This window comes from Ruditapes philippinarum, unplaced genomic scaffold (genome assembly GCF_026571515.1).
Source record: "Ruditapes philippinarum isolate M1 unplaced genomic scaffold, ASM2657151v2 ctg5023_1_1_1_1, whole genome shotgun sequence".
In the NCBI taxonomy this organism is placed as follows: domain Eukaryota; kingdom Metazoa; phylum Mollusca; class Bivalvia; order Venerida; family Veneridae; genus Ruditapes; species Ruditapes philippinarum.
This window is the reverse complement of record NW_026861157.1, coordinates 1720-145898: the sequence shown is the minus strand read 5'-3', so window position 1 is coordinate 145898 and position 144179 is coordinate 1720. Positions and strand designations below refer to the sequence as shown.

At 32.7% G+C, this 144179-nt stretch overlaps 2 protein-coding genes across 6 annotated transcripts in view; one reads left to right on the top strand and one right to left on the bottom strand.

Moving 5' to 3' along the window:
* The window catches only part of LOC132714719 (phosphatidylinositol 3,4,5-trisphosphate 5-phosphatase 2-like), a 79215-nt gene extending 34636 nt beyond the window's left edge, over nucleotides 1-44579 (top strand). For 3 of the 4 annotated variants that reach the window (XM_060697636.1, XM_060697637.1, XM_060697635.1), the window contains 28 exons: nucleotides 4278-4451; nucleotides 9865-9928; nucleotides 10691-10838; nucleotides 11814-11970; nucleotides 13354-13494; nucleotides 14135-14228; nucleotides 18602-18679; nucleotides 19436-19582; nucleotides 20424-20553; nucleotides 22408-22605; nucleotides 23028-23198; nucleotides 23657-23800; nucleotides 26400-26496; nucleotides 27309-27453; nucleotides 28115-28214; nucleotides 28799-28890; nucleotides 29242-29323; nucleotides 29598-29743; nucleotides 30097-30154; nucleotides 30559-30650; nucleotides 30836-30926; nucleotides 31529-31625; nucleotides 32244-32299; nucleotides 35025-35245; nucleotides 35448-35657; nucleotides 36486-36704; nucleotides 42826-42897; nucleotides 44083-44579. In XM_060697636.1, the coding sequence (XP_060553619.1) occupies nucleotides 4318-4451; nucleotides 9865-9928; nucleotides 10691-10838; nucleotides 11814-11970; nucleotides 13354-13494; nucleotides 14135-14228; nucleotides 18602-18679; nucleotides 19436-19582; nucleotides 20424-20553; nucleotides 22408-22605; nucleotides 23028-23198; nucleotides 23657-23800; nucleotides 26400-26496; nucleotides 27309-27453; nucleotides 28115-28214; nucleotides 28799-28890; nucleotides 29242-29323; nucleotides 29598-29743; nucleotides 30097-30154; nucleotides 30559-30650; nucleotides 30836-30926; nucleotides 31529-31625; nucleotides 32244-32299; nucleotides 35025-35245; nucleotides 35448-35657; nucleotides 36486-36704; nucleotides 42826-42897; nucleotides 44083-44328 (3630 nt within the window). In that variant the 5' untranslated portion in view covers nucleotides 4278-4317 and the 3' untranslated portion in view covers nucleotides 44329-44579. The remainder of the gene's footprint in view (nucleotides 1-4277; nucleotides 4452-9864; nucleotides 9929-10690; nucleotides 10839-11813; nucleotides 11971-13353; nucleotides 13495-14134; nucleotides 14229-18601; nucleotides 18680-19435; nucleotides 19583-20423; nucleotides 20554-22407; nucleotides 22606-23027; nucleotides 23199-23656; nucleotides 23801-26399; nucleotides 26497-27308; nucleotides 27454-28114; nucleotides 28215-28798; nucleotides 28891-29241; nucleotides 29324-29597; nucleotides 29744-30096; nucleotides 30155-30558; nucleotides 30651-30835; nucleotides 30927-31528; nucleotides 31626-32243; nucleotides 32300-35024; nucleotides 35246-35447; nucleotides 35658-36485; nucleotides 36705-42825; nucleotides 42898-44082) is intronic. The other variant, XM_060697638.1, reaches the window with a different exon arrangement.
* Nucleotides 44580-63442: 18863 nt separating this feature from the next.
* Nucleotides 63443-142940, bottom strand: LOC132714721 (hemicentin-1-like). 2 transcript variants are annotated; one of them, XM_060697641.1, is made up of 10 exons: nucleotides 142855-142940; nucleotides 142266-142313; nucleotides 141530-141609; nucleotides 135594-135662; nucleotides 134823-134955; nucleotides 131979-132101; nucleotides 110944-111114; nucleotides 108342-108512; nucleotides 65396-65560; nucleotides 63443-63876 (listed from the first exon to the last, which is right to left on the bottom strand). In XM_060697641.1, exons 1-10 carry the CDS (start codon nucleotides 142868-142870, stop codon nucleotides 63470-63472), a joined length of 1383 nt encoding a protein of 460 aa, XP_060553624.1. In that variant the 5' UTR covers nucleotides 142871-142940; the 3' UTR covers nucleotides 63443-63469. The 2 variants fall into 2 exon arrangements, with proteins under 2 accessions (XP_060553624.1, XP_060553623.1); XM_060697640.1 differs by lacking the exon at nucleotides 108342-108512 and adding an exon at nucleotides 66601-66771 and having other exon boundaries at nucleotides 142855-142939.
* Between the last annotated feature and the right edge of the window lie 1239 nt (nucleotides 142941-144179).

Sequence of the window (144179 nt, the reverse complement as noted above, 5' to 3'; positions counted from 1 at the left end):
TCTGACTTATGTAATCACCCATTGACCAGTATGTACTGAATATTTTCTGTCTTTCATATTCGGTTATATTCTCGCTGCATTTAATTCTAAAAGATAAATTTCGTGGGAAAAGAGATAACAGATAGTGCCTTGTGAACTGTATGAATGCAGCATTCTGTCAGGGGAAAAAGGTGATAAAATCAGTTATAACCTTTTTCCACTTCAGATTCTTCACAACATGTGGAACAACAAGTAAACAACAGGTAATAAGTACACTTAGAACCTTTTACCCCTAAATAATTTGTAGAAAAGAAGTTATTACAAAATACTTTTTAATTTTTTGCCCTTATAAGGATTGAATATTTATATAATATTTTCGTCAGACATAAAGGACAATAAGTACATTATAAAAAACATAAAAAGTCAATTTCGGCAAAAGTGGCAGTTATAACCTTTTACCTTTGAACCCTCGATATGTAGTTTTATTTTCATTTTTATAGCTTGTGGCATTGATCTGCCTAACCTATTTTTCGCATTGTTATTGGTCTTTGTTATGTAAACAAAGGCTCAAGTTATCATCTTAGGACAGTAATTCATAGGTAGCATATTAATAACAATAACAAAAATTATCTGGAATAGATAATCTATCAGTGTTCACTTTTCACAAAAAAACTACAGGAATGATTAGACAATCTGTTTTGAACATCCTTTGAACACTAAGTATATCTTTTGCAAGAAAGTAAGACTATTCCCCCCCTCTAAGAAATTTCACAGATTGTTTGTTCATTGAACACCTGACTATCACCTGGGGGCCCTTCATGGCCATGCTGACTCTCAATCACTAGCCCTGTATAGCTGTTTATTTTTTGGTGGTGGTTGGGGTTGGGGTTACACCAATTCATCTTAACATTTTGTCCACCTTACCAGTTTTTACTGGATAACTCAATAGAAAACTACAGAATGCTTTGCAAGTGGCAATGACTACTTATCCAAAAAATGATTTCTAAATCAGCGTTGTGAGACAAATATGATATTAGACTCAATGTTGAGGATCAATTGCTGTATCCTCACGCCCAAGGATCCAACTTGTGACCCCTGTTGGTCTCTCTAGTTGATGTAAGATCGAGGGCTGCATTCCAAATTTGAATGATATTAGTATTGTACCCTGCAGGAATCATGCCGAAGTTTGCCAGAAATTATAATGCCCTAAAGGTCTTATCATCTCTGTTTTCTTTATAATTGTATTTTAATTAAACACTCTTGATTTAACTGTAATCATTCAGACTTTTACTATGTTATGAATACTTACATTGTATGAAAATTACCTGATTAAAATCATATCAAAAGGAAATTGTTTCCTGTAATGTAATGTATCTTCACAAAGCATGTAAGTGTGTAATCTTCAGGTACTTTACAGTGATAAACATTATCTGAAGATAAAATTCTTGTATCCGTTTTTTTATATCCCTGTTTACCTAGATTTTTTATGCAACCTATGTTCTGCTGAGTCCTGAGTGACAGGTTTTATCCTGCCCTATTTCTAAATGACAGGTTTTATCTATGCTTTTTTTTTAATGTCAGGTGTTCTGATTTATATTTTATCAATGTTTTCTGTAAATTTCTTTAAGAAAGTTAAAATTTACCTAGGTAGATCAGTATAATTTCTATATTCCCCACACTTAGACCTTTACTCTGCTGGTCCATACATGTAGCTGCCATGTGATGGCTTAGTGGTCCTATTTCTTCCATAACGGTCCCTTTATTAACAGAAAAACTCTTGAGAGGCAGATATCTTAAACACTTAATCTAAACCAGGTAAGGTGTGCCATGTTTCAAAATAGTTTTTTTTTTTAAGGCAGCAGATGAGATGAAGATATAATTATATAATGGCACAATGTAAGAGTAATGTTGTATTGTTTTAATGGTGTGATTGTTTGAAGGGGAGGTAACTTTATGGTTTTTCAAACTATTTTGAAAGGGAATTAACCTTTTTTATCATAATCAAATACATGTAAATAGAAAATACTGGAAAATGTCACCCAAGCTCTGACTGAATTGGTTTAAAAGTTATTTATATTTTAAATTTGTGCCAGTTTAACCTATAAAGTAATTAAGTTGATTTTGTTATCTTTATGAAGCATAGATTTATTATTTGATTTTAGTCCAAAAACACTGCTTGTGCAGGTGCTAGGTAATAATTGATAGCATATATTCTTCAGGTGTATCAACCAAGAATAATAAAATCCTTTTTCTTAGATCTTCAAGCAGGATCTGATTATCTTTGAATCATAGAGGAGAAAACAATAAAACACTGTTTAATCTTTATCACCAAAATCTATTTCCTTGAAAAAGCATGCCACGTTATCATAAGTTGATCTGAATTATCTCCCTTTTTTAGAAGCATGGTTTTGATGCATTTTGCTTCCACTAATATATACTTTGTGTTTAATAAAATACTTGAGCAGAGTAGGTTTAATATTTCCATGTCCACCCCCAACCATCGCTGCATGCAGCAGTCAAAAGGTTGATATTTAGTTTTGCCGATTCTAGAAGAATTAAGATTAGAAGATTAGTTATACAAATATGATTTGATCCACCAGGAATCAGTAACAATTTGTTTTTTCTTTGATTTGAGGCTTTAAAGATTGCTATAATGATATCAAGAAAATCTGTAAGATATTTGAAAAGATAAAGTAATACAAGAACATCAGAAGACTCCTAAATAAGCTTTAAGACAGGTAATGTTGAATCTTGTTATCCATCTGTTGGTCTTGGTGTAAATCTGCTTCAAATATTCTTGTTTTATGTCAGAAAAAGATAAGTTCTATATAATATGTATTATCAAAAAATCAGTTTATTTTGAAGTCCTTTTTAAAATATGTTCTTGATATTAAAGTGACCTTTTAAAATATAGCGGAGCAAACCAAATGATTGTTTATTTAGCTTTTTAATTTTGAAGTCCTTATAGCTGAGCAAACCCATTATACAAATCCAGTAGAATTGAATGTATATTCAATATGGAGATTTAGATAAATGATGAGAAAAGCAGAGTGGCTTTGTTTGCTTTCAGGGAAAGGTAAATTAGTTTGCATGGTGTTTTCAGGATGAAAATGAAAAACAAATTAGTTATTAGACCTCAGCATGTGGCTCAATAATTTTTCTTAGCATTTATAATTGTTTTTGCAGTAAATACATTAAATTTTGTTCAGATTATCTCTATTTGTTCATATATGATTCAATTTAGTCTTCTCTCCACCCACAAGAAAAAGGCAACACCAAAACAACCTCTTGCAATCAATTTTGTCAAAGACAATAATAATACAGGTTATCAGGAGATTGCAGGGATGCCAGAAAGCAAGCACTTGGTTAAAGGCACATTATGCCTCAGAAATCCTCATAGTTAAAGGCACATCATGACTCAGAAATCTATATTTATAAAATTCTTTAAACATATCAAACATATGTTGAATAATGTTTAAAAAATGAATTTAGAACATGTTACATGTTTTTAATACCAACAAAAGCAGCACTGAATTCACAGTAATGTGTTGTAAAGGTAGCAAAATGTAAACAAAGTAGTATTTTGACTTCTACACAAAATACTAATTCAGTATAATTATAGGATTATTGCCAAAAAAGCAAAAAACAGCAAAGGTAGTTCATCTATAAAAATTTATGGCAAATGAGTAATTTTTGGAAACTGTAACATGATACCAAAAATAAAAAGTTGTTGTTGGGCCTTTATATTGATTTATTTTCTGTATTTTGGCAATTAAGGAAATTTTTAGCAATTAATGGTTTTGTACCATTGGCAAAATATTTTCACTGGTGCTTGCTTTGTTTGCTACATGTAAATTACTTCAGAGAATCATGGAAATTCTATGTAATTTATTTTAAGCATCACACTGTTGATGAAATTATTTGATTAACTAGATTGATTAAAGGACTGAGGAAATAAGCAATGATTAGTTAATTAGTACAATAATGTAAGATGAGCTGTGCATATATGTAACCAAATAAAGCTCATGAAAATTGTATTAATTAGCAAAGCTTGATAGATAAGAGCTTCTGATAATAAAATGATTTATCTTCTATATGCATTATCATTAAACTGGAAGATTTAGGTCACCAGCTTATTGCCACTAGATCAATTCACATTGTTTGAAATATAAGCTCAATGTCTCCCTTAGTGAAAAGTCCGGAGTTACAGCCCTTGAATTATTTAAAGTCAGTTAGCATCAGTATTTTTTTTAGCTTGCCAATTCATTAGATTAAACATGTATATTTTATATTTTCAGGTACGCCAAGCGGCCGCGGCTACGTCAGGTTCACACAAGAATGTCAGGGGCATTCTTTCATAAAGGGATTTCCCGTTTCCAGGCTGAGCTTCTGCTCACAAATGCAAAGGATGATGGGAGTTTTCTTGTTCGTGACAGCGAATCTCTTCCTGGAGCCTACGTATTGTGTTTGATGTATGTATTATTAGGAAATGATATTTTGTAACCACAGTTAATCATGTTCAATTTTTATGATGTTCAAAATTCATGTGTGTAGTTCCACAAATGTGATCACAAGAAGAGTGCTGTAAACCAAGAACTGTGAATGAAATAACTTTATGCATACCATGATATACCATCCTTACACGACCATGATTCTAACAATAACTATTCATAGCTGGTTTTCACTTAGTTAATACATGTATAAGGTGTTTTGAAGCTGTTATGCATTACATATATAATGGTAAGCAATGCCCCTCAAAGAGTTTATAGCTTTCATACTGGCTATCCCACCTTTTACCCAGCAATATTGAATTATTATTATTATACTAGCAGAAAAAAAGGAACTGTGCATGGGTATGATATTCTATAGCTTGGAGGTATCACCAAAAAAATCACCAAAAGATTTTCAACAGGGTTTTATCTCAAACTATTTGATAAATATTGTTATAATAATTAACCATGATTTTATTTCATCTAAAAAAATGAATAATAACTAAAAGTAATATAGTCTGTTTTAGAAGAAAACTCTTGATTACAAAGGATTTTTGTCAATTAACTTTATTTGCATTTTAAATGTTTAAGAATTTTCTTTATACCAAAATAAATAACAAAACATTTAAATATAAGTTATTGATGAATTTCATATACAGATTATTTAGACTGGTTCTTTTTGTGATAATTATTTCAATAGACATGGATCATTATTTTTTTGTCGTATTTAAAAAAAGAACATTGATGTTTCCCAAGGACATGACTGCACAATCATGTTGGTGAGTTTAAATAATTGGCTTGTAGCATTGCCTAGTAGACTTCTACAATAATTAAATGAAGAAAGTGCTGTAGGCCAAACCATAATCACAGTGACCCAATGATCTATGTCTCACTGGCAGCATATAGTTAACCCTTTATGAACCTTTCCAGCAATTTGGATCAAAGAGGAGCGATCTTAAGCCATTATTACTCTCGTGTTCTTTTTCTGCAAATCATTTTTTGATAAAGATAATTTTATTTCAAGTTTTCTGGTAAATATTGGACATAATGCAGGTGTTTTTCTAATAAATTTTATAGTTCAGTGAATACAGGAGAGGGAACACTTATTACTGTCACAAAATACCAGAAAACCAAACTTGAAAACATTCATTTTCTTCCATGAACTGCCAATTTCCAGGTATCTGGTAATATTTAAAAAGTGCTTTTATCCCCTCTGGAATTTGATCAATTTGTAAAAGACTTATATGTTTGTGAGATACTTTACATAAAATGTTCAATAGTTTATTTTTCAATTTGATTGACCTTTAATTTTTTTGCCCTTTTCTTAAAGAAAAGTAAGTAAATAATACTCTCTGTAGTTTCTAATTGCCCACGGTTAAGATTTTCCCCAATGGCCATGTTATTTTCCTAAAATCTTCACACTTTAAATAGATAAACAGTTATATTCTTAATGAAAAAGGTTATGTTTTTGTGAAAAGAAACAGATATTTTTAATATACCATCTGTAAATAAGGCAAAGGGCAGTAAAGTGTTTAAATGTTTTATATGTCAGTAAATGTATTAATAATAGTTTCAATTGCAGTTTGTGTTGAGGCTAGTTATATAGGCCAGCAATGTTTGTTGCAAATGTATTTTGGCTCTTTACTGGTTGTGTACAAGAGCAATTTGGCTCTATGCTGGTTGTGTAGGACATGTGTGTTGCAAGAGCAGTTTGGCTCTATGCTGGTTGTGTAGGACATGTTTGTTACAAGAGCAATTTGGCTCTATGCTGGTTGTGTAGGACATGTTTGTTACAAGAGCAATTTGGCTCTATGCTGGTTGTGTAGGACATGTTTGTTACAAGAGCAATTTGGCTCTATGCTGGTTGTGTAGGACATGTTTGTTGCAAGAGCAGTTTGGCTCTATGCTGGTTGTGTAGGACATGTGTGTTGCAAGAGCAATTTGGCTCTATGCTGGTTTTGTAGGACATGTTTGTTGCAAATGTATTTTGGCTCTATGCTGGTTGTGTACAAGAGCAATTTGGCTCTATGCTGGTTTTGTAGGACATGATTGTTGCAAGTGCAGTTTGGCTCTATGCTGGTTTGTAGGACATATGTGTTGCAAGTGTAGTTTGACTCTATGCTGGTTGTGTAGGACATGTTTGTTACAAGAGCAATTTGGCTCTATGCTGGTTTTGTAGGACATGTTTGTTGCAAGTGCAGTTTGGCTCTATGCTGGTTTGTAGGACATGTTTGTTGCAAGAGTAATTTGGCTCTATGCTTGTTGTGTAGGACATGTTTGTTGCAAGAGCAGTTTGGCTCTTTACTGGTTGTGTAGGACATGTTGGTTGTAAGAGCAGTTTGGCACTATGCTTGTTGTGTAGGACATGTGTGTTGCAAGAGCAATTTGGCTCTATGCTGGTTGTGTAGGACATGTTTGTTGCAAATGCATTTTGGCTCTATGCTGGTTGTGTACAAGAGCAATTTGGCTCTATGCTGGTTTTGTAGGACATGATTGTTGCAAGTGCAGTTTGGCTCTATGCTGGTTTGTAGGACATATGTGTTGCAAGTGTAGTTTGACTCTATGCTGGTTGCGTAGGACATGTTTGTTACAAGAGCAATTTGGCTCTATGCTTGTTGTGTAGGACATGTTTGTTGCAAGAGCAGTTTGGCTCTATGCTGGTTTTGTAGGACATGTTTGTTGCAAGAGTAATTTGGCTCTATGCTGGTTTTGTAGGACATGTTTGTTGCAAGAGCAATTTGGCTCTATGCTGGTTTGTAGGACATGTTTGTTGAAATGACAATTCGGCACTATGCTTGTTTTGTAGTACATGTTTGTTGCAAGAGCAATTTGGCTCTATGCTGGTTTTGTAGGACATGTTTGTTGCAAGAGCAATTTGGCCCTATGCTGGTTGTGTAGGACATGTGTGTTGCAAGAGCAGTTTGGCTCTATGCTGGTTGTGTAGGACATGTTTGTTGCAAGTGTAGTTTGGCTCTATGCTGGTTTGTAGGACATGTTTGTTGCAAATGCAGTTTGGCTTTATGCTGGTTTTGTAGTACATGTTTGTTGCAAGAGCAATTTGGCACTATGCTGGTTTTGTAGGACATGTTTGTTGCAAGAGTAGTTTGACTGTATGCTGGAAGCTAGGGCAAGCCAATGCAATATGGCTTTATACAGGTAGTACATGTATAAAGGTCAGCCAAAAATGGTTTATACAAGGTAAAATCTGGCCTAACAGAATATACTAGGTAAAGTAAGGCCAAACAACATGTAGGTTAAATCAGGTCAAACAGTTAATTATACTTTGTAAAGTTTTTCAAAACAGTGAAATTAAGCCAAACAATACAACTGCATGTACATAAAATCAGGCCAAACATTTTATACTTGGTAAATTTTGCAAAACAGTTAATACTAGGTAAAATTAAGCTAAAAAAAAGTTTAAACTAGGTAAAACCAAACCAAACAGTTCATATTTGTTAAAATCTTGCAAAACCATTTATACTAGGAAAAAATAAGCCAAATAGTTTATACTAGGTAAAGTTAGGCCACGCAGATTATACTAGGTAACATTTTGCCACACCGTTTATACTTTGTTAAATCTTGTCACACAGTTCATTCTTTGCTGGTGAAATCAGGCCAAACAGCAAATGAGAACAGCATAACTTTATATGAAGAAACTTTTTTTACAATGATTGTGTACAAAAATAACTTTTTTATTAGTAACTGACTACATGATATATCAGATAAGCATTTAAAGATTTTTTTGTTGTTAGATTTTTTGCTGATTTATTTTTTTAAGAACTGTTAACAGCATGTAACCTGTCTTGTTTAAATGATAAACATGTCATAGATTTCTCAAGATTTGTGGTGAATGCAGGTAAACTTTTGTATCATTGGTATAACTTTTGTATCATTGGTATTTTCTTTTTAGTTAAAAGCCTAAAAGTTTAAAATTTGAATTTCTTACATAGATCGGCTGGGGCACTTAAAACAGAGAGATATACAAAAGATTATTAAGAAATATACATCCAGATAATTTATTTTTTGCTATTATAACTTAGCCTGATTTAAATCAGAAGTGTTTCAATGCTTTTCATTTTTGGGTCATTTTTCACAATCAGAATTATTCTAAAAAAAGGAGTGAACCAATGATCAGAAATTTTGCTCACAAGGTATTGATCTACACCTACATCAAATGGAACAAAACGATTATTTCCAGCCTCTTCATGTCAAAAAAACTTCAGTGGATTCACTTGGAGAAAATAGGAATGTTTCAAAGTTGTACAAGTTATTCATTGATGGTATACATTAATGTAAATTTCTCTTGTTACAGGTATGCCAGATGTTGGCAAACTTTTTCACTAATTGGTGTTTGATAGATCTGTTTGTTTTCTATAATTGTCTGCCCTTTGACAGATGCTCTTCATCAGGGAGGCAGATACTCCTCATGGAGAATATTTTCCACTTGAATTGAACCAATTATATTTCAATTTACAAATATGAAACAGATGAATTTAAATTTTCAAGGTTAAGCAAACAAGTTTTTTGTAGGTTCCTTGGTTATAGGAGTGTGAGAAGGTTTTTCATTCTCTTGGTTTTCTTTTTGTAAAAATTATTTGAAATTTTGGTTAGAAGCTAAAGTCTTAAGGAAGGATAATAGATTCTGCTTTGTTATTTTAATTCCTTTTATACCATGAAATATATCTTTTTATGTCTTTGTTACTTATTATTGTCTTTAGATTTGGAACTTTATTAATTGAATTGTAATAAGGAAGTTATGTTGAAGTAATAGACTATGTTATCCAAAACTAATAAGTAATACTAGTATAGGTTTTTCCTATCAAATCAAAAAGAAATGACTGTAGCACTCACAATAGAGTAATCAACAATTTACAGTTATTACACATATATACAATGTATTTACTAAGTTGTAACTGTAACCCATAAAACCCAAGGGTGGAGAGACAGACAAATTAACCATTAAGCCACTGCTCCCATTATATAGCTTTTAGATGATATAATAAACAAGGGAGGTAAATATTCCATATGCAAGTTTATCTTCTCAAGTCAGTTGTTTCCCCTTATATCAGTATGTGAAATAAACTAAACTAATGTTATGTAAGTAACTTAAATCTTTTCACTGGTCACTAATGTATCGCCTATCTCACCAGCATAGAGGCAGAACAGTTTGCAAATTAATAGTCTATCCAGTTTTAGAATATGATCTCAAAAGCCTGAAAGTAACAATGGTTACCTGGAAATTCAATGCCAGTCAAGTTTATTAAACAAATTTAGTATTGTAATGTTAAGGATGCCATTTTTAACTTGACTTTTTTTTTCGAAGATTTTAAGTTGTTGGTATAATTATATTACGGTATTATCAGTGATATAGTTGATATTTTTCTATTTATTTCAGACATCAGGCCAAGGTTCACCAGTACAGAATATTACCTGGACCAGATGGCAAGCTTCATGTACAGGTAAATCAGATGTTGTTGTTTTCCTTATAATGTCAAGCTTTTACTTAATGTATGGACTGCCATTTTATGATTGTTGAAGATAATTGTCAGAGCATTGTGATATCTGATTGAATTAAGATATAATATATCCAAAACAGTGATTTTATAGCTTAATAAAATCACTGTTTGGAGTATGGATGAGAGGAATTATATCATGAGGGCATAACCCCCGAGTGATATGACACACATCCGAAAGATAAACATATCTAATGGTTATGTCACATGTCTAAATATAGACGTCAACAGTGATTTAATTGCATAATAACACACACTTTCGTTCCTTCTATGTTCATAAGGGACAAATGGGGGTCGTCTACCATATACATGTATTTTGTTATGAACATGTGATTTGTTTAGATATTTTAAGTATGTGTACATGTACTTTAATGACATTGATATTGTCTTGTTTATGATAGGTCATAAGCTTAACTCAAGTGCGCATCTTTACCTAAAATAATGTGGGCTATGGTTTGACAGTACGAAAAAAAAAAAGTTTGTAAAATGGGTCAAACCGTTCATGCCAAATTAATTAGGCTAATTAAAGTTGAAAAGTGGGCGTCCACTTGTCAACAAAGACCACTGTGTCTTTTTACCTGTACTGGCCATTACTAACTAAAGAATAATATAATTATACATGTAGCCCCTATGACATGTAGTCAGAGACAGGAATTAATTTATGTACCGATGTTACCATGTTAACTAAAGAATATAATATAATTATAGTCAGAGACAGGAACCATACAGAGAGGGTACCAGGATCTGACAGAGCTGATAGCGGAGTACATAAAGAAGCAGGACCAGAATGGTTTAGCGTCTGCTTTGGTTCATCCGGTGCCACCAGAAAGGTCATCTGAGGACATGGATATATCCGGTATGTATCCCCTTCCCAACCCAACCAGGAAAATGGGGGACTTTCAAACATTTTAACAAGGCTATAGCTGTTTGGTGAACAGTTATATTGTAAACTTCTCTAAAATGCCCTGCCAGTGTGAGTAGGACATATTGGCAGGTATTTTGGTATCAGAACAGAACTGACACATTGACCTGTCAATATGTGGACAGACAGAAGGTAAAAACTAGGGCCGGGAATTTTATTCGAATATTCGAAACACTACCGAATATTCGAACATTGAAAAACGAATACGAATATTCGAAAAAAAAGAATGTCTAGAGATGGTAAGGTGCTACATATGACTACTGCACTATATTGAAGCCCCATGTAACTTTCTTAACTCTTATTAAGTCTTGTATTATCTTCTAGATTTGAAAACAGCTCTTTTTTCTGATTTTTTTGATAATTTAGAAAATGTTCTAAAAAGAAGATTATTATTGATAAACTAATAGTTAGTGTAAATTGTGTGGCATAAGCTGGCAGTTACATTTAGTTACTGTATAGTGGCTATAGCTTGTATTGTATAATGTGTTTAATTATGCAAAAAAGGCCATTGAGAAAAGATATGTTGAAATTAGCAGTAATGTAATCTGAATTATTTCAGATAGGTCTTTGCATATCAGATAGGTCTTTAAACTGTTAACACTGACCCTAGAAAACCCTTTGTGGCATTTTTTCACCATTATGAATGAAGTTGTAAAAAAGTGCAAAATTAAAATTTTGGTTTTTGTCATTTCTTTCTAAAAAATTAGTTGTATGAATTTTGAAACAAAAACAATTGACATACTGGCTGTCATCACAAACAGGAATATCTAGCTTGCAGGTAACTATTTAGCAGAAACTCAACAGGGCTTTATCATGGGTGTAAACAGTAACACCCCTCAAGTTAGATATTCTGGCCTGTATAATGGTAGAAGTTTCTTATGATTATGATATTTTTTTCTGTTTGTTCAGATGATGAAGATGATGATGATGATGACGATGATGAAGATTTTGAATGTCCACCACCGATGGTCAGTCCACCAGCAACACCAACAGAGAAGAAGAATGGTCATTCTGAGACAGCAGAAGTTGACCTTGCAAAAAACTTTGCCAAACTTGACCTACGCAAGTATGGAATTTTAGTCACATAATATTCCATTTAAAGAAATTTTATGAGAATATGACTTTTGTGTAACAATGTTAAACATTATTTAATTGCATCAATAAAGTATTTCTATATGGCAATGATTTAATCAATATTCTATCAACCAGCATCAATTTAAAAGGTTATTTATTTGTATCAAATAAGTGGTTGGCAGTTATTAAGTTTATTTTCTGCCAGCCCGCATCATTAATATCTTGCTAATGCTACCAGTATAGAGTTATACCAGCTGTCAAATCCCTTGCTGTTATTAACTGTTGTTTACTCTCTATAGTAATTTACAACAAACCCTCTAAAACTAATTATAAACATTTCTAAACTGAAAAATCAAACTTGTATATTATACAAATGTAGGGATAATGGTTGAAGATTGTACACAAACACAATTTGATTACAAATACCTAAACAAACATCCTTTAGCCATATCTCATGTGTTACAAGTACTGATTAGTTCCAGGAAGCTGAAATCATTGTAGATTATATCAGCTTAAAGTTTTCATCACAATAAAACAAAAATGAAATTGCTTGAACTAAAAATAAGTTAATCTTTCACTGGGTGTTACAATACTGCTGGTGTTATTAAGAAGTAGAAATTCTGTCTAAAAAGAGAGGTCACAAGTTTGAGTAGGTTATATCAAACACTTTTGTCATTAAGGGCCATAGTTGTGAAAGACTTTTCTTGGACTATAGTGCTCCTTTTTATAAGGCAAAGAAGGAAAGTTTAACTAGTGAAAAAAAAAGTCTTAAACTTTACATGTTTAAACTTAAAGAGAATCATGATTGAAGTAATTTGATGGAATTTGGGGTGTGGGGGAGGGGTGGGTTAATTTCCTCCTTTAGTAATTTATCATTCTTAAACTTCACATGATTAAACTTGAAGAGAATCTTGATTGAAATAAATTGATGAAATTTTGGAGGGGGGTGTTTGGGAGGTGGTCAACTTCCTCCTTTAGTAATTCATCTGCCCCATGACAATGTGTTTGATGCTCATTTTGGTAATTTGTAATGGCCTATAACTCAAAACTGTGGCAAGCAGCACTTCATTTGATTTCAACTTTGTATTTACATGTACATGATTAGTTCTTCCCTGTACTGGAGCAAAATTTGGTGATATTTTAAGCAACAGATTTATTCTAGAATATAGGACAAATGCTTAAGCTACATTATAGAAATGATAGATATTTTCTTTGACTTATCCCCTTTTTTGGATAAAAATTATAATACACAAATATCATGTAGTATAATTACTCATTGAAGTATAGCAAATACATTTTAGATAACATTGTTTTTAACTTTGAATAATGACTGAAAATGAAATATAACAAAAACTATTTATATTTATATTCACAGTCTTGATGTTGAGTTTACAACAGCTTTAAAGGAGTATGTGGATCAAGGTTACAAGAAAGATTCAGTATCAATGAATGTTGGAGATTCTGAACTTCATGAGTTCACTAATGTACTAGAAGTTGCTTCTAGTGGTCTGAAAAGGTATGTGTTTCTTTTTCTTTATTTTTATAAAGATTTGGTCAGGTTTAAAGTTACACAGCCACTTTAAAGGTCGTCTGACAATTTTGCTGCTTTTTCTGATGAAGGAAGACCTGAGAGCATTATTTCATGATAGGGATGGCTGGTTTGATAAAATCACCAATCTGGAGAGTCCTTTACCGACCTTACCAAGCCAGCTAAAATACTTGCTTACATTAGATAATTCATTGTCCATGTTGCAAATTAAAGCCCCAGTAATGAGGAACTCAGTATCTATTCTACCAACAAAACACTTGTAATGACTTAAACCTTTGAAGACTTGCCAGTCTGGCAAATTTATGCCAACAGGAAACTCTATGTCAAGTCTGTTCTCTGTAGAACCACTAGACTCTATGCAAATGGCATGGAAAAACAAACAAAAAACAGCAAAAAAAGGAAAACATACCAAAGTAAATATAAATGATAATGAAAATTAAAGGAATCGGACATTTAATGTATAACAAAGGTGATATAAATCAAAAACTTTCATTATTAGTTGTATTCTGTCATAAAATTTCTGTCTCTAATGCTCTCTTTCAGTCTTTCATAAGTTTTTCTTGTATATCGCTGTTGTAAATGTTTTTATGCTGTTTAATTTTACAAGGGAGCTTGACAGTTTTATGAAGAAAATGAGCGTACTAAATGAATTTTTGAAGTTTGATCGACAGAAGCATTCAACACTGGACTCAAAATACAAGGTAATGTTACCTTTGATACTTAACTAGGCATGTGCGTATTTTACATGAAAAAACAGCCTGGCATTGATACTCAGATATCTGGTATATTTTTATTTTGAACTAGTGAAACCAATTTTCTGTGTTGGTACAAAAAGCAGCATCATTTTTTCTTCACTGCCATATTTCATTACTAATTCCTGTTGGTGGTTGGTAACCTGGTTTTCATTGCAATGCCCTAAATTCATCCCTGCCCCATCTGTTTATGCCACAAAGTCTGTGGAGATTTTCTTTAAAAAGAAAACAACTGGTTATTTGTTAACATACGAGAAAGTTTAGTGTATCTGCCAAATTTCTTCAACTTTAAACACTTTGTTTATTAGATGATAAAGTATAATAAATGGATATGGTAATGGTAACAAATCATGGCCACTTATGGATATATATGTGCTTTGAGCTGATTGAAATAGGTAAAATGTTATGTATATACTGGTTTTAGAGATAACTAAATCACATATTTAAAATATAGAACCACCTAAACAAAATTCTGTTCAAAGACTTTAGGATTCACAAATTATTTATTAAAATGGAGACTGGAACTTTTTTAAGATCCTGAAAGAGGTATACAAAACATGGTCTTTTTACCCCTTAACAGTAGATGAAGTCAGCACTTAAATTTTTTAAGTAGAAAATTACTGGAAAATTGACCATGTTAAAACAATAATATTTATCAAGTGTCAGGGTTATCTATGTGTTGGAGTTATCTCGCCAACCAGTTTGACACCTTTAAAGGTCATAAAACGACCGTAACCTTAACATTATATGAAGTTATGCTGAATTGTTAGTGTAGAAGGAAGATCAGAATGTCTACAGACTTTGGGTGTTCAAGTTTTGAATAACATTTCCATCCTATGTAATGTGTAATTTATGCATGGAAGTCAGTAGGAACTTAAAAAATAAGAGGGATAAGCCCATTGGGTTAAAAAGGTTCATAAACTTGCTACACCTTCTTCCTGAAAAATTAAAGTTATGAAAACAATGTTTGTTTTTTTGATGCAGCTACATGTGGGTACTTTACAGTTTACTGTATTTTTAACCCAGTTGTCCTAGAAAATACTCCCTAACTTTGTAAAAGCACTAACCACTGTCTGACAAATAATTCATTAAAGTTTGTTTCAGGATTTTTATATTTTAATCCCCTGTCATATGTCAAAATATTGATTTTATTATCGTACCCATGTCAAATTCTCATCAATGGGTATCTACATGTATCTTTTATCACATATAATCTTCTTTTGATGTACATTGTGTAAATATGTGATAATAAGGAAACACATGCAGGTAGATTGTGTAGAAAGTGTTAAACTGTTTAACGTGTTATCAATAAATGATACATATCTTTATCCATCAATGGTTAGTGAGAAATGTCCTATTATCATGATATTGGGAAGTGACCCTTATAGCTACAAGACAGGCAAAAATAACACCATCATTGCTGTACATAATGACATGTTGTTAATAGTTGTTACTATCAGATAAAATTAATCAATAAAATTATTTAAACAATATACCTTTATGAAACTAATAGGGTTTTTATGTAATAATAGATGTGTAACTATTGTGTTAGATTATTATCAGTGTTTAATTGTTGATTTTAGTAGATAAAAGGAAAAGATAACATTATTATGTTTTATGGTATCTAATTTTTTTAGACACAATAAGGACATGAAAATGTAGTTTCTGTTGTTAACTCATGGAAAATATTTTGTGTAGATTAAGTTTGAATATTTTATTTAAAACAATCAATCATATTAGCTTGGTCAATAATTTTCTTCTCTTAGTGAAAACTAAAGGCAGGATGTAAAATTCACTGGTTTGACATGCTATAATTTTATAATAATGAAAGTTCAATATAAAACTTAACAAAAATATGTTCAGTGTATTTCTATATTAAATTATTTAAATAAACAGTTGAATAACAAAAGATCAATATTCTTTCATGTAAGGGAAAATATTATATGTTAGAAAAATATACTAATTTAGAAATAATTTCAATTTTAATTGCAGTTACTGTCATTTGTTTGTTGTCTTAGAAATGTAGTATTAATAATTCACTGTTGTTCCTAATAGGTGTTGAATAAGAAAAAACATATTGGAAATTTTATATTTTTATGAAGTTTTGAACCCAAGGAGAGACAAACTGTAAAGGAATTACAATATTAGGTTGATATTTTCTCATTTCTGATAAACGTATTTGTTATACACTTCATTTATAATCAATAAATCAATTTACATCATCATAGTGAAGTTACCCGGCAAGTTTAATGTATGAATGTTAAAACATTTAAAACCTCTTAGAAAATAAATTTTCCTGTACACACAGTGTGATAGCTGTGAAATATAATCAACAAAATGATATTCTCCGTTGCTAAAGTGATGTGCTTATATCTGCAATGTTTATAGATTTTACTTGCATAAACTATCAATACGAATAGATGTTTTGAAGAAACAATCATTGATAAAGTCTTGTGTCGCAGACATTAGTGAAACATATCTGATTTTCTGGATTATTGTGAAAATGCTATTTCTCGTGAATAAGGAAAGAAAGAAAAACGAAGTGGTGGAAGTGGTAAATTTAAAATATGAAAATTGATAATTTTTGAAAGTGATGAAGGAGTTGTATATAAATTGAAGGACATATGAGTTAGAGAGGAGACAAGGTGGTAGAGACGGAATAAATATAAAAATGAAGAAATTTTTACCTAAACAGGGGTCATATGATGTAAGGAAATTATGTTCACATAAATTTATTATTATATTTATTATTATTATTATATTTTATTATAATTAGTTATTATCATTATTATTCTTACTATTATTATTATTATTATTATAAAATAACATGCAATAGATAATACATATAATATAAAATGATAAAATACAGGAAAATATAGAGGTTATTTTCCTGGAATTAAGGGTAATGATTTCAACTGTGTGTGAATTGATCATATACTTGTAAATCTACGTACCAGGTACATGTTGATTTAATTTCATCCTTTATGCACAAATATATATATTTAGATTGTATCTATCATACAAATGTAAATTTCAAATTGTATCATATAGATTATTGTACAATGCTGATATAAAATTATCCACCATAAACTTGTCTATTTTAATTGATTCTGCCATGTACATGTTCATTTATTTGTGATTGCCATGTAAATGTTGATTTATTTGTGATCGCCATGTACATGTTGATTTATTTGTGATTGCCATTAACATGTTGATTTATTTGTGATTGCCATGTACATGTTCATTTATTTGTGATTGCCATTTACATGTTGATTTATTTGTGATTGCCATGTACATGTTGATTTATTTGTGATTGCCATGTACATGTTGATTTATTTGTGATTGCCATGTACATGTTGATTTATTTGTGATTGCCATGTACATGTTGCTTTATTTGTGATTGCCATGTACATGTTGCTTTATTTGTGATTGCCATGTACATGTTGATTTATTTGTGATTGCCATTTACATGTTGATTTATTTGTGATTGCCATGTACATGTTCATTTATTTGTGATTGCCATGTACATGTTGATTTATTTGTGATTGCCATGTACATGTTGATTTATTTGTGATTGCCATGTACATGTTGATTTATTTGTGATTGCCATGTACATGTTGATTTATTTGTGATTGCCATGTACATGATGATTTATTTCTGATTGATTGCCATGTACATGTTCATTTATTTGTGATTGCCATGTACATGTTGATTTAAATGTGTCTGCCATGTATATGTATATATGATTGACTCTACCATGAAGATGTGATAAAGTTGCAAACAAAATGCAGACTTCAATACCAAAATACTAAAATCACATTACTGTACTAATAACTATAAAGCAACAGAAAGAAAAGGAATGATTCATGTTATTTGACAGTGAATAACTTTTTGAAATTATAACAGGACACTTAAGTTAAAAAGTTTCTGAAAAATGAAAATAAAAGCATTTCTGGGGAATAATGGCCCTTCAAGGGAAATACCTGGCCTTTAAAGATATAATCTACCATGTTCATGAGTCAATATATGGTTGTACATAGATTAAGATTGGAGCATATCTTTCTACAACTTTGTATTGCAATCTGTGTCAAGTTACACATTTAGTATTATTCAATACTAAATGTATTGAACTTGTTAAATAGATTTAGTATTAAACCTACAATCATTCAATTTCCTCTATTTATAAAACTGTGTAATAAACAATGTATAACATTGTACCTCTATACATGAACTGTACAATGGTAAAAGATTTACTCGGAATCTAACACTGTATGATTATAAGAATAGATGGTTTTATATAGATATTTGATATGTTATTGTAGGTGACTGGTGCAGGATTACCTAACCTTCTAGAACAATTATCAAGGGTCAGAACTGAAGTTCTCAATATACAAACAAAGGTTTGTACAGAGTTTATATACAGAATTTATATTAGTTTCGAATATGTATGAAGTTATAAGCTTATAGACACACTTTAAAATCCAAATCCATTCCTGGAACCAACTAGTATTGAGCAATAAGTGTAAAGTTTCTTGCTCAGTGAAACAATGACTTGCCCTGGCAATCATTATAATACTAGTCTGAATACGTGTTAACCACTTGGCCATGCCAAGTACAGATTTTGATTAACTTAAAAAGGTAACTTAAAAAGGTAAAAAGTAAATGTAATGAAATATTTTATAAAAAAAACTACGAATGGTAAAATAAATTGTATTGTTTTTTGAACTTTGTGGTTAATTTTTGATAGAATTGTAACATGAAATGTGTATTATTTAACACTCATGAATTTTTGCATGAACAGGGTTTTAACAGATTAGAAAAGATTTTGTGCTTTTAGGGTTTTAGGCATTATTCTTTTTCAAAATTCAATCTTTGATTTTGTAAACTACAGGTATCAGAAATATAGATTTATACACTTTTTGTATAGGTACAAAATTCAGGCATATACTGACAGAGTAGGTAGGCCTATGTCATACAGATAATGAGATTTTTCCTACTTTGTAAAATGATGAGACAACTAGATATTTGTGTGGCTCTTGGTCATTATTTTGGACATTTCCCTGATTTTCATAAATCATGGAGAGGGGAAATTTTAATTTTCACAAGCTCAAGTTTAAAGTTAACTGTTTAATTTATAACAAAATTGTCATTTTCAGGCACAGGAAACAATTCAGCTTGCGTCACTACCATCAGACTATGAATATCTAGATCCACCTGATGGTGTGTACTGTGAAAGTGGGATAACAAGTGGCCCCTTCCTTGCTTCTACTTACAGACCTTACATTCCACAGAGTAAATTTGAGGTAACTTTTATAATTGTAGAACATTTATTATTCTCAATTTCTGTTTTTAGTGTTGATTTTTTTAATGATTTTATGTTAAACTTTTATGTTCAGTACTTCAACATATGTTGTGAAATTTTCTTAACATATTAAGTAGCAAAAATCTGGAAAAGGGGAGATTACTTGTGAACAATAAATACAAAGTTTAAAAGTTAAAATTGCAGACTTTGTTTAATGAGTCTATTAATGGGAGATAATGTAAAGTGCAACATCTCTCATGCCACTTGGCACAAGCTTAAGCTGTATTTTTCAAACAGTTAACTTGTTGGTGCCCTATGATGTTCACTGTGTTGGTGAAAAAAAAAACATTATTCAAACTGTTGCTTTACCAAGTCATATGCTTATTGATTCCTTTATTATAGCTTTCTAGCTACTGTGCTAGTTGGCAGTTTCATCTAGTAAAGGTCAAGTTAAAACCAGGCCATAAAAAAATCATGTATAAAATAAAAACAGTACATGAAAAATCAGATTTGTCTCAGATTAACAATATAAATGTAGTTATCATGGCTATAGCATTTATCCGTGCATACATTTACGCAAGCTGATTTTTGAGCTTCACTTAATGCTTATGCAATCTATCAGGGCCTTTAATTATGCTTATAAATTAATTAAGGCTTTTTATTATGATGTTTTAATTTTATCATGGCCTAAGGCTTTGCTTGCTTGCTTTGCTAAAGTTTTTTTTTATCTTTTTTCATTTCTTCTTCTTTATCAATTTTTTGCCCTAATTTTCTACTACAAATGTTTTCACTTTACTGCATGTGATATGTCTAAAGTAGATAAAATATTTTATCTTTACTAGGTTAAAAAGGTGAAACATGGAAAACAGACAAAACTTACACTAACAGTGGACTTACAGAATGGTAAATACTCAATACTGAAACAGACAGGGAAAGAAAGTCTAGGAACAGACACTATATCTCATGAAAGAAGTAAGTTATAACTTCACATACCAATGTTTGTTTAATGTTATACATACATGATAACATTGCAGAATACATATTTCAATCTAGTAATAACTAGTTATCAATTTTTACTGAATATTTCATTGTAAGTTCTGACTAAAGAATAGTAGACATTGTACATGGCCTGGCTGCTCTAGTTGCATGGTTAGATTCAGCTGCTGGTTCTACTTGTGTCTGGAATATTACATGGAAAGACTCATGAGGTCTTCCTACACCATTATAACAATCTCTCTAAATGTCAGTTACACTTTAATTAAAACTCAATGGAAAAGAATACAGACAAATATGGTAGATGTTATATGACCAGGAGTCTTAACAAAAAGTCTTTTGAACTGAGATATTTTATTTTAAAGGATTTAAATATTTCAGGAATTAAAAATTACATTGAAAATTTCTGGTATTTTGAATTTTGTAATTTATGTAAGGATTTGATTCATACATGACAAACAACACTTGTGACCAAACGGATATGTGGAATAATTTAGATATGACCTTGACCCTAAAATGACCTTGACCGTCAAGGGCAAATTATTGAATTTTGATTTTAATTTTTTTAACTTTGTCATTATTTACGGAAAGGATTCAAAATTGGACAAAATTACAAGTGTGACTAAACAGACCCAACAACTAAAAAAGACCTTTATTCTTTTTCTTTATATTTCTTTTTGAAGATTTATATTAACCGTTTGCTCTTAGAAAGAGAAAAAAAGTTGAGTGTTGTGCCCGCCAGGCGGTGGCTCTTGTTTTAATTGTGTAGGGAAGTAAGATTAAACTGTAATTGTAAAGAATATATAATGACCTGAAAATTGAAACTGGTATGAAAACAATGCTTATATTCTGTGTATATGTTATTTTCCTTTCATAAGTAGCTGTCTCTTTGAATTTTGATTTCTCAAAAATTATTACCACATATGACAGACATTTGACTATTGTCATTAATTGTTTCATTGTATGAGTTTAAACCAATAGGAAATTGATACTGTGTAATTTTAACCACTATTACTCTTTCTCCTTGTGTTTTCCCTGTCCATTGATTGCTTTCACTTCTGACATTTTGAAATTATAAAAATGATTACAAACTATTTTTGTTTCCTATAGAATTTCACAGACTAAGCTTTAACATTTCTTAAGTTATATTGTATGTTTTACAATATAGTCAAGGATGAAAATATCTGTTTATATTAGATTTGGTCTTGAAAAAAAAATCGGAAGAAATAACATTTTGTCCAATTTTCAGCACAAAGTGAAATTTTGCCTTACTTAAAAAAATCAGAAAGATTCAATTTTAATATGATAATATATATTAATATTTATAAGTTACATAAATTAATCTAGCTATTTTGATAAATTATAGCAGTGGCCTTCATGATTTGAGAGGTCATTGTTACTGGCTTTGTATCAGTTGCCTCTCACCCCCCCCCCCCCCCCCCTTATGGATGTACTGAATCATCATAATTGTACAGAATCACCACTTGTAACCATATTAACTATTGTACTGAATCAACATTTGCCCTCAAAAATGAGAAATAAAGTAAAATAAGTCCTAAGGCAAATGGGCCGCACATTACATTTTATCATTTTGGGGCTGAAATCCTTCACTTTAACAAGAGATTATTCAGAATTTAAAGCTGGACAAATCCATTACACACATAAAGTTGGCCAAATGGTCAAACATTTATTAAATGTACTCTTAAAGTATGATATATTCAGCCATGTAACAAAAAGTTAACAAATCCATAAATTTATTGTCATTTCAAAAATTGGAAAACAAAGATGTATTGATTTATCTAGCACTGTAATATAGATAATGTATCATTTCAGTACTCCACTTGATTAAATGCACGAAAGACAAATGTATTTTGGATGTCATTTTGGATGGAAAGAAGAAACAGAATTATATCTTTGCCGACCCCCATGCACGAGAAAATTTCTGCCTTCAAATACGTCAGATGAAAAACATGCATTCAACTGAGACAGAAATAGATCAAATCTCTGTATTTATTGGTACATGGAACATGGGTAAGTAGGTCATCGTCAAGGCAACAATTTTGAGAACAGTTTAATGCTATAGTTTGTCAGTAGACAGATTTTCATGGTAACAAAATGAAGGTTTATCTTAAATTTTGGATTATCTTATTATATTTGAGTTTACCGATTGTCAACTAATCATGAAGTCAATGATTTGATGCGTTCTTACATAGAAATAAAACTTTCAGAGATATTTAAAAGAAAATATATTTATAGACTAACTAACTCATTATGTACTAGTAAATAAATTAGCTTAATATCATATGTATTGAAATGAAATTAGGGCGCAACTGTCATATAAGGCCAATAACCACAAATATAATAATATGGCAGATAAATATTGAAAGATGTTAAGATAATGCCACCTATAAATTTTTCAGTAATGAGTAGATAATTGTTTTGATATATCACAGGAGATGCATCTTTAAACCAGAGTTTGAGCACATGGTTGAAATGTACAGGGGCAGGTAAATGTAGAGACAGGGTTCTAGGAGTTATCCCCCATGATATGTATGTGGTAGGCACACAGGAGAGTTCCATGACAGAAAAAGATTGGGTTAACACACTGAAAGCTGGCCTTAAAGGTAACCTTATTTTGGTTTCAATTGATTAAAAAATTGTTCAACAGTAGTTCAGTCTTATACTGGCAGGCAGATATCTAATAAGTGTACTTCTATTATGTACCAGTAACTGCCAACGTCTCTATATTGTTTATTTGAAATAGAGATTTAATATGATAAACATTAGAGAACAAACCATCAAGATAAAACATGAGCCATGTATAGGATATTGTTAATATGATGTTAGTTTACTTTGATGGGAAAAGACTACATGTACCACTTTGTACATTATTTCAAGCAGGGATAGAAAATTTTCTTCTGTAATACTGTAAGATGGCAAGTAAGAATTACCTTACTAACAGAGCAGAGAGAAGGTGTAAGACATTTAAAATCAACTACCTTTAACACTATGTATTTGTCATGTAGAGGACATTTGTTGTAATATTAAACATGTTGAAACATTCATTACTGTCTTATTTCAGCATGTGTATTGGTAGACATGGAACTAGTAGAAGTGTGTACATTATGGGGCATCAGGATAGCAATTCTTGTTAAACCAGAATATAAACATTGTATTAGCAGGATACAAAGATCATCTGTCAGGACAGGCATCGCCAATGCTTTAGGTATGTTAGGACAGGCATAGTAAATTTTAATATCATAATTATGTCCTAAAGTTATGTTAGGACATGATTGTAGGTCCTATGTTAGGACAAAGACTTAGTGTGTCAGGACAAGTATAATAAATATTGCATATCCTATGTTTATTTTAGGACATGTAATGTAAAGGCTGTCAGCTTGTTAGGACATACTTTGAGTAAATAAGGCTTAATGAAAATAGTTATAATGATAATATAATTAGATATAGTAGTAAAATAATTATATAATTGTATTTAAAAAAACATATTTATATATGATTTTCCTATTCACCTAGTCACAAAACTAATTGAAAAACATACTTACACTAATTACATTATAACCTCTGCCAAACAACATCCTTTGCTAGACAAATATTTTGGTTAATGCTTAGAGTTGTTGCTGTACAGAGTTAAAATATAGTGGAAGAAATAATACTGTTGTTGTAAAGAGTTAGTTGCTATACATAGGTTCTGTCTGTGGAGACGATACTGTAGGAAATTGATAATCACTGACAAATGTCAATTTACAACAAATATTCCTGATGTTATAGCTTGTATATTATATAACGGTTATATTGGTTTTAAATTTTATCCTTACAGTGTTGCTATAGTAATATTACTGATATAGATGTCTGATTTAATATCAAATATAATGGCACAGGTGAATCAAATATATGTTACATTCCAGTCTTATTTGCTTTCTATTTGTGTTGGATTCTACAGTATATGATATACATCTACATGAATACTGCACTAGTGAAAGCACTTTATAGTGAACTTTGTATACATCTCTGTAAATGTACGATGCTCCATAAACATGTTAAGTACTCAATATACTTGTACTGTGCTCTTTATAGATATACTTTGCTTTATATACTCTTACAGTGCTCCATATACATGTTCATTTCCCAGTATACCTGTACAATGTACTATGTAATTTTACAATGCTCTATGTATAATGTTCTATATGCATGTACACTGGTGTTTGTACATGCTCAGTGCTCTGTATACATAAACAATGCTCTATAATGAACAATTATCTATATATTTTTTCAGTACTTAGTATATATGTGCAGTGATCTATGTATTTTTACAGTGCTCTATGTTCAGTGCTCTACATGTATATACACTGGTCTATGTACATGTTCAGTGCTCTACATGTATGCACAGTAGTCTATGTACATGTTCAGTACTCTACATGTATGTACACTGGTCTATGTACATGTTCAGTGCTCTACATGTATGCACAGTACGGTAATCTGTGTACATGTTTAGTGCTTTATTACATGTAAAGTGCTCTATACACATCTACACTGCTCTATACACATGTACACTGCTCTATACACATGTACAGTACTCTATACATTTGTAAAATGCTCTTTATTTATGCGTCACAGGGTGAGAAAAATGTGCAGCCTGGCATGGAATCGAACCTGGGACCCTCGGAAAACTGTTCCTCAGCCTTTCCGGCTAAAATCTCCGACTGTTGCACACTATCTCCTTAGTGAAAGTTCAATGTGTAATACTTGTGTGATGCAGGATCATACTGATATAACCATATAATGTCTTTCTTTCCTATATAAGCATAAGCAATGTTTCTATTGTGGTGCAGAGTAAATAGCAATATTCCATTTATTTCATCTTTATCCACCAAAACAATACAGTCAAACGTGTATTAAGCGACCGGGCAAGGGAAATACCCAAAACGGTCGCTTAATGAAACGGTCTCTTAAGACAGTCAGCATGATATAAAAGTCAAAATTTTAAAAAATGACATCTTTTTTATTCGGTTGGATTGTTTTTCAACTTCATTTTTATATCTCTGTTGAAAAAAAGTACGCTCCGATAATCTAAATGGATGCAAATGTAAAAAATAACTTTCTGATATTTATTGACAAAACAGCTTCAAGATCCATTACGTACATGTTTGACATTTTTTCCAGAATGTTTTAACTTCTCCGTTGTTTTTCCTTGTCTCCAACACGAAAACCCTATTAGTGAAGATGTTTTCTGTTGTGCATTTTTTTTCATTTGAAATAAACAAACTACAGTACATCTATTTGTTACGATTAATTTAATGGCTGATCAAGTTCAAGGTCAATTCAATGCAGTCTAAATGTCAACAAGCGAAGCGTATACACCATCTCAGTATGGGCGGAGCCTTACATTGTTTATCCGATATTATTGGATAATACACGTCACGCGTATACTTAACTTCATTTGCATACGCTAAAACGGTATGGGAAATAGAGTTTTTCACACGTTTATTGTTGTGTTTTGATTGTTGACACTTGTGACATAACGAGGTGGCGTTCTCTATAAACACAATTACTTGACAGGTAAAAGTGGTCATTTAATGAAAAGATTGATGTCAATTAGGTGACTAATTAGCGGTCGCTGGTCGCGTTGAGCAAAAGTCGCTTAATACATTAAAGATATAGAGAGAAAATGATCGGGGGGAATTTAAAGTGGTCGTTTAAGACATAAGTCGCTTAATACACGTGGTCGCATGGGCAAGTTAGACTGTATTAAAATAAGATGGAAATTTGAATTACTTAAAGTGACAACAATTTATTTCTGTCGCTAGGTAACAAGGGAGCAGTTGCAATATCGTTCTATTTCAATGGCTCATCTTTCTGTTTCATCAACGCCCATTTGACATCTGGTGATGAAAGATGCAACAGGTTTGACCTAGTTTTATATCATCTAGCTTTAGATAACCTTCTTTTATAAGACCTGATTTTATAAGACCTAATTATATAGGACCTAGTTTTAAAAGACCTGGTTTTACTCTACAGGTAACATTGTTTGCCAAAATATCCGGGAAATTTGTCAGAAATGTTGTTTGGATGATTTCTAGCTCAAGACTGAGTATGCTTCATCTGGGGTTAAAGACTAGGGAACACAGCTCAAATTGTGAAAAGTCTTGTTAACACTCTAGGCAATATTTTCAGCCCAAATATTATGGAAATTTGTCAGAAAGGTTGTAATGTTGATTTTAAGCTCAACATTGAATATGGTTTATCTAGAGTCAAAAAATAGGCCACAAAGTCCAATATAGAATAAAACCTTGTTAAATGTAATATTTTCAGCCCAAATATCCTGGAAGTTTGTCAGCAAGGTTGTTATGTTGATTTCTAGCTCAACTTTGATTATGGGTCTTCTTGGGTCAAAAACTAGGAGACAGAGCCCAAATATGGAAAAACCTTGTTTACATTTGCATTATTTCAGATGTTGATATGAATGTTTGTTTAGGATTAAGACATTATATCTGCTTTTGATTCATAGTTAACATAATTGATTGAACCTTGTCATGAAGAGTCTTCATAACCAGGTGAGTGATATAAGGCCCATCATGACCCTCTTGTGACGGTAAATAAAGCATGACTAGGATAATTTTATCCACCTACATTTGGAAAGTCAGAATTCTAAATTGTTTTTGATCAACTAACAAACAATTTCTTATAAGCATTTTGTATTTGATTTATTATTTCAGGAGAAATCAAAATTACCGTGATATAATGAAGAACTTGACAATAAATCTAGGTCAGAAACACCTAAATTTGTTTGATATTACCAGTCAGTTTCACCATGTGTTTTGGTTGGGAGATCTAAATTACAGAGTGGAAGAAGATATTCAGGTGAGTTCTTTGGCTACTTTGCTGAAAATAGTACTTGTTGAAAGTCCAACCCCTCACAGTGATTACCTCCCTTTGCAGATTGTAATCACTGCCTTTGCAGACGTCACATGATGATGAAAGTCACATGAAGTAATGTCAAAATTCAAATGTAAATATCAACCATAACATAGAAAATCTAAAGCTATTTTTCTCTTTCTGTTTTATCTTAACTTTTTGTACCTACATTCTTATAGTTTATTAAAAAATTATCAAAATTGTACAAAATAATGAAAAATAAATTCAAAAGCTAAAAAATATCAAAATATTGATAAAAATGTTTGTGATGGCAGAGATCTCTGTACTGATAAGGGGAGATCACTGCATAGGAGATTGGTTTAAAGTAATGCCAATGTTTGTAAATTTCAATTACAGAGCAGATGGTGTCCTTGTTTGGTTTCTCTGCACAACATTCTCCCTTACACTGTATAGAATACTGTAGACTAGTATAATAAGATAATACAATTTCTGATGGTGAATTTAGGTCAGTTTCATCTGGATACACAATGACATGTTGCAATTTTACATTTTTTGTAGGTTTTTACAAAATCTGAAAGGTTGTATCCTTTATGGTTCCAAATTCTCAAATTACAAGATTCATTTATGATTGTGCCATTTATTACAGGTGTTATTACACAAAGTTCAGGAAAAAGACATCAACTATTTGATGGAGAAAGACCAGTTAAAAAGACTTCAGAGTCAGAAAGCTGCATTTTGTGGCTTCCGTAAGTCATCATTTATGTGACATGTCATACAGTGTGATAAAATATTTCAATGTTAATATTTTGACTTCTCCCTTCTCCAATGTATCATGATTTAAAAGTAAAAACAACAAAAATATTATGTCGTTACTGTATAAAATGAATGAAATGTGATTTTCTCATTGGATAAAATGTCATACATCTTTTCATATCATATGTGATGCAGATATTTTAGACAATTTGAAGTGCGTTTTCACAATTTATCCCCAACTTATTTGTATCCAGTATTTTTATCATAGGGTTTTTGCATACTCCAAGATTCAAGTCATGTTTATGTTATTATTTCCAAATTCAGACATATTTTAAGTTGCCATCATTTTCACATTTAAATAAACTCATAATTATTTTCTAATTCACATATTGATATGTCCACTTATTTTCAATTTCAGTTTACATGTTTGTATTTTCACAATGATATGTGTTCATGCTTTTTACAATTACTCATATATGAAAATATTTATTTTGACTTTTAAATATTTTCACATTTTTTCACATATTTTCTCATTTTTTTCACTTATTTTCACATATTTAAGTGTATTTGTTTGTAGAAGAATCAGAGATCACATTCCTTCCTACATATCGTTTAGAGAGAAATATTCCTGGATATAGATATGCTTGGAGAAAAGTCAAGAAAACAGGGGTATGATGTACCTATATCTAACAATTCTTGTCATTTAAGTTGAAATTTTTATCGATGTATAGAAAAATATAGACATGTCTGAAAATCGACATGACATGATGTGAGAATTACTGAGACATAATATGATATCTTGTCTACTTCTACACAGATATAGGTGTAATGTAATCAAATAATCTAAAAGAAATCTAGAACCAGCAAGCCAAACAAACTAACAAACAAACATATAAACAAACAAACAAACAAGGCACAAAATAAAGAACTAAAATTTTCAAATTCAAATCAGGAACTGTTAGAAATATGTTTTTTTATTAAGGGTTGAATATGTATTCTGTTTGATGTGTATATTTTCAGGAGAGAATAAATGCTCCCTCATGGTGTGATAGGGTACTATGGAAATCATATCCTGGTGTATTTATAGAAAATGTTGCATATGGTATGATAATTATGCTATTCAGATATTTCTTTGGTCTCAAAAATACTATTGTTTGTCTTATGACACATAATACTGACCATAGTTTAATGGCCTTTAATTAAATTAAGAACATGCCACACCAATAAACAGTGCAAAAAATATTTTTAAAATGTTTCCTTTCAGTATTTATTTGTTTCAGAGATTTTACTCTTGGCATACTTTTTAACATAAATCTATACACAGAAACAATAAAATTTCTATTTACATTGTAAAAGTTTTGACAATTTGTTTCCAGGCTGCTCAGAGGCTATATTAAGCAGTGATCACAGACCTGTTTTCTCCTCATTTAATGTGGGTATATCCTCAGAATTTGTACAGGCACGTGGTTCGCTAGCTGAGCTAGCTCCAGTAAAAATTATCTTTCATTCCATAGAGGCACAGGTGAGACTGATAATTAAATATTTACATAAAAATATGTGTCAAGATATTTATAATTTGACAAACTTCCCCAGATTTGAGACATTAATATATAAGTTGTAGACATTAATATTTTGACTCTCTCAGCTGTTATATTTGATTCTGTGGGGAAAATTACATTCTTTTAATTGTGTGGGTAGATTAATGCGAACTACACATATATTTATATCTATATATCAGGTTCCTGGTGTCTTAATACATCAATTTAACAATTAAGTTGCTTATCAACTTTCTCAGTGTTGATTAGATTGTAAAACATTATGATCTTAAAAAAGTACCTTTTATTTTGATTTCTTTTTTTTTTCAATTTTGTACAGGTGAAGACATGTTGCAAGCAGTATTTCCAGTTGGTCTTTCATTCCACGTGTTTACAAGGTAACTATTGTTACTTGTTTGCCAAGTGTCCTGAAAAAACTTGCCCCACTCTATCCCAAGAGTGAATAAACCAGGGACTTTAAATTTTGTCTGAACTTTTCAGTAGTTCAGTGTAGGTTTTATGTTCATGCATGTAGAAGGTTCTGTGCCCTATTTGACGTTGAATTATTGACCATTTTGTTTGAATAAATTTGGACTTAGTAATTCACTTATGGTATATGAGGATAATGATATTTAGCTAAGTTATGGAAGGTGGACAATGTAACTTGTCAGCTAGCTTTGCTAGTGTTACAATATTGAAAGGAGGGTCATATAAAGTTCTTCTCCAACAGTAAAGCTGAATAATTACCATTGCACTAGTATGACCAAATTAAATTATCCAGTTATATTTCAATATTTTACAGAGGTATACAGGAGTCAGTCTAACACTTCATTTCAAGATAACAGGACTGGTTTCTACACGGTACCAGTCTGGCATGCATGTAATTTACCAGAGGTAAGCATGTTGAAATTTATATTGAAATAGTTTGTAAATTTTGCACCCATTAAACTGTAGATACCAAATTTTATTTTATTTTTAATTGTCCATTTTTGAAAGATTTCTGCAAAATTTAGTTTGTTGTAAATCTCAATGAAAGCAAGGAAAAATATTAATTGTAGATAGTGTTCTTTCTTTTTCAGATGAAGCCTTTATTTGGAGACCAAGATTTTTTAGAGGAACAACATATTCTTATTGCTGTGATAGCCAAAGATGGCGACAATGAATCATATGGTATTTTCATGTTTTAAGAGATATAATTTGCTCATTGCCTTTTTTAAGGTTATAAGGAAATAAATGTGCCAAGTGAAATAACTATAGTATTGTACAAGGCCAGTTAGGACATATTAGACCTTAAGGTAAATGTAGAACTATACTAGGTCATGACAGAACATTATGGTAGATCTACTGGACCAAAAGAATAAAATGCAAGTTCAGAAAGAGGCGTTTATCATTAGTTCAGAGCTAGACAGCCAAGTCATGACTTTATAAAAGCCTTTAGATACAATATAGTCTAATTGCACTAAAACTGACTTTCAAGTTTATATGAGGTCCATTACAAAGCTACATGTAAGTGTTATTATACAGTTCATTCAGATTGTGATGTTACTCAAAGTTGCATCTGTGTTTATGAAAAATTCTATCTTTGAACTATCCTACATGAATATCTTTATCTAAAGCATTTGTGTTCCTGTTTTACAAGAGGGCAATTCCTACATTCCTATTTTTTATTCACATATGATTAAAAGCAATTTTTATCCTTTTTATGTGAAATGATTTCTATAAGTTTATTTGAATCAGATAGTTATATTTTCATTTTTGACCTCTATTTACAGGAGAGTGTGTCTTGTCGTTGAAGGACATGTTTTCCAATCAGCCCAAGGACTTTGAATACACACTATTACACCAAGGGGAGGAAACTGGAAAAATAAAGTAATATTTAGACACTTTCATAGTTCTGTTTTTAACACATTTTTCATTAACACTGTTAGGATAGTTTACTTTCAACAAGAAGGAATTATTTTTGTCATCTGTGGGCTAGTTTGACTGTAAAAGATTTGGTTTAAACATATATTTATTTAAGCTCGATTGCAAAACAAGTTCTTGCAACTTATATTAATCACTTTGAGTCCGCTTCCTGGAACCAACCAGGACTGGTGTCACATAAAGAAACATGGCCGAGACCCAATTAGGACTTGAACCCATGATCCCCAGGGCAGACACCTTAACGGCTAGGCCACCACTCCCCTCAAAATTGTAAAAGATTAGCAAACAAAGAAATGTGATTTATCCTTTACCTTCTTTATTTGTGTATCATGAATTTTTCCCTGCTTTAAATTTGGAACAGTTCATTCAAAGTTAAAGGGATCTCAATATCAAAGTACAACAAACCTGAGCTACCAACAGCATATAGCCTGGTCAAACTGCATGCTAGCCTGGGTCTATACTGGTGGCAAATGCTTACCTTTTTCAGTTCCATAAAGCCTAAATTTTGATTTAGTAATATATACAGTACTGCAATACTTAATGATAATATGTTAATCTTTTCAGGGGTAAAATGCATCTTGTATCCAAAAGCAAGAGGTCATCAAAGAAGTCTCCATACAGTAAGTTATGCAAACATAAAATAATTACAGGAATATTCTATTAATTAATACGATACATGTCAACCATCTAACTTCTTGTATAGAAAAGTGAACAGTTATAAATCAAATGATCAACAGTTAAACCCAGATATATAATAAAATGTTTGTCAAATGGAATAAATGAATCAAATGAATTGATATGGATCAAACCTGTGGCAGTAGTGTATGTTATATATTATTTTAGCATTATATAAAAAGAAAACATTGTAAGAATGCAAAATATCAATAAAAATGTGTTATTATTTTGTCTTTAAAAAATGTTAACTTTGTTATTGAGGGAGAAAAAATAACAGCAGCAAATACATGTAGGCCCTAAACCAGTGTTTATTGGCAGTTTAACACAGGTTTTTTTCTTCTTTGTGTATACTGGGATCCTTCATATTTACCGGACAAAATAAAAGCTATTCCTGCCAAATAGTGCTTTATTTTTTGCTTCGATTAAAAAATCATACCGTCTGAACGATGACCAAAAGGAAACTGTATGACAAAAAACAGAATTCCATTTGAATATCAAAATGTTTCATACGTTAAAGGATCATAAAGAATCACTACGTTCATTGAGTTAATAGTGTTAATTTCAATTACACCCTATATATTGGCCTCTTCATAATGGCTGCCATGTTTATTTTAATGACATCTTGTGTTTTCCCAATATCTTAACCTTGCCATTCAACAGTCGTAGTTCTTTTCCCAATATCTTAACCTTGCCATTCAACAGTCGTAGTTCCCTTGCTGATTATTAGTCCCCTACCGGTTTAACCGGAGGGGACTTTAGGTTTACCCTCCGTCCGTCTGTCTGTCAGTCCGTCAGTCCGTCCGTCCACAAAACTGGATCCCGCGATAACGCAAAAAGTACTGAAAATATTTTTATGAAACTTGATATATGGATAGATGGCAGTATGGAGATTATGCACGTCTTTTTCTTTTCTTCCTATGTTGAAAATTCTGGTTGCTATGGCAACAAATAGTCTGAAAATATGGCAAATTTAACACATAAACTGTTCCAGTGATAACTCAAAAAGTACTGAAAATATTTTTATGAAACATAAAATATGGGTAGATGGCAGTCTGCAGATTATGCACATCTTTTTCTTTTCTTCCTAGGTTGAAAATTCTGGTTGCTATGGCAACAAATAGCCTGGATTTCAAGATTTCTGATTTAATTTTTTCAGCTTTTTCACTATAAGTTCTTTATTTCTTAAGGTGTTTACTTCAAACTTTAAATATAAGTTTCTGGTCATCAACCACATCATATGTGACAAGGTTTACAACTCTAGCACAAAAATTATCAGTATTACCTCCCTTGAACTTAGGATTTTTATGAAAAAAAATGTTGTCTTTTTTAAATAACTTCTTTATTTCCTAATGTATCTACTTCAAACTTCATATATATGTTTCTTATTATCACTCAACATTTTTGAGAAGGTTAAATACTGTAGCAAGACTATTTCCAGAATTATGTCCCCCTTGAACTTAGATTTTTTTCGAGAAATTGGTATTTTTTACTCCAACTTCTTCATTCCTTATAGGATTTACTTTAAAATCCCACATCGTAATAATATGACAAGGTTGTATAAACATAATTGCCTTACTAGGCAGGGAAACTTAACACATTACTGTGAAATAGACAAACTTAAAACTCAAAAGATTTAAGTTCATTCATGTCATTCATTCACTGGTAAAATTGAAATCAGAATGTTGCTGGGGTTCTAACCGGTAGGGGACTTATGGATTGCTTGCAATACTATGATAATTGCTTGTTTTCAAGTTAATTTCAATTCACCACTTCAAAATAGTTTGAAACACAATGTCTGGTAAATTGAGTTGTCAACACAATTTTTTTCTATTATAATGCCCCACTTTGAAGACACATTTTTATGGTCAAAATTTTTAAATAACGTGTTTGATAAGGTCAGTTTTACGTGCATTAGGAACCCAAAATCGAATGTGTAAAATTTCATTGTTTTTCATGGTTTTAAATAAAAGCGAAAAAAAAAATCATATTTTGTCCGGTAATATGTAGAATCCCAGTAGTGACAAAAGCACAAGGAATGTTACAATAAGGTATCATTCATTATTGGTGTTGTAGGATTTTATTATTGTTCTTAGTGTTCAGTCCATGAAGATAACTGAAGCAGTGTAATTATTTACAAAATTTTCTTTGTTAACTTAACCCTTTCACTGCCGTCCTTGTTATTTTCGGCGTATTTGCCATATGGACGGCTTTAGCCGTTTCTATAAAAATAATAGTTATAATAATAAATTAATAATAATAATTATAAAAAATAATAATAAATATAAAGAAAATTATACCATCGACAATAATTATTATTATACTAACAGATTTGGAAACATATATAATTATTATGATACTAATAACAAATAATAATAATTATATTAATTAATAATATAGTAATTTCTTAGAAAATCCTCTGGCAAATAGGTGAACAATAAAACAATAACCCTCTGGCAGCGAAAGGGTTAATAACCATTGAAAAGGATGTACAATGTACATATAGACCTTACCAACTATCCTTCAGTTAGCTTACTGCAATCCAGCTGCCAGGCTAAAGACTCAAACTTGTGAAAATTTCACAATACACTGTTTTGTGTTGTAGCAAAAGATCTTTTGTTCCTTTCAATTATATAAATTACTTTAGGTTTTTGTAACTTTTCTTCTATTTAGGCTTGATTGCATTTGACACGGAGTATCAGGACCCAGAAATGTTTGTTTCTGGTACACCAAAGATGGATTTTCACCCTAGTGTACGTCAGGGTAGTAAACCAGGTTCTTTTGTTGTCAAGCATCCAACTGTTAGTCCCAAAGTTCCCCTGCGGCAAGTAATGAGTAGTTGCCAAGACGATAGGAGAGGAACATATGATAAAGTACAAATACCTACACGAGAGGTACATATATTTTTCTAAGGATTAAAAAGGTTTCATCTCACTGATACTAGAAAAGAATCAAATGATTATGAAAGAAATTATATTTATAATTGATGATCCTCTCATAGATTCTTAAAAAAGATTTTCCTTTCATGATTTTATACCTAAGAATCAAGGGATAAAGTATGAGTAACCAATATAAATTATTTGTTGTTATTTACAGCTTGCAAGATCTACAAGGGTTGACAGTCGAGCTCCCCAACCATTACCACCAAGCATAAGTAGCAGCCAGCCTGCGCCACCACCGAGGAGACCTCCATACATGGGTCAGACAGGTCTTATACAGGGCTCACAGAGGGTGCCACCGAGACATCCATCACAGTCTGATAGTGCACCCCCTGTTCCTCCTAAACAAAGACCATCAGTAGTTGGGGTCAGTATTTTATGTTGAGGCATTTCTTCCATTAGAGCTTCAATAAATGTGACAAGCTTTCTTAATTACTTCTTATAACATTTGGAAAGCTTTGAATTAACAAGATGGTCTTGAATCTATTGATGTCAGCTTCTTTTTAATCTGAAATGTTATTAATATTTACTTTCTGTCATATATATATAATATTTACTATATGTATTTTCATTGTCGAAATATGTCAACTTCTTACAAATGAAATTTTCATCCAAAATTCTTAATATGATATTTTGAGGCATAGTTTGCTCTTATGAATTCTACATAAGTCTTTTCTGTAAAAAAAGAGAAGAAGAAAAAAGTTGTATATAAGGTAAGGTGAAATGAAGACATTGGAATGAGAGTTGTGACAATGTTCTGTGTTTAAGAACAAACTGAAGCACAAAAATGAACATGCTGGTAATGAACCATTAATATTAATACTCAAAAAAGATGTGGGGAGGAAGGGTGGGGACTGTAGCCTAGTGGTTAATATGACTGCCTTTCAACCCAGGGATATTGTATGAAACCCCTACTTGGGTTACGACCTTATTTTCTTTACTGGACAGCTACAGGAAGCAGACTTGCAATTAATTAAAAAAATCTTCGAGATTTTAATCACAATTGAGCTGAAATAAGTATGTCTATGGTAGAGTTGACTTTAGATACTGTAATTCAAAAATACTTTAGATCCACTAATGTATGTATTAAAGTTATCAAGACTGTCTATAGGGTATCATTAGTGTGGAAATTTATAAAATTTTCATACATTATAAAATTTTAAATTTAACTTTATTTTCTAAACATTTCCTTTAGGACCATGGTTCTAAGTATGATGACCTGAAAAGACCATTAAGCCTGGAGGAGTGGCTAGCCCAGTTAAACCTGTCTTGTTATGAGCAGAACTTTAAATCAAACGGTTGGGAAAGTTTGATGTATTTAAACGAATTGACTTTGACTGATCTGTCCAACATGGGAGTTGACATACGTGAACACCAGCAGAAAATTCTACAAAGTATCAAAGAACTCAACAAAGTGTGACATTTTTCTTAATTGTTTCCACATATTATTTCCTTCCTGTTTAATTAAATGGTCTTAACAGAACAAGGTCCTGAGATAAAAGGGTCTTTTTTATAATCTCATTTTAATAGGACCTTTTTACTTGTAGACCATGAAATCATGAGCTGTAGCATGACAAATATACCACTATCATATATCAATGATGAATTTTTTATTTAACGGTTATTTTTTAAATCTCCACTTATTTTTTATAATCATTTTGTTTAATGTGATTTACTTTGTCATGTTTTTGCTCTATTTTTAATTGTTCCTACATGGGGAAAGGTTCATATATATGTACTGTACAGCTTAATAAAAGCAACACAAGTGTATGAGGCACTTTAACATCATCTAATTTCAAGTTGAGATTCTTTTATTCTGCCCACATCTTACATGCTTTATTCTATAATTGTCTTTTTCATGTTTTGAGTTTGAAACAGTTTATCATTAGTTTATGTGCTGTCAATGTCAAAATGTGAAAATCATTTCACCATCATTAGTCCATGTGCTATAAATGTTAACATGTGAAAATTGTTTCACAACCTTTAGTTCATGGTCGATCAATGTCAAAATGTGAAAATTCGAATATCAATGTGAAAATTGTATCACCATCACTAGTTTATAGACTACCATTTTCTAAATGTTGAAATTATGTCTCAAACATGAAAGTATTTTGTTATTCTGTAAGACTGAACTACATTAATACCTTGATCTATATACATGTACACATGACACAGGTCTTATAATTATATCACTATTACTGAAATAGAATATCAATCTCAGACTTATATGATGATTTTAAACTGCCTCCATATCTCATTTTGTACAAACAATGGTGCTTAGATGTTATGAATGAAACATTTTAAATTATTATATGAAATCTTAAGTGGATCTTTTTATACATGGCCAAAAAATTATTTGTAGTCTAAATTTTACTATTTACAAAAGCAAGTTCTAATAAAACTAATTTTACTAAAATATATCATTGGTCAGATGGGTAAAAATGGAGTCTTTTAGTTTTAGGTTTTATTTATGCATGTTCTTTGCTTTAATGTTGAATGTAACTTTCTTTTATTTGGAGTTATTTTAGTAACATCCAAATTTCCTTTATATTATATTACAATTTCATATGATTGCAGAACTTATTCAGCTCTAATATGGTAGTTATATAAACCTAAACGTTTCTTTGTATCTTAAATGAGAAAGAAAGCTTTGCGATCATAAGTAAAGAAAAATCCACATGCCTGATGCTTCAATGGAAAATTGTAAAGAAAATTATTTTGATATTAATTTGAATCTAACTACCAATCAAAATGACGGTTGTTATTAAATATGATATAGATACAAGTGCCATTATTGTACATCATGTGATATTTATACATACAATAACATGCTTATACTATACTCACAGGCAATTCAACCTGTTGCTTTATGCAAAACCTATATATAAACAGATAATGTTAGAATTATATTTTAATTTTGAGTGCAATATCAGTTGATATTGGAACACAGTATCAGTTGATATTGAAGCACATAATATGATATTTGACTGTAACAAGAGCTTGATGCAACTGATATTGCATCATGCATAGTTTAGATGGATGATTACTGTCTATAATTACACAAAATGTTTACAATAGTGGTTAATTACATAGTATCTAAACAACAAGTATACTATAATTGAACATAATGCACTGAACATTAAGATATATTTTCATTTATTACATACATATTTTTTAAGATAAAATGGTAGGTATATGGCCTTCTTTCAATTTGTGATATATAATAAATAAAAGAATTATATAATATAATGCAAATGAATGTTATTGTTTTACAATAATAACTGTATTACTGTCGCCATGACATACATTGATCTCACGTTTCTAGAAATAAACTATTATCATAATAATTATAATCTAGAGAGATCACATGACCATACTGACATGACACAAGATATCCATTTTGTTCTGTAAAGTTTATTTCTTCTTAGGTTTGTAGCCAGACCAAAACTGTTTAGTTGTTATGGCAACTTTACAGATATTTTTATACACTATATATCAAATTCAATTTCACTCTTACAAAGTATAAGGTGATGTTTTAAGATTAACTTTATATGTATATTTCTATTCAAATTGAAATTGGAGTCTTTAATTCTCTACAAAATTATCAGATTTTCAAAACGTGATTTTGATTTTTTGATGTTATTGGAAGGCAATGTCTCTATTTTAATTTAATTTTATATGTTAATATTATTGTTGTTGTTGTTCATTTATACATAGATATTTCATATTTTGCTCATTATGTATAATTTAATGCTTCCAACCCCTAAACTTCAAGTTACAATGTCATATACTATAATATTAGAATATACAGAATAATTTAGTATGAAATAGGGCATTTAGTATTGACACTTGTTTCAGAAAGAAGAAAAAAATATTTTATTTTAGATGATTTATTAATAAATTTCTGAAATTGTTAAAGTTCCATTTGCCAAAAAATGGAGCGTGATAACTTATAATGCTGATGCAACTTATATAAGTGTTAGAATGCAGCTCTAAAGACTTAATGTTTAATAGAAATGATAAAGTACTCTTATTATATTCATGGTGGTTGCATTTGCTCACTGATACTATTTAGTAATTGCTTATAACTTAGAAATTGAACTATAGACATGCATATATAATTTATAGTGAATAGGATGAATTATAATTAGTTAATAAACAGATGCATATTTGCTTAGAGGTAATATAAACTCAGGATTCAGTTGTTAAATGAATGAAAAACATTTTGATAAACATACCTTTGTAAATTTGTATAACTCAACAAGACCTTGCAGTAATGCTATTATCTACATGCATTTCTTTGGCTGCTCATATTAGAATTTTCACAATCTCATAATGTACATACAATTGACTTGTTGTACACTGAAAGTGAATCATGCTCAAAATACTACAAATTCAGTTGAGATAGAGAAGAATATAGAGGATATTGAATGAGTGTAGGTTTAATACTAAATTTATTGAACGAGTTGTATAAAATCATATTATGCGAGCCTCTGGCGAGCAAAATATTGTTTTATTCAACGAGTTCAATAAATTTAGTATTGAATCTACACGAATATAATATTCTATTTATCACATATATAAACTAAGAACGGTAAACTGTTATCAAGAGTCATTTTTCTTTGACGCGCCGATAGTGTAACGCTAACATTAGCGCGCTTTAACACTATGTTTATAGCGCAAATTACGTGACGTCAAAGTGTTATTACACTAGTGTAATATCGACTAGTGTAATACCGTTTTTATTAAATGGCTTTATTACACTCCTGCGCCTCGGTTTATGTGATAAAATGGGTTTATTGCAAATGGAAAAAAAAGTTTAAATTATTTCATTTAACATGATGCAATCTGCAGAACAACTTGTTTTGACACTAAGATAATATATATGTAAAATTGGATATTTGTTTGGTAATGACATTGAAAATACCCTGATACTTTGGCACTCTTATACATGTATTATACACTTTCTTATATTTGGTCTTTCAAAAAGGTTTGTACCTTGTTTATTTGTGAAAGAGGGATTTGATTTTCAGGTTTTTTTTGTTTTTGTACAAGTTTTTTTGCAGTGTGAACAGATAATATGCATATACAGTTTTTACAGATATTGCTATACATATGATCAACGATATAGGAGAAATGTATTTAATGACATGATTAAGAAAAGGAAAGATAATACAGTATAACTCATATATAAGTCGTACTTGCCTGTAAGGCGAGTCCTATAAATGGAGTTGCATTGTTGAACCTTGTATAAGACGCAGTTTATGAGAAATAATTTAAAATAACTGCTTTTTGAGATTTTTTATTACATGCTTTTCGGTGGTTTATAGAAATATATCAGTGACATAAAACTGGTAATTTCACTGTTTGAAACAGTGAAATTACCACTTTGATAATTTCACTGTTTTGAATTTAAGCCCCTTACGTTGTTTCAGTGAAATACCAGCGTGCACAGTACTGGGTACCAACTTAATGACGTGACGTCGTAAATGACGTCACGTTGTATTATTATTTGGCGCGCTTTTCATTCAGTATTAGGTTAAATGTCTTTTAAAACGTTCCTTTGCATGTAATAAAAAGAAAATTTGTTTAGTTTAGTGTAAGATTGAAATATATTTCACCTTGTGAACACCAAAAGTTCATATTTCACTCGTGGCTGCGCCACTCGTGAAATATACCTTTTGGTGCTCACTCGGTGAAATATATTCCGATCTTACACTGAACTAAACAAATATCCTCTATATCATTGTGCCATTCATGAACAATATTTCACCTATCAAAACCAGTTTCATTGTTTCAAAGTTTATCTATGATTTCTTTTACACTATTTGTCTCATGTTTTTAACTCAAATTCAACGTGTTTTAAGTATAGTGTCATATGCTACAAAGTTGACAAAAACAGTTAATGTTTTTTTTTTGTTATTTTATATTTTTTGTTGTTGACGATATTCTGACATGTTTTAGTGTTAATGATTATTTCTCTATCAATGTACTTTTATATTCTTTTGTATTTTGTCTACATTTCTTTTGTAGACATCTATTTATGAAAAAAATAAAGCTATTTTGATAACACTTTTATTTTCTTCAATTTCTGCTGGAATTTGAACTAAAATGAGTCACAGTGGTTAAAGTGTTTCAATGTTACAATAATACTTACAGAAGATGCCAAAGATGATTTAAATAATAATTTTGGATAATAATATATAAGTTTTTTACATGATTAAAACAGTATTGACAGAAGAGTGAAAGTATAAAGTTAACCATTGATGTATCATATTTGTTGAAATCCACGCTAAACGCTGTTCTGAAAACAGTAAACAGAATCTCTTCTCTTAAAGTCAACCTCTGTGTGACTTTTACCCGAGAAAGAAAACTTTGTGACTACTAGATAAAACTATTAAAAGCTTAAACAGAGAATCATAAGAATGGAAGTTAATAGGTTTTGTGAAAGTGAAATAAACAAGTTAGAGTTAAAGGATGATGAGAAGTGATGATGGTAGTGCTAATGGATTTTATGCATTTTGAAGAAACTTTTGACACACTAAAGAAAAGCGGCTGAACATACAAGTGTCGGGCGCAAAGAGCAGAATATGCTAAATGTTATCACATCTCTTTTAAAAGATGATCTATTAAATGTTAATAATTTTGCCACCGGAATTCACTTGAAAATAAATCATGTGAGATATTTTTGATGTCACTGATACATCACATGTTCCTAGGGTATGTCAGTTATACCTATTGGTCGAATATTGTTTGTGCAACACACAAATGTTAACATGCATGCATGTACCTGTTATACAGTGTATTAAAGCTTTAAAACGCTAACACATCATGCATAACTTCTTACGTTGTACTGTTAGCTTAAACAACATGTTCTATATAAATTTGTACTCTTATCCTGAGTGACAAAATCTATATATGTGGTAATAAATTATCTAATATCTAATTATAGGTAAGTATTTTATTTATTTTTCATAAACCGCTTTAAATGCAATTTCTTGCCCCGTTAAATATTAGAAACAGTTCTCCTTAACCCATAAATATCGACCTATTAATACATGTGTAATTTGTTTTCAACAGTAAATGAAATTGTAAATGTTCCTTTATAACTACAACTAGATATTCTGAATTCATTTGAATAATAAAGACCGACAGTTTGTTTCAAGGGTCATACCATTACTGATTGACACAAATGTAAGAACCTCTGACTGGAGTGAACAGCTGAATATGTTTGATGAAAAAAGTTGATTCATAATTTTGCTGTTTATAATGACTAATTCAGCATATCTTTTATCTTCCCTTAAAATATATGAAAACTTTCTTCATAATACAAGTATGTACATGTATTACTATTAGAGTTAACTGCAAATAAGTCATAGTATTTTGTTTTACATGTTGAAATAAGAAATTTATATATTAGATATTATTTTAACGTAATATAAACATGGTTTTATATACACATATCAGATTAGTAGGTATATTAGTTGACACTTTTTCTGTAGATATTGGTTCCATATATATTTATATGTTGCTAGGATACCGGCCCAACTTACCATGTCCTCGAAGAACATGACATTGAAGAACATTCGGATGACATTTTCAGGAAGGTAATATAATATTATTATTGTAGTTCTATGGTAGATCTACCCTTTGATTTATCTATCCTATTAACAATAAAAATGGTGTTCACCCTGATTTCTTAGTGAAACATGACTTTATTTAAACTTTAGCGCCTTAGCGTTGTAACAAAACATGACGTCATTTCGCATATAAGTACTCGCGTTGTCAGTATGAGAAAGTTTTATAATCTTCATTGCTTTCGAGGGACTTATGTTCCATAATTCATTTTTCATGGTGTAATACTTCTAACTTTCCTATGTCGAAGCTTTAATCATGTGTGTATCATGTAGCTCTAAGGTAACATTTCTGCCGAGTGTAAGAGTGTAGAAAGCAAAAATGTATATATACATTTGCGATATTGTCTTTTGCACCCTTTAAAATTTCTTTTATTAAATTTAATTCATTTTTTTTACATCCATACACACCCACAGGCACGAGTATCGGACCTGGGAAGAAAAAATATGACCAGATTGATAAAAAAAACCTGTGTTCATCTTAAAAGTGTCAAACAACCAAAAAAAATGTAAATAATGACCCCCTTTAAAAATATACTATAATCTTAACTTATAGTATATTTTTAAAGGGGGTCATTATTTACATTTTTTTTTTGGTTTTTTGACACTTTTAAGATGAACAATGGTTTTTTTTATCAATCTGGTCATATTTTTTCTTCCCAGGTTCGATACTCGTACCTGTGTACACACCCATATCGAATTTCATATATGTATGTACATGTATATATGAAATGAAATTTAGTAATGCTAATTGTTATAAGTGGTGTATTTGGTTGTTCTGTACATGTTTTAAATAAAAAAACAACAACGAAACTCAACTCCTTATATAAACTGACCTTCTTCTATCTTCCAGCTCTTGGAATTTTATTTGGCATCTATGATAAATTGAAACGTTGCCCCTATTATTGCCGATAGTTATTTAATAACGCCAAAATGCGAAAACGTGAGACACATCAACACATTCTCTAACGTTATTGAAAGCATTTGAAATTGTGAAAAGTATTTTTAGAACCTGCGAATATTTTTAAACATACGGGAATCAGTTAAACAAAATGCGTTTTAAGGAGGGTTGCAAACTGAGATTTGCATCTTAAGATAACTCTCTTATTATTCACAATAGCGTTGAATCTTTATATTATGTCTTGTTTTTTTTTATAGGAACCTGGCGTGTATAATGACGACCTTGCCGAACCAGTCTATCATGAAATTGTTGTTTCCACACTTGAGGAGTGGCTAACAACACTCGGTCTGTCGTGCTATATTAATGTGTTTCATGATAATGGTTGGGAAAATTTAATGGTGCTTGGGGAAATGACGGAAGCAGACCTGGACAGAATGGAAATCAACAATCGTTCCCATAGATCGTTAATTTTGTCTTGTATTGAAGATTTCAAATCCTGTTAAGTTATTTGTTTAGCTTATTTTGAGATGCACTTTAAAATAGTGCCTGGAACTCTTTTTTTTATATTTGTATACATTTCTAAAGTTTACTGACATTTATGCTGTTATGGTAGCTATTATGTTACTAAGATTATGAAAAACATTTAGTAGGTCTTTATGGAGAATATTATATTTGGATGATTATAATTGTATATGCAGGTTGACTAACAAAGCATTTTGATTGTAAATGATGACTTATGAAAGTCACAAACTGATAATTTAATTTTATGAGCTTTGTAAATTTGATATGTGATTCAAGTGATCCATGGTACACGTATATATATAAACCTAAATACATTCTTTAAGACTTGAACTTTGTCTTTGTCTTTTATGAATGAAAACTTATAATTTGTTAGATACGTTTTCTTTTTTAGGAAAACTTTAAAATAAGTAAATATCGCTAAATTTGTATACACATTGGAGTGACAAGGCTATTTTCGTATATCACAAATAAATGAAACGGTAACACATTGTATTGTGTATGGTGATAAGAAGTGAATTTCTAATTATTTCCTAATTCGCTACGCTCAAACGTAAATAAATTATTTATCCCATAATAAAGGCAATCGAAGGAAGAAAGAACAACAAATACATAAATTCACATTTAGGATTTGTTATCTCTACATTACTAATACATGTTCTTAGAAACAGCATACATGACATTAACATCTCAACGTTTCATAAATCTATGTAATCTAAAAGGACTTTCTTTACAATAATCTCATATCTTTATTATGAACATTAACATGGAAAACACACAGTTATGAACGTACTTTCCCTGTCAGTAATGCTGCGAGTCGGCTGCGCAACCCTACTCCATCGTGGGAGGGGGACGTAGTAGGAAACCAAAACTCAAGACCAGCCACCTTCCGTAAGTGCTCTGACATAATTTAATGAGAAAATCCATAAAAATAACCCACTTACTATGTAAAATGTAATTAAAAGCCGAATATGTACGCTCATTTACTGCACGCTTTCCACCTATAAGTTCAGAACATTTACAAAAACGTATAAAATATGGAATCTCTTCTTATATACAGACTATAAAAATTGAAATCATAAAAGTTCAAGGTATCGTATTTCACTAACTAAAGAATCGTTCTCCAAAATAACGAACATCCTGGGAAAGTAGTACATCTTGTTCTTGTAACAAAATCTGAAAAATATAAACTTAAGTAATTAACAATATTTTTAGTTAAATTCAAATCGTAACCAAAACGTTAAAAACTTGACTGAATTAATCTCCAAATGCATCTTTATAATACCATACTTCATTTACCATTAATACATTTATGTATTTATAAATTATAAACCTTGCAAAATTATTCTGCAGTTGTAAGAATATGCTTGTCCTTTTTAATTAGCGTGTCGATTTAAACGATTAAAACGATTTATCAAGAATGAAAATTGACCAAGAAAAATCATTGTAACTGTACAGATTAACTATGACTGCGTGAACTATTCGGGAGGGTGGGAGGGTATCAGTGCACGATAGAGTAAAATAAACGTGTGTAGCAATGCAGAAAACCTCGAATGATATACACATCTATCCGACTTTATTATATATTACTGACGCACGAGAAAATCGTGCGTATCATATTCAATGATTTTCAATACAGTAAAACTTCGATTACCTTAACCTAGGATAAATATATTGGTTATCTATTGCTATTCAAATTGGCTGGAATGATGATAAATATGAAGTACCGTAGTAAAAGGGACCCCCAATAGAATTATGACTCTAGATCTATATCTTTTAAAGAAAATTGAATTTCCGGTTATAATATTATGACCCCCATCTCCATTCAAAGTATTTTGTGAAGAAAAATTACCCTCAAAAAGTATGTTGATCCCGCTTGTCATTTGCTGTAATTATTAGTCCCCTACCGGTTTAACCGGAGGGGACTTTAGGTTTACCCTCCGTCCGTCCGTCTGTCTGTCTGTCTGTCCGTCCGTCCGTCCGTTCGTCTGTCTGTCAGTCCGTCCGTCCACAAAACTGGATCCCGCGATAACGCAAAAAGTACTGAAAATATTTTTATGAAACTTGATATATGGATAGATGGCAGTATGGAGATTATGCACAGCTTTTTTTTTCTTCCTATGTTGAAAATTCTGGTTGCTATGGCAACAAATAGCCTGAATTTCAAGATTTCTGAATTTTTCAGCTTTTTCACTATAAGTTCTTTATTTCTTAAGGTGTTTACTTCAAACTTTTAATATAAGTTTCTGGTCATCAACCACATCATATGTGACAAGGTTTACAACTCTAGCACAAAAATTATCAGTATTACCTCCCTATGAAAAAAATGTTGTCTTTTTTAAAAACCTTCTTTATTTCCTAATGTATCTACTTCAAACTTCATATATATGTTTCTTATTATCACTCAACATTTTTGAGAAGATTAAATACTCTAGCAAGACTTTTTCCAGAATTATGTACCCCTTGAACTTAGATTTTTTTCGAGAAATTGGTATTTTTTACTCCAACTTCTTCATTCCTTATAGGATTTACTTTAAAATCCCACATCGTAATACTATAACAAGGTTGTATAAACATAATTGCCTTACTAGGCAGGGAAACTTAACACATTACTGTGAAATAGACAAACTTAGAACTCAAACGATTTAAGTTCATTCATGTCATTCATTCACTGGTAAAATTGAAATAAGAATGTTGCTGGGGTTCTAACCGGTAGGGGACTTATTGATTGCTTGCAATACTATGATAGTTGCTTGTTTTTTAAAAAAAGGTTACCTTTTTCAAAATATAAGAAAAGTAAATGAAGAGTTGCAATTAAGAAATGAAGGCAATAGAAACATAAAAAAAATCTTTTAAAGTTTTCAATGACTTAATTTCAAATCTGATTATTTTTTTTAGCTCACCTTACCACAAAGTGGTCAAGGTGAGGTATATTGATGGGGCTCTTTCCGGCGTCCGTCGTCGTGCGTCATCATTAATTGGGTTGTTTACACTCTAGCAGTCACAATTTTGATTCGATCATAATCAGACTTTGTCAAAAGGTTTGTCTCAATAAAATACAGGTCAAGTTCAAATATGGGTCATCTCGGATCAAAACCTAGGTCACAGGTTCTAAAAATAGAAGAAGTTTGTTAAAACTCTAGTGGGTGTTATCTTTGTCTCTGGTTACACTGCCCGAATATGGAAAAACCTTGTGAATTGTCAATTGTCATCAAACTTGGTCGGGATGCTTACCTAGTTAATTGCTTGGAGGAGTTCGAACATGGGTCATCTCTGATGTAAAACTAGGTCACAGGAGCTAGAAATAGAAAAATTTTGTGAACTCTCTAGTGGCTGCTGTTGTTATATAAATATCCTGGATATTGGTCTACAAGTTTGTTTTGATGATTTCTAGGTCAAATTCAAATATGGTAGTAATTTTAGATTTTTGGAGGATAGTGCAATTACAGACACAGAAAGATGCCCCAATTTCAGAAGCTTCTCCTGGTTCTTTAGCGTGCCAAGTGTTTAAGCACCCATACACGGGACCTCGATTTAAAGTCTCATCCGAAAGACTGATTAGTAATTTTTGTTTGCCAGCCCGGGAATCGAACCCACAAAGTCGAGATTACAAGTCTCGCGCTCTAACCGATTGAGCTATGCGGGCTGGCGTTTCGATTACATAGACAGAGACATGCTTTTATACAAGCTTCTTATCAACAACATAGACGGAAAGATGTATAATTCTATATAGAGCATATACGATAGCTCCAGTTCGTGTGTGAGAATAAATCAGAAAAATGACTAACTGGTTCGATTGTGTCACAAGAGTCAAGCAGAGCTGTACATTATCACCGACACTATTTTCCATCTTCGCAGAAGAAATTAATGACCTTGACCTTGGCATGCCTATGGATGATATTAAAGTATAGCTACCTATGTTGGCGGACGACATAGTTTTGATCTCAGATTCTGAAGAAAAATACAGACAATGCTAAACACTATACATGACTGGTGTAAGAAATGGCGCGTTCTAATAAATACTAGTTAATCAAAATGTAAACACTTAAGAAAAGGACGGGCGCAACGAACAGACTTCGCATTCAGAATCGGTGACAACGAGCTAGAAACCGTTGAGGCTTACAAATATCTAGGCGTAATATTCCACGAAAAACATGATTTTTCTACCAACTGTGATGCTTTAGCAAAAGGAGCCGGTGTAACGTTGTAAATGGACCCCCATAGAATAATGATCCCCGGTCATTATGTTATATCAAATAGTGACCCCTTCTTTAAAATAGTGACGCCCTCGTATATAAAATAATGACCCCATATATTATCTATGAAATATTGACTCCCACCTAACATAATCTGTAGAGTCAACGTCATATTACATTTGCGTATACGTGTTGTTGCTGTTGTACTTGTTGCTGCTTCTGATACTGCTGCTGCTACTGCCGCGATAACAGCTGACAAAACAACAGTAAAAATCAGAGGTCCCGCTAAGAATAAGCGAACATTTAATAAAAAATTTAATGAATTTTAAAGTTCTATTAAATGCTTAATGCGAAATTCTATCTGAAAGTGTGTTCATTTTCACTGAGAACACAGCGTTTCGGTAAAGAATGTGTTCAAAGCCCAGAGCAAAGCAACTTTTTTTTCTTTTTTCTTCATATTTTGCCTTCATTTAGGCAATTCAGCTATATAGGCCATCATCTTTTTATAGGTAAATAGGTATTTTGACTGAAAGAAATTAGTTCTTTATCACTTATTTTAGCATGCATATTAAGCAAACATCTCACGAGGGCGTAGCCCGAGTGGTATAATGATGCGTATCCAAACGACAAACAGTGATTTTATCAAGCGGAAAAAATGAATTAATATTGTTAAACAAGGTCCGGTTGAACCGGGTGATGCTCCCCGAGAAGGTTTTGGACACTGGAAAGTATTAAAAAAATGAACAAAGGGCAATAACTCCAAAATTAGACAAGTCTTTGTTTAGGTTCTTTAAGCATTGCAGTTCTATCCAATGGTATCTATCTACCTACAAAGTTTCATGTTGATATCTCTAATAGTTTTAGAGTTATATCCCGGACAAAAGTAAAAAAGTAAAAATAAACGAAGGGCAATAACTTCAAAATAAGGCAAGGCAGAGTTTTGATTTTTTTAGCATTGCACTTCTACCCAATGAGACCTATCTATCTACAGAGTTTCATGTTGATATCTCTTATAATTGTAGAGTCATGTCCCGGACAAAGATCAAAGTGTCAAAATGATCAAAGGGTAATAACTCCAAAATTAGGCAAGACAGAGTTACGTTTCTTGTGAACTGCACACTTACTCAATGAGATCTATCTACCTACAAAGTTTCATGTTGACACCTCTTATAATTTTAGAGTTATGTCCCAGACAAGGTTCAAAGTGTAAAAATAAACAAAGGGAAATAATTCAAAAATTAGGCAAGGCAGAGTTACGGTTCTTGTGCATTACGAGATTTATCTACCTACAAAGTTTCATGTTGATACCTCTTATAGTTTAAGAGTTATGTCCCGGACAAGGTTCAAAGTGTAAAAATAAACAAAGGGCAATAATTCAAAAATAAGGCAAGTCAGAGTTATGGTTCTTGTGCACTGCAAACCTACTCAATGAGATCGATCTACCTACAAAGTTTCATGTTGATACCTCTTATAGTTTTAGAGTTATGTCCCGGACAAGTTCAAAGTGTAAAAATAAACAAAGGCATTAACTCCAAAATAAGGGAAGGCAGAGTTACGGTTCTTGTGAAATGCACACTTTCTCAATTATATCTATCTACCTACAAAGTTTCATGTTGATACCTCTTATAGTTTTAGAGTTATGTCCCGGACAAGTTCAAAGTGTAAAAATAACCAAAGGAAATAATTAAAAAATTAGGCAAGGCAGAGTTACGGTTCTTGTGCATTACGAGATCTATCTACCTACAAAGTTTCATGTTGATACCTCTTATTGTTTTAGAGTTATGTCCCAGACAAGGTTCAAAGTGTCAAAATAAACAAAAGGCAATAATTCAAAAATAAGGCAAGGCATAGTTACGGTTCTTGTACACTGCACACCTACTCAATGAGATCTATCGACCTACAAAGTTTCATGTTGATACCTCTTATAGTTTTAGAGTTATGTCCCAGACAAGTTCAAAGTGTAAAAATAAACAAGGGCAATAACTCCAAAATTAGGCAAGGCAGAGTTACGGTTCTTGTGAAATGCACACTTACTCAATGATATCTATCTACCTACAAAGTTTCATGTTGATACCTCTTATAGTTTTAGAGTTATGTCCCGGACAAAGTTCAAAGTGTAAAATTAAACAAAGGGGAATAATTCAAAAATTAGGCAAGGCAGAGTTACGGTTCTTGTGCACTACACACCTACTTAATGAGATTTATCTACCTACAAAGTTTCATGTTGATACCTCTTATACTTTTAGAGTTATGTCCCGGACAAAGTTCAAAGTGTAAAAATAAACAAAGGAGAATAATTAAAAAATTAGGCAAGGCAGAGTTACGGTTCTTGTGCACTACACACCTACTCAATGGGATCTATCTACCTACAAAGTTTCATGTTGATACCTCTTTTTGTTTCAAAGTTATGTCCCGGACAAGAAAAGCGGACAGACGGACGGACGGACGGACAGACGGACAAGGCGGCGACTTTATGTTCCCCCGAAATTTTTGGGGGAGCATAAAAAGAGGAAATGACTACATACTATTCAAAATAATTCGGCAATGAACTTATAGTAATAATGCACTAAAAAGCAAATTCGAAATTATAAGCTGAACAATTACACAATATGACAACATAAAAACACAAAAAAACAACACCTACTTAAGTCGTTTGTTGTTTTCCATCGACAAAATCGTCTATGGTACATCTCTAAACTTAAAAGAATCTCGAACTATTAAAAGTTTTAAAACCATTTAATACGGTGTTCCGTTTGGACAATTATGACTATAAACTTAGTCTGTACCCGCGATGCACGATGTTACGATGGTGAAAACGCGATAGCACGATCGTACGATGGTGAAAACACGATGGCACGATGGTGAAAACACGATGGAACGATGGTGAAAACACGATGGCACGATTGGTGAACGCGCGATTGCACGATGATGAAAACACGATGGCGCGATGGTACGATGGTGAAAACGCGATGGTACGATGACGAAAACGCGATGGTACGATGGTGAAAGGTCGATGGTACGATGATAAAAACGCGATGGCATGATGGTGAAAGCGCGATTGCACGATGATGAAAACGCGATGGTACGATGGTGAAAACACGATGGCGCGATGGGACGATGGTGAAAACGCAATGGTACGATGGTGAAATCCCGATGGCATACCATACTGCGTACCATCGAACATCGCTGGTTAGAATGAAATAAAAAAATCACGATTGTCCAATCGGAACACCGTAATTTAACGTCCGTCATAAATAAGGATATTTCGCCATACAAGACAGTCATGTTACTTTAATTTCTATGTTAAGTGCGCACGAATGTTGTTTTCACAATTAAACCCTAAGAAAATAAGCTTTTTTACTCCAGTGTCATCCATTGTACAAAGAAGCCATTTAAAATAAAATATCTGAGTCGCACAAAATGAAGGAACGTTGTCCCTGTTTATGAATACTCACGATCAGTGCAATATAATTATTTTCGATATTTATAATGTCGGTCTGGCAAAAATACCTTTATACACTTTTCATTGAATTGCGGTAACATAACGCATCTTTTAAAAAATGGAGCTATACCGACTTCGGTTGATGTTGTTGTTGATATTTCCAAGATTTCCCTTCTTCCTCATTAAGTGTGCATATTTGCATAGTTCTGGCTTCCAAAACTTTATAAGCCGCTATTTAACATTTTTGTTTTTCATCTGATGCGGCATCACGTCATGTCATAGTATATAAACGGGTACGCTGAACACCTTAAGCTAATATTTGCATTGTGTGCAGTGTAATGTGTAATGCAGTGTAATGTAAGCATTCTGAAACTGGAAACGGGGATCTGGTCTGAACTTTAAAGAAAGTGGCTCAAGGTCTCATTTAAAAAAAGATGCAACTGACGGCAGACTATTTCATTTTTTTTTATTGTTAAAAGGAGATTGTAGCATGGAAAAGGACTATTTTTAATGACAACTATGGAATTGATGTCAAAAATCCTTTACCCCAAGTGATGAGATAGATTGCCTAATGGCTTTGTAAGCTTTGAGCAAGTTAAAAACAAGAGGTGTCAAAGGATACAGTGAAGCTCTACTTATTAAATACTGGACGCAGTAAGAAAGACAAAACTATAAAATGAAAATCAATTATGAATTTATGATATAAATATCTCTCTGTACCAGTATCAAGAAAATACTCAAAAGTTCTATATTTTTGCACAACATATTATGCATATGACATTGTCAATTAATGTTGAAAAGAAATTTCTATGATTTAATGGAAAAGTCAATTCCATTAGTAACACAAATGATAAGAGCAAAGAGAATTTAAAGTTTTTAAAGTAAAATTATAAATTCAAATAGGAAAAAGCTTTTGAAAAAAGATGCTACTCGTACTGATTGAATTACTGGAGGTGTAAGTTTGCTTTGTCTTTATTTTCTTTATATGTTTGACTTCACGTAAACAGTCTATTTTATGTTCTATAAATGTTTCACCATAAACAATAAAAAGAGGCTTTCATTTATAAAATTCTTATTGAGAAAATGTAATCGACGCTGTTTGTGTGACATTAGATATTCATCATCATCATTGGTATTTAAATACCGATTGTCTGGTGTAGCAATTTGTTATTAGGGGTGCTTTTAGTTAATGGCGTTCGATCTTGTTATCTGTGTTATCATTATTTTCTAATCATATATTTAGACAACCTTATTTTGGATTTTAAATTTTGCTGTTTGCTTCAAAATTTGCATGAATTTGTTCTTTTTAAATGTATAGTTCTGGTCCATATATCTTAACCCCATGACAAAGCTATATACGGAAAAAAACTCTTTTTGCCAAAATGTCAAAGTAGCTTTGCGTTGAGTTAGTGATATAAGTATGGTCATCTTTATTGAAAAAATGTAACCAAAATGCAGCAAAGTCATGAATTCTCTTCCTTTAGAACATGCCTTAACATATCCCAGAATGCAGCTATGGCAATGTAGATCAAACTTTTTCGGGGGAGCATGCCCCCCACCCCCCTGGACCCCCCAGCCTGGCTAGAGTTATGAATCTTGTCATGTATGATGTGAGTAATGACAAAGAACAATTAATTATCTTAAGTCTACAGAAGATACCATTTATAATAACAAAGATAATACTAAAACATCAATTTACAAATGAATTCTAAGTTCAAAAATGATGTAAAGTTAATTCTGGGAATACAGGAGCTAGCGTTTTATAACTCTTATCAATATGACAAGAAGTTATAGTAAAAAATAACATTTGTTAACATAAATTCCAAGTTCAAGGAGGAATTATTTTAGAAATAGTCACGTTAGAGTTATGAACCTTGTCACACAGTATATGTGTAATTAAAAGAAAATATGATTTAAGTTTGATGTAAATATCATAAGAATAAAGAAGTTATAATATTTCTTACAGAAAATTTTAAGTTTAAGGGGAGATAAATCTGAAAATATTGCTTCAAGAGTTATAAACTTTGTCACATAAGATGTGGTTGATTATGAGGAATATGAATTTGAAGAAGTAAAAATAAAAAATATTAGTAGAAACATCTAAATTCATGCTGAGTATTGATAATAAGGAACATATATTTGAAGTATGAAGTTTATTCCCTAATTAATAAAGAAGTAACAGTAAAAAATATTTTTAAAGAAAGTTCTAAGTTTAAGAGGAGATAAATCTGAAAATATTGGAACTAGAGTTGTGAACCTTGTGGTCGATGATAAGGAACATATATTTGAAGTTTGAAGTTGATACCTAAAGAAATAAAAGTTATAGTGAAAGATATTTTTATTGCACATAAACGTTTATCTTAAATCTGGACGCGGACGCCGACGTCGAGGCGGGTAGGACAGCTCTCCATATACTTCGTATAGCCGAGCTAATAAGAACAAACAAACAATTTGGACCTCAGAATGTGCAAAAACATTAGGCATACCTTTCCATTCAAAATGTGACTTAATAACCAAAATAAATTACGAGAATAAATTAAACCAATTTAAAGCAGACATCAATAGTTGGAGGGCAAGACGTTTAACAACAATTGGCAATATATCAATTTTAAAATCCTTAATTATTTCAAAACTAACCTTAATAATATCTGTTCTTCCAAGTCCACCAGAAGAAATTATGTAAACAATTACACAAAATTGTTTTGAACTTATATGGCACTCAAAAAGAGACAAAGTTAAAAGAATGTAATTATACAAGACTTTAAATATGGAGGCTTAAATATGATAGACTTGCCGATTTTTATGAACTCGATTAAATCAAGCTGGATCAAAAGAATATTTGATGAAAATAACCATGGATTGTGGAAAGAGATAATAAAGAAAAATTTACAAAAAATAGGTGGAATGGACATATTTAAAAGTAATTTAAACAAATATGATATACAGAAACTTAAAATCGAAAATACTTTCTTAAAAGAATTACTACTGTCATGGAGTAAAATAAATTTTAATAAAAATCCACAAAATCTATTAGACCAAATAATATGGCAGAATTCACACATAAAAATATAATAATGGATCTTTAATTCTTTTTCCAAAATGGAAATACCGAAATATCAATAAAATAAAGGATATTTTTAACACTGAAACAAAACATTTTAAAACCTTTGACCAGCTGAAACTTACTTTTGACATTCCTGATACAGAAATATTTAACTTTTATAAATTAATTTCATCAATACCGAAAGAATGGAAACGTAAACTACAACAAATTAATCAAACTTCAATGCCTAAAGAAATAAGCACTTTTGATATCATAGAAAAAACAAACACGTCCAATATTAGTAACAAGTTAACACAGATTCAAAAACAAATAAGACTCTGTAAAAATAAAAAAACAAAATCGCAAATAAAATGGGAAGAACGATTTCCTCAAAAAGAATTTCAATGGCAAAATATTTACGAAAACGTTTTTGTTTATTGCAAAGATAATATTTTACAAAACTTTCAATATAATTTTTTACACAGGAATATTGTAACAAACAAATTTCTCCTTCAATGTAAATTAACCGAATCTAGTCTCTGTGATTTTTGCTGTATGGATGTTGAAAGTATAGAACACCTATTTTGGGACTGCCAAACATAACATAACATAACATAACATAACATAACATAATATTTATTCAGCATTAAATGTTACAACATTTATAGCCATTTCAATATATAATACAAACATATAAGGGCAAGTACATGGTTAACAGAGAATTATATACAAATGATTTATACAAATTAATCTTAAATTATTATTTTTTTAACAGAGTGAACATAATTAATTGTAAAGTATTTCCTTAACAATATTTTTCATCATTATTACCATTTATCTGTTGTGTTATTTCTATAATAAAACATATTACAAAGAATATATTTTCTTGTTACGAGCAACTTTTATGTTTATTGAATACATTTTTGTAAAACAATTCAAATATGGAGATACATTTCATTGTGTTTACATTAACTTAAAATACTTACAAAAGATAAAAAGAAAACAAAGCAGTGAACATCAGGTTATGATAATGAAATTCGTTTTAGAATAAAGAAGAATTATTGCATATGGAAAGCTTTGTATATAAATTTGCTGACACTCAAAATACTTTTAACAGAGTCTATATTCATAAGTGAGATAAATTTTTGCTTAGTAGGCCAATGGCAAACATATGGATTGAAGTAGGTTTTTCTTAAGTTAGTATATTTTGGGCATACTAAAAGAAAATGGTACTCGTTTTCTATAACATTCATATTACAATTTCTATAACATTCATATTACATATTCTTTCATTTCTGGAAATATTTAAATGTCTACCTTTTTAAATCATTAAATCATGAGATGATAGTCGGAATCTTGTCAGTGCTATTTTAAATTTACTATTAGGTATTAGGTATTACATCTAAATATCGTTCTACTTTTAATTCTTTCTTATACCAGCTATATGACTGTAATCTATTTGAAGTTCTAATTTCAGCATCCCATGATTGTTTATATATATCCATTATTCTTTGTTTAATAGTTTGTAAAGATACGATGTCAGCATTTTGGGATAGCCAAATGTTTGACATATTTCATCGAAAATTTGGTGAACATGTCCCCAATTAAGACCATTATAGTTATGACCATCATTAAAATCATCTTTAAGCATATTGTATGTCATTTTAAGTAATTTATTATCATCTGATTTTACTATTCGTATCCAAAATCTAATTAAATTCATTTTACGCTGTATCATCATAGGATACCTTCCTAGTTCACCATATAATGCAACAAAGTTTGTACTTTTACGAACGTGTAATATTTTTCGCATGAATTTATTATGAATCACTTCTATATCATTTGCACTATGGTATCCAAATATTTCTGAGCCATAATTCAAAATTGATCCTACAAGACTATCGAATAAGTTACATTTTTCTTTTGTATTGAGATTTAATTGGTTATGAATAATAAATAAATTATGAAGTGCATATAGAGAGTGTTTTGCTCTGTGTTTTTGTGTTCTATTCCAGTTGCCGTTTTTAAATAGAGTTATTCCTAAGTATTTGCACGAATCCACGATTTCTAACACTACGTTATTAAAAAATGAAAGAATGCGTTGTTTTTCGTCCTTTTTCGAAAATAACTATTTTTGTTTTAGATGTATTTACTCTTAAATCCCACAGACCGCAGTATAATTGTAAGTCATTAAGTATTGACTGTAATGCACGTGGTGTTTCTGCAAAAATGACAGCATCCTCGGCAAAAAGCAATAAATATAATTTGACGTCATCTATAGAACATATCCCGTCTATGTTACTATTTATATTCAAAAGAATGTCATTTACGAAAAATAAGAACATCAGACTGGAACTGGGATCTCCCTGTTTAACTCCAATGTTTGACGTGAAAAAAGTTGAGTTTTCTGATTTATATCTTACGCATGCTTTCACTGTATTATACATAGCTCTTATAGAATTAACAAATCGGGAGCTTACATTTTCTGTTATTAGTTTATGAAATAAATGAGATCTCGTAATTTTATCGAAGCATTTTTAGAAATCTATAAAACAACAATATAATTTTTTCTTTAACGATAAAGTTTTAGCTATAATTGAATGTAAAATATAGACGCAATCAATTGTTGATTTACCAGCCTGAAAGCCAAATTGATTTTCAATGATTGTTTCGTTTGTTTTGAGTCCAGTTCGTCAAGCGGTTTAACAGAATTTGAGAGTAGATCTTTGATATAATATTAATTAGAGTTATTCCTCTATAATTTTGTGGGTTTTTCTATGTCCCCTCCTTTGTATATAGGTATTGTTTATTCCTTCGCCAACGATTCAGGATATTGTCCGGTAGTAAATATATGGTTGAATAGGTGGAGCATAAAAAGGTGCAATTTGAGTAAATGTATGTTTAAAAAAGCTCCGCTGGCAGAGTATCAAAGCCGCTGCTTTTATTATTTTTTTGTGAGAAAACAGCATTTTTAAGTTCCATTAAGAAATCATTTGGTCTAGATATTCATCATTTACAGATTCATTTAAATTTTCGTTTCATTTATACTTTCAAGTACTGTATAATGATTTAAATGTTCATGTATGTCCTGAATATCAAGATTTTTCGGCAGTTCCCTTTATTTTTTGTATATTGATTTTTATTTTTCTCCAGAATTCTTTTGTGTTAGCTTTAATTAGTTTTGCCAGCCTTGTTTTCATCGTTATTATATTCTTCATTTTATTGAAACGTTTGGCTTTATTACATGCTGTTTTGGCCTGAATATATTCTTGCCGCGAATTAGCACAGTGTTTGTTACGTAAGAATATTTTTTTTTCTTTTGAACATAGATCTTGCAATCATAACACTCCGAATTAAACCAAGGTTGTTTGTTATTTTTAAAATGTTTGGTCGGCTTTATATTTATTGAACATTTTTAGCATACAAGATGACGACTCTTTTAGAATGTTTTATGAAGCGTTCTGTTATATCATTTAATTATTTGTTGTGTAATCAATATCTGTCAGATTTTGTATTTCATTACTCTTTAATGATAAATTATAATTAAGTTCATCAATCTTTGAGTTATCCCAAGCAATACGAATATTCTGTTGTTTGTCGTTATTATTATTTTAATGTAGTTTGTAACGTTTTTTTATTGAAACTTATAAGATATTCCCCGAGTGATCAGAAAATTCGTTAGGGCTTAGTATTTCAAAGTTTTTTACATGACAAATATCGTTTGGTTTAAATAAAAATAAATCTTTACACTAGACCCATTTAGAGAATGAAATGTAAACTCTCCTATGCCTTGATCTTTACCTAGACGGCCATTGCCTATTATATACGATGTAGACTGACATAATTCTATGAGCCGTTTACCGAAAGTATCGAGCACGTGATCTTTTTGATACACGTGGCGGTATGAAAACAGACGACAACTGGTCATTCATTATCAATATATCTGGTCGAAATCGAGATAATCAACTTGTTTGGAAAAATTCTACTGTTTAAGTCCCCTAATAAGGAAAACATTTTCCCCCATTGATGAGTATTTTTTCAAACCCTGTCTCTAATTTGTTAAAAAATCAAAAATCTGTATTAACAAGCTTTGAGGTAATTGGTGGTTATATAAGCAAGACCAAATGTATACATCTTCCTTAAAATCAAATAAACATTTAGATAGTTTAAGCCATAACATTCCATTTTGTATTCTTTTCAATAATTTCTATATGTTTACTAAGATTTTGTCGATAGTATATTGATAGACCACCGCTATATCGACCTTTTCTTCGTGTTAATAGTCTTATTTGCCATAATATGTGTTCACTACAATATCCACTTAAATCTAAGTTAAATATGTTTACTTAGAACCCATGTTTCGGACAAAAAGAACTATATCATATTTTGAGAATAAAATTTCTAAAAAATCTGTATCTGAAAGTTTTCTACATAAACCATTAATGTTCCATGTTAATAATCTGATGTCGAATTCTTCGTGACAATCCTAATCACGTTGTGCGGAGGTTCACATATCTTGGCCATCAACAAAACACACCACTAATTTCTTGTTAATGAAAAGTTTATTCCCTGAATATGCGCGTTGAGTCTGGTTGTGTTGTTCTGCATCCATCTATCAATGGTTTGAAGGCTTTTTCGTGCGTTTGCGACGATATTCTTTGGGGCGATTGAATTCCCACTTGCCCAGTGTCCATTGTTTTTTTTAATAATTGTTTAATATGTCAGTTTGTAAGGACTTAAGGCGGCGTACCATTTCTCGTGAGTTATAGTCAGTGAAATTTCACCACTATAGGACGAACTTTCCCACCAACGTTTTGGACCTAGGTCGATGAGCACGATCGAATGTGATGCTTTTGGCATTGTCTATTTTCAATTCAGATTCTAATAGATTCTTTACAAGCTCGGAGCAGTTTTCATTTTCAAACAGTACAAATTTTCTGGAATAATTTATTCAAATGGCTTAATGAAATAGCAATAAATGTTACGTATGATGATTTTACATCTTTCTTTCATGCTAAAGATAAGAAAACATCGTATATTTTTCTCTTTTCAAAATATTACATTTATACCAGTAAATTAAAAAAACAAACTCCAGATATAAGTATCTTCAAAAGAAAATTTTTAAACAGATTAAAAATTGAAAGATTTGTTGCGTTACAAAATGATACATTAGAAGAATTTGAAAATTGCTGGATAAATCTAATTGAATTGTTTGATTTCTAAATAGTACATGCAGAAAAAATGCTACTAAAGCAGTTTATCTACTTTTTATTTTTTAACTTTTTATTTACTTTTTCAACCTTTTGCCCCTTTTCTTGTGTAATTGTATAAATGAATGAACCTCTTAACTTTTTAAAATGTCTTATATATTCTAACTAAAAACATAACAAAATAAATTTATTTTTAATTATCTACATATCAATGTTAATGATAAAGTTATCATGGTTTGTATTCTTGTATTGTATTATTTTTTCTTTAATAAACGGGCCTTAAACGTGGTTCCAACAAAAAAACAAAAAACAAAAACAAAAAAAAAACAAAAAAAAAACAAAAACAAACAATGATTGCAGTCGAATAACAGTTCCCTGGCCGTTGTCATTTGTAGAAAATGCAGACTGAGGAAGGGCTTCGAGTATAGTAGCTATAGTAGTTTGAAACAATTTCGTCGAATAGAAGATCGAATGGTTGCACGGTCGCACGGACAGACGCACGAAAAAAAATGACATTACCATATTTCTCATCTGAGATAATTATATTAAGAGTGTTTCTTTAAAAAATTTTAATTTAAGGGGGCTTTAAAAATTTTGGGGTTTTGGGGTTTTTGGGTTTTTCCTTATTCTAAAAGGGGGGTCACTTTTTCTATGCGAGGGTCTTTTTTTCTACGGGGTAGGGAATTTATAATTTTTTGTCAAAATATTTTAAAACCGGGGGGGGTTTTAAATTTTTAAATAAAAATATTTAAACCGGGGGGTCTTTAAATTTTATGGGGGTCAGTTTTTAAAAGGGGTTACACCTTTCCGTGAAAGGGTGGCATTATAAAAAAAATACAAACTACAAAAAAGTTCAAAAATTTAAATCTTTTAAAAAATTTTACAACTCATGTTTTTTACCAAATCCTTGACTACTGTGCGCCCTTGTTTGTGGGAATTAACTTTTTTAAACAGAAAAGATAAATTTTTTTTCAAAATTTTGGGGGCTCCCAATGAGATTATTTCATGGGCTTTTAGATTCACTACTTCCCAAATGCTTGGGCACGGGCGGGTTTTACCAGCCTTTTAGGGAAGATGGTCCCTAACCGATGGGGGCCAAAACCCCACTGATTTTTTTGGTAGGGGGGACGCTGTTTTTTAACCCAAATTCAGGTTTTTTTTTTTTATTTATAACTTTTTTATTACTCAACCGATTTTAAATCAGAAAAGGCGCAGAGTCCCCTAATTATATCAGTTTTTCCACGGTAATAAAAAATTCTGAAAAACCCCTTAATGGGTTTTTTTAGAACATTTTGAGTACAGTTTTCTTTTCATAGCCCGGGGGCCCGGGGGAAGGGAACGGGGGGACACACCCTTTGTCATAACCCAAACGGGTTTTTTATCAAGTCATAAAGTTTTTTTTCACTATTTTTATGAAAAATGCATGTTTAAATTTTAGATTTACTATGTCCAATGTTTATAGTGAATACAGTGATGTTTTAGCATATTTTTATAAAGTTATGTTTAAATCAAGGTGGCCATACCACGTGACTTTTCGGGTACGGAGCACGCTGATTTTTCACCGATTCAGGTATGTTTTTTTATTTATAATTTATTTATTATTCAACCGATTTTGATCAGATAATTTGAATGATTTTTTATAGTTATTTAGAGAGAACCCTTGGACCTGTTTTGCAATATATCATTATGCTTAAAGCTTGATGTAAACAGGATTACACAGAGGGTTGTTTTTCAAAAAGCTACTATGATGTTTAAAATAATGAATAATCAGGCGCCTACCTATTTATTGAATAATTTCATTTTATCGTCAGATGTTCATACTCGCATTTTGCGTTCATCATCTGATTTTCACCTTTATACCCCTAGACCAAATACTGAACAATTTCTCGAAGTCTTTTTGTTTATTCTGGATTTTTGTAATTTGGAATGGCCTTCCTGAAATTAATATTAATCTGCTACATCTGTTTTAACCATTTTAAACCCTTTTATACTTGAAAGGTAATTATCACATATCCATGTATGCAAATTTGATAATCTCCTGTATGTTTTTACATTTTATGTATTTTAATAGTTTTGAATAAAGTTAAAAGTTTACATTGTTCCTTGTTGAGGGCCTCATGGAAGATTGATATGTTTGTTCAAATGAGTTCTCTCGTTAAATAAATCTTTATTTATTATTATTATTATTATTAATTATTATTTATGCCAAAATAAAAAAAGAAACCATTTTTGAGAGTAAGTCGGGCACAATGCGATTTTAAATGTTGCGCAATTAATATTTAGCTATAACATGTAAACATTACAAGTTATTGTTTAAGAAGTGATATCTATAGGAAATTGAGAAAACAAAAGTAGACATTTGAAATCTGTTTTTTCAAGAAATGCGATTTTCATAAACACTTTAAAATGTTAATGTGTTGATTTAGCACAAGACAAGTAAATTAAGTTATAATGAAATGATACGGGACTCAAACATCTTAGGAAGGAACACATTCAAAATTTATGTTCTGTTTTGTTTTTCATTTGAAATAAAAAAAAATCGGATTATCAAACGAATTGTGAAATACATGGACATCTATTATGTGCGATTATTCTTTCATTCAATTCATTTGATAGAAATTCAATATATAAATTACTGTCGAAACCTAGTATGAATATAAAAAACAAACAAGTAGTTAGGAGTAAGTTGGAAATATATGTTCCTTGCAAAATGTTGTTTTAAATAAAAAAATTTTTTTAGTAAAAATTTCTGGTTTTTGGGGGCATCAGCCAAAAAATATGGGGAAACTTTTTTGTGTTTTTTTTCGTGCGGGGAATTTAAGGGAGGATTTTGGAAAAATTGAAATCTGAAACAAAATTCCTACATACATTAAAGAGCTTTGTCTCTCTCTTCAAAATTTTTTTGAAAAAAAGGGAAATTTAATTTATAAAAAAACAAAAACCCAAAAAACAAAAACAAAGCCTTTTTTAAACCAAATATTTTGTATATCAACCCTTTTATTTTAAAGAAAAATTTTTTAAAATTTTTAACGCAAACGCAAAAAGAATTTTGTTTAAGATTTTTAAAAAGTTTAAAAATACACTAGTTTTTAAAAATTTAAAAATGTTTGGCCAAAACCGGGGGAAAAATCCCTTTAATTTGGAATATCATTTTAAATTTTTCCCGATTTTTAAAATTTTCCTTTAAACAATTACATTTTGTTGTATTAAACGGTAACCTTGACAACCAGAACTCTATGTGTGTATAAGAAATCCAGAAAACGTGTTCCAGCGGACTAGGTCCTCATACAAACTCGACTCACTGGTACACTTGATCCAAAACCGGTCGCCTTTTTTTAGATGTGTTAAAGCATCAAAGGTGCCGCATGATACGTGCTCCGAGTTTTCGAACATGATGTTTTTAATCTCCTTATTGTTGACGACAAAAGAGAAAATACTGGAACTACTGTTTCTCGAGTAAGATAAACAGTGTTGGGTGGAAAACGAGTATAGGCCAGTTACCGGAGCTGTAAATATACCAGTCAAATTGTCGTACCCGTCACCTATATTCATCAACGTTATCGTGAACACGTACACCTCGCCTTCTTTTAAGGTCTCATTTTCCAACTTACTGCTTTCAAACGCAATAACTGGATCTTTTTCTATAAAGAAAGTAAAAATCATGTACATGTATTATACGAGGGACGGTCAGAAAATATCCGGACTTTTCATGCTCTTCTCTTTCCACGTGCAGCTATATACACACATTATATATTGGTGAAAACTACATTCATTCGCCAATAACGTGGTCAGTTTATTTTCAGTGATAGTTGTGTATAAACAGTATTTTGCCGTCTGATATATGATAGGTATTTCGTCTATCATGGACTCTTTGTTAGAGGAACAACGCTCTGTAATAAAGTTTCTGGTTGCAGAAGGTGAAAAGCCCTGCCACATCTTTCAGAGGCTTAAAAAAGATTTTCTGATAAATTTGTATCACGTTCAACTTTCTACAACTGGGTTTCTCAGTTTCGTGAAGGCAGAACAAATGTTTGTGACAGGCCTAGGACTGCGCGCGCCAGCTGAGGCGGTGACCCCAACAATGGTAGCAAATGTTAAAGCTTTTGTCAACAAAAATCGTCATCGAGTAACTTTGGAGGAGGTAGCCAACAAGTTTTAGCATCGGTAAAGGCATCGGCACACAAGATTTTACACAAACACCTAGGCATGAGCAAGGTAAATGCCAGGTGGGTGCCTAGACAGCTGTCCGCAGATCAAAAGGCAACCAGAGTAACCAATGCAAAAGAACATTTAGGTCGTTTTAATCGTGAAGAGATAAGTTTTTGAACCGCATTATCACTGGAGCTGAGATGTGGGTTCATTATTCCGAACCTGAGACAAAAAAGCTCAGTCAAAAGCAGTGGAAACGAGCTGGTTCCCCACCTCCTAAAAAAGTTTAAGCTGTCTCCTTCGGCTGGCAAAGTCATGCTTGTTGCCTTTTGGGATTTCACGAGGAATGATACTTACTCATTTCATGCCAAAAGGTCAAACTGTCACCGCCAAGTACTATTCTGAAGTAATTCTGAAAAATATCAGAGAAAAGCTGAAGCAAATGCGTCCCAGGTTAGCACAGAAAAATGTCCTCCTTCTTCACGATAACGCCCCTCCCATACCGCCGCAGCTACAGTGGAGGTTATCAACTCTTACAAATGGCAATTGTTGTCTCACACTCCTTATTATAGCCCAGACCTCACCCCCTGTGACTTTAATTTGTTTCCAGAACTGAAATAATTGCTTGCTGGAAAAAAATATAAGACCAGAGCGGCTTTGCTATCTGCTGTTACACAGTACCTCAAACAAAGGTCTTCGTCATGGTTCACAGCGGGAATACAAAAGCTCCCACGAAGATGGCAAAAGTGCGTAGACGTAGGTGGAAGAGTAGAACGATTTTTTTTAATGTTGAATGGTTTTCGAGAACGAGTCAAAAGTCCGGATATTTTCTGACTTCCCCTCGTATAATTACGTATTTATGCTTTTATAGAATAAGATAATACATGTATCTAAAAAAGGCTAAGGCTTATTTTATGAGACTTGATAATATACATGTGCGATATCGTTTATATTTTACAATGATTGCTAAATTTGTATGAGAAAAACACCTTTAAAATTACAATGACTTACGACATGACTGTGTGTTGCATGTTTGGACATGAACATTATTTCCAGCACATGATTGTCCGAGAGTAGACGGATAAGGGTTTGTACACGTTCTATACCTTGATTGAAGTCCAACACCACATGTTTTACTACACGTGCCCCATACATCCCATGGTGACCAGCCTCCATCTAAACAAGAGCACCGCATATGATGTTACCGCTGGTCTTTTCAAGGCAATGACTATCAATAAGTTATTTTTGTGAATATTCTTTAATAAAAGGGATATAACTACTAAAATATCGCTTTCAGGGAAATACTCTATTTATACAGTTGTGTGACAGGGTCTTTCAAATAAAATTATATTTGAAAGACCCTGATTGCGATGATAATAAACTCTTCAAAGTTTCATGTTGATATCTTTCATAGTTTTGAAGTCATTTTACTTAACAAGCAATTTTGACTAAAGTTCTAAGTGAAACGTGGCATAACTCCCAAACTATAGCTGTAAGAATGCCTTTCGTCTCAAAACTATGCCATGGCATGATTAACAGATAATTTAAGTATCGTAATTAACAGAAAATACTGATAATAAATTCTCTATTAAAAGGGGCATAACTCTGAAATATTTAGCTTTCAGAATCATGCTGCCATTCTTACAACTGCAACCCGTTATCATAAGCATATATTCCACGTTTTGTGTTTTCCTTAAAAAACGACAACGAAGCAATCATAATTGCTCGACCTTTTCTTCGAAACAGACGAGCTAAAATGAAAATATATTTACCGACAACACCATATTTTAATTATCTTTTAATTTTAACATAAAAATGCAATTAAATCTGTAGAAACATATTACTCTACGTATGTGCAAACATACATGTATAAAAAAAGTTTGATATAAAGATGACGAATTAATCAAACAAACAATATAGTATTACTAATCACTCTAGCCGCACTGAATTAAGATTTGTAGAATGTTTAATACTTTTTTAATAAAACGATTAACTGTTGAGTAATTAATGCAACCATTCTTCAGTCTCTAGTGTGACAAGAGATAGGTTTATATATATAATTTCGAAACATATATAATACAATAATTGTATGACGAATAGGAAAATATCCAAGTCAATGGACCTATTAAATACACAACACGTCCCATATTGCCATTTGACTAATTCTGATTCATTCATATAAGCACATTTTCTACATGGTATAAACAATAACATACTGGCACAAGGTCCTGGCGTACATATCTTGTCATCCATTGATTCACCAAAACAATGGTCACCAAATCTGTCTGGATAAGGATTTGAACAATTTCTATGTCGTCTTTGAATTCCGATATCACAAGTTACTGAGCAAGATTCCCAGTTTGACCACTTACTCCATCCTCCATGAACTGTATTATTATACAATGTATATACTGATTACATAGACGATGAATATTCACGAAAAATCTTAATTAAAGCGAAGAATAGCGTATTTACTGGCATACAATGAATTCATATCAAAGTCAGTAAGTACTCGTGAGAAGCCTATTTGAAATACTAGTAGAATTTGTAATACGTTATTATGGTGGCTGATTTGGTACGCTTTTGTGCGTCGCACTGTCGTCTTGTCGCCCTGTCTCTAGCGCGGCACGACAAACGGCGCGTTGCAGTAAGGCGTGTTGTCGCGATGTCACATTGTCGCTCGGTTCAAATTGAAAAATTGGCTTATAAGCCAAGCGACAGAGCGACATCGCGATAACGCGCCGCACGACAACGCGCTGTTTTGCGTGTTGTTGCTAGCGACAGGACGACAAGACGAAAGTCCGACAACTCATCGTTTGGCGCTTTTTCGTGTTGTCGCTAGCGCCAACTAGTCGCACAAAACGTACCAAATCAGCCACCATACGTCATGTTAACACCATCTGACAGAAAATATTGAAAGACTTTGTATATAGTAACAACGACACTGTCGTTAAGAAACCGTAAGAGTAAGGCCGAGCAGTATTTCAGGCCACGTGTCAGTTTCAAAGCGACTATCAGTAAGGGATTGAAAACACATACATGTATATCAATTTGAAGACTTTCGTAAATAATGTTTTATACATTATTAAAATAATTTATGTATAGCCAATAGCTTCCAACACATCTGGACTAAAATAAATTCGTATTTAAACTAAACCTGGACAAAGTTGTTTCTTGCACATCTTGATCTCTACACCATTACCAATACAGTCGAGACCACCATCAGCTGGTGCCGGGTTTGTACAAGTCCGTTTTCTAGACTGGGTACCATTTTCACACGTGACGTCACATTGTGACCATGTTGACCACGTTGCCCAATCGCCGTCAACTTTAATGTAAAATACTCATCAAAAACCTGTAAATACTGCGCCCCTTTCCGCGACTGAGCGTCTTAATGACCCGAAGAAACAAAAGCACAACACTCTTATGAAACGGACGCTCTGTAGGAGCACATTTGTCTCGGAGCACATTTGTCTCACGAAGTGTGACCGATGTGTTCGTAAACATTCATATTTGCGACAAACTGGAAATGAGACAGATGTGTTCGACACACAATAGAAAGGACACTCGAAGCACATTTGTCTCACATTTTTTCCAAAAAAATCTTATAAGGTAATAATTATGTCCATCTGTTTACCGGCTACCAGCCATTGTTCTGTGTTTTCTGTATTTATAATACCGTTTTTAGGTCACTTCCGGTCAGCCAAAAACTTCCTGTCTCTGCATAGGAGTCATAATTATATCAAATTAAAGAATATCCCTGTTCTGCACGTCACAATGAAAATTTCTACAAGTGCAGCATCCAGAACCTAAAACAACATATGCAGCAAGTCTACTGTATTCTTATCGTTATCAATTGTGATACGTTTTTTTTCATGGCTTAAAGTTTTATAAATGATTTATTTCCGCACTAGAATATTTCTTAGCAAAAAATGGTAGTATCTACGGTGCATAAAGGGGAACATGTTCGAATTTTTCATTATTTTATTAACGTGCGCAACACCTGCTTTTCCGTCCACGCGATACTATTACTTGCGCATTACGTGTGCACGCGATAGCTTTACGTGCGCACGCGCGCTATGTATTTCGGCATTTGGGGACCTTTGACCGGGATCTCGCATGAAATTAGTTCGGACGCCCGTGTATCGTGTGTCGAAACCTATACAGCCGGTAAGGGGCAAGTGGTTTTTTTCGAAATCACTCGGCCACGGGATGCCCTTAAATGATCCCATGGAGAAATTACACACCGTATTTCGTTTTCATTCCAGAAATATATGTATAAAAAGTTCGTCATTTTTCCAAGAATTGCGGCTTTCAGATTTTTCGCCATTGAAAAAGGCACTTAACAACATGCACGAGTTCTAAAATATCCGGTAATGCCATAATTTACTGGAATATCGGGCCACTCAGAATCGGCGAGACGCGACATTCCGATGAGACACGAAGCGACGGTAACAGGAGATCTCGCAATGTCGAAGTATCCAGTACCAAGAGATTCAGAAGTGAATAATTTTTACTTCATTAGATATAGGGCAAGTATGAATTTTATTCAATATTCAAATAATGATTTCTGAGGAAGTTAGATGCTGTAACCCAAAGAATGCGCAGGTAAATGTGAAATTAATGCGTGCATAAAAGTAGCAAAATGTAAACAATGTAGTACTTTGACTTCAATATAAAATTCTAAATCACTTCAACTGTACAAACTGCAAAAAAAGCAGCAGATGAAAAATGATTCAGGTAATTAGCCAATGAGTAACTTTTTGGAGCTAAAAAGTATACCAAAAATAAAAAAGCTTTTAAGGAATACAAATAAAAGCATTTCTCAGACATAATGGGCCTTTAAGTGATTTTATGTAGACTATAAAGGGAATGCTACTTAGCGGTATATGACCTGGAATCAATTTCTTGTCTCGCGTCGACGAACGGGATGCGAAGCGAGACGCGAGATTTCGCGAGACGCGAGATTTCGGCGAGATGCGAAACGAGTCACGATATTGTATCATTCAATATCAACTGATGATGGTGTTCCGTTTGGACTAAGTAACATTTTTGTCTCTCTGAACAGCTATGCACAATGGTACAAAGGTGAAATTGAGATGGTACGATGATTTAAACACGATGGCACGATGGTGAAATCACGATGATGCGATGACACGATAAAGAAACTAATATCGCGTTTTCATCATCATGCCATCGCAGTTTCATCATATCGTACCATCGTATTTTCACCATCGTAACACCGTCTTTCATCATAGTACCATCACGTTTTCATCATCGAGTCTTCGTTGTTTCACCATCGTACAATCGTTGTTTCACGTTCGTACTATTGTGTTTTCACCATCGCATCATCGCGTTTTCATCAACGTACCATCGTGCCATCGCGCTGTCACCATTGTACCATCGTGAACGGGATTTAGTATGTTTCAGTGTACGCCTTCAGGTTAAGTCAATCAATTTCTTGAATTAGAGATATTATAATTAATAGTTCACTGTAGGTTTTCATAAAGAAAGCATAAGCAAACCTATTGATGATTACACTTGAGGTAAAACGGCGAACCTCGATTCTAAAAAAGAATTTCTGCCGTGGGGAAATATGTGACAAATAATTCATAAAAAATGACATGAGACAAATGTGCTTTCTTGTCCCTTAAAAAACTTGATCGGAGCACATGTGTCACACAAATGAGTTTTTTGGGGTAGACATTTGAGGTCCCATTTGTCTCATTCGGGACAAATGCGACCGCATCGGTCTTACGTAAGACAAATGTGTTCCGAGACAAATGTGCTCCTACAACGCTCTCATATAGATACAAAGGACAAACAAATACTGGCTTAGTATTATTTCATTTTAAATGTTTAATACTTCATAGTTCTCTTAGTTTTTTTTTTAACAAAATGTTGAAATTACATTACATTTTACCCTATACGAATGTATTATTTTCATTATTTCTTTCCAATATCACTGCTTATTTCTTGAAAAGTTCAGATTTATAAGATAGATTTGAGATTTCTAAGTGACATACCAAGGGTACATAACCCGCAGAATTTTGGGCACTCCGTTTTTGCATGTTGAGTGTCATTACAAATGTTGAAAACCGAATTTAACCACGCACAGTCTGCCTTCACATCATCTATACATGCAGATGCTGTAAAGTAACAAGAAATGAGTTACAAGAAATGCTGTTTTTATTTCTAAACCCTCGTAAAACTTTTGAGACAATTATGAAATACAAATGTAGATCTAGCAAGTAGTAGGAGAAATGATGAAAAGAATGTATTGTCTCATGCATCCGTATAAACTCATTTGCCGACGTATGGCGAAAAGATTTGAGATGTTATCAACTTTAGTACCCCGCATTCCATTCACTTGCAAATTTTCGACCCTTCTCTTATCCAAAGACGCAAAACTCCTAATCAGTATTGTGGTTAACATATTCGTGTAAACGTGTGAATAGTTTCATATCATAAAATCATTAACGGTAATTATAAAAGTTTAATACAGTCACATTTAAGAAATAAAAATACAATGAACACTATTGATTTGCACACATTTTTTTTTTACAAAAAAGCAGCATCTACACGTGTGTCTTCAACCGTGTCAATGATACTTTGATTCTGATTTTTGTTTTATAGCATGTATATACATTTAATAAAAACGATATTACACTATAGGGTTAACGCACGTTTTTTCGTGTTATAACGTCTGCAGAGTCCCGAGGAACGGTTGGTGCCCGAGCCCGGTAGGGCGAGGGCTCCAACAGTTCCGAGGGACTCTGCAGACTTTATAACACGAAATAAACGTGCGTTGACGCTATTATAGCATAAAATTAAAAAAAAATCATGATGTATATTTAATACAAAACACATACATTAAATCTTTGTGCTTGGACGGTATTTATCCAATTCTTCATGTTTTACGTATGCGTTTTATTTTTCCGGGGCCAACTCACTGCGGTATACCGTACCCGGATATTGCTCGATATTATGAGGACTTTCATCCCATTTCGCGACTTTGAACGAGGAAAGAAGGTATGTTTAGTGACGATATTTAGTCATTTTGAATTGGTTTGATATAAATTTTTGTAGAAAAACAAATACTACGATAATTTCTCTAGTTACTGAAATCCCAAAAATGTTGAGAAATAGCTTTGAAATGTAATTAGGAGGTAAAATTCGTCTCTTTGCTCACGTGATAAATGAGCTCGGATCAATCAAATTTGATGTTTTTGTGCATATACTTCTTTAAAAGAAAAACTTGAATCGAGTGAAATGTGATAATGATGATAATAATGTTATGTTGTAAATGTTCAATCAACAATAGAACCTCAGATGACAGTGCATTTTGAGAAATAAATACACATGTCAGTGTACCGACTACTGCGTTGGAGTTGCCCGCCGGTGTCACGAGTATTGCTTTTAGTGTAACGAGTATTGGTTATCAATGAAGAGTAAATGCAAGTAGTAAACACAAAGTATTTACCACATTTAATTTTAAATATTTCTTACTGTGTATACTTATTTACACTATATGTGCAGAATATGCAGAATTCGGAGGTACTTTAACTGGAAACATCTGCGAATAATCCAGATTTTCATTCCTGCTCGTGAAAAAATCTCAGCCGAACGAACTCAGCAATTTTCTGTGTTTAAAATGTTCTCGTTGCTATCGAAGGGTCAACCTTTCCAGAATTTGTTAATAATTATTGCATATCTTACTTTAAATAGTAAAAAATGCATCCAAAGTGCATTAATACTGCCTCAAGATTGTCAATATTAGACGGTATTGAGCAAGTGTGCCAATATCTAATATCAACCGACTTCCTACTATGCCAAAAATCCATATAAAGGTAACTTTCGGGCATTTTGTACCTGCACTCTAGCAACGGCAGACCGTCTGCACGTGAAATTTTGTTACGCCATTAGCAATGAGTTACCGTATGACTGCCGAGCGGGTACAGCTCAAAAAACCGAATAATAGATTTTGATAAGATTATGATAAAGGGCAGCAGATGCAATAAAAAGGTTATGTTCCTTATAACCTTTTACCTCATGAAGGCTTTACACCCCCGCCCCCTTTGAGAGGCCTCAAATAGTGTAAAATATGCGCTATTTAGGCCCCAAACACGGTTTTTTTCGTTTGAGAAATGTTGTTCAAAAGAGTGATCACTTTTCGGCGCCACCCCCATTAAAAAGGTACATCAAGGGGGTTACGTAGGCGGGGGGGGGATGTGCCCCCTTCTGTTTGGGGGTTTGAAGTGGGGCAGTAGCCCCTCTAATCGCCGAGAAGACTTGGGACTTGTGGGGGGCTAAATGGCCTCAGGTCGATTTAAAGGTACCGTGTAATAAACGCCGAAAACCTAAGACTTTATATCAATCAATTGAGATGTTTGGTGCACCTTGAAATCAGTTTTGATGGGAAAAAACAACGCAAAATAGAGGTTTTTGGCAATTTTGAGACGCCCCCACCCCGTTGCCATGATAATTGGAAAATTTAAAATTGAGCATGCTATTCCACAGGCTATGGTCCAGCTAACATTTGTGCCCAGTTTGATTTTGATCAGTATTGAAGCATTTTTTATAGTTTCATAGCAGTTTGAACTTGTAACAAGAGGCTTGAAAACAGCCATTTTTCGCATTATGCTCATGCAGTAAAAGGTTAAGACGATACCGGCATGCTGACGGCATTAGCCCTGGGGCCAATATTTTTATTAATTTCGTCGATATGTTTCTTAAGGCAAACTTGCCCTGTAAAACATATTATTAATGTCATCTAAATATGTTTTTTTTTATTCTTGTCCATTTCAGAGATGGGTCTCCTTGATCAAAGTGTCTTGAGACATGTATTTAAAGTTTTTTATCGTCAATTTTGATGGTTCTACCCTGCTTCCGACCCCGCGCACACTTTATTTCATCCAAAGTGTGATTTTCAACCAAATTGGAAATTAAATCTCTGTTTGCCCGTAGGAAAAGAACAGTAATAACACTGAAAATGCACTGTTGAATCTGAAATATTTGAATAAATATCATATAAACAAGTACATTATCAGAAAAATGAAATAAAATCGATAAATTTACAGACCTAAAAATTAGACAAAAATATCGAGTTTCCATACTAATGTGCTCATTCTGTTTTGCAATACTCTGTACACTAAAGTTGGGCTATTTTGCAATACTCTGTACACTTAAAATCAATACTCGGTACACTGTCTTGTATCTTTTTTGGCCTGTATCTTTTTGTACTTTCACACTTTTTGCCTGAAATTTGGACAAGGCATACTTGGATTGTGAATAAAAAAATTGCTCGATTCAATTTTTTTTATATTGGTAATATAATAATTTCTAACGATTCTACAGTATCGCGGTCAGTATTTTCTAGTGAGCAGCGGATCGTTTAGGGGTAGTTTAATCAATTTTGCAAATAGCTGTAATATTTTTACGTCTTTTAGAGCTACAAAAATACCTCTAGATATATAAAACTCGTTTAGACAAATGAAATAGCCATTAGTTTGGAAAATATCGTCGCTGAACTTACCTTCGTTCCCCTTTCAAAGTCGCGAAATGGGATGAAAGTCCTCATAATATCGAGCAATATCCGGGGTATGGTATACCGCAGTGCAACTACTTGGGAAATTCAAGTGCTCAGTTCTAACCGTTCGAAAATTCGAATTTTAATTGATTTAACAAAGCTTAACATTGGGAATTGTATTAACTCAAGAAAAAAATATTAAATTACTCTGCCCAAGACAAAACATGACCCTCAGAAATTCCTAGAATGATTTCAGATTGACGGTAGAAAAAAGATCAGTGACATCAGAATCTTTTTTTTTTCAAGCTCACATGTTTATGAAAGAATATCAGGCACTAGGCCTAAACATTATTCTCTCAAAGAAATATAAAGAGCATTTATCAATATAAACATCAATAAAACAACATTTTCTCATATTCATTTTGTGTTATCTTGTTTTGTAAGTTAATTTGAGGGTTAAACTGAATGACATTCATTTGTTTACATTGACAACTGTCCGTTTCTTAGAAAGGGCGACAACCAAGATTAGCGGCGATGTCTATACGCCGTATTTCCGGCATAGTTACTTGAAATGCGATTGAGGCCCTCGAATCAATAATTTCAATATAACACTTTGGCATCAGGCTAAATCGTCATTTTTTTTGTTTACTTGGCCCTGTATGTATTGCGCATATGTAAACCCGGGCTATAACAAGAGAGCGTGACTATGTTAACACATGGTTTTGGTCCCGGTATAACATGGGCAAAAGAGGGAAAATTAGCCGATTTTATGCTTTATCACACACCCGTGCCGATTTTGCGACTCCGGAAATATGGTATTGCACGGCCGAGCATATATTTTGACGTGACGTCATTAGCGTTATACAAACATAGTGTAAAGCAATCTCCACACAGTGATCTCCCCTTAATACTTCGGCGTAGATCTCTGCCACCAAGGTCCCGATATATCAGAATTTCTGATATACTATATTTTTTCAAAAATTGTTTTATCTACTGCTTTTATCTATCAGATAAGTTTTCTCTCATTTATTTAACAATGTTTATGAATAAATAAATAAATAATATAAATATTTAGAAATAATTTTTAAAATCATGAGATTATTTTCTACCGAGACGATATTTTGATATTTTATATTTTTTAGCTTTTGATTTTAATTTTCGTTATTTTGTAAACTTTCGATAATTTTTTGATAAACTATATCGAACGTAGGCACTAAAAGTTAAAAATAAAACTGAAATAGAAAAATAACGTTAGATTTTCTTTGTAACGGTCGATATTTACATTTGAATTTCGACGTTACGTCATGTGACTTTCATCATCATGTGACGTCTTTGAAGGCAGTGATTACAATTCTGCCAAGGGAGGTAATCACTGTGAGGAGTTTGAGTGTAAAGACGCGCTAAATGTTAGCGCGTCAATGAAAAATGACTCTTATTTCACTTTAAACGGTCTTTATTTTGGGTATGTGATAAATAGAATATTAAAGTCGTGTAAGTTCATTACTGAATTTATTGCACTCGTTGAATAAAATAATATTATGCTCGCATAATATAATTTTATTCAACTCGTGCAATAAATTCAGTATTGAACTTACACTCATTCAATATTCATTATATAATAGACGATTTTACACTTTGACGTGACGTCATTTACGCTATAAACATACTCAGTAGCGTTAAAGCGCGTTACACAATAGGCGCGTCCAAAAAAAAAAAAAAGACTCTTTTTTAACAGTTTACTGTTTTTATTTTATATATGTGATAAAAAGAATATTATATTCGCGTAGATTCAATACTTTATTTATTCAACTCGTTGAATAAAACAATATTTTGATTTTATTCAACTCGTTCAATAAATTTAGTATTAAACCTACACTCATTCAATATCCTCTATTTACAATATACAAGAGGTTTAAAGGTATTTATTGATGGCACTGTATATCCTCCTCATTTTAAATTTATCTCCTTTTCAGTAAGTATGTATAAATTCAAATTCACTTAAGATAAATGAATTAAAATTGAATTATATTCACATATATATTTGGCTGACCAGTTGTTATATATGAAAATATACACTGTCTGTCGCCCAATCATATACCTACTTTGACCTAAAGTATTTGGAAGTGGCATAACACATTTTAAAACTGAATAACATTAATTATAAGATACAGTTAGAAATTCAATATAATCTCATTGTCAAGATAGTAGCTTGGTCACCAACGCCAATGTGCGAATTTAAAATATACACAAAAATAAAAATAAATAAATGAAAAAAAATCTATAAAAATAATAATAATACAACATACATACGTTTTGGATGATCACACAGATCTTTATTACATAGGTTTGTACTACAACACTCATGACAGTATTGTGTTTGTCCTGTACGCATATCTCGTCCAACCAGTCCTGCACTGCCCCCTACCGCAACCACACAATTCTAAAATACACTTGAGCCGTGTCACGACAAAACCAACAAAGTGCGTTTGCGACCAGCATGGATCCAGACCATCCTGCGCATCCGCGCCGTCTGATCAGGATCCATGCTGTTCGCTATAAATTTCTCTACTAGTAATAGGGTTGGTAAGCGAGCAGCATGGGTCCTGATCAGACTGCGCGGATGCGCAGGCTGGTCTTGATCCATGCTGGTCGCAAACCCATTATGTTGGTTTTGTCATGGCACGGCTCACTTGACTTTTTGCAATAGTTCTAGATCATATATGCATAGTTGATACACGTATATATAACTTTGTACCATAAAACAAATGACCACATATTAGATATTCGTGAAAAATATTTGATATAAATAGACAAAAGTATTTTGTTACTGTGAAAACAAATTTGGAAAGTGAGTTTTTGACTCTTTAATGTTTAAGCAAGGAACAGATTTTTCTTGCACTATATTTTAAGTTTAAATGATAAACATTGTTTCTCTGATAAGTGTTTAAGGGTTTTTTAGAGAAACAGATCGTTGACATATTGTTTTGATCTTTAAGTTTTTTTTTCTGCAAACGGTGGCATATTTTGACTTAGATATTGTAGTATGATTATTTAATATGTGTACTTACAGTTATCAGTAATATTATTCATGTTTAAAAATATATAACATGAAATTGAAAACGTTTGTATTAACAACAACAAAATATTAAATTCTAAAACATACTTTAAAATCCGAGCAGCCTAATGCATATGTATGATTCTGGCCCGTATTCTTATGTTCAATGTAGCATGCCTGGGAAAATAAATACATTTTAATTTTAAAAAATCAAAACAAAAAACAACAACAACAATAGAAAGAGGGGGTTGGAGAGAGAGGAAGGGGAGGAGGAGACAAAGACACACAAACAAAATCTATGTTATTCCATTAATCTTCAACGATGTAGTTCTCTTAATATACTGCTTATGTGAAATTGTCACTAATTTTTTCAATACATTAAATTTGAATTGAACAGTTGATTTAAAAAATCGTATTTTAAGACATAGTTATTCTATCAAATTCAGTACTGCTCAATAATTAATATATGCTACAAATATAAGATACCTGGTTTACACGACATTTTGTTGTGTTGATGCAGGAATGTGGGTCATTTATATCCTTACAGTAATAACATTCCAAACAATCTGAATCATAAACAACAATATTTCTATACAGAGATATTTGATCTTTATATCGATTTCTCTTTATGTTGTATGTTGTTTTATCAACAAAAGAGCTTCTCAACAAAGGATGCAAATCAGATTTTAGGTTTTGGTAAAATGCAACAGTCCTTTATTTATTTTATAACTTCTTTTTGAAATGTATCTCGGAAAAAAATCGAAAAAAAAAGTGACAAAATTTGAGAACCTGGATCTATAGTCATAATATAATGATTATTCTCCCTGACGGTACAACAATTTCATTGACTTAAAAAGAATAGCATCAGACCGAAATCAAAATATTTTTATAATACTGAAATCCTATACAATATTTCAACATTAAACATATTCCTTTTGTTAACGATGAAATACCTTTTATGATGAAAGTCTTACCTATTTGTTGTAATTTGTAAAGCAATATTAAGAAGACGGTCACAAAGTCTGTAAAAAAGGTTGAACCAAGTATAAATGTAATACATTAACACACATGAGATAATAAAATAAAAATTGATAGATCAAATTTTAAGCCGAAACACTCCTGTAAGTAACTAATTAAACATGTTAAAGAAAGTCGTAATGGTGGCGTGGCCGAATGTTAAACGTGTCGGTCTAGTACTAGTTATCAAAGTTAGTTGAAATCCCGTCACGAACAAGCCATTATTTCCATGAGTACACTCTTGTGTGGTACTGGTTAGTTCCAGGAACGGATTCGAGTGTGTTTCAATAAGTCACAGCTAAAACAAATTCATTTAAACTAAAAATATATATATATATATATTGCTCATAGCTATTAGAGCACAGACGGTTAAGTGGATTCTTTGTCCAAAATATCTTAACCAACAAGAATTATGAAATTAATTCCTAAACAGGTGTAAAGGAAAGTTAATAAAGGTAGCTTACTCGGAAGTGAGTTTAAAAAAAAAAACACCACAAAAACATATTTATAATGAAGTTAAAGTTAAAAACTTACAGTAGATGTTGACAGCCATTTTGAACTGGTATCGACTAGACATTATCTCTTTCACCTTTTGTCATGTTATAATGATAAGATATAAAGCGGTCTGATCTCACATTAAAGCAGCATGTTTCCAGATGAGCCAAAATGTACGAGAGAAAATGTACAAACATTTTAAGAAATGTAAAATGATTCAAGAATCGAGTCACAATTTACATGTTATGTGCGATTAATGACATATTTTGAATTGTTAATCACTGTATTTCTACTGCGTGACTAATGCAGTAAGGTTATTTTTGCATATTTTAACTTCTTTCAGATTATTTACGTGGGTTGTAAGTGCCGGTTGCAATATATGTAAATGACTTTCTTCATAATATTTTACCTATAAATTCATTTTTAAAAATTTTCAAAATAAGCATGAATTTGGAGGCATGCTGCTTTAATAACATACACGTATATTCCTGTTTTTGTGACAGAGATAGAGTTAACAACAATTTTGCTATTTAACGGCCAGACAAGTCAATCACTTGTGTGTCAAAGTTTTGTTCTGGGAATTTAAAGCTACCATTTTTATTAAATAGGTGGTTGTCATGCGAGTAACTTATCTGACAGATTCAAACTAAGTTTGAAATTTCAAGTGATCTGATGGCATGTTTTTAGCGCAAAGATTGTATTTCCTTTATAACATTTGTAGTAAATAGTCATGTCAGGTTATTTTAGATACTGAGGCCTGTGTTGTTGTTACTCCAGCAAATGACTTTAAAGAATAACATATCTCTTTGTTTTATAGCACAACATTATTACATGGTTATCCAGACTGTGTTGGCGAAACCTACGGAATACTACGGAATACCGTTAGGGCCATCGTGGTTATACGTTAAAAAACAGAGGGCGACAATGCGAGAGTGCGATGACGACAATGCGACAGTGCGATGACGACAATGCGAGAGTGTGATGGCGACAGTGCGATGGCGAGAGTGCGACAATGCGAGAGTGCGACAGTGCGATGGCGAGAGTGCGACAGTGCGATGGCGAGGGTGCGACAATGCGATGACGAGAGTGCGATAACGCGATAGTACGATGACGACAGAGCGATAGTGTTATCGCACTGTCGCCATCGCACTGTCGCATTGTCGTCATCGCATTGTCGCATTGTCGTACTGTCGTCATCGCATTGTCACACTCTCGCCATCGCACTGTCGCACTGTCGTCATCGCGTTATTGCATTGTCGACTCTCGCCTTCTGGTTGACGGTTCTAAACTGCTGGCGAATAAGCTGACGGTATAGAATATGGGATAATTTTACTTTTGTCAATATTTTTTTCTTGTTTTTTTCTTTTTCTTATTATTATTTATTTGCTGTTTTTTTCTGTATACTAATAATGTTTAAATGAAATCATAAATTTAAATAAGAATCATTTTGTATATAAATACTGATAGAGTTATATACATAGACGGAAATGTAATAAATTGTGTGAAACTTTAATATAGAATGTAATAGAAATATTTCAGATGAAAATGATCTTATGTTGACATTTAAAAGATGAAAAAAAAATCATTGTTTATTACTTGTATAAAAAAGACAAACGAAATATATTCATAGATCGTCATCAATGGTTTTATTGTTTTGTAAGATGTATAATTTATTATATTACTACCATTGTAAATAAAGATACATGTAATAAGAAATTTACGTCAACACATAATTTTTTCTATATATCTAACATAAGTGGTCAACAATTTTCACTTTAAGATTAACTTAACAGCAGATCCTACGACAATGTATAAGTTTAATTGGTCAGCATATTGTACTATAGCCAACTGACTCCGCTGGTGGACATAGTGAGACAATGTGTTTCAATGTTAAAAAACACATCTATCCATTATATTTAATCCGGAAAAAATGTTGTTTTTTGTTGTTGTTGTTTTTTAAGGGAAACATGCAAAATTCGAATTACCAACTACCTGCCGGTAGGTAGTGGGGGAGAATTAAGAATAACCAACTACCAGCTAGTAGGTAGTAGGTTATTCGAATATCCAACTACATGTACCAACTACCTATCAAATTGACGCTTCTTTAGATTTTTATCAATATCTAAGATCAAGCCATTTTTGGTGCTTGGTGAACATAGCGCTTTTATATTTCTCAGAGATATTAAATAAATATGATTAAATAAAAAAAAAGAAATATAAAAGATATACTAGATTTCTGTGTCCACTTGTTTTATATATAGCCAAAATGATTTTAGCTCAACCTTGAGAAACTGCTTATGAACAGAGGAAAATGATATTTACAGTAAAGTTTTAATTTATTTTGCAATGTTAGTAAAAATTGGTTAATGGTTTATGCCATATTTTCTTCTTATACTATATGGTCAGCAGACTTAACATACGGTGGTTTAGGTACACATGTATACTAGAATCTGCTGACCAGTTAACCCATTCCCGCATAAGCATTTTGTGAAAAAATGGCTGTTTTCATTGAAAATCCCCCTGTTACACAAGTTCAAATTACTATGAAACTATAATGTCGGTGGTTCTACTCAGGTACCCATTTGTGCCTAAAATAATGCACAGAAGGGCACCTGAGGTCTTCATCCACCAGTTAAGCTGGAACGTCGCCATATGACCTATACTGTGTCGGTGCGACGTAAGACCCAATCAATCAATCAACTATGAAACTAGAAAAAAATGCTTTAATACTAATCAAACTTGGCACAAATGTTTACTAAGCCATAGCATTTGTATCTTAATTTCCTGTTACCATGACAACTAGGGGACATTTCAAAATCACTATGTTGTGTTATTTTTTCCATCAAAGCTGCAAATTCCCGATGGGTCGGGATAGAGTGAAGGGCTTTCATCGTTGGTTACACGTTACCTTAAGATCGACCTGATGCCATTTTGAGCCTCTCACAAGTCCAATTTTTTCTTGGAGTTGAGTAGGGCGGCAGTCACCCTTCAAACCCCGTATCTGATAAATAGGGCATGGTTTTCACTATTTTAGGCAACAAAAGGGAGGGTGAAAAGGCGTGAAAACACGTCTATATGAGGTAAAAGGTAAAACATATATAACAAGAGCACCACTAGGCGGAACATTATATGCCCGAAAATGCTTTTTTAGTAAGGATGAAGCATTTGTAAGACATTACTTAAATTAAATAAAGTATTACCTCCTTCAAACAGCAATCCTCCAATAAAGTTTGAATATTGTGGGCCAAATGGAACTTAAGTTATACTCTGGAAACTGTTTTCAGTTTTGAGGTAATAGCGACCTTGAACTTTGACCTTGTGACCCAAAATCAATAGTGCGATAATGCGATGACGAGAGTGCGACAGTGCGATGACGAGAGTGCGACAATGCGAGAGTGCGACAGTGCGATGGCGAGATAGCGACAATGCGATGGCGAGGGTGCGACAATGCGATGACGAGAATACGATTACGCGATAGTACGATGACGACAGAGCGATAGTGTTATCGCACTGTCGCCATCGTACTGTCGCATTGTCGTCATCGCACTGTCGCATTGTCGTACTGTCGTCATCGCATTGTCGCACTCTCGTCATCGCACTGTCGCACTCTCGTCATCGCGTTGTCGCATTGTCGACTCTCGCCTTCTGGTGGACGGTTCTAAACTGCTGGCGAATAAGCTGACGGTATAGAATATGGGATAATTTTACTTTTGTCAATTTTTTTTCTCTTTTTTCTGTTTCTTTTTATTATTTATTTGTTGTTTTTTCTGTATACTAATAATGTTTAAATGAAATCATAAATTAATAATAAGAATCATTTTGTATATAAATACTGAAAGAGTTATACATAGACGGAAAATGTAATTAATTGTATGAAACTTTAATATCCTTTGATGAAAATGATCTTATGATGACATTTAAAAGATGAAAAAATAAATAAAATCATTGTTTATTACTTGTATAAAAAAAAAACGAAATATATTCATAGATCGTCATCAGTGGTTTTATTGTTTTGTAAGATGAATAATTTATTATATTATTAACATTGTAAATAAAGATACATGTAATTAGAAATTTTTGTCAACAAATATTTTTTCTATATATCTAACATAAGTGGTCAACAATTTTCACTTTAAGAGTAACTTAACAGCAGATCCTACTACAATATATAAGTTTAATTGGTCAGCATATTGTACTATAGCCAACTGACTCCGCTGGTGGACATAGTGAGACAATGTGTTTCAATGTTGAAAAACACATCTATCCATTAAATTTAATGCGAAAAAAATCTTACTGTTTAGTTTTGTTGTTTTTCGTTGTTGTTTTTTTAGGAAAACATGCTAAATTCGGATTTCCAAATACCCACCGGTAGTTAGTGCAGAATTAAGAATAACCAACTACCAGCTGGTGTAGTAGTTTATTCGAATATCAAACTACCAACTACCTATCAAATTGACGCTTCTTTAGATTTTTATCAATATCTAAGATCGAGCCATTTTTGGTGCTTGGCAAACATAGCGCTTTTATATTTCTTAAAGATAGTAAATAAATATAATTAAATAAAAAAAAAGAAATATAAAAGATAAGTATACTAGATTTCTGTGTCCACTTGTTTTATATATAGCCAAAGTGATTTTAGCTCAACCTTGAGAAAGAGAAACTGCTTATGAACAGAGGAAAATGATATTTATGTTTTTACATTTATGTATTTTAATAGTTTGAATATGTTAAATTTATATTGTTCCTTGTAGAAGGGCCTCATGGAAGATTGATATGTTTGTTCAAATGAGTTCTCTCGTTAAATAAAATCTTTATTATTATTATTATATTTACAGTAAAGTTTTAATTTACTTTGCAATGTTAGTAAAAATTGCTTTATGGTTTAAGCCATATTTTTTTCTTATACTATATGGTCAGCAGACTTAACATACGGTGGTTTAGGTACACATGTATACTAGAAACTGCTGACCAAGTTCAAATTGCTATGAAAACTATAATGTCGGTGGTTCTACTCAGGTACCCGTTTGTGCCTAAAATAATGCACGGAAGGGCACCTGAGGTCTTCATTCACCAGTAAAGCTGGAACGTCGCCATATGACCTATACTGTGTCGGTGCGACGTAAGACCCAATCAATCAATCAATCAATCAATCAACTATGAAACTAGAAAAATGCTTTAATACTAATACAACTTGGCACAAATGTTTACTAGGCCATAGCATTTGTATCTTAATTTCCTGTTACCATGACAACTAGGGGACATTTCAAAATCTCTCTGTTGTGTTATTTTTTCCATCAAAGCTGCAAATTCCCGATGGGTCGGGATAGAGTGAATGGCTTTCAGCGTTGGTTACACGTTACCTTAAGATCGACCTGATGCCATTTCGAGCCTCTCACAATTTCAATTTTTTTCTTGGAGTTGAGAGGGGCGGCAGTCACCCTTAAAACCCCCGTGCAGAAGAGGGTACCCCCTCTCTTGCACCCCGATGCATCTTATAAATAGGGCATGGTTTTCACTATTTGAGGCATCAAAAGGGATGGCGAAAAGGCGTGAAAACACGTCTATATGAGGTAAAAGGTAAAACATATATAACAAGAGCACCGCTAGGCGGAACATTATATGCCCGAAAGTGCTTTTTTAGTTAGGATGAAACATTTGTAAGACATTACATAAATTAAATAAAGTATTACCTCCTTCAAACAGCAATCCTCCAATAAAGTTTGACTATTGTTGGCCAAATGGAACTTAAGTTATACTCTGGAAACTGTTTTTATTATTTTAGGTAAAAGTGACCTTGAACTTTGACCTTGTGACCCCAAAATCAATAGGGGTCTTATACTCAATATGGACAATCATCCTATGAAGTTTGAACACAATGGGCCAAATAGAAATTTAATTGACAAATTATCCCATATTATATACCTTCAGCTTATTCGCCAGCAATTTAGAACCGTCCACCAGAAGGCGAGAGTCGAGAGTGCGACAGTGCGATGACGAGAGTGCGACAATGCGATGACGAGAGTGCGACATCTCGCCATCGCACTGTCGCACTCTCGCATTGTCGCACTCTCGTCATCGCACTGTCGCACTCTCGTCATCGCACTGTCGCATTCTCGTCATCGCACTGTCGCACTCTCGCATTGTCGCCCTCTGTATTTTAACGTATAACCACGATGGCCCTAACGGTATTCCGTAGAAACCCATGCTAGCTACTACCTGTTTGAATTGTGCATGAGATGTGTTGAATTGCATTTTATATAGACACATTATTATAAATAGACATGAATAATGTTTTTATTATTTCGATCCAAAATTTGAATGTCGCCTCATTCAATGATGATTAAATGGCAGAACAATTTCAAGTGCACTATAGAAATTATTTAAGGAAATGGAATAGAATTTATAAAATGTGAAAATAAATGAGTTAAGCTGACTTTCCAGCCAAATTTGACATAAAATTAAAGTGACTTTATCTATTGTTGTAGGGTAAAAAGACCATGTTTTGGATACCTTACTCAGGACCTCAAGAAATATCAATTTTCACTACCTTAGATAATCTTTTTCACGGGGAGAAACTGTTACACGAGGGATGGAGTTCTTATGATAACTTGTCAGGAGTTCTTGTGATAACTGTCACAGAGTTTGTCGGAAAACTTTTGTACAGTAAAATCCATACTACAGACCACCCCGGAATTAAGACCACCCTGCTATTTAGACCATTTTTATAAGAACGGAATATTCTGTTCTTTATGTCAATTGTTACATGATCCAGAATTAAGACCACCTCATTAATCCACTTTTAAGACCACCAGGTTCAGTCCCAATTCTTTGTTTTATTCTTTATTTGACCCCACTATTGAGACCACTGATTTAAAGTCAACACCTAGGTAGATCTTAAATTTGTTGTTATGGTGTTATTATCTGCTTGGATGCTCTTAGGCATGCCACTTTATTTCACAAGGTGACAAAAACACCTTACAGTTTTGGGATATTGTATGAAATAAGGTAAGAAAGTAGATTTTAAAGTGGTTTAACGTTGCCTTTAGCATATTAATTTTGCGAAGAATTAATTTTTATTTGATGGGTGAATTATTATATCATACAGTATAATAATTAATATTGAAATCAGACCAAATAGACCAAATAGAATTTTATATTGAATTTCTTCAGAAATATGTTTTTTCTCCATCAGATGTAACATTAGAACATATTTCTATTTTGCATTTGCAGGTTAAGATACATATTGTTTGTTCACACAAAACTAAAAAAGACCATGGTCATGAAGTGCATAAGAAATGATAAGAATATTCACGATTAAGACCACCCCGCAATTGAGACCACTTTGGTCCAGTCCCAATGATGGTCTTATTTGAGGGTTTTTCCTGTACTACTCTAATTTTTTTTTCTTTGTTAGATTTTATTATAGTCTGATCTATACATACATATACAATTAAAAGAATATTCATACAGTAAATTGTATTGCCATTCTTTTAAGAATTATAACTGACTGTTATAGTTTATAAGAGGGGCAACTCCACAGTCCTTATTACAGATATGTACAATATCTGCTGTAGATTTACCTCCCTTATTTACATAATTATACACATTTACATGTCAATATAAACACATCGTAATCAATATCTCTAAGACATTTACAAGTAAAACAGCATATTCCAAGCATTGAACGTTATACATGTATATAAAATAATTAAAATGTGTTATCTATACCTACAACAAACCTGTATGAGTAATAACATTAGGGTTGTTAATATTAAAATGGAAGAATGAAATCCCATTACTGTACTAAACCCTAAATGGTTGTCTCCTTATAAATGTACTAAAATCATCTATACATACTTATTATATTTTGTCTTTATACATTCAAAACATTTGATAACAACCACTGACCTCAACTTAAAATCTGCCATAAGAAATTTGTTAATAAAATACTGAATTTTGTAAATGTGGCACTATTGCTCATAATAAAAAATGTCTTACAAAATCATATATCACTCATGGTCAGACCATGGATGAACTGGTCAGTGGTGATTATCAAAAACAGGAAGATAAAATATTCTAGTTGGTTTAAAAAATACATTTATAACATTTATATAATAAAAGTTCTTTTGCTATTATAATCATAATGTTCATTTCAGGCAGGAGGTGAGACACACACACATCATCAACTTCATTTTTTTTTAAATTAATAATGTGTATCCTCATCCTCCACCTAAAATGAAACAATTAAAATTGGTACAAAAATGTCTTCTAACATTAAGTATATCGTAGCAGGAGTTTGCAGTATATTTTACAATATCATCATTTGACAAGAGGAAGCAAAGCTTGGCAATATCATTATAAGAATTAAACAAAGTACAATTTTCAGCAGCATTTTCAAACAATTTATTGCGAATATCAGTGTACTGGGGGCAATGCAATAATACGTGCATCTCATCTTCGATGCCATTATTACAAATAGGACATACTCTATCGATAACATTTAGTCTTTCGTATCTGTCAATTTCCAATCTGATTGGTACAGCACCACATCTAAATTTAGCCAATGCTGATCTAGCGATAAGACATAATTTTATTAACATAGTGATCCTGTTCAAAATCAAACTTAAATTTCTGATATAACCTTAACTTGTTTCTACCATCACCAGATTTATTAAATATACAATGAACTGATCTTGTCCATTCATCTATCAATACATCCATTGCATTCTTCACAATTGTATCAACAACTAGATTTTTATTCAGTGGTAATGTACAGTCACTAAAATCTACCAAATTTTATAAAGAGGTTTTTAATCCTTAAATGCCAGTTGATACAATTTCTACTTGCAAGGTTATAACAGTATTTTGATATCTTGAAATTTACTCTGTTTTGATCCATATTTGACAATTTACACCAAAAGTTACCAACACATATCCAAACCATATCACTGGCTACAGCAGAGCTTGGAGTGTATTTTCCTGTACCTAAGAAAAATCGAATAGCGCAATTTTCCACAGCTTCTTTACAAGAGAATTTCATAGTCCCCAAATGGCAGCACCATATGCTATAACTTGCCACACCATTGAGTCATAAAGCTTTTTATATACATGATGAGTCATGCCACCTAAAAGCTTAAAATTTGCAATTAAAACACCCGAACGCTCTACTAGCAGCCTGTGATACAAATTTGGCAGTAAAATTAAAATTCAAATGTTCAGTAAGAACCAAGCCAAGATAGGATAGACACATTTATCTACAATATCCAATCTAGCATTATCACATGAAAATTGAAAATCTGTCTTACTAGTAGAAACGTTTCTAAAATGAACAATATTACTTTTCTTATCATTTATAGTCATCTTATTTTCATTACACCAATTTGATAGGCAATTTAACATTTCTTGGAGGTCACGTTCATTAGAGGCTAATAATACTATATCATCAGCAAAAAGTAAAATTGCCAATTTTTCACCATCTTCTATGTCAATACCCATTCCCAAAGCCTTAATTTTGATAGCTTTATCATTGATAAAATAATTCAACAATATTGGAGATAAAATACACCCCTGTCTTAAACCAAAATTCACATTGAACCAATCAGAAAAGTTATCATTTACTTTCACACAACAAAAAACATTACTATAAATTGACTGTATAGCATTGTACATCTTTCCTTTAACACCAATATTGTTAAGTTCTAAAATCTATAAAGGCTGCAAATGTGGATTGTCTTTCCTTTATACGTGATTCAATGATAGAGGAAAGAGATGGTATATGATCAACCGTCCTACGCTTCTTTCGAAAGCCATTTTTTTCATCTACAATTTTCTCATTTTCATCAAGCCACATTGACAGCCTTTCATTAAGTATAAATCAATACAATTTATACATGGTTGATGATAGATTTATCCCTCTTTAATTCATTGGTTGTCGTAGACATACCACACCTGGCTAAGGTATTGGGTTTAACACACCTTTACCCCAATCTGACGGTGTCTTTCCAGATTGATAACATACATTAAAAAGTATGTGCAAAAAAGAGATGGCAATATCATTATTGAACACTTCATATGGAATATTGTCAAAACCCTGGAGCTTTGTTTCTCTTACTTTTTTCAACTGCTTTTATAACTTCTAAAACAGAAATGTTATTTTCAAAAGTACTCTCTGAAGTATCATTATTTGGAGTGTAACAAAAATTTGTACATTAATCACCATTCAAAAGGTTACTAAAGGTACATTTCCAATGATTTAAAACTTTATACGTATCATTTTCTATAGACCCTTCATCTTTTACATACTCAATGGGTATCTTGTTAATTTTCTTACTAGCTACCCCATTTTTACCTATGCTTTTCCAAAATTTATCGGGATCAGTTTTAACTGATTGAAGTAAATCATGTTGTAATGTAAACCAATATTGTCGTTTGCATTTTTGAACAGCGTTATCAAATGTTTTACGTTTATTACAGTATAAAGTTTTAAAAGCTGATTTATTTGCTTTACCACATGCTTTTACTCATTGTTTCTCATACTAACAAACATTATTCCACAAATCGGTAAGGCTATCATTCCACCAAGGTTTATATGCCCTTCTACGTTTATTATTCGAGAAACTTACAGATACTAGCCTTTTGTGAGGTATTTTATTATACATTTCATCTTTAATCATAGAACACAATGATGTGTAAGCATCATCAATATTTTCTTGTGTTCGGAACCCTTGTTCCAGTGAGCTTACTGTTTCTTAAAGGTTTTTACATACTTTACCAGAAAAAAGGTCTGATGGAAAGTTTTTTACTTGAAACCGGACACTACTTGCACTAGACCGTACTCAAACGAATCAGATTGTTACAAAGACCATTTTCAAAATAATACACACATGTTAGTACTGAGTGGTCTGGGACACCTAAATAATCGTGTACACCTGCTGTTTGTATCAGTTCACGGGACCGTATAACTGTAAAATCGCTGTACATATGTAAAAAATCAGGGCACACAAGACAGTAGTATACAACAGAAAGTCCCTGTGGTCGAGTAAATGTAAAATCATTTTTCACACAATTTCTTCCATTCATAATAGCAAAATTCACATCAACTAAGAAATCAACAAGCATTTCACCATAGCTATTACAAGTATAGTCTACTGCATTTCGTTCTGGTAAATCATCTATACCTCCAATAAAATCAGACAAATTTCCACATCGACCGTTAAAATCACCAAAAATACAGATTTCACCTTTATTTTGATATTCATAAATACTAGTAAGTAATTCATCAAAGAAACAATTAGCATCAATGTGTCTAGTCAACGATTTAGGTTGTAAATAACACACACAACAGTAAAAACTATCATTTGTGCCTTTGTGATCAAGACAAATTCATAATATACCTTCAAAAGAATTATCAACTATTGAAACATGATAGTCTATAGGTAGTTCTTCTTTAACAAATATTCCCACACCCCCAGAACATGTCCAAGCATTTATGTGAATATCAGTTCTATTATTACCGTACCATTTATAACCAGTCATGTCAATATTATCGTTACTTCTCAACTGGGTGTCTGCAATACCCATAATGTCTAAGTCCAGAATACTGATACATGCTTCCCACAATTTAAAATTATCAGAGTTAAAATCATTTTAAAAGAATTAACGTTCAAAAATCCAATTTTCCATCAACGATGGCCTCTCTGACCACGACTCTGTATTGTCCACCTCTATTTCCTCTGTTACCGCCCCTACAAAAACTCACGTCAAAAATGCCCATTTTAATCTTTAAAAAGTGAGTTTTAGGTGCTAATTAAACTTAATGATTAAACTGGCCGTACAGCTTGTATTATGTGTCAAAATCTAATTCATAGTCCTTTGTTCATCGCCTCTTGTTTAAAATATGTTAGTTATGAGTAAAATTTCCAAATTATTTCGCACGTATTGACCTGTTTATTTCTGGTCTTTATCATTGCCATACATAATTACCAATTATAATGCAAATTGCAAACAATTGCCTCGGCTAACAAATTTGTGCCCGATTGTTTGAATGTTCTGGAGTTCTTGTGATAACTCTGAAGCTGTCCTGGAGTTCTTATGATAACTTTTGTTACTGCAAGTGTGTTTCTTGCGCTAAATCACGGCACATTTTAGCGTTGTTATTATTCAATAAGGTAGTAAATAATTATGAAATATAGTACGCTCAACCGTTGAACAGAAATGTGGATATAATGTTAGTCTTGAGTGTCTGCAAAGGATTAACAGGTGAAAGGCTAATCATCTACGGTCACCGATATTCAGCAGTCGCAAAAAATGCCTCTAAGCTTACACGTTGTTCTCAGTTACACATGTTGTAAGCAACCACCTTTCTAAAGCATACAATATATATTTGTGCTTCCCTTATCTAAGGGCTAAGTAATTTGTATCATTTCATACCATAATAAACAAGTATATAACCAGAATTTTCTCCACATCTATGTCTCCAAAAAGTACGATACATAATAAAAACTCAACTGCGGTTGGCTCTAACTACCGATCTCTCGACCATATTTGCACCCCCTCCGGGTTCGAGCGAACTAAGTTTGACTACATATTTTTGTTATCAATAACAGATAAAGTAGCAGAATTTCATCCACTAAAATTACATAGGGGAAATACCCATCAAACATTGGCAGAAAAATTTACATTTGCAAGTTAAAATGACAACGTACATCTGGATAAGTATTTTAAAGCAAATCACAAAGTAGAGTGATGCTACAGATATGACATCCTATTTGAGTTTATCTTGACTTTGATAAGCAAAACTTTTTCGCACTTTAGGTCACGTGATGCTTAAGTGGACATAACATTAGAAGATTAGAAGAGTATATATTAGATGGTATTATATCCCAAATCTTTGCACCATTGTACCAAAAAGTCCTTTATAATGCACTTTATTTTTAAACTTACACAGTATGGTATTAATGGTAATATATTAAATTGGACTATCGACTACCTCTCTGAAAGAAAACAGTCCGTCTTTGAAGGTTCAGACCTATCCGAAACACTTGACATCTCTGCGGGCGTACCCCTGGGATCGGCCCTTGGGCCTCTTTTATTTCTCATCTATGATAATGATATTGCCGAAAATTTGATTAGCATAACACGTCTTTTCGCAGATGACAGGTCATTGGCCATTTCATCCAATGACAGGCGTTACATAGAATCTACTTTAAATCACGATCTCGAAATTATCGATGAATGGTCCAAACATTGGCTAATAAGTTTAAATCCCAATAAAACGGAGGTTATGTTTTTTCATCAACTACATCCGACAAGCCTCCTCTTCTTTTTAATGATAATGTTCTTGATTTTGTAGATCATCACAAACATTTAAGTATAACTTTTTCAACAGATTTAAAATGGCATCAGCATATTGGTAACATTACTACGAGGGCTGTCCGGAAAGTTCGTAGACAAGGCTTTGTAATTATTATAAGCAATCATACCAATATGATGATTGAATATTTTACTAAAGTATTTATCTGCTACATATTTTTAAATGAAAAAAAAAAAAAAACATGATAAAAGTAATATTCACAAAGCGCCGATCACCATGGCAACATGATCAACGAATCACGGAGCACTTTGATTTCATGACGATATCTCCTCGAATAATAAGTTGCTAAAAGTTGTAATTTTAACGCAAACTCTCATTTAAATTATGTGCCATCATAGGATACTATTACATAATATTTCTTAAAGAAAATCCTAAGTTCAAAGAGAGATAAATCTGTAAATATTGTTTCAAGAGTTATGAACATTGTCACATAAAATGTAATGGATGATAAGGAATAAGTATTTGAAGTTTGAGGTAGATATCTTTAAAACTAAAAAAGTTATAGTAAAAAAATAACATTTTTCTTGTAAAAAAATCTAAGTTTATGGGGAGATAATTCTTACACTATTGGTGCTAGAGTTATGAACCTTGTCACATAACATGTGGTTAATGATCAGGTACATATTTGAAGTATGAAGTTGATCCCTTAAGAAATAAATAAGTAACAGTAAAATATAATATTTTTTTAGGAAAATTCTAAGTTCAAGGGGAGAAAAATCTGAAAATATTGGTGCTAGAGTTATGAACCTTGTCACATAAGATGGGAATGATGATAAGGTACATATATTTGAAGTATGAGGTTGATCCCGTAAGAAATAAAGAAGTAACAGTAAAAAATAGTAATTTTTAAGGAAAATTCTAAGTTCAAGGGGAGATAAATCTATAAATATTGTTGCTAGAGTTATGAACCTTGTCACATAAGATGTGGTTGATGAAATATAACACATATTTGAAGTATGAAGTTCATCACTTAAGAAATAAAGTAACAGTAAAAAATAGTATTTTTTAAGGAAAATTCTAAGTTCAAGGGGAGATAAATATGAAATTATTGATTCTAGAGTTATGATCCTTGTCACATAAGATGTGGTTGATGATAAGGAACATATATTTGAAGTTTGAACTTGATACCTTAAGAAATGACAAATTTATAGTGAAAAATATTTTATTGCACCAAAACTTTTATCTGAAATCTGGACGCGGACACGGACGCCGGGGCGAGTAGGACAGCTCTCCATATACTTCGTATAGTCGAGTTAAAAAAAAAATTAACTATAAAATATTAAAGGCAACTTATGTTTAAATGCAAAACAAGATTAAGAGGCGGTGATGTCAGGCTATCGTATAAGAAATGCTTCAGACGGCCAAAAGTAGCATGGCCGGATTATGTTGATTGCGTTACAACAATCTTTGAAAAAGGCAGACATCTCACACACTGTATGGGAACCAGTGACATCTTTGTTTTTAAATAATAATTTTGTACAGGGTACGTATTGTTATACAATAAAAATGAAGAAGTATATGAACTTTCCGGACATCCCTCGTACATCAGCCTCTAAAGTTTTGAGTCCCATGCGTGCACTAAAATTGAAACTTAAACTCTTAGTTTTAAATAAAATCTTCATTTCATACATGTATGCGTTTAATATTAGTATATGCCTCCGTTTTTTTTTTTGGACGGATGTACAGTATACGAAAAACAATCACTTGAAGAACTTCAGTATCTTACCAGGTCGGTATCGATCAATTCGCTTATAAAAGAAGTTGGGTGGGTTTCCCTCTCAGATAGGCGTAAAATACAAAAATTAGTTACGGTTTTTAAAGCTAAAAATGGTCTTCTGAAAACATATTTCCATCGCTAGTTTCAGTAACAACAAATTACTCGTTAAGAAACAAAAACAATTACATTACCATAGCTAGGCGCACCGAAACGTTCAACAAATCATTTATACAATCTGCTACTGAATTATGGAACGCATTAGACACCGAAATTCGCGAAAATAATTCATTGTATAGAATGAAAGAAAAGTTTAAAGCCACCGTAGTACCTAAACACTTTTTGTTTGGCATAAGATATTTGTCAGTTCTACAAGCTCGATTAAGGAACAAATGTTAGAAACTTACACGTTGACCTTTTCAAAAATCACTTGAGAAAAAGCCCGACTTGTATATGTGGGAACCTTTGTGAGGATGCCGAGCACTATTTATTTTGCTTTCCATTATTTAAACCTTAGAGACTCATACTCTTCGCAGAAACCAGAATTTTTCATCAGCTTAATGTTGAGCTATTACTGTGGTGTAGCAATTCGTTAGATGTTAACAATAATGAATAAATATTTGCGGCTGTCCAAAAATTTATCAAAACTACTGACCGTTTTCGAAAACACCTGATATTTTTGTAAAACGGCCGATTGTATTAATCTTAATAGCCATATACCACAAATAATTGACAATCACATTTATGATGGACGTTTATTCCCTTTGACGAATAATGCTAAATGCTGGATCCTTAACCTTGTCGTTATTATATAAATAGATAAATATACATTTTTTCTGTCTTACTTACTTCTTACATTGTTTTAATCTTTTTGATGTTAATCTGTCTTTATCTTTTTTCTTTGGTCGCTTTATATGTATACATGTTGCACTTTCTCATATAAATGCCATCAATGTTGATTTATATATTTTTTTCAGGTGAGGGCCGAAAGAACTTGGGGCCCAACCCTTTTGCTATTTGTAATTTCGAAATCAATTTGTTTCTCTGTATATTACAAGTATATAGATATATTAGCAATAAAATATGATTAAACCAAATGTGTTGATGACGTCATCAGTACACGGCGTCCCGACAACGTCATTATCTTAATTTTGTACTGCTGTAGTTTCATTAATATACCTGACTTGTTTTCGTATTTACAAGACTGTTTTAATTTTTAAATGAACACTCCTCGTATAAAGGGTAGAGAAATCATAAATACTTTTGAAGCTTGAGCATTCTTAATTTTAAAAATTTCTAAAATTTCACTTGAATTTTTAAAAAACCAAAACAGATGTTTGCCCGTATTTTCATAAACTGTTCCATAATATCTAATGACAAGTGCCTTAATGGCAGTGAAACAAGAAGTCAATAAAATAGAAAGATTACTGGTAGTACAAGATGTAGCGGGTTTTATATGGATGTTTATGTTTATTTTGGAATACAGTACATTATAGGAAGTTTAAGCTTTTTCTCATTAACACCCCAGTTACACAGAGCCATCGGTGATTGATCGGTAGTTCTTTTAGCCAAATTATGGTGTGAACCGATGACAACGTATTTAACACCGATATCACCTATTGGTCACCTATTATCCACCTATCAACTGCTATTGGGGAAAGATAAGTTTTATCGGTGAAAAATTAACGATTGGGATTTTTAAAGATGTTTAAAATTCTCGATCGGTGAAATTATTTTACAAATAACCGATTGACAACCTGTCTACAACCGATATCACCGATGGGCCATCGATAAGCAACCGATCAACTTATACCACCGACAGAAAGAAGTGCGAAGTAAAATGTGGGATTTCGTCGGTTTTGATCGGTGGTTAATAGGATCAATTGATTGTCGCCATCGTGTCATCGGTGGGTTTAAATTTGTAAGTTGCCAATCGGTATTCATTAGTACTCATCGGCTGTTGATCGGTTGCCGGACGCGTTTGATCGGTGACCAGTCTGATGTCGTGATTGGTCAATCGGTGGCTAGTCGGAGACAGGGCTGCGTTCGATTGTGGTGATGGCGGGTGCTGCTCGGTATTATATAGGTCTTCGCCAGTAGTTTTGCTCCGGGTTTCTGCAGTAGTTTAATCCACGTCACATTAGACTGAGATTTTCAGACAATTCTGTGAGACGTTTTGTTGTTTTATTTTCAGGGGAAGAGCTTGTGGCCACGGTTCCAGGTGTACAGTTGGTGCTACAGATGGAAGCGGTAGTGGCGGATCCAAGCAGCAGCATTTCCCAGAGAACTGCTCAAGGGAGGTCCTTGGACCTCCTATGATCAGTGGAAATGACTCTACAGTGGTTGGCAAAGAATCCTGTGATTCTGTTCACGATGATGCCTCTGATGGTCATGACAGTGCGGATGATGGAGAGACACAGGACGGTGGCAACCTTGCAGGAGATACGCAGGAAGACGACCCTCAGAACACCCAGCCCAAGTCCAAGACCAAAAAGCCCAGGAATAGCATAGTGTTAGTAGCAATACATGCACTGTAGTAATATTTAAATAAATTTAAGAAAAAATCAAAACTGATTCGTTGTAATTAATTTTAAAAAAATATGTCAACCCCTACCATTTTCTCATTCATGTTTTAGCTCGTGGTTTACTGAATCATTCCATTTAAGAAATTATGTCCAGCCCGTGGGGAGATATGACAGAAAATGCATATTTTCTCATCCTATGTAATTATTTTCAAATGCTTTGTTTGTTGTGTACTTTCAGTATCATCCCCGGGAAAGATCAGGACAAGATTCGTCAGTTCTTGTTAGCCAATGACTTCCTGTACAACAAACCGGGACCAATGGGGGGTTTCCCAAAAATTCCAGTGAAAAGGAAGTGGGGGGAGCTGAGCAACTCATAGACCGGATGCCAAGGAAAATTAAAAACAATTTTACCCCGGTCCAAAAGGCCCAAAAACCCTATCTGGGAGTGGTTTTTGAAGGGGAGGGAGTCACCGACAAGGCCAGGAGACTGTGGGAACGTTTCCAGTTTCTCCTTCCGAACATAGGTAAAGAGAAGTCCCGAACTGTTCGCAGCGTAAGTTAAACAAATTCTTTTCATTACACGTCATTTTATATTCTAAACATTATTTTAACGTGTACATTTTTTATTTCACTTTTTTTAGTTTCCAACATTGTTTTTAAAAATGTCCATAACTCTAAGAAAAATTTTCTTAAATTTATGTTTTACAGATGAAGCAGAAAAGAGCAGCCAGACTTCACGTCCAACTTTCTGACCTTGATGACGACGACCAGACTAACCGAGTTGCCCCCACCCAAGAAACCGAAAAGGTCGTTTCTGCAGCTGATGCCTCGTTAGAGGGACCAGATGTTACTCCTCCCATCTCTACGTTAGAGGGACCAGATGTTACTCCATCTGTATCTACGTTAGAGGGACCAGATGTTACTCATCCTATCTCTACGTTAGAGGGACAAGATGTTACTCCTCCTATCTCTGCGTCTTCAGACCATGCCCCAAACACGCGACCTCCACTTGTGCTTGACCCCAAGAGAGCCAAGGTAGTCGATACATCGCCTAATGAGGGTATCCAGGCTCTTGTTTGTTGTAGTCAGCAGCTGCTGGTGGCAGGAGACAAGTTGGCAAGGTACCTCCGACCATAGCACACCGCCCAGGAGCGTCAGAGGCAACACTTTGCTGAGACGAGTGCAAACATTCTTAGACAGCTGCCTGAGGACCTGTTCATGGAGGCATCAGACCGCATTTGGACTGTTTTGCAAGATGTCCAGCGAAATGCCCATACTCGCAGTGACACTTAAGCTCCGCCCTAAAACCAAGCTCCAGTTGCAGGCAGTAGCAGGTCATACCAGCAACCACAGTGGCAGCCTGACCCCTCACAGTGGACCAGCAACCCACCTCCAGCCACACGTACTTTAAAGTCAGAAATACTAGAAATATGGCTGCTATAACGAAACAAAGGTTTTAGAATAAGCATCAGTACTATTAAGTTCATTTTGCAAAATCAATATATAATGAATACGTCATACAATGATTATGTTATTGGCCTGTTAGCCGGAACTTAAACGAATTTATTATGAAACGCTAATATGTTCTTCCTAAGATGTCGTAAAGTAAGTCTAAGTTTAGATGGTAAATGACGTTTATTCTTACGATAAAATTCGATACGTGATTCTATGATGGGCGATAGCGTCTATTTTAAACCGCGAGAAATTTTACCGTCAGTTTATAACATGTCGCAGGCAACTTTTGATCCGCGTCATTTTATGTCATTTTTTTTAAATGTCGCGACTTATAGAAACTCTTCGTAAAACATCGACTTTTATGAAGGAAACCACGACATTTTCTGTCTACATAGTAGACTTAGTCATGCAAACATATGCCTACTTTAGGTAGCCGATTACTGTTTCTTGCTGTTTCCAAGAACTGTTATAATATATCGAAGTTTATTAATTCCCCGCGACATTTTGTACAATTTCTGCAGAAATTTCGTTGATTTATAAGTTGCCCACGACAATTCATGATATAACGTTAAGTTCTCGCCGCAGCCGAACACCATATGATTCAATGATATTAAATATATTTTGTTTTTTTAAGTGCATCATTTTCATTATTTTGCGATGGCACCTATTAACAGATAAGTCTTCGACCGATTCAGCCATCTGACTACGACAAGCATTAAAATCAATATCAGATGGAATTCTATATTTTGGTCCTTTAAATTACGGATTCTCTTGTCGTTTATCATATCAACATTAGTTACCAGTGATAATATGGCCAAAATCAAAATTACAGAATTTAGAACTTTTGCAATCTCAGCTCGTTGGTGTATGAGTCTCTACGTCTATGTCGGAGACAATTTTGTTGTAAGTGAATATGATATTTCTAACAGGTTATTAATATTTATAGCAAATTATTGGAATCTCAGAGTTTTTGAAATATTTAGGAATTGAGTCAGTTATGCGTTTATCGCGACAAATACTAGGTGAATCGATGAAATCAATACCTTTATTTAGAAAAGTAACTTTTAGAAAGCGTCCGTTATGTTCAGCGGTGGTGTCAATCTCCTACGCAGTGATCTCCCCTTATCAGTACAGAGCATTCGGAACTGCCTCGGCTATAATCTATAATAACCCTTATCCGAAGACTGACGGAAAGGGCCGATTAGTTGCGATTGAGTACAGAGATCACTGCCATCACAAACATTGAAATATCAATATTTGGATATTTATATTTTTTAGCTTTTTAATTTATTTTTCATTATTTTGTATACTTTTGATTATTTTTTGATAAAATATAACGGACGTAGGTACAAAAAGTTAAAAATAAAAGAGAAAGAGAGAAAAATGACGTAAGATTTTCTATGTAACGGTCGATATTTACATTTGAATTTCGACGTTACGTCATGTGACTTTCATCATCATGTGACGTCTGTGAAGGCAGTGATTACAATTTTCCTCAGTGTGAGGAGTTTGCGGTGGTGTCGATATGAGGTGTTAAAATGCTTTGTAAAACTTTGTAAAAGGTGAGCTGCAGTACATATATATGGCGGCTGATTTGGAACACTTTTGTGAGTCGTGTTTGCCGCTAGCGACTGCACAACAAAGCGTCAAACGGAGCATTGTCACACTGTCGTCTTGTCGCTAACGAAGCATGCTTAACGAACGACGCGAATCGTGCGGCGTATAGTCACAATGACACATTGTCGGACGGATTAAATCGAAGGATTGGCTATTTGTATATATGTAAGCCAAGCAACAGGGCGAAATCGCAACAACGCGCCGCAGGACAAGGCGCCGTTTGGTTGTGTTTCGTTAGCGTCAGGACGACAAGACGATAGTGCGACAACGCACCGTTTGGGGCATTTTGCTAGCGACAAAGGGCAAGAAAGAAAAATTGGGGAACGATTTTAGGGTTTTGTCGCTATCGTAAAAAGCAAAGCCCCCCAAATTTTTATAAAAAAAACCCCCCTATATAGGGAATCATTTGAATAATAAAGTTTTTCACCCTTTTTGCTTTTTCGTGTAAAGTTTTTAGAGACCGACAAGAAAGAGAGGTTACATGTGTTTACATAGCATTTCTACCCGAACTAGTCAAAATGTTTTTTAAATCGTTAACAAACATAGTAATGTTTTATTAACGTTGGATGTAATTATATTTACGTATTCCATGGGATCGAGTTTTTGTTTCCGTATGTTAAAAATAGGAAAATATCAATACAAGGATCTTTAGAAATATTATCTTGTTGATAGATATTGTCCTTCAGGCCAAGCGGAAAAGAACTCAAACATAGTGATATTATTTTTGTTGTTTTTGTCATATTTAAAGTCAACATTTCATGCTTTTCAGTTTTAAAGAAACACAAATAACTTTCAGTTTCGAGTAACGTTCAGAGAAGGCCACATAAAAAGATTTGTAACACTACATGCATTACAGGAACAACGATTTACACAGACTATCAACAACACCCAGCACAGACTATCAACAACATCCAGCACAGACTATCAACAACACCCTGTAAATACTATCAACAACACCCAGCACAGACTATCAACGACACCAAGCACAGACTATCAACAACATCCAGCACAGACTATCAACAATATCCTGTGAAGACTATCAACAACACCCAGCACAGACTATCAACAACATCCAGCACAGACTATTAACAATTTCCAGCACAGGCTATCAACAATATCCAGCACAGACTATCAACAACACCCAGCACAGACTATCAACAACATCCAGCACAGACTATTAACAACATCCAGCACAGACTATCAACAACATCCAGCACAGAGCTATTAACAATTTCCAGCACAGGCGCTATCAACAACACCCAGCACAGACTATCAACAACACCCAGCACAGACTATCAACAACATCCAGCACAGACTATTAACAACGTCCAGCATAGACTATCAACAACATCCAGCACAGGACTATTAACAACATCCACACAGACTATCAAACAACATCCAGCACAGACTATTAACAATTTCCAGCACAGGCTATCAACAATATCCAGCACAGACTATCAACAACACCCAGCACAGACTATCAACAAACATCCAGCACAGACTATCAACAACGTCCAGCATAGACTATCAACAACATCCAGCACAGACTATCAACAATATCCTGTAAAGACTATCAACAACATCCAGCACAGACTATCAACAACATCCTGTAAAGGCTATCAACAATATCCAGTAAAGACTATCAACAACACTAAGCACATACTATCAACAACATCAAGCACAGACTATCAACAATATCCTGTAAAGACTATCAACAACATCCAGTAAAGACTATCAACAACATCCAGCACAGACTATCAACAACATCCAGTAAAGACTATCAACATCATCCAGCACAGACTATCAACAACATCCTGTAAAGGCTATCAACAATATCTAGTAAAGACTATCAACAACACTAAGTACATACTATCAACAACACTAAGCACAGACTATCAACAACATCCAGCACAGACTATCAACAACACTAAGCACAGACTATCAACAACATCCACCACAGACTATCAACAACACTTAGCACAGACTATCAACAACATCCAGCACAGACTATCAACAACACCCAGCACATACTTTTAACAACATCCAACACAGACTATTAACAATATCCAGCACAGACTATTTACAACATCCTGTAAAGACTATCAACAACACCCAGCACAGACTATCAACAATATCCTGTAAAGACTATCAACAACACCCAGTAAAGACTATCAACAATATCCAGCATATTACTATCAACAACATCCAGCACATACTATCAACATCACCCAGCACAGACTATCAACAACATCCAGCACAGACTATCAACAACATCCAGAAAAGACTATCAACAACATCCAGCACAGACTATCAACAATATCCTGTAAAGACTATCAACAACATCCAGTAAAGACTATCAACAACATCCAGCACAGACTATCACAACATCCAGTAAAGACTATCAGCAACATCAGCAAACAGACTATCAACAATATCCAGCAGAGACTATCAACAACACCCTGTAAAGACTATCAACAACATTAAGCACAGACTATCAACAACACCCAGCACAGACTATCACAAACACCCAGCACAGACTATCAACAACATCCAGCACAGACTATCAACAACGTCCAGCATAGACTATCAACAACATCCAGCAAGACTATCAACAATATCCTGTAAAGACTATCAACAACATCCAGTACAGACTATCAACCAACATCCTGTAAAGACTATCAACAATATCCAGTAAAGACTATCAACAACACTAAGCACAGACTATCAACAACATCCAGCACAGACTATTAACAACATCCTGTAAAGATTATCAAAAACATCCTGTAAAGACTATCAACAATATCCAGCACATACTATCAACAACACTTAGCACAGACTATCAACAACATCCAGCACAGACTATCAACAACACCCAACACAGACTATCAACAACACTAAGCACAGACTATCAACAACACCCAACACAGACTATCAACAACACTAAGCACATACTATCAACAACATCCAGCACAGACTATCAACAGCACCCAACACAGACTATCAACAACACTAAGCACAGACTATCAACAACACCCAGCACAGCCTATCAACAACACCCTGTAAAGACTATCAACAACACTAAGCACAGACTATTAACAACATCCAGCAGAGACTATCAACAATATCCAGCACAGGCTATCAACAGCATTCAGTAAAGACTATCAACAACACCCAACACAGACTATCAACAATATCCAGCACAGACTATCAACAACACCCAGCACAGACTTTCAACAACATCCTGTAAAGACTATCAACAACATCCATTTTTAATCATTGGTAACATGGTAAGCCCACTTACGTGATGATTTCTGGTATGCAAACATTATATGTTATTTTGGTTTTGGAGTGATATATGTGGATATATTACCTGTTAAGATTTTATATCACCCGAGCCGTTAGGCGAGGGTGATATTTTATATTGGCAGGTAATATATCCACATATATCACTCCAAAACCAAAATAATAATTTTATTACCCTTCCCCCGCCGAGTTTAGACGATTTTTTAAATAATCATTGCTGTTTCAAATGAAACGTCAAAATAAGATTCCCCTTTAGGATACCTCTTCGTCACAACATGACGTCACATAAATACATGACGTATTTTCCCGTACCTTACAAAAGAAAACAAGAGAAAAGGAGTAGTCTATTGAACGCACTTTTTTTAATTAATATCAAGCTTTCCACAAGGTCCATATTTGTTTTCGATACTGATGGTTATATTATCATAAACTCTACTTTGGTAAATATTTATCATTTGACTGTTAAAAAGTGCTTTTAAATCGGAATTTACACCGCGTAAAATCGAACCGTACGCGCATCTCTCCGCGCATGTTGTTTACAACGTTTGGGTACAAACGGGAAATTTAGTGTGTATATTACCCGTCTGGCTCGGTTATATCAATTTCTTTCGGGTGATATCCTATCAAAAAGGCGGAAAAAATCTGGAAGGGTAATAAATAGATATGTAAGCTTTACTTCAGCAGCATTATTTTATTAAGAAAGAGCGTTAGTATGACGTCAAAGCGACCTTATCGGCGGCGGCTTACAAATAAAACGGCCTGTTTTTTTATCAATTCTCATTCGATTTTCTTCATTTAAATTTTATAATGTTCAGTAGACGTATGCCTTTAAATTGATGTCTTTATTTTAACTTTGCTGAATATACTGCGATTCTACGGCTAATTTCTCTCCATTTTGACGTACACATCTGCTGAAAATACCGCCCGTCATCGCAATACCAATGTGAAATTAAAAATATTCTATAACGTGAATTTTGTTATAATTCTATAACTATCTTTAGTATTAAAGACCACATTGATTAGCAAAGCAGTGAACACTTCTTTCCCAGAAGAAAACTCAGTTATTTCTGAAAAAGAATTAATTTCGCATATATTGTCAACCTTACTAGGTCTAGTACTAATATTAAATCCTATGGAAAATGGCCCCTAAGTTGCCCTATCCATCCGTGAAAGGTGACAAAGGGACCATACGTTTCCCTATCCACCTGAAGTGACCTTCCTGGAAAAAAATCACAGGCAAACCAGTATTTTCAGATTTATCTCCCCTTGAACTTAGAATTTTCCTTAAAAAATACTATTTTTTATTGTAACTTTTTTATTTCGTAAGGGATCAACCTCATACTTCAAATATATGTACCTTATCATCATCCACATGTAATGTGACAAAGTTCATAACTCTAGCACCAATATTGCTAGAATTATCTCCCCATAAACTTAGATTTTTTACTAGAAAAATGTTATTTTTTACTATAACTTTTTTAGTTTTAAAGGTATCTAACTCAAACTTCAAATACTTATTCCTTATCATCAATTACATTTTATGTGACAATGTTCATAACTCTTGAAGCATTATTTACAGATTTATCTCTCTTTGAACTTAGGATTTTCTTTAAGAAATATTATAACTTCTTTACTTTTAAGGTATCTACTTCAAACTTCAAATATATATTTCTTATCATTATAAAACACATGTTGTGTGACAAGGTTCATAACTCTAGCGTGACTATTTCTAGAATTATTCCCCTTGATCTTGGAATTTATGTTAACAAATGTTATTTTTTTACTATAACTTAAAACATAATTATACATAATTGATTTTTCTTTCATAGTTTTGTCCTCCTTACTGCGTCCAGTATTTTATTAGTCGAGCTTCGCTGTCTCCTGTGGCAGCTCTTGTTAAAATAATTCAATAGTTTAATAGTTATTAAGCGGACACGAAATGTAGACTTTTATCATGAAATGAAGAGCTTTTGACATTTGACCATTAAGTGTGACCTTGACCTTGGGAATACAGCCCAATTATTGCGCTCTGGACATCGTCTCATTATGGTGATTACTTGTGTCATGTTATTTAAAAAAATTCAGTAGTTTATAAATTATGGAGCGGACACGAAATGTAGACTTTTATTATGAAATGAAGAGCTTTTAACATTTGACCTTTAAGTGTGACCTTGACCTTGGGGATATCTACCCAATTATTGCGCTCTGCACGTCGTCTCAGTATGGTGATTACTTGTGCCAATTTATTTCCAAAAAAAATCAGTGGTTTAAAAGTTATGTAGCGGCCACGAAAGTGTTACGGACGGACTGACGGACGAACCGACGGACGGACAGACAGACGGAGGCCATTCATATGCGGAAGGTGGTTAAAAAGTGGTCATACAATATATTAGATTAAACTGACGCATTGCTGAAGTTCAATTATTTCATTGAAATATTCCACCGCTAAAATAAATCAGGATTTTTTATTTAAAGAAGAAACATCGTTACAGCGATACATAAATTTTCATTTAGCTTATGAGAATTCCAGAAAAGGTATTCCAGCAAATTTGTTGTTGAAACAAAGTCCCAGTTTCTTGAGAACATTTGATCCAGACTCGTTCTCCTTTGGCTACATACGTAATTGCTTCAGCGCTGTTACTCCTAAAAGTATCATAATCCCTAAAAAATCCCCTCTTTACCTCACGACCCTCTACCATGAACGTGTAATAGAAAAAATTACTGCTCCCGCTAGTAATACATAGCTGTATCGCAAATAAGTAATATCCAGCCACTGGTGCGGTAAACATGCCGGTCCTGTTGTCGTAGCCATTTCCTTTATTTGTCACAATCGTCTTAAAGAAAAGAGTCTGCCCACCAGTGTATGTTGTAGAATTTAAATCTTTACTCTCGAATGCAATCGTTTCATCTTCAAGACAGAAGGAAGACATTTATTGCTGTGTCATGTTCTCCAGAAGACGAACATTTTAATTTTTGTTATTTGAACTTGAAAGAGTAAGTATAAAGCCATGCTGATCAGGCTAAATTATAAGGGCTGATCTACTTCATCTCATTTTTATCTTAATAACTTCAAAATTGATAAATGGAAACAGAATACCTTGGACAGCATTATCATTGAAAACTTATGATATTTGGTGTATAACTGTCGCAGTAGTTTTTATGTAATGAATTCCAAATGCTTAAAGCTTTTTTTTTCTTATTTTAAAGAAAGTTGGCAAAAGGAATGCATAAGATTGTGTATTCATATAAAGTTAACGTATATTTTCAATGTTACTTACGACAAGTTTGTATATTACATGTAATTATATCCATCGGCTTTCCTACACATTGCTGACCAAGTTGAGAAGGTGCAGGATTTGTACACATCCTATTTCGGGACTTTAATCCGACACCGCAAGTTACACTACAGGCATCCCATGTACCCCAGTCTGACCACCCACCATCTTAAATAAAGATTATTATAATTATTATAAATTCAAAACTTAAATGTAATATATAAAGTACTAAAATAAGTTGTGAGGTTAAGATGTATTTTGCCGCTGGTCATATACGTTTTTATATTCATAACTCGCAGCAGTTTGTAAAGATTATGTCGTAAATTTCCCTGACTAAGTCACTTTATGTGATGCTGTTTGAACTTCAATTGTCATGTTCCTTCTCAAACTCATTTATATATCATATACAAATGAGAAAAGCAACAACAAAACAACAGGAGAATAAGTTTATTTCTCTGTTTAAAATATGCATAATAACCTTTACTGCGTTAGTAACGCAGTAGAAATATAGCTGTAAATACTAAAAAATCAGTCATTAATCGCACATTATATGTAAAATATTACTTGAAACTTTTTACGTTTCCTTACATCTTAGAACATTTTTCTCAAGTTTGACTTTATTGAAATATTTTGACTCATCCGGAGGCATGTAACTTTAAGAATGGACCGATTTGCATTGAAATAAATTTGCAATTCAAATGTTTTATTCAATACTCTATTTTGTTCTCTGCCAAACAAGTAAATAAAAAAGAAAACACTCCCAAAACGAAAAAATGTAGTTTTATTCACTGAAATTGAAAAGAAATTATGTCTTAAAACAGACACATGCTTACTTACATATTCAATATCAATAGTTTAGGGAGGAGAGGAGGGTTTCGTGACCGAGTTGTTAAGGTCGTTGACTTCAAACCACTTGCCCTCACTGATGTGGGTTCGAATCCCGACTGGGACTTTGGATTCTTTTATGTAAAGAAGCTTTCCAGCTAGCTTATGGAACGTAGGTAGTTCTACTCAGGTGCCTAAAATAATGCGTGGAAGGGCACCTGATGTCTTCCTCCACCAGTAAAGCTGGAACGTCGCCCATATGACCTACATGTATACTGTGTCGAAGTGACGTAAAACCCAATCAAACAAATAAACAATTTTTTTTTTCAAATGTTTTTGAATTATTTGTCAATGGAATAAATTTAAGTTTGGATTTGGAGTTTTCATGACTTCTTCCTCCATGAGATTTCAGCACTTCTACTTAGTGAGATCTACATACCTACAAAGATCTACCTACAAATATTGATACCTTTTATAGTTCTCAAGTTATGTCAAGTTCAAATTGTAAAACTTAACAAAGAGCGATAACTCCAAAATTAGGCAAGGCAGAGTTACGGTCCTTTTGCACTGAACTTTTACATAATGAGATCTATCCCCCTACAAAGATCCTTATTAAAACCCCTTATGGTTTAAGAGTTATGTCCGGGGCAAAATTCAAAGTGTAAAAATAAAGAATACTCCAAAATTAGGTAAGGCATTGTAACGGTACTTTTGCACTGCACATTTGCCCAATAAGATCTATCTACCTACAAAGTGTCTTGTGGTTTCAGACTTATGTCATGGACACAGTTCAAAGTGTAAACATGAACTAAGGGCAATAACTCAATAGTTAGGCAAGGCAGAGTTACAGCTGCACATCTTCTCAATGAGGTCTATCTTACTAAAAAGTTTCTTTTTGATATATCTTGTAGTTTCCGAGTTATATCCTAGACAAAGTGTAAAAATGAACAAAGAGCAATATCTCCAAAATTAAGCAAGGCAGAGTTATGATCTTTTGCAATGAACTTTTACTTAATTAACTGTATCTACCTACAAAATTTGAAGTTGATATCTCTTGCACATTCTGAGTTTTGACCCGGACAATGAATTTTCAACAGACCGACAGACCAACCAACCAATCCACCGACCGACTGACCAACCACCAGCTGACTCAAGTTTACCCCACAAACTTCGTGGGTCGGGGGTATTATGACGGTCATCTGCTTTTTCAAGCATTATTTTGTTATTGGTAGGACAAGCTTTTTGTGGTCAAGGCGACTTATATCAACTAACTTCCAAATCAGTAACGGTCTTTTGCTAGTGAAACCCAACATCAATATTAAATCTAAGGACTGTAGGCATTTGAGTTCTCTAGTTATTGTTCGAGCAAGCTTTTGTGGAAAAACCTCCTTGAACATGACCTTTAATCAACCAACTGCCCTTAAAACCAATACAAGTAATTTACTAGTCATGATCAACCTGCACATCAAATCTAAAGATTGTATGTCACAGCTGTCAAAAAGTTTTTGATTAGACCAGCCATTTGTGACCAAAGCTGTTGTGACATTGCTTTTCGACTAACTGAAATAAAATCAAGATAGGGTCAGCTCTTAGTAGTCATTTCCAACCTCCATACCAAATCTTAGGACTGTAGAACAAAGCGTTCTTAAGTAATGCGCCGGACAACCGACTGAGGGACTAACGTATGGACAGGTTCACGAAGGCTGCTGGAAGAGACATAATAAAGAATACAGAATTTTTCTATCGAATTTAAATTGTTAAAAACAATAACATACTGGCACAAGGTCCTGGCGTACATATCTTGTCATCCATTGAATCACCAAAACAATGGTCACCAAATCTGTCTGGGTAAGGATTTGAACAATTTCTATGTCGTCTTTGAATTCCGATATCACAAGTTACTGGACAAGATTCCCAGTGTGACCACTTACTCCATCCTCCATGAACTGAAAGACAGTAAGAGAGAAATATTGTATATATGTAACACGTTTTCGTGCCAATCAATAATCTCGAATATCGAAAGACATAAACACATAAAAAGCCGCGAAGTACAGCTGTTAGCGTGTATATGAAAAAGTTATTTTAGAAAAGTACATCTATATATAATGAAATTTAGCCATTAAGCACTAAGACAGTGATGTCTAACAAAGATAACGAGGGCTGTTCGAAAAAGAATTGCTTATTGTCCTCTAATTTGTGATCCACGTGGGACACGATAAAAAGCAAAAACATTCCTGTATAGGGTAATTCAATACCTACACAACGTTGTATAAATGTACATGTTAGACTATGTGTCAGACATACAATTTGCCATTTAAATACATGCAGTCATTGATCACTGTAGTAAAAATTGTTTGTAGAAGCGTCGACAAAAAAACTGAAATACGGACTTACATCAAAGCTCGCTCAAAACTGGGTTGCTCTTTGAAGCAGTTGATGTCTGAACTCTCTACTGCTTATGGGCCTTTGTGTGTGTCACAGTTAGGCGATTGAAAAAGAAATTCGAGTTTGGTGTAGAGTGCATCAAAATTACACCAAAATTAGGTAGGCCAAAATCTGAATCTCGTTACGAAATCATTCCAAAATAAAGGATATCATTGAAGGAGATGCCAGATTTACAGCTCGTGATATTGCACGAAAAGTCGGCATATCACTATCAACGGTTCACTTTATTTAGAAGAAGCATTTGAAAGTCAGAAAGATTTCTGCTAGATTGGTGACCGATGAGCAAAAGAGGCAACGGGTAAGGTGGCCAAAAAGCTGCTTCAAATGTTTTCAAAATATGACAAAAAACAGTTTGCCAATGTCGTCACAGGTGATGAAACTTGGGTCCATTATTTTGAGCCCCTCAGAAAAGTTAGCAACAAAATCTGGGCCAATAAACACAACAAACGCCCAATAATTGCCAAACGGTCTTTAAGTGCAAAGAAGGTTTTGTATGCAATTTTCGTCTCTGGTGAAGGAGTCGCAATAAAAGTGCCGGTGAAAAAGGGCAAAAGTATATCTGGGAAATACTACAAAGACGGAGTACTTAAGAAACTGAAAAAGGAATTTTAAGAAACGACGCCATGTCACTGGGTTTAATCATATCCGTCTTCTACATGACAATACCTCCGCAATAGTTTCGGCGTTTTCGAAAAAGGAAAAAGTAACTGTTTTGGCTCACCCCTGTATTCTCCAGACCTTGCCCCATGTGATTTCTTTTTGTTTCCGAAATTAAAAACCTTCCTTGCTGGGCGGAAATACAAGTCCCGACAGGCACTTGGATCTGCCATTCATCAGTACATTATCACTGTGCCCAAATCAGCGTACCGTGACGCCTTCAAGAAGTGGATACATCGGTTGCAACTTTGCATATCTAGCCACGGGGAGTAATTAAAAAAACTTTTGAGCTTACTTGAAATTTGAAGTCTTCAGATAGAAATAAGCAATACATTTCGAACATCCCTCGTATGCTTTACAGCGATGCTTAACAAGATTGTTATAATTACAAACCAGGGAAGATAAAAAAGTATTTTGCTTAGACATAGGTAGTTTAACTATATGTAAACAATCTTTTGAAATAAATCGGAACATTTAATTAATAAGGTGAGATAGAAAAATAAAATAATTAGTAAAATTGCAAGCGCGGCATGTAACTCTATACTGAACAAAAAAGAAACTCCCCTTGTGTTTAAGCGGATATAAAGTATCAGTATATATATATACATGTATCATGATTCTATTGTGTCAATGTTCGGCGTAATCTAAATGTAATCTCAAAGTTGCTATTTTAAATAACAACATTTATATTATGGTATTACCAGTGTTTCAAGCTTTGAAATGTCGTTGTCAGACCAGCGGGAAATTCGTAAAATTATTGTGTTCTGTAAAATATCAAACTTGACGCTTAAGATGATTTACAAAAAGGGAACATTCAGTGAACCGGAAACAGTTTTTGAAATCGAACTTTTCTGACGGTCAGCGCAGCATATATGTTAGCTGTATGCGGTGCAACACTGCACACGCCGAATTACCACGCACCATAGACACTGCGGTATACCTCTAGATATTTAAATTCCGTTGAGATAAATGAAATAGCCATTAGTTTGGAAAATGTCGTTCCCCGTTTAAAGTCGCGAAATGGGATGAAAGACCTCATAATGTCGAGCAATATCCGGGGTACAGTATACCGCAGTGAACAGACAAGGATATCTACTTCACAATTTATTAATAAAGATATTCATACGAGGATACATTCCGTTGTTTTCAAATATTTTACGAATTATAACTGTTTTAAAATGTCTCTGTTGTATACAGGTATAAACATAAAGAAACTAAAATAATCGACACTATCAGGAAAGGACTTATTTTGTAAAGATCAACAGTTTATCTTACCTGGACAAAGTTGTTTCACACATACTTTTTTCTCAATACTGTCTCCTAAACAGTCTAGACCTCCATCAGCTGGTGCCGGGTTCGTACAAGATCTTTTCCTAACTTGGGTGCCATTCTCACACGTGACATCACATTGTGACCAGGTTGTCCAAGCTGCCCAATTTCCATCGACTTTATAGCAAGAAAGTGATATATGCTATTGATTAAAAAGTGCTAAACATATGTAATTGCAGATGATTTAATTTATTAACCAAATTGATATTTTGTACGAGTCACCTAATGCGAATATTGTAGATCACCTTTGTCGATCAATTTGTGGTAAAGATAAGTTAAAAAATAATCAAGTCTCATAATGCGCATCTATAATGGTATCACAACGTAATGAGCAGTGACGTCCAAAACAAACTAAAGTGTTTTCAAAGTAAATCTGCCGATTTACTCATTATAAGGTCGATGTATTATAACCCATTATGTGAAAAATTATGACTATACCATAAGCAGGGGGGGGGGGGGTCGAACGTTTAGCGGTGCGATACCTTTTTAAACGAGGTGAAATGGTGCGATACGGAATAATAACGGAGGAAAGTGACAAATAATGTCGGTAAAAAACCAGTTTGCTTCAAAGTTTTGTTGTAATAATATAGTGCACGCGGAGCGGAAGATATATTTGTATATGATGGTCAAAGTAAAAGAAGCTGTTTCATTGTAAGGAGAACGTTATTGAGGTATTTGCTACTTCAAATGCCACCGGCAATCTGACATACTTATAAAAAGAATACAATAACAGACGTTATGCAACGGATATTTGAAAAGTTATAGCAACAATATGTTTACTATAAATAGCAAAACAAAATACACGAAAAGTTTTGACTATTTATTTCGCATATAATATCTACAATATTGCTGTATTTCTTACTGTACGCATGCTAACTGATCCGATAAATTAATTGTACGCAAACATTTTGGCTCCTTACGATGTGTTTTCATGATCGGCTAATATTTGTTCGCTTCGCATTTTCAATTAGTTACTGGTATGATGAAAAGCAGTTTCATTTAGTGAACAGTTAACTTCATCATACATTATGCGTATGGTCACAGTATTCGAAAATGGATATAAGGACAATTCTAATTCCATGCACTGATGCAGTGAAATTAAGAAGACTATCTAAATCGACACGTGTTTTCTTTTAAGTTATATAGTTTTGGTATACGTGTGTGTGTGAAAAAAAATATAGCTTAGCTCTAGACACAACTTGAAACTGAAGATTGTGGAACGTGTGTGACAGGCCAAATTTAACGAAGGATTCGTTAGACAAGACACACATGGCAGTGCATATATGCCTCCTGTATGTTTTCCCTGATTATTGAAGATCTTGCCTGAGTATAGTCTTAAGTCCATATGTTTGTGAAAATTTATCAGGGAAGAACATGTTCAGCTAAACATTGAGAGAGAAAACCATATACATGTACATGAATAAGATTTTATAATGACTTTATAAGAAATATTTATTAAAAACAGAAACACCAACAAGAGTTTTACATCTATTTCAATATTCAGAAAGTGTAAATAGTGAATGAATTAACATACATGTATGTAACATTTAAATTACAATTTATTGTATTTAAGGAGACCAATCGGAGTTGTAGCATCACGAAATTTAACATCCAAATTGCAAACTATCCAAAATGGATATATTGTACACATTATCTGTCTTGTATTTATGTTCACTATTGTTTGAGATGTTTCTTTGAAATAAATATTATCTTTTTATAATAAGGTTTTTATTAACTTAAATTTAACGAAGGATTCGTTAGACAAGACACACATGGCAGTGCATATATGCCTCCTGTATGTTTTCCCTGATTATTGAAGATCTTGCCTGAGTATAGTCTTAAGTCCATATGTTTGTGAAAATTTATCAGGGAAGAACATGTTCAGCTAAACATTGAGAGAGAAAACCATATACATGTACATGATTAAGATTTTATAATGACTTTATAAGAAATATTTATTAAAAACAGAAACACCAACAAGAGTTTTACATCTATTTCAATATTCAGAAAGTGTAAATAGTGAATGAATTAACATACATGTATGTAACATTTAAATTACAATTTATTGTATTTAAGGAGACCAATCGGAGTTGTAGCATCACGAAATTTAACATCCAAATTGCAAACTATCCAAAATGGATATATTGTACACATTATCTGTCTTGTATTTATGTTCACTATTGTTTGAGATGTTTCTTTGAAATAAATATTATCTTTTTATAATAAGGTTTTTATTAACTTAGTAGCATGGCTTTGGTTTGTCCTAAAACTAACATCAGGTTCATGGATTCTGAAACACTTTATAAAAGTAAAAACAACTTTTGTTAAATATTTAACAATGACATCATAGTTAAAATAACAACAAATTGTTAAATTCTGTGTTAAATTTTGTTGTTAAGCAATTCTGTTGTTCAAACATTGTTAACGTTAAAGTTCTGTTAAATTAACAAAGTGTTGTTAATTTTTTTGTTAAATATCTTTGTTAAAAAATCAGTTGTTCAGAAAAAAATAGCGTTATCTTTTTGTTAAAACATCGGCTTTAACAAAGATTTAACAAGAAAATTAATTCACCTCCATAGGTGAATTAATTTTATTGTTAGTCGCACAAAAAGTTGCTTGTTCCCTTATTTTACCCCTGTCGACTCCAAAACAGTCACTTTTAACATTTTAACGCCATTGGGACATCATTCTCAATTATAAAAAGATTCTAAACAATTTGCACAGGAATTTAAGAAAATCCCATTTACTATCAATAGCCTCAATGTGGTATAAAAGAAATTAATTTTCATAAAATGTCTGAATCTGTTCAATTATCATACTGATAAACAAGTTTTAAAGTAATATAATCAGTATTAAGATCATCTTTTAAATTCATCATAAACAAACCTTTAAGATTTAATTAACTTTCTTGAACTTCACTTAACAAATGTAGTTACCTCATTCTACCTTATTTTGGATCATTAGAGTAACAAGCTGACAAAATATTGTACTGCTAGTGTAAAACCATATATAGGATTGATTACCAAAATCTGACACCACTGGTTCAATGCAGCTTTGTTCAAAAAACCCTCTATTTGGTTGGTTAACTTTTGCCAGTTTTTTGTTTGTTTTGTCAGTTTAAATCTTCACTTTAAATATCTTATTAAAATCATTCAATAACAAGAATAAAGATCAACAAGGCAAAGGCAACGTTCACAGGACCATTGTCTCATATGTTTATTTTTATGTTTTTTGTCTGATGTCAGTTTCGTGCCAAATAATAAAATAATAAATTGTCAAATGTGGTATTACAGTGTGATAATTTGTAGTTACTATATATATATAAAAAGATTATTGTAGTATGTTTACAATACTGTTATCTTATACTGTTGTTTTGGGTATATTGTTATGACAGATTAAATTACTACTATGACGTCATTCCTTTGTTCTGACCGTACTGTATTTTTAATACAGTACAGGTAGGTGTCCAATATTAATGTGTAAGTCCAATATTAATTGTGTAACACAATAATATCAGACAGCGTGACGTGTAGTGAAAGAAGCTTGTATGACCACAGGATTTTGCGGAAAATTCTCCAAATTAAAGAAAAAAGAAAAACAAAAAAAACAAAAAAAAACAAAAAACGATTAAGTAAAATGTAACATCTTATCTCCGAAGTTAACACGAGGAATGATGCAATGTCTTTCCTTCGCCCATTACGCATTTTACATAATTTAACGAAACGAACAATAATTGTTATCTTAATTGCTCATTTAACGAATTATTATCCCAAGCCTACTGTTTTCGATTTTCAAGCTCTTAACATCTTATCACTGTTTGAAAGATAGCGGATATGATTTAATGGGATTGTTTAATTTCTTGTCTAGTGTCCGTTTCTTTTTTTCTTTTTTAAATATACGTTTACATGACAATCATATTTGATTTTTCTGTATGTACGTTATGTTTCAGTTAGGTCAACTTTACAAGTAAGTGTAATGGTCAGCTTTTCAAATAGATACAATAGAGAAAATATTTAAAACAAAAGCGGCTATATTTGATTGCTTATATATAGAAACGATTCCAGATTCCAGACTCCTGTGGAATGACATATGCCAATTCAAAAATAAGAAAATATCATTTTGTTGCGTGAATACTAATGGCAATTCTTACAGAAAATTTTACATCCTTGATAGTTGTAGTAAAGTAAGAAAAATATCATTTTAACACTAAATGGTCAGTATAAATCCTTCTTCAATCATTCAAAATATCCAAGATTCAACACAAATTTTAAAACATTTCATTTTTATTATTTCAATGTAATTTGATGTATACTGTATGTGTGTAAGTTCAACATTTTGTGTAACTGGTCTATTTTGTGTATATCATTGTCTTCATGTACATAATTGGTCATATTTCAAAACACGAAAATTTCATGCTACGGACATTTTGTTATTCAAGAGGCTACTTATAGGGTTTTGCAAGCAAGAAAAAGATAATTGCTAAAACATTAATATTGTACATTTCTAGCACAAAAATACATTATTTCTAAATTTTCGATAGATAACATGATATTTGGTAGTAAAAGTAGTAATTTAAGTAAGATATAAGCCTCAAACTGACCAATAAGTAAAATATTGAATTCCCTTCGGCGCTACGCGCCTCATGAAATTAAATATTTTACATATTGGACAATTTTTGGCATATATCTACTACATATTATCATATCATTTAGATAGTATATGATATAGTTTCCTAAATTCATATTGGGATTCATACATTAATATTTTATACATAAATGGACAACTCTTGAGTACTGAATACCATGCAGTTGCCCTTTCTAAATTCTATAGAACAACAACTGACCATATCAGTAATGTTGAAAAGTGTTTAACTTCCTATTATTTTTACAATAGTCTGTCTCATCAACTTTAAACATTATTTTCATTTTTTACCAAATGTGAGAGTTGATTAAGTCATCTATATAAATGTTATGTAAACCATGGATTCAAATATTAAGTAATATAAAGCTCCATGATTCACCATTTCATTATTTTCAATAAGGCCAAAATGAATAAAAATATGTGGAATAATATTTTGGAAAAGAGGCAAATTCACTTAGAATTGTAGGTGGGAAGAGAAAACAAAACACATTTTCTAATTTATGCAAGTCATTAGTGATTCTTATAAAATGTTAAAACTATAGTGCTGGTTTGGGTCAAAATCTCTATCATATAAATACATGTAATGATGTCCAAATTAAGTTTTTAAAAGTTTCATCTACATTATTGTAAAATAACCATGCAAACCTGTCAAACAATAAGAACATCTTTAGGAACTTAACAGTTATGATCTCAATACTTGTGTGTGGTAAAATTGAGCACTTGGCATTATATAGATAATTATATAAACTTAAGGACAATGAAAACGCACGGTCGGGATAATTGCATTTTAACAAGTAATTTATATCTCTTTTAAATATTTTTTATCTGTTTCATAAAACCGAATGCATTCCGGTCATTTAGATACCAAAGTTATGAAGATTGGTTGCATTTTAATGAAGTTATTGCATTATGAAGACAGTACCTGAAAAATCAAAAGTAACACTTTTGGCTAATTGTGATAAGATTTCAAAAGAAAAACAGATTGAACCAATTCATGGTTACTTTATAAAATGAATTTTTTTAATGACAATGACAATAGATTTTATTCAGCATTAAACATTGTACAAATGTTTATAGCAAGAAATGATGAACAAATCAAATACACATCCCATATATACAAATGGTGAGCATTAGTGCAAAGGCAATAATAAGTCCTCTTTCTTCCTTAACATTAATAAGTGAAATGCATTTTTTTTAAGTAAGCATTTAAATGTTTTCTGGTATAAAAAAAGTGATGAATACAGTAACAGATTGTATGAGACTAATGAATTGTTTTTCTCTTTTAATTGACTAAGTATGTATTTTGCCAAATTCAACGAAGCACATATTGAGTTAGCATTGAAGTATTTTTGGTACAAGTAAAATAAATAAATTAATAATTTGCAATAATAAACTGTATATATGTAAGACCATTGAACAATGCCAAAGTCAATGAAATACTTCTTCAATAACCATTAAATATTTGGTACAATAGCAAACTTTATAAGATTTAGGAAGAATGTTTCTCTTTAAGATGGCCAAGTATTTATTCTGCCAAACTCAATAAAACACTTCCTCAAACTTGACGAAATACATCTTCTGTAAGCATTACTTTATTTTTGGTTCAATAGTAAACTGTATAGATTACAAATGAATAGTGTTCTCAAACTCAATACATAATATAATAATAATTCATATTCTGACAAACTCTATCTTTAAGTTAGCAAAGTACACATATTGTGACAAATTCAGTTAAGTACATCTTCAGTAATCATTAATATATTTCTGTTACAGAAATGTTAGATACAAAAACAAACAGTGTAAGACTAATGAACAGTATTTCTCTTTATGTTAGCGAAATATATATATTTTGCTAAATTTAATTGTACAGACTTTATACTTGATGACATTAACTTTTCAAACTTGTTAAGTGTTGGCCAATGGCAAAAATATGGTTTAAAATATTTTCCCCTTAATTCCCTATACATCGGGCAAACCAGAAGGAAGTGATACTCTGTTTCTACAACGTTCATCTGGCAACAACGGCATTTGCGTTCAGACTGTGGTATATTATGATATCTCCCCGTTTCGATCGACAATTGATGAGATGAAACCCTAAACTTAGTGAGTGCTATTCGAAATTTAGCAGTCCCTATGTTATCTAAATACTTCTCAAACTTAAAATCCTGTTTAAATGAACTATATGCCTGTAGTTTACTGGAATTGGTAACACTACAATACCATTGTTGATAATACATATCAAAAATTCTTTGTTTTATCATAGAATAATTAACCTCTCCCTGGTTGTCCCATACATTACTTAAGCCATGTTCTTGTAATATTTTATTTAGAATTTTTTTTAAACTGTTAATTATTAACTTGTTTTTCACACCTTTCTAGAAATGTTAGACACAAATGAGTAATTAAAATCTTTATGAAGATGAATATTAAAATATTCCAATGGTCAGTTTTAGAAATCGTAAAAGCTCAATTGGATATTGCATATACACACTTTTCCTCTATAAAAGGTGCTAAATTTCAAACACTACTGAAGACTTGCTAGCAAATTGTATGCAAAGTTTCTACAAGGAAATAACCGCTGTGTTGATTTAGGACAGATTCAGTCTGGTCTATCGTACAAAAAAAGCGCCAAGCGTTTTGGTGTCCATCGGTCTACAATTACTCGGCTTCACCAGCGTTTTCGCACTACACTACTGGCCGAATGGCGTCAGATTCCATAGGCGACTATCCGCAACGTAAGGTCTATAAGGCGACGATTTACATCTGTAAGAGACGCTGATGGAGGACATTGTCGTTTCTAAAGATACCGACGGAGACATTACTAATAGACATTTAGGAGTGACTTTGTTTTCGATTTTCATTTTGGTTTTTGCCTTTGTTAAGTTTGCAGTACTGTGATTAAAAAGTGTGATTTTGTGATTTTCACATTAGCTTCTTCGATTTACTGCTGTACATTTGATTTCAAACAGAACAGAACAGAACATTTATTTTATTAGATTTGTACCATAAGTACATCATCGTAACATATTTACAAAATTAATACATTTACATGTAATATAATACAGTCACATGATAAACCAGTGTTTATAAGTATCAACTCGCAATAACACATACATTACATTTACACATTTACATTCAATAAAATTACAAATACATAATATAATCATGATACTTTAAGCATACAATTTCATCGTTTTCTATTCTAAGAGGATGGACTTAAATATGTGTAGCAGATGCTCTTAAAGTCATAGCACGCTTAATATAAATAGCTAAATTTTTAAGAATTGTTCTTTTATCATTTTTTAATAGTTCTACAAATTCAAACATGCTTGGTTTTACATAATAATACTTTTTTATATATTTTTTCCTTAAATCAATATAACATGGGCAAATCAAAATAAAATGATACTCGTCCTCAATGTCGTGCTTATTACAGTATATACAATAACGTTGATTTCTATCGATTCTTTGTGTACTGTATCGACCTGTTTGAATTTTCAAAGAATGTGAGGATAACCTTAATTTTGTTAAATAACATCTTAAATTGCAAGGCAAAATATCCAAGTATTTTTCGTACTCAAAATTACTTTTGACATGATTATATACTTCTAAAACAGGACTGTTTTCTTTATTTACATGCCACCCTTGAACAAAATTATCGATAATCCGTTGTTTAAAACATAATATAAAAGTCTTTTCACAAACAGTTTCAGGCGAATCCCACACATATGCAAAACCATAATCATATAATAATTTTTTTCACATTTGACAGCAAGTTTTTCTTTCCCAATAAACAATCATCATATGCAATTCTATACGCATGCTGTAATATTATATTATCTGTTTTAGTCAGTTTAAACCAATATTTAATGATTTTTACATATCTCATAATATAAAGTGGATATCGTGCAAGTTCACCATATACAGCCGTTGAACATGTCGTCGTTTTAACCTTTAATAATTTTTTACAAAATTTGAGATGAATTTTTTCAATTTCCTTAGATTTACTGAATCCCCATATTTCTGATGCATAATTCAAAATAGAACCAACAAATGAATCAAATAATTGACAAATAATTTTAGGCTTTAATCTATATTTGTGACAATTAATAGGTAACAAATTTAAGGCTTTCAATGCTTTACCAACTAAATGCTCTTGATTTAGAACAAAACTACCTGTATAATTAAAAATTGTACCCAAATAGTTAAAATTATCCAAAATTTCAAGTCTTATACCATTGTAAAAAAATTCTTCATTACTTAATAAACCACCACGCCTCCTAAATACAACAACTTTTGTTTTATCGGTATTTACTTCTAGACTCCAAGTTTCACAATAAGTACATAAAAGCTTTAATGATTGATTTACCTCATCTGGCGATTCACCCAGAATAATCATATCATCAGCAAACAACAGCAAAATAAGTATAATGTTGTCAATAGTAAGACCAGAGTCTGTATTCTGTTGTACATATAACTCTAAGTCTTCTACCAACAGGGAAAATAATATGGGCGAAATTACCTCCCCTTGCCTTAAGCCTACAGCGTATTCAAAAAAGTCAGAATAAGTATTACACAACTAACTTTTCATACATACTTTTAACAATACGGAGCATTTTACCTGTAATTCAACTTTTATAAAGCTTTAACCATAGGGCATTTTTAAATATACTGTCAAAACATTTTTTAAAATCAATAAAAACACAATAAAGGCGTTTATTTTCATTTAAATACTTCTGAACTAATGTTAACAAGATAAACAAAGCATCAACTGTCGATTTTCCTTTTCTAAATCCAAACTGCGCATCAGATATAATATTATTTTCATTACAATAAGTCATAATCCTTTTATTCAAAATTGATGTAAATAATTTCGACAGACAACTTACAAGCGTGATTCCCCGGTACTTATTTACGTCATTTTTATCGCCTTTTTATGTAACGGAACAATAACGCCTTCAGTCCACATATCAGGAAAATGTCCACTATCAAGGATATAATTAAAAATATCACATATATGAGATGACAATATATCAATAGCTTCTAAAAAATATTCATTCAATAACAAATCAATACCAGGAGATTTATCTCTCTTTAACGTCTTAACAGACTCAATTATTTCATTTACAGAAATGGTTTATCCAAAATCTCATCTGACCATTTAAGTCATTAAAATCATTATCCGAAGTAAAGCGTTCTGCTTCCTCATTTCTCGCTTGAAATATATCATTACCAAGTTGTGAAAAATATTTTAAAAAAATCGTCTAACTCAATATTATGTTTTAATTTACTTTTACTGTTTAAATACTTCCAAAACTCTTTCGGCTTAGAATACCGTAAATTTTCAATACGCTTTATATTCTCCAAATCATACATTTTTTCGTTTCCGTTTAACAATCTTTTATATGCACTTTTAAAAGACAAAATTCTTCCCTATTAAAATGTGTCTTATTCATATTATATCTTTTTAATGCATTATCATATAATTGCTTAGCATGTATACACTCATAGTCAAACCATTCTTTATTATCAGAAATTGGTACATCACTAAACATTTGCTTATGATTACTTGTACACTTTTTGCTAAATAAGGGATCAGCAACATCTCGTATGATCGATGTAAAATCCGCGATCATACTGTCAATGCAAGATTTATCATTTACATCAACATTACTAGTCAACAAATTTAATTCAGTCAATTTCGATATAAGGCCAGACCGGAAATTGTTTCTCAACTCCGGAGACCAAGTATGTTTAATATATATTTCATTTTTAATCTTATGATAGTCATTACAAACAAGATTACAGCATAATAAAAAAGATATCGGACAGTGATCACTCCACTCATTTAAATCATGTACAGTAAAATCTATTATGTTTATAAAATTACAATCATTTGTTACCAAATAATCAATAACAGATGACCCCTGTCTGGACACGTATGTAAAAGAACCGTTACTGTGACCACTTCCTAATCGCCCATTCACGATTCGTAAATTTGTAGACTTGCATAAGTCTAATAACTTAATCCCAAATGTGTTACAATTTCTGTCTAAAGAGGCCCGAGAACAAACATTTTGAATTATTTTCAGTTGTTTGCGTTTTGTATTAAAGATATGATATATATCTAATGGAATCGTAAGTGTTTTGTTTTTATGTAATAAAATGCATATAGTGCGGGCGTGCGTTTTCATTGTCCTTAAGTATAGATAATTAAATAAAAATTGTATCAACTGGCTTACATATTGCTGAAATTTTGAGAGTAAATGTGTGTATTTTGAACCTAATGCTATGTTATTCTTGCTTTCACTTTATCCTAGCTGTGCATTATAGTATACTGCAATTTATACTACATGTATTTGTTAAATATACTTCATATCATAATTGTTTGATAAATATACAAAAACACTTAACATTTTCTTCTTCAGACATTTTAAGACATATATCTACTGGAATTGATCATTCAGACTTGGCTAACATGTTTCCTAACACCCAGTTTTGATATTTCACAAATGGATTTAACAAACATTATGGAATAAACACTGATAAAGATGCAAAAACGAGGAAAATATACATGTGGGAAAAGGTTGTAGTGTAAACGCGGGAACATTTTAAAAAGATGAATGGCAAGCACTGTTTGTTTTATATGCAGGCTGGCTGGTTAATATTTATCAGACCAGAATGCATATTTAATGTATGGTACATTGTCAAATGCTTCACAAGATACTTGGAATTAGGATCAAATTAGGATCAAGTCTGGTGGAGTCTGCTCTACATGTAATATGCACAGAAATCACAAAGTAACCAGGATATATACAGTACTGGCATTACACAAAGAATATGAAGGTAAAATAACTTTAAATATGTTTCCCTATGTATAAACTGTACACTATGAAATAAATCACTCTCAAGTAAGTCAAGGTAGCTTCATAGTTTCATGTAGATATGACATACTGGGGTTCTGGTTACAGTATGTTTATGACCAAACAGCCAAAAAAAACTTATCATATTACATGAGTTTTCATTTTTTATTAGTCTATGACTCGGCTGTATTTTGCAGACAAAGTACATCAGCTGATTTTCTAAGTATTTCTTATTGAAGTGGATAGTTATCGGCCATTTTGTTTTTTGTGGAGGAAAGAAACATACTGCATTGTGGGATTATTTTTTCTTGTTAATTAGTTAACAAAATGTTAAGCAATTTAACGCCTTGTTAACTAACAAAAAATTTAACACAGCTCTGAACAACTCAATTTTTGGCATTTCGTTAGCTAACGAAAATATTAAAATTTAACAACTGTTTAGTTAATTTGTTGTTAAAGTTAACAAAAGTTTTGAACAACTGGGCCAATGTAGTTAAGAAGGATAAAATTCAGTTATGATAAATATTTTACCCATTCTATACGAAGAAAAGTTCTAGTGTCAGACATGAATAATGAAAGTGAAATATAGATTGTCAATTCAAATTTCTGTTTTGCACTCCGATAAACTGCATAGAATTCGAAGTAATTTTTCAGTTATAAAATAAAAAGGAGAGAAAATCTACAGAGTGAATAAGAAAAATTTATTACGAAAATCAAAATGAAGGTAATTCTAGAAATAAAGGTGACGAAATTATGTAAGTACTTCCAAGTGTAAGCTACATAATGCCGTCAGTAATCGGTAACATACACCCACCCACCCCCCTTCCCCTAACAAAAAGGAAGATTATTTATGGTATATAATTCTAAGTAGCTATTAGCACTGTCAAAACTATCGGACCTTTTGTAGCGTACAGTCATCTTAACACACCAAATCCCGTCGTTCAAATACATATTTTTGACACCAATACTTAAATATATATCATAACACAGAAGTATTTGCTATGCAGCTCAATAAGGATTATCTACATAACCTGTAAGTAGAAATAGCAACTAACATTCGCGATATTGGCTTTAATCTTATGACTTTGTCACGGACACAAAATCATTTACTGCCAATTTATCTTCAATAACTTTTTTACTTTTGTACCTAAAATTCTATGATTTCGAGGAAATACATGTCGGTCAGAGTCCCACATCATGCACACAAAATTAAAAATTTTGATAGTCAATGACTGTTATATTTTTATGAAATATACTCACTCTGACGTGTGTGTACATACTAAATCCGACATTATTCCCGTATCACACCATTTCACCTCGCTTAAAAAAGTATCGCACCACTATACGTTCGACCCCCTGCATAAAGGTCCCTCTTGTATAAAATGTCGGATGTCGCTCACACAACTAAAATCTGTGATTATTGAACTTTTGTGGGGGAATTGAAGTCATACCTATTTTTCAAGTTGATGGCATTCAATATGTTTCATTTCTTTAAATAATATTTCTTAAAAAATGTAACATGATAAAATAAGATATTAAAACAAAAATGATAAAATATTGTAGTCAGAGCTGCATCAATACTAAAGGTGTAGTAATTAAGTACCAGTATCAGTCCTTGCCAAGTTATGCAGTACTATTACCAGTACCAGTACTAGATTTTAGCTCGGTACTGCAGTACCATTACTTTTTTTAGGAAGTAATTAAGTATCAGTGCCAGTACTTTTATATATTCATCATATTTCAAATAAATACACACTGTCAAACAAATGTTACATATTATGTATATTTACATATTTTAATGGTGTATGTTTTTAAACAAGTATTTCCATTTCACATGTGTACACTTCAAATTAAAAAGATGCAAACTTTATTCAGCAAAAAATGGAATTATCATCTGCTTTAAAAGTTACATTTTTACAACTTTAATTATTTAACATACTTTTTACTAACATCATATATTCATGTCATATCTTATTGTTTAGTAACCAGTTAACTGTATTTTGTTTAATGCGTTTATCTAAAGTCGCCGCCGGAAAGCCCATATGGGCGACCGTACACTCAAGTCGGGCCATCCTAGAGCGTGCCGCCGAGATTTTTTCGTCGATTTTTTTCCCAGCTTTTATTGGTGGAGGAAGACCCCAGGTGCCCCTCCGGACATTATTTCAGGCAAGAGCGGGCACCCGGGTAGAACCACCGACCTTCCGTAAGCCAGCCACATGAAAGATTTCGACCAAAGTGAGGATCAAACCTACAGCGGTGACCAGTGAAGTCAGCGACCTTAACCACTCGGCCACGGAGGCCCCCTAACTGTAATGCAATGCAATCATCTCTTATTTAAAACACACCAGTCTTTTGTTGCCTTTCACACCTCTGTTCAATTTATACCAAAGTAAATAACTTTTAATGGTGCTAATTCTTACGTTGCACCGGTTAGATGGCGGTTGGTTGGAAAACGTGGTTAAAAAATGACAATTTTAGTGTTTTATAGTCACTACAAAGAACATTTAGATGTTTATCTTAGCGTATAATCAATACGTATGTCGGAAAGTAATAAGAAAAAGCGTCGAAGGCGTCGAACTAAGGGATCTACGGGTAGTGAAACAGAAGATACGTCGGTAAAAATGGCGACCGGTGTTGAGGTAAAAATGCCAGCACAATTAAATCTCCATTGCTTACGAAGAAAGGACAATAAACTAGTCATAATGAAACCTGTGTACCAGAAAGCTTGTCTGTACTGTAACCTCACCAAAAATCACAACTGATGTGTTTTCAGTAAATACAGATGTTCCGAATCCATTCCAGTATAACAGGCCACCTATGGTTCGCTTGCCTGCTTCTCCTACAAATATTAATCCTCCCAAGATTATTACAGATGAGTTGAATGCTAAAATTGACTTTATTTTGAGTAAGGTTTCCAAACTTGATCATATAGAGGCGCAACAAGCAACTATAGTAACCAGGTTGAATACAATAGAATCCAAAATTTACCAGAACACTCAACAAATAAACACTGTCAATATCAAAATACAGGAAGTAGAACTGAGCCAAAGTATACTGTCTGATAAATATGACTCGTTAATTTGTTCCTCAAAAGATAACAATGTGGCAATAGAAGCTATACAGGGTGAGCTAAAAAAAGTAAATGACATAAATAAAACATTAAAAAAGAAAAATCAAGATCTACAAAGTGACATTACAGATCTGCGTTGTCGTTCAATGAGGGATAATATTGTGATTTTAGGTATATCAGAGCACCCACAATATATACATGATAGTCCTGATTCAGTCTATTCTATGACAACAATTTCTGAAAGTAACAACATGCAATTGGATGCATCCCCCAATGACGTGGTCCATACATATACAACTGATGGTCATAGTGCACGTACAGCTGATAGTGACCTTTTAATAGGTTCTACAAATCAACAGACAAGGGGTTCATACGCGAGTGCTGCAGCACCAGAAAACTGTATTGCTAAAGTTTACCAATTTTGTGAACCAATTCTCAACATTAAGGATGCAAAATCGCGTATAAGCATAAATCGTGCTCATCGTATGCCTTATCGACCAGTCACAGGACAAAAACGCCCAATTGTCATAAACTTTAAGGATACCGAGTCCAAAATGGTCGTGAAAGAGGCTTTAAAACATGTTGACTTGAGAAAAACACCATTTGCTTTGTTTGACCAGCTCCCCCGCGAGGTACAGGAACAAAGGAAGCGACTCATTCCCATCATGGAAGATGCACGTAAAAAAGGTCATAGAGCTTACCTTGTGCGTGAGAAACTATATATTAACAACGTTCTATACTCCCCAGACTCGGATTAGGACGGGAGAGAAGAGTGTGAACTTTCGGTAATATCATGGAATGTTGAAGGACTTAAAAACTGTCTATCTGATTCTGAATTTGTTAATTTTGTTTGTAACTTTGATTTATTTTTTTGTTGTGAAACTTGGCAAAAGAAATCTGATGAATTTATCTTAGAAGGTTATACATCTATTTGTGTACCTAGAGTTGAAAGTGTATCAATTAATAGGAAAAGTTTCAGAGGCCATGGGGGAATATGTCTGTTTATTAAAAAAGTCATTCTTAAAGGTGTTTCTATTTTAGAAAAGGATAAACATGGATTTTTATGGGTAAAATTAAATAAAGATTTTTTTTAGTTTAAGTACAGATATATGTTTATGCTTTGCATATATACCTCCCAGTAATTCTGTTTATTTTAAATCACATGATATTGGTTTTTTTGAACAGCTTGAAATAGGCATTATTAAATATTCTAAGATTGGTAAAATATCCATTATAGGTGATCTAAATGCTAGAACAGCATCTAGGACTAATTCTATTGTACTTGTATTTGATAGATATATTGATACAATCGACAGTCACTATGATGAATGTCCTATTGATATTATGCAAAGGTACAGTGAAGATGAAATTTGTAATTCGTAAGGTATTAAGTTATTAGATATATGTTGTAGTAGTGACCTTAGAATTGTTAATGGCCGATTAGGTGATGATGAGAATGTAGGACGCTTCACTTTTATGTCTAATAAAGGAAAAAGTGTAATAGATTATGCAATTTTATCATATCACTTACTTTCCTCTGTCAGTAATTTTGTTGTTCATGATATCTACTCATTCTCTACACATGTACCTATTCAAGTGAATTTTAAGGCCAGTTTTGTGAGTAATAATGTTAGTACTGATAATTGTTGTGTAAACTTGTGTGGGATGTTAACAAGGTAAACATATATAACGAAGCAATATTAGCTGATACTTCAAAGTTAAATGATATTGTTTCAAGCATTTGTTCTTCTAATATTACAATTGATGAAGGTATAAAAGATTTTGGGAACATACTGTACAATAATGCATATTCGATTTTTGGTGTGAGAAAATATGCAGTTGGTAGTGTAGGGGGTAACAGAAAAAAGTCTAACCCATGGTTTAATGATAACTGTCTGCAGGCCAGGCTTGACTTAAATTATGCTAACAAACAATACCGTTTGTCAAGGACACATGGAAATTATTGTGTAGTTATTGGTAAGCGACGTTTTTATAGAAAAATTAAGTGTCGAGCTAAACAATTGTATGTAAGTAAACAGAAAGAGGAGTTGCATTCAGCATCAAAAAGTAATCCAAAAATGTTTTGGGATCTTGTTCGTAAATTTAGAAAGAAATGTAAAAATACCACTAATATAACTGCGGAGGATTTTTATGATCATTTTAAAGGATTATTTTCTGATACTGATGTATATAATGATCAGGCTATTGAAGAAATTCTAAATCAGAATGTAAATTGTTATGTTGATTTTCTAGATTGTGATTTTACAATTGACGAGGTGAATAAAGCTATTGAAAAATTAAAAAGGCAGAAAAGTGCTGGTGAAGACTTATTAATACCAGAAATTGTTATTGACTTAAAACATATCTTATCTCCTATTTTGTGTAAATTGTTTAACTACATATACAATAAGGGAATTTACCCTGAATCTTGGACAAAAGGTATATTAGTCCATGTCCATAAAAAGGGGGATACCGACAATGTAGATAACTATAGAGGTATAATGTTAACTAGTATCTTTTCTAAAATATTTTCTCAATTACTTGAAAATCGGGCACGTCTGTTTGTTGAGAATAATCACATTTTAACTGACTTTCAATTTGGTTTTCGACAAAAACGAAGTACTATTGATTGCATTTTTGTTTTACAGTCTTTAATTAATAGGATTACTCAGCACGAAAGAAAGAAAATGTACTGTGCATTTGTCGATTTTAAAAAGGCTTTTGACCTTGTTTATAGAAATGGTATCTGGTATAAACAGTTAAGTTATGAATTATCATCTAAGTTTATAAATATGTTAAAAAGTATGTATAATAATGTTACAATAGATAAATACAGAATCAAGATATGTGTCCGTTCCAATGGTAAATTGACTGAATATTTTGATAGTTACAATGGAGTTAAGCAGGGTGAGACATTATCTCCCCTATTGTTCATATTGTTTATAAATGATATGGAAAAGAGTGTTTTTGATATAAATGCTGATTTAATATCCTTAAACGATTTGCAAGTTTTCATGTTATTTTTTGCTGATGATACAGTTTTATTTTCCTACTCTGTAGTTGGTTTACAAACTTTAATGAACAAATTACATGCTTACTGTATGAAATAGAATATATCTGTAAACAGAAGTAAATCATTTGTAATGATCTGTAAACTAGGTAATAGGCAAGAACATATTGATGTATATTATGATAACACACGTTTAGATGTTGTTAGTAAATTTTGTTATCTAGATGTAACATTGTTTGCAAATGGTAAATTTTTGGTGCTCAAAAAGCTCTGTCAGAATAGGCTTTAAAAGCTTTGTTTACATTAAATTCTTTATTTGAAGCTGTACCTCTTGGTATCAGTGAAAAACAAGTTATTTGACTCAATGATACTGCCAATATTAAATTATGGATGTGAGATCTGGGGGTTCCACAAAGCACCAGATATGGAAAAGGTTTATATTAAGTTTTTGAAATCAATTTTAAATGTTAAATACCAGACAGCGAATGCAACTGTCTATGGTGAGCTTGGTAAAGTGCCTCTTGATATCTTAAGAAAAGAAAGAGTTCTTAAGTATTGGTGTAAGATTGTTAGGTCTCCGGATACATTAATTCATAAATGTTTTATGCATGATAAGCTTAACCTGGTGAAAGATTCATGGGCCCTAAGGGTTAAATCACTGCTAGATGATTTGGGTTTCAGTTATTTATGGAATAATGTATCTGTTACTGACCTACAATTAAGAAAGGTAATAGAATGTCTATATAGTCAATTTTGTCAGATTTTTTTTGGTACTTTAGACACTATGTCTAAACTTACTACATATAAAGTTATAAAAAGATGTTTTGATATTGAAAAATATTTGTTATGTGTTAAGGTGAATAAGCATAGAATAGCATTAACTAGACTGCGGTGCTCTGCTCATAAACTTGCAATAGAAGAGGGTCGTTATCAAAATATTAGTAGGATGGAAAGGAAATGTATATTTTGTAACATGAATGTCATAGAAGACGAGTATCATTTTGTACTTGTCTGTCCACAATATCGTACTATAAGAAATCAATGTCTCCCAAAATATTATTGCCATTGGCCAACTATTCAGAAATTTCAAGCACTGTTAACTTGCAGTCAATCTGGTGTGTTATGTAAACTTGCTAAATATGTTTTTCTGGCTGGTAATAAACGTACTAGTCTTATTGATTAGTAGTATTGTTATTGATGTAAGAAACATAGTTTGATGTAATCATAAAATAATGCTGCAGTAATGTTTGTTGCATACATACAATTGTTGCTACAATTTTTAAATGTTAAGCACAAAAGTATAAAGGGGGGTTTTCTCCTATAAAAATGGGTGCAAAAAATAACCGATTTTCTCCTTTTTTTTTAGCCCATTAAGTAAAAAGATCTTTTTTTTTTTTTTATTTTTTTTATTTCTATTTCAGTAATTTGTTGAAATAGCATCTTTAACTAATAATTTTAAAACCCGTATTTGAATACAACCGGCTTTTTGTAGGTTTGGGTGAAATGGGTAATTTTAAAAAATAAGGGTTTTAAAAGAAAATCCAAATTTTTTGCATATTTTACAGGCTTAATATCCCTTTACTGGGCCCACTGGGGTCGGTGTTTTACAAATATTGGTAACTACTTAATTTACATAGTGTTAAAAGTGGGTTGAAATTTTGTATGTTTATATATTACCAAAACTCTTCCTTTAAATATTTTAACCCCCGTCACAGGGTAAATGGCGGGCGAACATTATAATGTTCATATGCTGAATAAAGAATTGAATTGAATTGAGTCTTTTGTTGCCTTTCACACCTTCACACCTCTGTTCAATTTATACCAAAGTAAATAACAACTTTTAATGGTGCTAACAATATGACTTGAAATAGGATTAGAATAGAAGCAATTAATTAGCTCTTTCTTTAATAGTAAACACAAAGAGAAAAACTGATGACATTTTTATCAAAAGTACTGCCTGGTAATGCAGTATCAGTACCACTTTTTAAGACAGTAATACAGTACCAGTACCAATAGAGGCAAAATTTTGTAAGAGTAATTCAGTATCAGTACCAGTACTTGCAAAATCACTGCAGTATGTACTGCAAAACTAGTACCACTACCAGTAATGCAGCTCTGATTGTAGTCTTCTTTTATCGTAGCTCATTATTCCTAGATCAGAAAGCAAATGAATTCGTCGACTTGAATTTAGCAAAATTTCACTCATTTTGGATAAATAAAGTGAATACTTGGAACAAATCCAATAGGGACTCCACTAAGGTTTTTTGACATGACGGGGGCGAATTTTTTTTTCGAGATTCATGTTCCATTTGAGGTAGTCTAGACCAAAAACTTTTGTACAAAATTTCAGATCATTCGCTCACTCCGTTTTTTTTTTCGGAATAATTATTCTAATTATAAAAAATGACCAAAATTTGAATAGCGTTGCAACGCGTTTCACTCAAATCGGGCTAAAATAACATAAAAATACGACTTTCAATTTATTTCTGACTAAATTTCTTAATGATCGTTTGCATTTTTCTGTTTTAAGTGTCCCATCTGATGTATATAAGAAATTCAAATTTAATTGTTTTGACGTTTTTGAACCTCAGTGGAGTTCCTTTAAATATAATGATTCTGTTATTCATCATTTGGAATTTTCTAAAAGAAAGCATTAATATTTCTGCAAGGCCGCACATGACAGCACATTAAATTTTGTCTTTTTCAAGGACCATCGCGACGGGGTACATAAACATAATGCGCAACGGTATGTATTATCTTTAAGGTCTGTCCAATTGTGCTACAAAACGTCTTTGCCACTCGAAAACTTTTATTTGACTAACACGATACTTGTGTCAGTTTTCTTTTGTGATATTAGATGTGTCTGAAGGAGACGAACTGTTGACATAAGCTTGTGAAAGTGCCGTTTTCCGGACACCTTAATGACGACGTTTTCGAATCAATAAACGTTGCAACAACAAACCATTGAATCTCATTTCACAATAATGCAATGTTCAAATGACGTGAACTTTTAGCATGGGATTTTTCGGGATTAACACCAAGCTCCATCAAAGTTCAGACAATATCCATTTTTGTACCAGCCACTTTGGTGTTTAATAAACTTTTAACGTACGTCACGTTTTTAGCTGCGACGCTATAGTGTTTCTAAGATGACTAGTATTTAATGCGGCCTGAGATGATCCTGGACGCCATTAAATCAATTATATTTTGCAGTTAAATAGATTAAAGATCAAGCTTTGTTAACGTTAAAGTATAAATTTAATGAAGAAAACATTAAATTTATTAGAATTATGAACAAATTCTACATAATTCTGAATCATCCCTCAAACAAAAACATTATTGCACTCAACAATAACATAATAGATGTAAAACATTGAGAATTAATTTGCTCACTTACCTAGAGTGCACAAGCCACAGAACTTTGGACATTCGGTTTTAGCGTGATGAGTGTCATTGCAAATATTAAATACAGTGTTTAACCACGGACAATCTGCTTTTGGGTCGTCGATACAAGCGGATGCTGAAGAATAAATATTGTTTTTAATAAAAGATGTTTATATAAAAAATATCACTTTTGTATATCATATTATTTTGAACATACTTGACAATGTACAAAAACACATAAAGACCTGAAACACTTTTGTAATTATATGTGGTTAAAAATCACTAAAACACGTGAAGTCAGCCAAGCAGCCGGAGCAGCCGAAGAACTTTCTTCTAGTCCGGCTGTTACGGCAACTCTAGATAGCCGAATCTGGCTCAGGTTGATCAGACCAGCCAGAGATGATACAGTAAAACCTGTGCAAGGGACCATTGGTTAATTCAATAATGTAGTTTCAAATTACTTATCACCCCGTTCTCTGACAATTCCGGCTAGCCAGAATAACCGAAATCAAGGCTTTTAAAGATGAAAATAATTTTCGACAACAGATTTAAGAATATATGTGTAGTGTCCGTGTGTCCGCTGATATAGGTATATCCGTCGGGAAAACTATTGTATTTTGCCAACGGTGAGCCGAAATCGTACTATAAATGGTCATTTCATGTCATATCTCGCAAAAGCCGGCTGGCCTCCGTGAGTCCCAGTCTCAATTCTGCAAAACACGATATGATAGGATGGAAAGAGGGTCTGACCGTGTTCCCGCTGATATAGTTGTGTTCGTCGGGAATACTCTGGTATTTTTCCCGACGTTGAGCCAAAAATCGTACTATAAATGGTCCCTTCAGCTCATATCTGCTCCGCTGGTATAGATGTGTCCGTTGGGAAAGCTTTGATATTTTATCGACGTTAAGCTGAAAATCAAACTGTAAATGGTCACTTCTTACTCGCCATTTCCGGCTGAATCCTAATAGCCCTTTTTGGATTATTCTGGTTTTCTGTGGACGATAAGCCGAAAAAAAGTGTCATCTCTACCCAAATCTCGCCATATTCAGCGTCCTCCTGTGATTCCAATTCTACAGACTCATAAAAGTGCATGCTTAGACACGGGGACCGGTTGGGACCGGTTGGGACATTTAAACTTGATGAATTCCCGAAGACATTTTCGTGATTAACTCCGTGAATTCACGTTTTTAAAAACGGACATCCCGACTTCACTTTTTCAATTTCACGATTTCATAAACTTTCTGTTTTTAACATACGGAAATCACGAATTCACTACTTCAACTTTACACGATTTTTCCCACGAATTCACAATTTGAACTTCATGACTTCACGATTTCAACTTCCCAAATTCACAATTTCAATTATTTCAAATCAAACTTTAAACTTCATGAATTTCAAAATTTCAAACTTCACGAATACATACATTTAACATACTGAAATCAAGAATTCACGATTTCAACAAAAATTCGTTGTTTCAACTGCACGAATTCACGATTTCGTCTACACGAATTAAGATTTTAATTTAAGGAAGTTGAAATCGAGAAATCACGAAGTTGAAATCGTAATCAACTAAGATGAAATTGTGGAGTTGAAATCTTGAAATCGTGAAGTCGAAATCGTGAATTCATAATGTTGAAGTCATCATATAGTTGAAATTGTGAATTCGTGATTTTTAAATAGTGTATTCGAGAAGTTGTAATCATGAATTCGCGAATTATTAAAGATGAACCAGAAATTTCGAGAAGTTCAAATGTCACATTAAAGGGTCCGATTGTTTCTATGAGTAGGAGTCGTAATTCTTCCGAACCCTTTTTTGTCCAAATATTCAAATATGAAAATAATCCATTGATAAATTACAAAGTTACAACAAATTATAGCGATTATCAGAGGGATAAAAAAAATGACCTTCAAGGTCAAAAACATACATAATTCAAGGTCACTATGAGTTAATGTACATGAAGGTCCTGACGTAAAATATGGTATTTCTTAATATGAAGTTAATCTATTTATAAATAACAAAGTTATAGCAAGTTACAAAAAAGAAAACAAAAGAATTTCATTAATTTGGCATTGACAGTCATGGCAAATTTATAACCAAGTTATAGCAAAAATATATGAAAATTTCAAGGTCAGTGTCAATCACGAGCCAATGTCAAGATTAGTCTGGTCTACCCAAGGGTTGTTATGGCAAGTATGAAGGCAATACACCAAGAAATCAAAAAAGTTAGATCAAGGTACAAGTTTGCGGGCGGCAACGCTGACATAACTGTATTTTTTTAAAGGGTTGAGCTAACAATTAAAATAAACTATCTAATATTATACTGGAAAAGAATTTACTTCGAATAGCTAAGCGGTTTAAACAAGGAAAAATAATTTTTTTTCTAGAAAATTGCCTGCTATCTACAAACAGTATCCTTTTTTATTCATCGTTATTAAGTATGGGCCATTTAATGTATGTGTCCACCGGTGTGTTGCCAGAGGACACACGGACCATCACACCATATGAGGTTCTGTGGAATTGAGACTGGGGTTCACGGGGGCAGCTGGAATTGGTAAGATATGAGTTGAAATGACCACTAAAAGTACGTTTTTTGGCTCAACATCGGACAAATACCAGAGTTTTCCGGACGAACACACCTATATCAACCTAGCCGATTCAGTAACAAGAACAGCCGGACAAGACGAAAATTTGTCCCGGCTGTTCCAGCTGCTCCGGCTGTCTGTCTAACTTCATGAACATACAAATAAACGCATGAAAAAATTAGGAGAATATTAAAGGTAGTTGAGTTACATGTTTTACATCAGCGTACCAACAATTACTTTCATATTGAAATGATAAAATACAAAACTTCTTACGTTTTGGGTGTTCACAAAGATGCTTGTTACAATTTTCGGTATTACAGCATTCAAAGCAATCATGTATTTGTCGTACATGTATGTCCCGTCCAACAAGGCCAGCACTTCCTCCTACTGCTGGGTTCACGCAGTACTGCAACAATAAGCTTCACTATACAAGGCTAACTTTATGTTTCGTATTCTATTGTTTAGAAGATATCAGTAGCAACATCTTACATAGACGAACTTCCACTACTTACAAAGCAATATTGTTTTGTTTGTTTGCTTTTCTGCACATGCGCATTATACACGGTAAAAAGTTGTGTGGTCAACATTGGCTGATATTGTTATAAGACAAATATATTTAAGCAACATCTCAAACATTTGTCAGCATTAATTACATAATGCAGAAGGGCGTGCTCGTACATAATGGAAAATAAGATGCATGCAACATTTTGTCTGAGATGAGCCTTCATATTATTTGCCTCATCTTATCTTAACCTTTCAGGATAAAGATTCAAATCTGACACGTTACATTACAAGTCAGCGTTTATGGTGGTCATAATTGAAAATACAATGCATGTTATACCACCAGGCACAACTTAATACAATTCAAATGAGTGATATCTTAAAAAAACACCAAAATATCATTATGAGTTTTAGAAAAAAGTCCATTTCGTTGCTGACATTCAATTATTTTACATTTATTTATTTATTATTTATTATATATCGCTGATACCAAAACTACCCGGTAAAATCAAAACATAGTTTACATTTGTGTGATCTACATACCTGATTGTCCCTACACCCGAGCGTGTACACTGCTGTTTGTGCTACATGTTTAAGTTCGAGGAAACATGCCTAATACATATAAAACAATAGAGATAATTCAAACGTAAAAATTTGATGACAGACAAGATAATTAAAGAAATAAACGTGACAATGATCTCATAAGTCATAAATAAGTAAAACAATAGTTATAACATTCAAAGTTAAGTTCAGTAAGGCGTTCTTACGTGACATAAAATAAACATTTCTCAGACTGCAATTAATCAATTTATAACTCTGATCATAAGTCATGTCTGCGATCTTTATACCTTTCTCAGAAACTAGGTGTCAGGCGAAGATTTTTCAGAACATAACATAATTTTATTGAACATGACTATACACGAAAGCAGTAGAAACCATTGTATTTTAACATATAAATGGTTTAAATACCCATACCATATCATTTTTTTGGTATTAAAAAAGTACGGCGGAGAACAGTCGGAACAACGAAACTGCGATGGTGAAAAGTCGAAGGCACGAAGTTGACAAGTCGAGAGTTAGAGGTGAAAAATCGAAAATATAACGAAACCACGATGATTTCATTTTTCGAACTTTCATCATCGTCTTTTCGACATTTCATCCTTGTGGTTGCGACCTTTCATCACCGATATTTTGAGTTTTCACAATCACAGTTCCGCCCTCCTGTTAAGCATGCGCACTGAATGACAATGCGCAATGTATAAACATTATGCTTAAATCATGATCATTATTATTTCTTTGTTATAATATTGTATCCTTGGTATATATATTCTAATTTTACATCGTTATTCATTGTCATGATGTTTTCGCATGCCATACAGTAAAGTAAGTTTTCGATGGTGAAAAGTCGAAGGTGCGGTAGTGAAAAGTTAAAAGAGCGAAATCACAATGGTGTAAAATCGAAAATACGATGGTAAAAAGTCGAAAGCACAATAAAGAAATAAAGAAACAATGGAACCACGCTGCTTCAAGGTTTAAGGAACAATGATGAAAACACGAAATTGTATCAAGTTTCATCATCTCGGTTTCGTTATATGTATTTATTTACGGTGCATACACCGTGTCTTTCCATATATGGTAATTCCTCGTGTTTTTAATGGTTATAGTTTTGGCGGTAATTATGCACGATTTTACGTGTAAGTTGATAAAATATAGTCATTCGAGGCATTACATTCACGTCGTCCATTTGTGAAATTTGGTTTTTCTGCGCTCGAAATCATGTCCAGGGATTTTGACGAACTAAAGGCGTACTTTGATGAGAAATTTTCCGAAATAAAGAGAGATTTTGTCAACGCTCCTATTCCGCCAGCCGTGAAATCTACGACTCTCAAGTCAAAAGCTTGACTATAAATGTGATTTGCTTTCTCTTGTTCGGAACTTGGAATGTCTTACAAATCCTTTAGAGAACTGTGAAATAAGTGACATTTGTGCAAAAATTCAGAAGAAAATTAATCACCGTGTCAAACTGATCAAATTAGCGGACAAATCTCCGGCAGGCTGGCTCGTTGTCAAAGAATACGAACAAGACGATTTGGCAAGCGACGACGAGGATAGCAGGAAAATCAAAAACGCAGAGAAGTCGGCTTTGGCGATTTTAAAAGAACGGGATGAAAGGAGAAAGTCATTTACCAAGTTCAACTCTGCTCAACGTTATTCTCCTTATAACGTTAACAATTTTTCTAGGTCTGCCGGCGACAGATTTGCTATGGCATCTCATAATCCAGGGATTAGCAATTTTCGTCCCTTCACATACAACAACCAGTGGCGCCAGCAACCTTTCTACGGTCCAAGACCAACAGACCAATGTTTTGCATGTGGCAAGTTCGGGCACTACCGATCTACCTGTCCTCACAACATCTTTAACCGGAAGCCCAACGGAGGTGCAGTCTACTCAGAGTCGGAACCTAAGAAACAGTGTAGTCGACGTTTCCAAGGATCAAATGATAGACTTGAAAGTTGAGTATAATTTATTTTTTCATTCTTATAGCGAACAAAAGGTATTTTTTGAGCAAAAATTTCAGTAAAAGGCAGATTAAAACAAAAAATAAATTTTTGGGATAAGATAGGCGCAAGCACTTATATAAAAAGCGTTATCAGAGATGGTTTCTTTATTCCTTTTATTCACACCCCAGTTTCAGTATGCTTGAAAAACAATCAGTTGGCCTTAGAAAACATGCCCTTTGTTTTAGACGCCGTTTCGGAACTATTGATATCTGGGAGAGTTTTAGAGGTGCCTTTTAATCCCTTAGTAGTGAATCCTCTCACAGTTTCTGTGAAACGTTCTGGCAAGAAAAGATTAATTTTAGATTTAAGGCATATTAATCAGTACATTTGGAAAGAAAAAATGCGTTTTGAGGATGTAAAATTAGCTTTAGAATACGTCAAAAAGGGTACTCACATGTTTAAATTTGATCTTACATCGGGTTATCATCACATAGATATCGCTCCAGAACATCAAACATTCTTGGGTTTTTCGCTTAATCAAGGCAATAATATAAAATATTATGTATCTACCGTTCTTCCGTTTGGGTTGAGTTCCTCGGGTTTTATTTTTACTAAAGTTTTGAGAGAGCTTGTAAAATACTGGCGTGTTCAAGGCATAAAATTATTGTATATTTAGACGACGGTTGGTCGGTTAATTCATCCTTTCATCAGACTTATGCTGATTCCGATTTGGTAAGGACTTCTTCTTTGACGCTTCCGGTTTTTAACTAACAATGAAAAGTCTCAAAAAAGACGATGACCTGGTTAGGTCATTATTTGACCTTAAAGCAGGTGTTTTTGAAAATAACACAAGAAAGAGTTGATAATTTGAAGAGCGCAATTTCTGAAGCTAAGTTTAAAAGAGGGTCACTGCGCGACATCTAGCAAAAATAACGGGTATGATAGCTTCTATGCATTTTGTCATTCGACAGCTTGGTCGCTTAATGACTAGGTCTTTATATGCAAAGGTAATGAGCAGCAGCTATTGGGATTCTTTTCCGAAATATCGAACCCGAAAGTCCAGAATGGGCAGAGTTATGTTTTTTGGTCTGACAATATTGATAATATTAACATAAAGCAGCTGTTTCCTGTTCGTACGATACAAGGGTCTATTTCTGTGTATTCGGATGCCAGTGACGTTGCATGTGCGGCTTTTTCACCGCATATTGCTGAAAGTATTGCACATAAGACATGGTCAGATTCCGAAAAAACACAAAAGTTCTACTTGGGAGAGAATTAAAATGTATAGAATGGGGTATAAGGGCTTTTGTCAAAATTTCCTGAGTGATAAGCGCGAACAGTGGTTCACAGATAACAAACATTGTGAAGTTATCGTCAACGCCGGAAGTTCAAAACCCGACTTGCATTCCTTAGCTTTATCAAATTTTTCATTTTGCAAAGAGAAAAGTATAGATTTGTCCATACTTTGGGTACCTCGCTCAAAAAATGAAATTGCCGATTTATTTTCTCGTCTAATTGATGAAGACGATTGGCGCGTGTCCGATGATTTCTTTCATTTTATAAATTCATTATGGGGGCCATTTACTATTGACCGTTTTGCTAATGTCGATAACAGAAAAATAATTTGTTTTAATTCTAAGTTTTGGAATCCAGAAAGCGAGGCTATTGACGCGTTGTCTCAAAATTGGCTAGGAGAAAATAATTGGTTAGTTCCACCCGTGTGTTTAGCATGCAAATGTATTTTGCATTTAATTGACTGTCAGGCTTCAGGTACTTTGATTGTGCCGAAATGGCCTTCGGCTGCTTTCTGGCCTCTTGTTTTTGCAGACGAAATTTGCACTTGGAGAGATTATGTTTCAGACGCCTTAGAGTTTAACAATTCAGAAATCATTATACCCGGCAATAATAAAAAATCTTTGTTTGGATCTGGCCGTTTCAACGGGTCTGTTTTAGCTATTAAATTTGATGCCCGATCAAAATAAGAATTGAATTTGTTTTTATAAATAGTTTGCTCCGCCTTTCTCGGGTTTTTTATTTCTATTTTTAGTAACTTGAATGTTTTTAATACAGACTCCACACGTGTTTTTCTCCGTTTTTGTTAAATGACACACACAGAAGTATTTGTGTTATCGAGCATGCGTATTGTAATTCACTTGAATTCATTGACCTGTTTTTGAAAAGATAGAGAAAATCGTGACTGTTATACACGATAACATACATGTGATATAACATGTTTATATAATATATAAAAAAAAATGCAAGAAATAAAAGAGGGTATAGGAAAAGCATAAAGGAGCATGAAGGAATGGAAAGGAATTATTGTAATGGAAAGTTGTGGAAATGAATAACGATAATTCATATGGTTTTGTCAAGAAAAGAAAAGAAAGAAGAAAAAGAAAGAATGAAAGAAAGAAAGAAAATAAAAATGAATTAATAACTAAAGTTGTTAGAAATGTCTAAACAAAAAAAATGGTGCTACCAAAAAAAAAAAAAAAAAAAAAAAAATAGGTCGAATGGACTCAAGTTTTACCAGCATGCTTATTTGTTATTATTTACATTTTTTTCAGATTTTTCAAATTTGGCGTATTGAAAGATCTTCCATCATTTATCTGAAGAAAATCCAATTTAAAAGATCTAGCAGATAAATTACCGAGATAGTGCCTCAAAGTAATCTGACAGTACCAGAGAAACAATATTCGTCTTACTTCAGAAAATGGATTGCATGGTGCAAACCAGATGAAAATAGCTAAAAATATATCCCGCTTTGATTTTCAAGTATTGCTTTATTTTTAGTTTCATTGATAGTTCAAAAACAGAGCTCGTACGCAGTAACTTGAACATAGTTTTTTGCATTGAAATGGCTCATGATTTTAGTGACGTAAAATACCCATGTGAGTCAAAAACGGTTAATTCAGTTTTAACTGCTGCAAAAAAGTTGTGCGGTTCACCAGTAGTTAGAAAAAAGCTTTGACATCTGAAGATATTACAAAAATGTTTACATTCTTTCCGCCTGACGTAGTAGATTTGTACAAATTAAGAACATTAACTTTTGTTGTAAAAGGTTTTGCCGGATTTCTTCGCATTTCAGAATTAAGAAATTTGAAATGTTCTGACGTAACATTCAAAGAAGATCATCTGCAGTTATTTATAAGATCACATTAATGGTTTTTTATTAGACTCAAAATTGGGGATATGTCAGATAGGCGATTGAAGCAGCCGCTGATCTAGAGCTTTGGAGCTTCCTACCTCCCCCTCCCAAGACGGAGTAGGGTTGGGTAGCCCGCTCGCAGCATTTCTGACTTTGGATTTTTCCAATTATTTTATATTTGATTAATTCTATCTGCGATTGATTAAAAATAGTATTTCTTAGAAATCGAATTTCATTAGGTTTGGTTGGTTGGATCGGAGAGCAGAGCACGAAAATTTTAGAAGTACACTTGCAGTTTTTCTTCAAGTATTGATCAATGGAGTTGTTTCTTTTGTTTCCTGTAAATCTTTTGTCAAATAAACGGGACGGCTTAACGACATGCCCTCTAACCTTGTTTTATGTTATGTTTTTCTTTAAAGCTGCATGCTTGAATGTAGGTGTATGTTGGAGGATAATAAATCATTTATGCTCGTTTGAGAGCATCGAATAAGAGCATAATTCGAATTATTCACCATCATGGTATTGTTTTATTGGTTTATCACCATCGGAAATTTGTCTGTTTCAAGTGAGGTGTGTCGTGATGGCCCTTACGGGACACCGTAAGAAAGTGGAAAACTAGTTATAAGTACGAGTTTTAAAAAAGACAACGGCAGAAATTAACAAAGTAAACCCGCCCAGACCTGAGTATTACCAAACTAAGCTAAAACGCCCCAAAAATAGAATATAAAGTTGTCACATGTTTTTGCCTTCTGGACTCAACAACTGACCCTAAAATAGAATCCTGGCACCGTTACAACGCCCTTTGCTTAAAAGATGAAAAAGACTTAACCTGGCCGAATTGGCATTGTGTTGTGTTTCTACAACTGTTCACATCTTCAATGTTTGTACAACTGTAACATTCCAAACAATCTGAAATATGTGAAACATTAAATAAGAACTGGTAAAAATGTTACTTATTTGTAATATAAGCTAGATATGTTTTGATAAGAACTTCACAGTTTATACAATTGTTAATTGAATTTTCTTTGTTTTGTATAAGCTTTGTTAAACAATCTTGCGTTCGCAAAAACATTTGTATGTGTAGGTTGGCATTGAAGTGTAATGTTCAGAATATAAAAATATATATTTTAGCACACTACTACATTTTCTGTACGTTTTATGAATAACAAACTAACGTATGCGGCAAAAATGTTTATACATATTAGTAGAATTGCGGAATAAAATACACATACAAAGTTTACATGTATTTGAAGTTTTGCAGTACAATTTAGAACTTTTTGATTGGAAACAACTCACAACATTAAATCAGACATTAATAGAGTAAGTCGTCAGGAACCTGTCTATAATAGCTAACACGTGTATAAAATGAGTAAGAATAGTATTTACTTCCCGTGATCGCAAAAAATGAAAACAAGTTGAATAATATTAGCTTGCAATACATGACATAGCTAGTGATTGGAAGTAAAAGATGCTTTAAATCACAATATCCCATACACACTTATTTGTATTGGCTTGTAACAAATGATATGGTACAGATAAATTCCTGTTTAAACGATATATTTTACCTGTGCTAGACAAAGTGCTGATACAGATCGCAACCACTAACTTTATCCCTGCAATTTAAAATAATTTGCAATTATATTTCTGAAAATTTTAAACGCTAAAAGATCTTGTAAAAGTAGATAGAATTAACATGAACTCATTTTTAATACAAACACAGATCTCTTTTCAGAATTGTATATGGTCATCTGGTAGCCTATGTATGGTTAAACAAATTGTTGTTCCTCTGTACTTTTATTCCGTAAACTTATTTGTAAAGTCGGACAAATATGACGTCATGTTGGAAAAGAACAATAATAATTAAATGTCGACGACATGCTACATACATTTTGGTACTTTCACATCACTGGATTTCATTTTTCAAACATTTTCTAATTTTTCTTGACTCTGTCATGACACGACATGATGGTATAAGGAAAGATAAAAAATACCACATCAGATTAACCTTCTTTAAGTATCTTTCACATTGGACATACTTAAAATGTATTGTAGTTAATCACAGTTGACACGAATTATTTGTGCGAAGGTAAGAAAGAAGTACGATCATAAAATTAGCCATTTAAAAATAAAATATGTGAAAAGAAAAATACTTACATCTAATGCGGGGCATGATGGATGACAACTGAATTATCTTTGTCCTGATGTCATGTGTATATAGTATCACCTCAGGTGAAATGATAAGATATATACGTGGTTCTTTTGTTAAAGCGACCGTTTCAAACTTTTATGATTATTACTCTTTCCTTCAACAAAAAGTCAAAACAATTATACTAAATAAGATATAAACAAGATATTGTTTTAAATGAATATTTTGTGTATGAACTGTGTATATAACGAGTGAGATCGAAAAGTGGAAGTCCTCTGATACAGTTTTTAATTTCATATAAATACGTGAGAAAATAGCCGTATAATAAACATAAAATGTAAGTTATTGTGAGTAAAATACTTGAAACATTATATATATTGATAAAAGTCCTGAAGAAAACTTTGACTTGCTTGTGCTGCTAAGAAACCATTTTAAAAAGTGCTGTTTGTGTTCAGTGCACAGTCTTCAGGAGATGAAACGAAAATTGTTTTATCAGCCAGGGTGGTCTTTTGTAGGGGAAACAAGATTTGGCTGATCTTGATAATTGTGTATATCACTAACTTTCTACTGTAAAATACGGCAAAATGTATATCTATATCTACTTTACTCTGTCTTAAATTCTTTCTAAGACTGACATGAATTATATTAATAAATAGAAAGGGTTTTTTAATATGCAGACTAAGACATGTATAATATCTCTATGACACTACTTCGAATGTGATCATCATTTCTGTAAATAATTTATTCAAACTGTCAAGTTTTTAACTTAAATACATAGATTATATGTACAATGTATTGATATTTCTAAAACTTAAACAAAGGACCAAGTACAAAAGTAAGTCATTATTTTCGAATACTAAAGAAAAATTGCATCGACTTGCAATGTGCATAGGCTGACAAGGGTGTTCTTAAGTGGGTAACTGTACACGGCAAATTTTGAAAAATATATATTAGAAATTTAAATATCTTCATGCAATATAACGATTTTAAAAGCCTGTAAGATAATTAATTTACAATGCTTACGACTCAGTTTTAAATGTTTTGTAAATTGTGATACTCTTTTTAGAAAATCACTATTATAGTCTTTTTCTTTACAAATAAATTTGTTTTTGGCACAGTCATTTTGAAATGTTTGTAACAGACGTACTTAAAAATATGTAACGTTTGATAACCCACATTTTGCAAAATCATTATCAGAAGGGCAAACATTAAGATGACAATCACATAAGAATATAATCGTGACATCCTTGCATCTATTTTGGGGGGAAGAACACAATTTCAATTTTAACTATGTCATGAGAATTTGCCATACTTGCACTAATATATAACTAAA

Coding starts and splice junctions, on each gene's coding strand:
- LOC132714721 (XM_060697641.1), bottom strand. Junction 135,663..141,529: donor CACAATGCCAATTCGGCCAG/GTTAAGTCTTTT, acceptor TATATGTATTAG/GCATGTTTCCTCGAACTTAA. Junction 132,102..134,822: donor TCTTTGTGAACACCCAAAAC/GTAAGAAGTTTT, acceptor TTTATTCTTCAG/CATCCGCTTGTATCGACGAC.